Source organism: Heptranchias perlo, chromosome 11 (assembly GCF_035084215.1).
Source record: "Heptranchias perlo isolate sHepPer1 chromosome 11, sHepPer1.hap1, whole genome shotgun sequence".
Taxonomy (NCBI): domain Eukaryota; kingdom Metazoa; phylum Chordata; class Chondrichthyes; order Hexanchiformes; family Hexanchidae; genus Heptranchias; species Heptranchias perlo.
In genome coordinates, this window is record NC_090335.1 from 24,337,820 (window position 1) to 24,481,998 (window position 144,179).

The 144,179-nt window shown below is 46.2% G+C and overlaps 3 long non-coding RNA genes across 3 annotated transcripts; all 3 read right to left on the minus strand.

Annotated features, from left to right (window-relative positions):
• Positions 1-11,763: 11,763 nt before the first annotated feature.
• Positions 11,764-89,600, minus strand: LOC137327178 (uncharacterized). Its single transcript, XR_010964382.1, has 4 exons — positions 89,128-89,600; positions 78,091-78,172; positions 71,752-71,815; positions 11,764-12,237 (listed from the first exon to the last, which is right to left on the minus strand). It is a non-coding gene; the product is annotated as an uncharacterized lncRNA (long non-coding RNA).
• A 944-nt stretch (positions 89,601-90,544) lies between these two features.
• Positions 90,545-101,538, minus strand: LOC137327179 (uncharacterized). The gene is made up of 3 exons (XR_010964383.1): positions 101,479-101,538; positions 91,705-91,774; positions 90,545-90,767 (listed from the first exon to the last, which is right to left on the minus strand). It is a non-coding gene; the product is annotated as an uncharacterized lncRNA (long non-coding RNA).
• Positions 101,539-122,946: 21,408 nt separating this feature from the next.
• On the minus strand, positions 122,947-126,486 carry LOC137327177 (uncharacterized). The gene is made up of 3 exons (XR_010964381.1): positions 126,254-126,486; positions 125,167-125,258; positions 122,947-123,094 (listed from the first exon to the last, which is right to left on the minus strand). It is a non-coding gene; the product is annotated as an uncharacterized lncRNA (long non-coding RNA).
• Positions 126,487-144,179: the final 17,693 nt, after the last annotated feature.

Sequence of the window (144,179 nt, forward strand, 5' to 3'; positions counted from 1 at the left end):
AGGGTGTGTAGACAAAAAACAAATTAAACATCATGCGTTAGAATGAACGAGCAATCTCCAACACACAGTAGTAGATTCAGCAGCTGTATGTTGTGAATATACCACTAGAACCTGAACAAGGATTTAGCATTCGATAATCTCCTGAAAAACTGAGACACTTAGTGTAGTGGTTTTGTCACTGGATTAGTAATCCTATGAAGCCTGGACTAATAATCCAGTAGAACGTGAGTTCAAATCCTACCATGGTAGTTTGAAATCTGGAGATAAGAAAGCTGCTATCAGTAAAAGCAAAGTTATGTTTTTGGACAGCAGCCAAAGGTCCTGACACTAAGAGAGAAACAGACAGACAGAGAGATAAATAGGGAGAAAGTTACAGACAGAGAAATAGAGAGAGAGAGACACACACACATACACATAGAGTAATACATATAGAGAGACAAAGATAGAAACAGAGAAATAGAAAGAGAAACTCACACAGATAGAAATAAAGAGGGAGAGTGACAGACAGAGAAAGAGAGATAGAGAGAGAGGAAGAAATGAAAATGCTCAAGCAGAAAGAAAATCAGGAAAGAAAGAAAAATAGTTCCTGTGATGGCTCAGTGGGTAAACGGATTGTCCAGTGTGGAACGGAGCCAAACAGAAAAGATCCCAGCTTCGCTCCCGGTCTGGACTGAGTTAGCTGACCTCAGCCAATCTAGTGGTTAGAGTGTAATAATTGATCTCAACACCCTTGGGCTAGAGAGGGGAATATTATACAGGGTTCCCTCAGCTGATCACTGCCCAATGACTTCTGCTGGAAAGTATATACGTTGACATTGCATAAACACAAGAGCAGGCCCAGTTGTGATGCTCTCCGCAGTCAATTAATCTGCTCTCTGCCTGGACTTACACATGAAGAATGGTCTCTTCGGCAAAATACCCGAGAGTGGCTGGTGCCGGGGAACCATATTGTAATATGTTGGTACCTTCAGAAGAGGAGGAGAGAAAACTGGGGGAGAAAATGTGAGAGAAAAAGCAAGTTATATTACAACCGTAAGCTGCTGTGTTCCTGCACCTATACAAGACACAGCTCACTAAGAAAACAGTTACATTCTTTCCATCCTTTTCTTGGTGTGTTTAGAGAAGTGTGTGCCCGTTAAGTATTCAGAAAAATGAACCGATTATTTGAGGGAAAGTCTGTGGGAGCACTATGGCCGGTTTGCTGTGAGATATTTAAACGATACTTCAATAGGACAGACCTGAGATGTATATAAAAATAAGTGTGCAGATCTTCAAATCCTTTGGAGTCTTAAGGGCGGATTTTAACCGTCAGGCGGCCAGCTGGTGGAATGGGCGGGGCCAGCCGGTGGAATGGGTGGGGCCAGCTGGTAGGGCCCTGTCTGTTTTAAAGGCCGGGCCTCATTAACGTGCTCCCGGTGAGCTGCACACCCCAAACAGGTGTCCCAATGTAGCTTGCCGACTCCAGGCCTGGTGCAATATTGGGCGGCCTGGAGACTGACCTAGCTGGCAGGGAGGGAGGTCCGAGTGGGGGTAGTACAATCCCGGTGGTGGGAGGAGCCCGAGGCGACAGCAGCCCGCGTTGTTCTTGTGGAGCTCGAAGGAGCACGTCTGCTCAGCTTGGCCCCACAAAAATAATTCTAACACCTTGCCGGGCCTATTCTGCTGTACTCCTTCTAGGGTGCTTCAGGAAACATCTCCCATATCTCCCAGTCTGCAACGCACAAGTGGACCAAGCAGGTCACCAATGCCCTATCTGCCAGTGCCAAACAATACATTATCTTTCCTGTGGTCGCCAACAGTCAAAATGAGAGCGTGCTAGGATTTGCAACAGAGTCTGACCTCCCTCGTGTCCAGGGGGTTATGGACTGCACTCATTTAGTCATCAGGGCACCAGAAGACCAGCCAGCAGCTTTCATCATCAGGAAGGCCTTTCACTCCATTGATGTCCAGCTGGTCTGTAATTGTCCTCCTCTGAGGTGTTTTCATCAGGCTCTTACTGCTGAGAAGGACCTGGAAGAAAGGGAAAAGGGGCAGGAGTTAGCCTGTCCATGACAGTCAGGACAGTAGCAGATGACAGACTTCATAATGCAGCTTGAAGTTGTCAAGCTGGCTGAATGTGCTATTTTTTGAAGTGCATGAAGGGGTACAAGTAATAGGCAGGGACCCTGCTCAGTCAAGCTGCCAGCCTCGCCATCTCCAAAGTGCATCACTCTGATTTCCAGAGCTTCCTGCTCCACCTGGGTGAGGGCCATGATGCTGGGTGGTCCTTTCCTGGTCTTACTCCTGTCCTTTGTGCTGTGCACCATTGTGTCCTGCAGAAAGATAGCGCAAGAGTTAGTGAGTGGCTATTGAAAAGGGAAGTGCTTCTGCATGTCGTGCATATGCTGAGGGGGAGAAGAAGCAGGATACAAGGATGGGGAGGTGTTGAATGGAAAGCAAGTGGCTGGAATGTCAAGAGAGGAAGGGATCATGAGGGGACTTCCTGATTCTGCAATTGTTACCATGTAAGAACAGAATGCAGTTACTGGTTGCTCTGAAAGCGGCAAGCAAGAAGTGAGTGTGTGTTTGGAATGAGTTCCCAACACGATTGCGTGGGGATCCTCCCAGTCAAATGTAAGTGAGGCCTGGGAGTTAAAATAGCTCAGTCCTTTAACTGATGATGTTGGACATGTTTGGCCCCACCCCCGGCCTGCCCAAAACCCGATCCATGTTAAAATCCTTTCCTCAGAGGTCAGCAATACCTTTATTCAGTTTTTGAATTGTCTTTTTCCCCTCCAATTTTCTCCCTTCCCCTGCTGAAGGCTCAGACTCGTATTGGGCCTGACGCATGGTCACATCAGTTGACCTGCGTTACCTTTCCCAAGTGGCCATTCTCCATGTGTGGGCCTAGACTGTGAATATGGACAGGTTGTTGGGCCAAGCTTGATTACCTGACTTCACACTTGAACTTTGCAATAGTGGTTACCGAATTGTAATTAGGAGAGGGACCATGGCCGATTTGATTCTTCCTTAGCCTAGAGGTGCTGAGGCCAGTAATAGCATCACGGCTGCTGCTATGATGAAGACAGGACCAGGCAGGGGATCGAGAGCTAGGTCTGTATGGGCTCAGTACCACATTGCTCATTGCATTTACCCTTTTAATAGTTTACCACCATAATATCTATCTATCTATCTATCTATCTAACTATCTTTCTATCTATCTCTGGAGCTGGGACCCACATTTGCAAAAAATAATCTCTCATTAGCTGAGACTGCAAAGGCAGTTCTGTTAGCTAATTGAGTCTCAGGACACTGTGGTTCAGTCTGGTCACAGCTTTGAGTGGTGATCCGTGCTGTCCAAGGGATTAAGTGCTGCTGCTCCTCATAGAAGGAACTTTAATATTTTACAACAGTGCACAGTGCAATAACAAGGAAGCGATGGAGGTTTGAGTGAGGATGTGAGTGTTGAGTGAACCGTAATAATGTAATACATTCCACTACAATGTTTGGAAAATTGCTGCACTTTCTGTAAGTCTCCCCTTAAAAGCATGTGGTTTAGAAGTAATTTCCCTATACCAGTTGTGGGATCAATTAGTAACAGTGGGACTGAGTTCCTGATAATGGAAAAGCTTTTCTTGGAAAACTTAATTTGCTCTTAACAGTAATCGACCCACAATACATATTCAGGGACTACCGAATGCATTTTTAATTTTTCTACATTATTTATGTCACATTTAGAAGCGTGTAATCTTTTACCTTAAATTGGAATGTTTTAAAAGTCAATATGGATATTCCCATATCTGGATTACTAATATATATTATCAATACTGTAAGTTTTTAAACAGACCTCCAACACATCACAACAATGAAAACACATTTTAATGAATATGTAGTGTGGGTCGATTCCTTTAAAGAGCAAATTAAGTTTCCCGAGAAAAGCTTTATAATTGCTTGCCCCCAATAAGGTCGCTCCCAGTTAATCATGAGGATTGTCACTCTATGGTACTCTCTGAAGACAACAACAGCCTTTCTGAGACCAGTGACCAGAAGGATGTTGATGGCCTCTCCAAGTCAATCAGCAGCATCCATATGAAAACTGCCAGATTCTCCAAGTCACCACAGCTTTGAGGGAAAAACCCAATATCCAAGTGCTATAAATTCGCACAGGTTGCAGGATTCCCCCAAATCCAGGGTGCCATTGACTGCACACACATCACCCTGCGGGATCCTTCATGGATTGCAAGGGCTTCTATGCTATTTAGGATTGAATTTCCACAGGGTTTTCACAGATCTTCTGCCGGAGTTACAATGGACAATCGGGAGCTGCCCAACGGAGATTAATGGCATTAATGTGAAGCTGGTGTACAGTGACCAGCAGTGCATTACATAGGCCTGTGCCCAGTTTCCTGGCAGCAGCCATGATGTTTTTATATTTTGTGAATCGACCACTGCTTGTCCCTGCACAGCCAGTTAAAGGATGGCAGCTTTGGGACAAGGACTATCCTCTGCACACTTCACTTATGATACCTCTTAGGAATCCACAGTTGGCTGTGGAACTGCGATACAATTAGATCCATGGGTCAACTAGAGAACCTCATTGAACAAACAACTGGAATCCTCAAACAATTAATCAAGTACCTGAGCAAGTCTAGTGGCTTCCTGCAATACAGCCCAGAAAGAGTGTCCTCTATGATAAATGGTATGCTGTGTGCTACATAACTTTGTTCTATAGTGTGGACATCACGTGGAGCCACCACTGGAAGAGGGCCTTCAGCATGAAGAGGGAGAAGACAGTGATGACATAGACGGTGGTGAGGAAGCAGATGGGGACCAACAATTGCCTGTATTCAGAGCTGTTTGGCAGAAGCTTGTTGAAGAGAACTCCAACTGAACAATCGGTGCTCTCCTGCATTAATAGTCATGTCTAACATCTGTCCCAGTCCTTCCAACCTACAATCAACAGCATCTGCCCAAATCCCAAAATTGATATTCATGTGAATGAACATTGGAAGGTCACCAGCCTCTACAGGAACACTCTCTGCACATAACAATTTCAAACAGCATTTTACTGGCTACAGAAAGTTCTACAAGCGATCTCACTCTGATGAGAGCCCATAGTGTTCTGTTTGAAGTACTTTCTTACATACACTAATGCTTTCTTAGGCATCAGCCTTGGCTCAGTGGTAGCACTCTCCCCCCTCAGTCAGCAGGTTGTGGGTTCAAGTCCCACTCTAGAGACTTGAGCACACAATCTAAGCTGGCAGTGCAGTACTGAGGGAGTGCTGCACTGTTGAAGGTGCCATTGTTCAGATAAAACATTAAACTGAGGCTCCATCTGTTCTCTCAGGTGGACATAAATGATCCCATGGCACTATTCAAAGAACAGCTGGGGAGTTCTCCCTGGTGTCCTGACCAACATTTAATCCTCAATCAAATATCACTTAACAAAACGATTATCTGGTCATTTATTTCATTGCTGTTTGTGGGAGCTTGCTGTGCACAAATTGGCTGCTGCGTTTCCTACATTACAACAGTGACTACACTTCAAAAAGTATTTTATTGGCTGTAAAGTGCCTTGGGACATCCTGAGGTTGTGAATGATTCTAAAGAAATCCAAGTCCTTTCTTTCAAGCCATATCATGTATGACCCAGCTTAATGTAGTGTGCCTGATGACAGGAAGAAACAGCAAGTGTAGCCAAGAGGGAGAAGTAGTTGTGAGAGCAGTAGCAGCTTTTGGGAGTGTGAGTGAAGCAGAAAGGAGGTGCAGTGAAGTCTTCTGTGCTGACTTATGGATATCCATGGCAAGTGAGCGAGGGATCGATAGTGCTGAGGCAGAGGTAGGGTCCTGCAAGACTGTGCATAAAGTTTGAGAGATGTGAAAGGGAGTCTTATCTTGGCATTCCCTGTGAAATCATTAAATTTCTTTATACGCTGCAGCCAGGTCCTAGGTATAATTCTGATCCCATTCACATGCTGTGGCACTTCTCATCATGACCGACGTCCTGTCTCCTATTTGGCGAGCTGCAAATGGGGGGCAACCCGAAAATTGGGACAGAGCCTCCGCTGACTCCTGCAGGCAGCCGTTGAACCCACCTTGCCTCACCCACTTCCCCGGTGTCTCCCTTTGAACATGGAACTCATGTCTGATTGCTGTACAACATTGGGGTGTTGGTTATGGATGGATACGAATGAAAGGGTTCATTAGAAAGAGAAGAGGCCAACAAACCCTCTGCTGTCACTGCCGGTCTCCTCCAAAAGGGAAGATGATAAGGCACTGCAGCTATGGCAAATGGTGTAAAAATAAAAGGAATGGAAATGTTATGCAAGCCAAGTGACTGCAGTGCTCGGTGTGAAGTCAAGGGAACTATGCTTATCTATGGAACTGAAAGCTCTAAATGGCAGCAATACACACTGACAGATTCTACAGATAGACGTCAAGGGGGGAAGCTGAAATTGAGTCACAACCGACTCTATTACACTCTAAACAGAACCCTGTTGATGATCAGAATGTTACCAACTTCCAGTTTGCCCCGACTAAGGCTTTTAGTCACAATGGTTTCGCTGATCGACAATATCTCAAATTTCTGCAACTAAGTAGAGATTGCTCAGTCCTGATACATCAATCTCTTATGCAACCAAGTGTCAACAACGACATAAGCATTTTGCCAAGAAATGCTTTGCTTGTATCGTGAATTCTTTAAATTCAGATAAAAATAACCAATGTCTGCATTCTTTCCCTCACAGCTCATTTAATCAAATATTCAACAGTTCAATCTAATAAAAAGCAACAGAAATCACTCAACAAAAACATATTTTACACACCAGCCATTTAATACTCTAGCACATGCTGCTGTCTTCGGTGAATACAGGAACAGATTTATGATGTTTATTGTACTTAACATTCCAAATCGAGGAATTGAGGAACACTTTTGCACTTGGATCAGGAATTCTGTGCAATATATCGTATTAGGAGTGCCTCGGTGCATTGAAGTTCTTTGCCCTGGTTCTGAGATGTGTTTGTTTGGAGTGGATTGTGTACATGAAAAGATTAAGTTCTCTGGAATTAAAAATAAAATACTACAAGGATGTATCGAGGCCAATGGAATAGATGTCTCCATGGATTCAGTACATTCGATGCAATGACAAAAAGAACAATGATGAATGCTGAAAATCTGAAACAAAAACAGGAAATGCTGCAAACACACATCAGGTCTGAAAGAGAAAGATAGGGGTTTTTTGCCAGTGTTCTCCCTTATTCCCTTCCTGTTTTAAAACATGATGTGGAGATGCCGGTGATGGACTGGGGTTGACAATTGTAAACAATTTTACAACACCAAGTTATAGTCCAGCAATTTTATTTTAAATTCACAAGCTTTCGGAGGCTACCTCCTTCCTCAGGTGAACGATGTGGAAAATCCACATCGTTCACCTGAGGAAGGAGGTAGCCTCCGAAAGCTTGTGAATTTAAAATAAAATTGCTGGACTATAACTTGGTGTTGTAAAATTGTTTACAATTGTTTTAAAACAGCACTGACTCATGCTGTTGTACAGTTCCACAGGTACTGGGCAGCCACTGGTATGTTGCCCATTCTTCATGTCTCAGCCTAGACAGTGACTATTGGCGGGTTATTCAACAGTGGAAGGCATCACAGCCAAACCCATTCCTGCTGTCATCTAACGTCCGCACACATGCGATTTGCATCAGGGTAGTGATCAGGGGTGAGAACCCTGGTTGATTTTTCTCTCCCTGGCCCAGCAGCAGTGAAAACAATCGTAGCCCTCTTACTGTTATCCTGGTTGAGATTATGTACACCAGCAGAGACCAGCACCAAGCCTTCTGGCTCAGTTCCACGCTGCCTTTACTAACTCATGATGTGGAGATGCTGGTGATGGACTGGGGTTGACAATTGTAAACAATTTTACAACACCAAGTTATAGTCCAGCAATTTTATTTTAAATTCACAAGCTTTCGGAGGCTACCTCCTTCCTCAGGTGAACATCGTTCACCTGAGGAAGGAGGTAGCCTCCGAAAGCTTGTGAATTTAAAATAAAATTGCTGGACTATAACTTGGTGTTGTAAAATTGTTTACAATTTACTAACTCAGTCACTGAGGGATCTAGAGAAAGATAGGCTGATGTTTTGGGTGGGATGATGTGATAAAGAATCCCATCAGAAACATTAACCTGATTTTCTCTTTAAGGTGCTAACTAGCTGGCTCTGCTGTCTGCTTTTATATTCAGTGTAATTACTATGTAAGGCAAGGCAGGAAGTCTGCTTAAATGAGCTCATTATAAGCCATAGACAATTGTCTGCACTTATTGAGGGGATTTTTTTTATCTAGGGAGATCATAAATGTGCTTCTTTAGTGTTTTCTGGTACAGCAGAATGACTCATTGACTCAGGGTGAACTGTATAAATCAGTGTCCTTTTTCTAGACCGACAAGCTTGTGGAAATTCACTTTTTACCAAACAACTTTATAACTTTAATTCTTTGAAACTTTCTCAAGAAGAAAGAAAACACTTTCAAGGGGGAGATGAGGAGAAATCAGGGGAGGTGAGGAGATTTTTTTTTAATGCAGTGAGTTGTAATGATCTGGAATGCACCTGGAAAGGGTGGTGGAAGCAGATTCAATAGTAACTTTCAAAAGGGAATTGGAGCTCTACTTAAATAGGAAAAATTTGCAGGGCTATGGGGGGAGAGCAGGAGAGTGGGACTAATTGGTAGCTCTTTCAGAGAGCTGACACAGGCACAATGGGCCAAAAGGCCTCCTTCTGTGCGGGATGATTCTATGATTCTAAGCACTCCTGGCCTACATTCCTCCCAATCAAAGAGCACACAAATTGTTACTTCCAATCCAGAAACATAAAGAATTGTTATTAATGGAATTGGTTAATGTAGGGTGTTGGTGCCTTCAGGGAACTTTAATCACATGCCCTCCTTATACTTAAGCTCAGAGTTATTTCCGTTTTGTATCCTAATAACAGTCGATGTAGATTTTCACTCACAGCTCTAGATAAATGCTCAAATATTCTGTTTGTTCATTTCAATCAAGTAAGTTAAAATACCTTCCAAATAAAGAGAGAAATTAAGGAAACACATGAGCCCGGATTTTATCAAGGGGCGGGATCGCTCTGTCCAAGGGGGCTGGGCCAGCAACAAGCTCGCATGTCGACACCTGATCCTCATTTCCATATCCAGGCCCAGACACAGACACAGAGACAGTTTGCAGGAGAGTTTGGTGATCCTGCACTGGGAGAATAACTAGTGCAGACCCAAAGGGGTCGATTTTAACTCTCCCCTCCGGTCGGAATGGAAAGCCAAATGGGGGGAGTTACCCACTCCGTTCCCGCCCCAATCTGGCCGACTGCATTTTTAAATTGCAGGCTGCAAGGATACCCGCCCGAAACCGACGGGATTCTTCTTTAAATATTCAGAACGGGCTCCGTTGATGTCATCGGGCCCTGACTGCTATTTTTAACTGAGGCCTGAGGGGGGTGGGGTTGGGGTGGCAGTGGTGGCTTCCCCGCCAGGCCAAAGCTGTCATAATCTGGATCCAGGTTCAGGAGAGGCCTCTATAAGTGTAAATGTTTAATCTTTTACAAGTTTCCCTGTGGGCCAGAGGGCACTGGAGTGGGAAAGGAAATCTTGGTGCTCCCTGCCACGGACTTTCCCCTCTTTACCTGACGACGATTCCTTCCTCGAGCCCTCTGATGCACTTACCCTGTGCTGAAATCCGCCCTTGGCTCCGGCCTCCAAGCTGCCCAATTTTAACTCCCAGGCAGCTGTTTCTTGATGGTTTCTAGGCCGTTTTGGTCAGTAAGTCGGCGTGCTAATGAGGCCCGGGCCATTAAAACAGGCTGAGCCTCCCCGCTGCCACTCCTGGACAGGCTGGCCGCTCGCTAGGCTGCGTTCCAGCCCATGAGTAACAATCGACCGCCAGGTTTTGATCAACCATCAAGGGAGCTTATAATGTTCTTTTAAAATGCCGAACAGTTTTGCTTTTTCACTTAGTGTTAAGTGATTGCTGTTTTAGTTACTGTGCACTAGTCCACTGTGACTGAACTGAATTCAATGCAGAAAATGTAGGACTTGCAGTAACTTCACTAAAAATGCCTACAGAAGAACCACATTGCTATAATTGATAAATGTAAGGTAACATTAACATACAGCATGATTCCAGTCTTTGTTGAGAGAGACCTGATATTGCAACAAACCAATCTTTGTCATTGGGTCTCCATTATAGTCAAAAAAAGAAATCAGTCCTCAATCAAATAAAACATTGCCGGTCCCTGTCGGCTCGAAATATTAAAACTTAACTGTATTTAAACCAATAATTTGAAATAATTATAACAATGCATAAGCCAGACTGGAGTCAAGGAGTAGGCTGTTATCCTCCCCCATCAGCTAAACTGTAGATAAACTGTGCAATTATAGTGGCTTTTACTTATCAGAGGTCATTACACAATCTATGCAAATAGTGTGAACAAGTATGGGGAGGAGACAGGGATTGGCTGCCAGCAGCTGAAGCAGAAATTCTAGTCTGCAATGTCTTTCTTTACCAATTGTAAACAATTTTACAACACCAAGTTATAGTCCAACAAATTTATTTTAAATTCCACAAGTTTTCGGAGGCTTCCTCCTTCCTCAGGTGAACGGTGTCCACACCGTTTTCCACACCGTTCACCTGAGGAAGGAGGAAGCCTCCGAAAGCTTGTGGAATTTAAAATAAAATTGTTGGACTATAACTTGGTGTTGTAAAATTGTTTACAATTGTCAACCCCAGTCCATCACCGGCATCTCCACATCATTTCTTTACCAAGTGATGCAAGTTGTTTGAATAATCTTTTTTTTTATTCGTTCACGGGATGTGGGCGTCGCTGGCAAGGCCGGCATTTATTGCCCATCCCTAATTGCCCTTGAGAAGGTGGTGGTGAGCCGCCTTCTTGAACCGCTGCAGTCCGTGGGGTGACGGTTCTCCCACAATGCTGTTAGGAAGGGAGTTCCAGGATTTTGACCCAGCGACAATGAAGGAACAGCGATATATTTCCAAGTCGGGATGGTGTGTGACTTGGAGGGGAACGTGCAGGTGGTGTTGTTCCCATGCTGCCCTTGTCCTTCTAGGTGGTAGAGGTCGCGGGTTTGGGAGGTGCTGTCGAAGAAGCCTTGGCGAGTTGCTGCAGTGCATCCTGTGGATGGTGCACACTGCAGCCACAGTGCGCCGGTGGTGAAGGGAGTGAATGTTTAGGGTGGTGGATGGGGTGCCAATCAAGCGGGCTGCTTTATCTTGGATGGTGTCGAGCTTCTTGAGTGTTGTTGGAGCTGCACTCATCCAGGCAAGTGGAGAGTATTCCATCACACTCCTGACTTGTGCCTTGTAGATGGTGGAAAGGCTTTGGGGAGTCAGGAGGTGAGTCACTCGCCGCAGAATACCCAGCCTCTGACCTGTTTCGTAGCCACAGTATTTATATGGCTGGTCCAGTTAAGTTTCTGGTCAATGGTGACCCCCAGGATGTTGATGGTGGGGGATTCGGCGATGGTAATGCCGTTGAATGTCAAGGGGAGGTGGTTAGAATCTCTCTTGTTGGAGATGGTCATTGCCTGGCACTTATCTGGCGCGAATGTTACTTGCCACTTATCAGCCCAAGCCTGGATGTTGTCCAGGTCTTGCTGCATGCGAGCTCGGACTGCTTCATTATCTGAGGGGTTGCGAATGGAACTGAACACTGTGCAATCATCAGCGAACATCCCCATTTCTGACCTTATGATGGAGGGAAGGTCATTGATGAAGCAGCTGAAGATGGTTGGGCCTAGGACACTGCCCTGAGGAACTCCTGCAGCAATGCCCTGGGGCTGAGATGCTTGGCCTCCAACAACCACTACCATCTTCCTTTGTGCTAGGTATGACTCCAGTTATATGGCAGAGAGCTTCAATGTGCAGTACTTCAGATGTCCTTAAATTAATAAAAGTTAAAATAGGAACTGACTGAGAACAGCCAGCACTTCAGAGAGTAAACAGGCCATGTTTACTCCCCAAAGCCTTTCCACCATCTACAAGGTAAATATTTTCTCCCCTTTTTTGGTCTCTCTATATCGCTCACCACAATGACTTCTTGCTAAGAACATTAGAAGAGCCATAAAAGGCCAATTCGCCCAACAATTCCACGCTATGCAGACTCTGTATGATTCTTCCGTTCCCAGACTTCCACAAGTTGATCTGTTAGTTCATGTAATGCTGAGTTCCTTTCGCTACCTCTCCTAGGCAAAAGAAAATCAAACAATGTTGTTAATTATCTTTATCAACCCTCAATCCTCTTTCTCAACAGATATCATTCCAGCTTCAATAAAGCTGCCAATTGATCTGAATCAACTATCCTGTATGGGAGTTAAAGTTCACACTTCATGTCCACTTTTGCCATACTAAATTCTACTTGTCCACATTCATAATGGAAACTGGCCTATGTAAACTTGTCACAATGTAATTCCTCCCTCCCACAGTGGAAATCCATTATAAATGCAGACATACAAATTTAGAATGGAAATATATAAAAATAAGAATATTGTGTATGACTGGAAAGGGAACCGAATTATGTCTGCATGCCTTCGTCCTGTCCTCTAGCCCCACTCCATCCGAAGGCTACACTTGGTCTTGACTCTCCAAGAGCAATGCCACGGGGAATCAGCTAGGATATCTATTAATTGTCACACTTAAATTGAAACGTTAATATTTACTAATGTTATAGGAACATCTTTAAAATCTCAGGCTCAAACTAATATATCTTATAGCCAGGATAAGAACTCTTCAGTGAAAAAGAAATCAGTAATGGATGTTAAAGAAAGAGAGAATACAGAGCGAAACGTTCTCTATAATAACACTGTCAGCGAATAATGTTAACCGGAGTCACTGTTGACGGGTTGTGCTGTAACTACTTTAGGCAAGGTACTTGATATAATTGGCTCTGTGGAAACATGGCCTGTTTACTCTCTGAAGTGCTGGCTGTTCTCAGTCAGTTCCTATTTTAACTTTTATTAATTTAAGGACATCTGAAGTACTGCACATTGAAGCTCTCTGCCATATAACTGTAGGCATATTGTTAAGCAGTTATTAAACAGCACTGCAAATTATAGAGGAACATTCGGTCATATTTCCCTGGAGGTTTGATTCTCAAATCCGCAAACTGACTTCTAATTTGCAGTACTCCCTCAGTACTGCACCGAGACATTAGCCTAAATTACACACTTAGGTTCAGGGCTCAAACCAGCGGTTAGCCCCGTACCTCTGACCCAGAGGTGACAATGCTATTGACTGAATCAAGCTGACACATCACTGGGGCACAATGGACATTGCATTATTCCACATCTAGTATCATGGCACCTGATCTCAGAGTACTTGACGGTGGCTAATGCTGAAGTCCATTCCACCGCAAGCACAACATGAGGCAGACAACCTCCATTTGTCAGAGTTCGATCAACACGATAATACAATTTTTTAACAGCACTGATGTTTAATTCTATTGAAAACCACGGTTATTCAAATAATTACCTCATCTGAAATCCGATAACCAATTGTGTTGAATACATAGGCAAAAATGCATTAAGTGTACACACAAAATCAGTGAGCATTAAACAAGATCTGATTTAATTTGTGATTTACATAGGATTTGACTGTAAACATTTATACAGCATTTGTGGCTAGTTTTGTTTGTACTGTAAGAGAATCCTTCATTGATCTTGGATCTGATTCAGAAATGAGACTGGTTACGTACTGCAGTAATTTGGATCTATTTTTAAAAAAATTATAAAGCATTCTATCTGTCGAGTTTATTCTCAAGTTGAAAAGGCAACGTTTAAATTACTGAGATTGTTAACTGCAATCTGATCTTTCTCAATCACCTTTGTTGTGAGGTGGAAGATAGAATACCTAAATACATTGTACATTATTTATCCTGTTTTGAATTCAGGAACTATGCCGTTTGATGCAAAACAATAAGAAACTAAATGGGCCACTGAATTCATTGGAAAAAAGTGTTTGGCAAACCTTGTATTGGTTGGGGAGAAGAACAAGTAGCAAAAGCAAATGCACGGCAATGCTTTTTGTCATGATATTTATCATGTTCTGTCCATAAAAGTCCAAAGATGTTTTTCATGAAGACACTACCCATTCAAAGGTCACTCAGTAGAGATGAAACTCATACTTTTAGTGCTATGTAATCAAAGGCAAATATTTGATTTGTGACTCCTTCAGCACAAGTCCACTAATCCCTTTGTGTTAGGTTTGCTAGTACAAAAAACATTATTTTCATAGGGTGGTAATTAGAGGGTGACTAGAGTAAGATGATGTAATTCCATTGTGTCATCTTGACCTAATTCAAAAAGGACTCATGCTGGGAATTTGCCTGTTATTTGGAACAGATAAAGAGGACGAATGTGCAATAGGAGCAGAAAAGATCTTACGCAACCTTTAGGACAAAATGTTTTCTGGACTCTTGTGTATTGAGAGCCCGCTGTACTTAATAAGGCTGTACCTTTTAAATGGGAGAATGAAAAAGATGTACAGATATTCCTGATTTTAGATAAGAGTGGTTGTACAATTAGCTTCAATACCATTGACTAGGGATAGGCAAAGTTAGCCAGGGTTCTCACTGCTGATCATTATTCACTAACTCCTGTTGGAAAATGAGTATTTACATCAGGTATGGAAAGGTTTGGGTTAGGCTGTGATGACCCCTATAGTTGAACAGCCACTCTCTAGGTTCACACGTGAAAAATGGCAAATTGGATGGGCTATTGGAGTGTACCCAGGAACTTTAGTTGGTACCAAGGGGAGAGAAAATTGGATGGGGGACAAATTTTGAAATATTTATTTCTTTAAATGAATTTGGCTTTCATTTGTTTCCATGGAAATAGTGGGGGTGAAATTGGTCTTGGCCAGTAGCGCAAAACGGGCTCGTAGGGAATCGGCAGCCCGGTTTACACCGTGCCCGATTTTCATTAATGGAAAAGGAAATTGGGCGCGGTGTCAAAGTGGGCTGACAATTGGCTAGGAGTCTGTTTCATGCTACTGGCTAAGATCAATTTCGCCCCGGTATCTGCTGTAGGATTTGAGGCTTTCTTACAGAACATTCCATTGGCTTTGCCATCATGTACACTGTCCAGTGCAGAGAGTGTTGGGGAAGAGATAGGTTAAGTACTGAAGTCATAAGATAATTAAATATTTAAAATAATTGACAAAATGAAAGCTTTTAGTATCACTGGAGCCTTCACTTAAAAATGTATTACTTTCAAGGTTATCATGGTGATTCATGATGATAGGGCTCCAATATTTCATTTTCGCACTTATTCATATTTCACTGTGTCCATCACTAATGCAAAATCTGATGTTAGATAGAATCTTTGTGATGACTGTAGTATGAAATACTTTTAAGGTGGCATAAACCAACCACGGGGTCCAATTCTATTTGAAACCAATCCGCCATTGAAAGGACATCCTCATAGAGGCAAAATGCTACTAAATCACTGCTGCCCTTTTACCCACTTCGTAAAAACACCTAAGCACCGGGCAGAGGGTGGGGGGGTCACTGGCCTTGACTAAAAGGTGAATGTTCATCCCATCACAAGTGAGAAATGGAAGAATCTGTGCTATGGTGAAGTGAAAGCTTGATTTCTCAAGTGTCAATCGTGTCTCAGTGGTAGCACTCCTGGCTCGGAGTTAGAAGGTTGTGGGTTCAAACCCCACTCCGGAGACTTGAGCACATAATCCAGGCTGAATTTGGCAGTGGTTTAATTAAAAGAAGTTGGAATTTAGTGACAGTAAATGCACATCTTGCAAAGTAAACATGAGAATATCTAAACATTAATAGACACACAAGTGGGACTGACACTGAAGCAGGAATGAAAACAAAGGCTATTTGTAAATCCATGAAGTATAGGAACGCAGGACAAAAATGCCAATCAAATTAACTGACAAGTGACCTCGGGCATGAAATCGGCAGTGAAATTACCAGCAGAATAGCAAAGGAACGTTAAAGTAGTAGCTAAAACATTCCAAAAACCTTCCCTCTGCTGAGAGAGAATTGCACACTACTCATTGAGGAACAATCCCAGATTCCCCCCATCCATGCTGAGCAAGAATCATGGACCCCCACTGCACCCCACCCCCCAAAACAGGACAAATGAGACAGTTGGCAAATGGTAAAACAGCAGCTCAACAAACCTAAAAACCTTCCCTGAACCCTCCGCAAACTAAGAATTGAGCTTCCTCTGTGGAAGAACCGTGAAACCTGCCCACTGAACATGATTCGCGCTCCCCTCACTGAGCTATAAGCGCAGACTCCACTCCCACAGAACAAAATGAAATGGCTGGTGAGCGGTACAAAGTTTTTGCCTGCTCAAAAGTCCATTCCAGATCACATGATCAATACAGATGCGGGAGGCCATTCATCCCATCTTTGCTTATTTCTTCCAGAAAACAAATCTTACGTTCTTCCCCGTCACATCTTCTTGAATGAGTCTAAGGTGATTGTTATCGCTACCCTACCCAGAAGACCTTGTTGATCACTCTTTGTGTGAAAAAGTTCTTCCTGATATCAGTCCTAAATTGGCCTTTTACCAGTTTAAACCAATAACAACAATTTGTATTTAAATAGTGCATTTAATGTAAAAGAAAAATGACCTAGTACGCTTCACAAATAGAAATAGGCAAGAAAATGGATGCTGAGCCATGTAGGGAAAGATTAGGATGGTTGACCAAAGGCTTAGTTGAAAAAATGGACCTGAGAAGCTTTGTAAAGGTGATGAGAGATGTACGGAAGTGAAAAGGTGTAAAGTAGAGCTGAAGCAGCTAAAAGCTCTGCCAGAGGTAGAGGACAGAAGGGTGCTGGAGAACATTTAAGGCTGGAGATGTGGTGAGTTTCTATTCTCAGTCAGGTTGTCATGGCTGGGGGATGGAGAAAGAATTGAAGGTAAATTGGTGACCAATTAAACCTTTGCCTCTCTCAATTATTTTCTATAATGACCATATTAGTGAGGGCATATAAAAACAGAAAATGCTGGAAAATACTCAGCAAGTCCTGGGATAAAAGGGTTGATCTATGAGGAAAGATTGAGTAGAATGGGCCTACACTCTCTGGAGTTTAGAAGAATGAGAGGTGATCTCATTGAAACATATAAGACTCTAAGAAGGCTTGACAGGGTAGATGCTGAGAAGATGTTTCCCCTGCTGGAGAGTGTAGAACTGGGGTTCATAGTCTCAGGATAAGGGGTCGGGCATTTAGGGCTGAGATGAGGGGGAATTTCGTCATTCAGAGGGTCGTGAATATTTGGAATTCCCCATCCCAGAGGGCTGTGGATGCTGTCGTTGAGTGTATTCAAGACTGAGATTGATAGATTTTTGGACTCTAGGAATCAAGGTGGGGATCAGGTGGGAAAGTGGACCTGAGGTCAAAGACCAGCCATGACCTTATTGAATGGCAGAGCAGGCTCCAGGGGCCATATGGCCTACTCCTGCTCCTATTTCTTATGTTGTTATATAAGTCAGACAACATCTGTGGAGAAAGAAACCGAGATAATGTTTCAGGTCAATGACTTTTGTCAAAACTGGAAGAAATTAAAGATTTAACAGTTTTTAAGCAAGTACAGAGCCAGGGAAAGAGGGGGAGAAAGGGGAGAACAAAAGGGAAGGCCTCTGACAGGGTGGAGGGTAGGAGTGATTAAATGACAAAAGGGATGATGGTGCAAGGCAAGGAGGGTGGCAATGGGACAAGTTAAGAAACAAAAAATGTGTGTAGAGGAGTTGTAAATGGCAACAGCAGAACCATTACCAGAACCTGCTGAGCGAGAAAATGAGAGCAGTGGTTATGGTCTGAAGTTATTGCAATCAATGTTGAGTCCAGAAGGTTGTATAGTGCTTATAGAATCATAGAAGAATCATAGAAGTTACAACATGGAAACAGGCCCTTCGGCCCAACATGTCCATGTCGCCCAGTTTATACCACTAAGCTAGTCCCAATTTCCTGCACTTGGCCCATATCCCTCTATACCCATCTTACCCATGTAACTGTCCAAATGCTTTTTAAAAGACAAAATTGTACCCGCCTCTACTACTGCCTCTGGCAGCTCGTTCCAGACACTCACCACCCTTTGAGTGAAAAAATTGCCCCTCTGGACCCTTTTGTATCTCTCCCCTCTCACCTTAAATCTATGCCCCCTCGTTATAGACTCCCCTACCTTTGGGAAAAGATTTTGACTATCTACCTTATCTATGCCCCTCATTATTTTATAGACTTCTATAAGATCACCCCTTAACCTCCTACTCTCCAGGGAAAAAAGTCCCAGTCTGTCTAACCTCTCCCTATAAGTCAAACCATCAAGTCCCGGTAGCATCCTAGTAAATCTTTTCTGCACTCTTTCTAGTTTAATAATATCCTTTCTATAATAGGGTGACCAGAACTGTACACAGTATTCCAAGTGTGGCCTCACCAATGCCCTGTACAACTTCAACAAGACATCCCAACTCCTGCATTCAATGTTCTGACCAATGAAACCAAGCATGCTGAATGCCTTCTTCACCACCCTATCCACCTGTGACTCCACTTTCAAGGAGCTATGAACCTGTACTCCTAGATCTCTTTGTTCTATAACTCTCCCCAATGCCCTACCATTAACGGAGTAGGTCCTGGCCCGATTCGATCTACCAAAATGCATCACCTCACATTTATCTAAATTAAACTCCATCTGCCATTCATCGGCCCACTGGCCCAATTTATCAAGATCCTGTTGCAATCCTAGATAACCTTCTTCACTGTCCACAATGCCACCAATCTTGGTGTCATCTGCAAACTTACTAACCATGCCTCCTAAATTCTCATCCAAATCATTAATATAAATAACAAATAACAGCGGACCCAGCACCGATCCCTGAGGCACACCGCTGGTCACAGGCCTCCAGTTTGAAAAACAACCCTCTACAACCACCCTCTGTCTTCTGTCGTCAAGCCAATTTTGTATCCAATTGGCTACCTCACCTTGGATCCCGTGAGATTTAACCTTATGTAACAACCTACCATGCGGTACCTTGTCAAAGGCTTTGCTGAAGTCCATGTAGATCACGTCTACTGCACAGCCCTCATCTATCTTCTTGGTTACCCCTTCAAAAAACTCAATCAAATTCGTGAGACATGATTTTCCTCTCACAAAACCATGCTGACTGTTCCTAATTAGTCCCTGCCTCTCCAAATGCCTGTAGATCCTGTCCCTCAGAATACCCTCTAACAACTTACCCACTACAGATGTCAGGCTCACTGGTCTGTAGTTCCCAGGCTTTTCCCTGCCGCCCTTCTTAAACAAAGGCACAACATTTGCTACCCTCCAATCTTCAGGCACCTCACCTGTAGCTGTCGATGATTCAAATATCTCTGCTAGGGGACCCGCAATTTCCTCCCTAACCTCCCATAACGTCCTGGGATACATTTCATCAGGTCCCGGAGATTTATCTACCTTGATGCGCGTTAAGACTTCCAGCACCTCCCTCTCTGTAATATGTACACTCCTCAAGACATCACTATTTATTTCCCCAAGTTCCATAACATCCATGCCTTTCTCAACCGTAAATACTGATGTGAAATATTCATTCAGGATCTCACCCATCTCTTGTGGTTCCGCACATAGATGACCTTGTTGATCCTTAAGAGGCCCTACTCTCTCCCTAGTTACTCTTTTGCACCTCATCTTTTGCTTAATCAAAAGATGAGGTGCTGTTCCTCGAGCTTCCGTTGAGCTTCATTGGAACAGTGTAGGAGGCCGAGGACAGAGATGTCAGAGTAGGACGGAGAATTAAAATTGCAAGTGACCGGAAGGTCAGGGCCACGCTTGCGGGCTGATCGCAGGTACCCGGTTAACGTCCCAGTCTGGGCCCTCTGCTCCGTCAGCCACGTGTCGCCCAAGCCAGCCATGCGGAGGTGTCAATGCAGAGTAGTAGCGGCTTCACCAGGAGATCCGCCACTTCTGATGGAGAGCTCCAGCTGGAGGCAACCATGTTCCAGACCCTGATAAGATCTTGCTAAAAGACAGGCAGTTCCCACAAGGCCGCTTGTGTGCCCTGCAACTTGATGAAAAGGAGCCACCTGTCATATTTCAGGCCATGCATCTGACGGAAGAAAATCATCGCCAGTGCAAACCATTTGGGAGGATCCTCAACATACAGGTATTTCTGCAGGGTCTGAAGACAGAAAGTTGGAGGCACACCAGTGCCTTACCGCCCTCTGGATCTTGGTGACAGGCTCAGGGGGAGGGATCAAAGTGACTAACCGGTACCCTAGCATAGCGGCCACCAGTTGGCTTATGACCAGCACTCGACCCCTGTAGGACAGCTTTCAGAGCAGTCCTGTCCAGCGTCCTAGGCAAACCATGACTTTGGTGTCGAGCTCTTGCCAGGTATCAGAGGTGGGTGATGCTCCAGGCAAAGGGCCAGAGCTCCTCCGGCAGAGAGTCCAACGACCAAGAGTCCAGAACATTTGTCCCAGTTGATCCTTGCAGAGGACGTGGTAGAGTACACGTACTGGCACTCGTGCATCCTTCATAAGTCAATGGGGTCCATAACCATGAGGAGCACGTCATCGGCGTAAGCCAAAAGGACCACCTCCACGCCCAGCTCACGCAGAGCCAATCCCAACAACCTCCTTCGCAAGAGGTGCAGGAAAGGCTCCACACAGGTGGTGTATAATTGGCCAGACATGGGGCATCGCTGACCTACTCCTCTCCCAAACAGAAGGAGTCAAGATCCATTAACCTTAATCAGACACTCCGCGGAAGCGTACAGCAGTCGGATCCGAGTGATGAAATGCAACCTGAACTCGAAAGCCCGCAGAGTCCTAAACAAGTTTTCATGATCCACCCTGTCAAATGCCTTCTCCTGATCCAGACTGACCAATCCTCTGGGTAAGGTGAATCAGGTCCCAGGCCAAGTAGTGATTGGCATAGGGTAAGGGAGCCTTAAAGGGAGGAAAGAGGCACAGAAAGAAACGCAGGGGAAGGGTATTAAATTGTAGTGACTACATTAGTTTACAATGGTTTTCCCAATATGGATGTTAAAACTGGTCAATTATTATGAAAATTACATCAAATTGAATGTCAGAGGATGACAAGCACATTACTGCTTTAAATAAAATCTAATTAATTCCAATGATATCATCTGGCAATACTTTGAAAGGGGTTGCTTAGGGACTTCTTCACTCTGTATGCAAATACCCCAGCTATTCACTTGGCAGTAGTTTTCATCTAGGGATCTATTGTGCTGCCTGGGAAGTGGGGGAAGGGAGATAGGCCTCCCTACCTAGAAACATGTACATGGAGGATCATACGTTAACTGCTTCAAAGTCTTTAGTCTCTGTTTTATTCAGATATAATAAATGTCAATGTTCAATTGTCCTTCCACATCAACACCATATAAAGATATCCCTCGTTTACATTGTATGACATTAAGAAATTTGAATCAGTATATTATGAAGAAACAATCTCAATTCTCTTACTGATAAGTCTTCTTTTGTTTTATTGGGACATTCCACTCAGGGACTTGCCAATACTTTTATCCTGGAATTTCCCATTATGACTGATGCACAATCTAGGAACAAACTGAAATTCCCTAGACCATAATACTACTTCAGAGAAGGAAAAACAATATTCTGGGGGGGGGGAGGGGAAGGATGTGTGGGGTATATTGGGCCTCTATGGGGTGAAGGTAACTCTAAGATGACACATCTGATGATGGAAGTTTGTAGTCAAGTCAACTGCCTGTGGCAGACTTGGTAATCTAATACCTGAATCAGGAATGTCCACAATTCTCCAGGGCACCATTGATTGATCAACCAACCTAGCTAACTAGTGGAAGTTGGAGGAGTCACTGCATGCTGGGATCCTTTCTACTCAGCTCCAGAAATCTCTGCAAGCCAAGGTCCTAACGGCTAGTGGGGTCCTAGCTAGCTTACCAGTTTTCTGTACGAGTAAGAGGCAATTGTTTAGCTGGTAATCTCAGGCAGTATCCCTGGTCCCTAAGGGTCCCTAAGCCTTAGTTCCACCAACCTGCATCTCAGATCTTTGGACTTAGATAAGTGGGACGTATGGATTTTCTATAGCTTGATTTGGAGACTCTTAGACATGGTGACATAAGACGTCCAACTGCAGAAAAGTAAAATAATGGTTGACTTTTACAGCACTCTGGACTTGAATCTGCATTGCAGAAACACTTCCTGAGTCGTTCCGCATTACAATCATGCCTTAAGACACCTCCTAACAGTTGACAGAGCAACATAAACACATGTAGACAATACTTGAGGCAGTGAAAGAAATTTACAAATGTTCAGGTCTCCTTGTACTTATATTAATTCCTGTTTCATACAACGAATGACAAGAAGGATTGAGCAACCAATAGGTGGTTACTGCTTTTCCACTAAGGCATGAAAGAGGAAGTCAATGTTTCCTGTCACAAGACAGCGTTAACTCACGAGATGCTGTTGACCAAGGGGCATATGTGTAAAGTTAAAGAAAATATTATTTTACTAAACTCAGGAACTTTACAATAACAGTTTAGTGAAAAAAAGATTATTCAACTTTACAAACAAAGCAAAATATACCCCATATCGTGTTTGTTAAAGATAAGGCAATCGATCACTGATAACCAAAACAGATCCAACTCTAGGCTGGTTGATGAAGAGAATGTAAAGATCCAGTGGGGACTTTTTATTTTACATGCAATCAACAACCAAGCCTAGCATAGGCACATTTTCAAAACTTTACCGTGTAATGAAACAGTTTAACAGTGCTGGTAAATGTAAGAGGCAATTTGCTTCCTCATTTATAGACTTCTATCTTGTTACTTCTTCGTTTTTGGTTCTCTATTTGTCCACTTCCTTTTGGTGGCATTCTGACAGTTGCAAAATGCAGTTTATTTTTAAAGGCGCACTTTCAGCTTTCATCACGATGATGGTTGTTTCTGACCTTGAGTTTAGCAATACATGCATATAATCCGACCTACAAAGTGGATAGCTTTGTTCTGATGAAGGAAGGGTGCCTTTTGCTTGTGAGCAAACTTGAACTGTTCTATCTGTTGACTGATATTTTTGCAGTCTCTGTACCTGGTGATAAATGTGCGCTTGGTGTTGGACTGTGCCCTACAGACCAGAAAGGTTCTATGTTAGATTGCCACAGTTGTGCTGAGTTACTTGATCATGGCTGAGGGGAGGAGCAAATGGCTTCAGCACCCCGTGGGCTAGGGAGGGAAAAGAAAATCACCCATGGCTCCCGGCTCCTGATCATTAGCCAGTGATCCTGCTGGAAAGTGCATGTGTGTGGATATCGGGTGAGAGCAGAATTACATTCTGATGCCCCTCAGAGTCGAATAGCCTGCCAACACTCACTGACTTTGCTCATACACAGTAGGCAACTTGAATGTTGGAGGGATGCTGCAGGAGCCTCTGCCTCCAGGAGAGAAAAGGAAAGAAAATTGCTAATATAAAAAAATGCAATTTTTATTTTAATTTTACTTTTTCTGTTTATTGGAAGAAAATGGCTCAATTAGAGGGAATGCTGAGAAATGTCTTCTTTTTTAAAAAAATGGCCACTGTAGAAACAAGGTGATCAAAAATAACCAAAGCTACACTGAGGCAGGTAAGTTTTATTAACCATTGGATATTTTAGTTTCCTAATTGGACCCAGGATCTGTTGTTATTGCCAAAGATCACAGGTTATTGTGAGCCATTAGGTGCTTTTACACTACTCACGTGCAGCCATTTGCAATTGCACAGTTGTTACTCCACTGTCTGCACCCCATAATGTAAGCCAGCCAGCCTGCAGTAAATCAACAAAATCATCGGAGTGTCTATTGACACTACTGTGTCACAATGAGTTGGAAGTGGCAGGGGGAGGGGGGACTTATGGCAGGACTCACAGCAAACAGTCTATTTACTCAGCAAACCGAATCTGTTTAAACAGCGCACTACAGCAAACAGTCTACAGAGTCTATTTAAAAAGAGTCTCTATGATCTACAGCAAACAGATCTCATGACCGAAACTACAGCAATGTCTCCTGATAAAAGTACAGTGATTTTCCCAGCAAAATGCAGTTAGTGGAGGATAATTACATAATACAAATTATGTGTGTAAAATCAATCCCAGTCAGTTACAGCAGCGCAGTCTCCTGGCGTAATTTACGGGGGAATTACCCAATCATCTCCGTTCTGGCTGGGAATAGTGGTGTCACTATATGCAGCCCAAAATCATAGGCTTACAAACATCTGAGTTGAACAATTGGGTTATGGCCACCAGTTTCACTAAAGAAATGCAGGCAGCCAATCAAAGAATCATACAGCACAGAAGGAGGCCATTCAGCCTATTGTGCCTGTGTTGGCTCTTTGAAGGAGTTTTGACTCTCCTGAGGTGAAATTGGTGTTGAGCGGTGTGAAAATCGGGCGGCTTGTGAAACAAGCACTACAGCGACTGGCTCTTCATTGTGAAGTGTAAAAAAGGGGAGAGCAATATACGGAGATCACTGTTCTGAAACCACATCAAAAATCCTGTTAAACAAAGCAGCTTTTTAAGAGACCTGATCAACTAATGATCAGCAGAGAAATCTGAGAAAATGATTGCTCCTTTTGGCAAATAAACTTGTGCTGTCACCTATCTGGTTATTTTGTGTGGGCCTGAAGAAGCGAGATATCGCAACAGGTAAATATAGGAAATGCTTGGAATGATCTGCATTGTTGTGACATGAGATGGGGCTGAGATTTCAAGCCTCCAGGAGAATTTCTGCGTCTAAACAAAAAAAAAAGTTTTAATAAATTTCCTTTGACCAAAAGCTACAAATCAGGAAGTGGGATGTGGTTTAACTCACTTCCTTTAAGCAGTTCTGTAATGTTTTGTTTTAGAATTAGGCAGAAATTCATGACTACAATTTGCTTATGGTCGAAAAGGTAGCTGCTTTAAAAGCTGCAATACCATTTAGTGTTCAGGGCTTTCGAGTTGGAATGTAACACTTACTCAAGTAGCCAAGTGACTCCAGGGTTCAGTGTACACACAGATCTTGATTTCATTCGTCAATGAAAACCATTGGCAGCACAGTGCTGTAGTACCTTCAGTATCAATCCACTGGGGCTGATAGTGTGATCTTTGACACCTGGAGACAAGTTATTGGGCACTGAAGACTGTTCAACGCCCAATGCACTTGGCGTCCCAAGTACCCAGTGCACAGATGTGAATGGGACAGCTCCCCATAATTTAGCTGGAATGCCTGAGAAGCACTGCAGTCATTGTTAATTGGTGCTGCAAGGCAGCTCTGTGGACTATAGTTTAATGTTTCTCCTCAGTGGCCCTGACCTTCTAATAGGGACGCCTCCCAGCTTACCTGTTCCTGAATGAGTTTAGTCTCAAACGACAGACTTGTTGCTGGAGCCATCTATCATGACACCATTTCCCCCCCTCACCAAAAAAGGAATGGTCTTGCAAACTTACCAGCAGCCCTTTACAAGCTGCTAGTACTAGAAATTTCACCCAGTTATTTTGGCAGTCTTACACACAATACACTGGGAGGGCCATAAAAAATACTAATGATCCAATCTCATTTTAAGGCCTTTTGGTTCCCAGGTATGACCAGTGCATTATCCGCCATCCAACGAATGCAAATTCACTCCTAGAATTCCCTTTCTGACAAGCTTCTGATCTGGCAGAGCTGTTTGGGAATGGAAAAATTAGGGAATATCAGTGGGCACATAGATTTCTTCCCAAGTTTCTTCCCTCTTGTCCTGAAAGTGCTGGATTATGGTTCCACAAGTAAATGACTATTCTTCATGTGTGAACCTGGTTGGTGTTAGGTGCCTAGTTAACCTTGGGAAAATTGGAGCCAGTCTTGAACCACACAAGCACATGTCACTGGATAAACAGGAGTGTGAGCCCTGCTTTAGTTTACTTCCTCTCGTTAGCCCAGGGGCACTGAGACCAATTACAGGGTCCTTGTTGGCCATTTTACCACCCGCACTTCCCCAACTGAGATTAACTAATTCAGCACAGGCCAGGGATCTAACCTGAAGCTTTCATTGTCAGTATGGCTCAGCACCACAGCAGGATGTGCACTTACCCGGGGAGCCATTAGGAAACTACTAGGCACCAAGTTTCTAGCAAGTAGTCACAGAATTCATAGGAACATAGGAATTGCTAGAGGAAAAAAGACCAAGGTCCATTTAGTTCGCTATCTACCATCCTGGTAGTCACTTGATACAATGATAATGAAGTTGTTGACTCGATTATCGTTCCATTATCAGAAACCTAGAAATCAGTCTCCTGCACCTTCTCCTGACTGGTGAATAGTATATACAAAGAGGTGGGGGGAGAATTACAGAACAAAGTGTATTAAGATATATAATAATAATAATCTCATCTACAAAAAGTGTATTTCAAAATGTAAGTGATTGTGATTGAGTGTATAAATTCGAAAGAATGGTGAACTAGGCCACATATCACTCACACACCTATTTCTTAAGAAATTTATGAAGCCAATAGCCTTCTAAACAAAAGAAATGTTATTGCTGATAAGCCGAAACATTTCCAGTGCCTCTGTGGAAATCACTTTTGATACATTTTGCGGTGCCTTGGGCTACAAGAGCTCGCTGCATCAAGCAGAAATTGTGTTACAAATTGCTTCAAGTGACTGTTTTATAACAAACACAAACCAGCGTATTGTTATTAAATGACATTAAATACAAGGAGGAGTTTCCAGGCGAGTTAAAGAAATGTAGAAGATTGGCATTTTAGCCACTGTTTAGGAACAGGAGATGCATTATGCCAGTGTGGGAGTGAGCTTGGGTGGTAGATGCAGGCCAATGGATTGAGGTGACCTGATGAGCTACTTAGATTAGGCACTAGCAAACCCAAGTCTGCAGTTTACAAGGTCTCTGCCTGTAAGTGGAAACCTTTTGAAATTTTAGGCTTTTCTTGCAATGATGCCATCACAATACTGAGTTATGACAGCCACTGAGGCAGGAAGGGAACTATATGGAGTGTCACTGCTGGCATAAGGCAGCTGGGGAATGCAGTGAGGGAATTCACTCATTTATGTTTGGAACGCTTAGTTGGGAATGTGACAAGACCAGTTTTCTATCAAGTAGGCAATGGAAAAATGTGAGGACAAAGACAGATTTGCATTAAATTTGAAGCTGTGTGCTAAATTAATATTTTCATGTTAATCACTATGCAAAGAAAATTGAAGTGAAATTTAAATAAATTGCATAGTGGCATAGCTTCACTCACACTAGCTACTATTGTGTGGAAGACTGTGCACTCTGTGTAGTTAAACATAAATGCACTCTTTATGAACACATTGTGATTTTGTTACACATAGGGATAAATGTTATGATAATATTATGAGTTCTATAACAGGCGAGAGGTCCACTCCAGTAGATTACTGCCCAGGCAGTGAAGGCAAAAATCTACCTCATTAAATTTAGCATCTTATTTTACTAAAAATTTTATCAGACATTTATTGATAATATTCAAACATGGTCCACTTACCTCATTCGTACTGATAGGACTCCCCAGCAATGTGGGTTTAGTGGGGTCAGAAGAAGTTTCTCTCTCTGTTAGGCTCTCCCCTTGTATGCAACTTTCTCCTTTCCCTCTTGTGTCACCTCCTTTCTCTATCTCTCTCTCTCTCTTTCCCGACATATCATTCTTCCTCTTTGCTGTGATTTTCTCTAATTTTGTTACTCTCTTCTTTGATGCTAAGGCCAATTGTGGCAACCACACTGTAGCTAAAGTTTCATAGGAAAATTAAATGACAGAAAGCCCACTGGAATCCCATTCTCACCCTCTTGTAATTTAGACAATAACTTTTACACACATCTTTTCGCGCTAATAGAGATTGGCATTCTAAAAAAATTCATGTTATCATCCTGAATATATTATTTAAAAAGGCCTTTTAATTTTGTTTTTGTTACGTTGTTTTATTATCTTCTTTTGATGTAATTTCTTTGTTTCTCGAATCTCCTCCTAACACCATTTCTCACAATTCTTTCTGTTTTATTTCCCCTCTCTGTCTCACACTTTTGAATTTCTTTCCTTTTGACTTCTTCACCCCTCTTCTTCCTCCTTCCTACTCTCTCCCTCCTCTCTTTTCTCCTCCTCCCTCTTTTTCTTCCTCACAGTCACCTCTTTATCCACACTATCATGTGTCACTCCAGCCAGGCCTTCCACAGCTGGCAAAAGTTACAAATTTCTTCAGTCAGTTTAAAACTACAAGTAAAACAAAAGATAGAAAATAACTTTCTGGCTATCACTGTAACTTGTGCCTCTGATGCTGATACTCGCTGTGCCAATACAGTGTAACAATAACAACGTAACTATTCGCACTCGTTCTGCCACTGTTCTACCCAGGTAACATTTTTGTGTTAAGTGACCATTAAATGCAAATGAGACTTTTCTGTTGTATATTAATTAGGCTTTTATGTATTATTAGATATCACCCATCATCCACCACACTGCCTCCCCGCACCCCCATGGAAAGTTTCAGCAATTTTCATTCCACACTCATCACCACAGACCCATGCTCGCAGTTCACAGACCCGTGCTCACACTTCACGGGCTCGTGCTCACACTCCACAGACCAGTGCTCACACTTCACGGGCTCGTGCTCACACTCCACAGACCAGTGCTCACACCCCACAGACCCGTGCTCGCACCCCACAGACCCGTGCTCACACCCCACAGGCCCGTGCTCGCACCCCACAGACCCGTCCTCGCACCCCACAGGCCCGTGCTCGCACCCCACAGACCCGTGCTCAACACCCCACAGACCCGTGCTCACACCCCACAGACCCGTGCTCACACCCCACAGACCCGTGCTCACACCTCACAGGCTCGTGCTCACACTCCACAGACCCGTGCTCACACTTCACGGGCCCGTGCTCGCACCCCACAGACCCGTGCTCACACCCCACAGACCCGTGCTCACACCCCACAGGCCCGTGCTCGCACCCCACAGGCCCGTGCTCGCACCCCACAGACCCGTGCTCAACACCCCACAGACCCGTGCTCACACCCCACAGACCCGTGCTCACACCCCACAGACCCGTGCTCACACCCCACAGGCTCGTGCTCACACTCCACAGGCCCGTGCTCGCACCCCACAGACCCGTGCTCACACCCCACAGGCTCGTGCTCACACCCCACAGACCCGTGCTCGCACCCCACAGACCCGTGCTCACACCTCACAGGCTCGTGCTCACACTCCACAGGCCCGTGCTCGCACCCCACAGACCCGTGCTCACACTTCACAGGCTCGTGCTCACACTCCACAGGCCCGTGCTCACACCCCACAGACCCGTGCTCACACCCCACAGGCTCGTGCTCACACTCCACAGGCCCGTGCTCACACCCCACAGACCCGTGCTCGCACCCCACAGACCCGTGCTCGCACCTCACAGGCTCGTGCTCACACTCCACAGACCCGTGCTCACACTTCATGGGCCCGTGCTCGCACCCCACAGACCCGTGCTCGCACCCCACAGACCCATGCTCGCACCCCACAGACCCGTGCTCACACCTCACAGGCCCGTGCTCACACCCCACAGACCTGTGCTCACACCCCACAGACCCGTGCTCAACACCCCACAGACCCGTGCTCACACCCCACAGGCCCGTGCTCGCACCCCACAGGCCCGTGCTCGCACCCCACAGACCCATGCTCGCACCCCACAGACCCGTGCTCACAACTCACAGGCCCGTGCTCACACCCCACAGACCCGTGCTCACACCCCACAGGCCCGTGCTCACACCCCACAGACCCGTGCTCACACCCCACAGACCCGTGCTCACACCCCACAGACCCGTGCTCACACCCCACAGGCCCGTGCTCACACCCCACAGACCCGTGCTCACACCCCACAGGCCCGTGCTCACACCCCACAGACCCGTGCTCACACCTCACAGACCCGTGCTCACACTTCACAGACCCGTGCTCACACGTCACAGGCCCGTGCTCACACTTCACGGGCTCGTGCTCACACCACCACAGGCTCGTGCTCACACTCCACAGACCCGTGCTCACACTTCACGGGCCCGTGCTCGCACCCCACAGGCCCGTGCTCACACCCCACAGGCCCGTGCTCGCACCCCACAGACCCGTGCTCACACCCCACAGGCCCGTGCTCGCACCCCACAGCCCCGTCCTCGCACCCCACAGGCCCGTGCTCGCACCCCACGGGCCCGTGCTCGCACCCCACAGGCCCGTGCTCGCACCCCACAGGCCCGTGCTCGCACCCCACAGGCCCGTGCTCCCACCCCACAGGCCCGTGCTCACACCCCACAGGCCCGTGCTCACACCCCACAGGCCCGTGCTCACACCCCACAGACCCGTGCTCGCACCCCACAGACCCGTGCTCACACCCCACAGGCCCGTGCTCGCACCCCACAGACCCGTCCTCGCACCCCACAGGCCCGTGCTCGCACCCCACAGACCCGTGCTCAACACCCCACAGACCCGTGCTCACACCCCACAGACCCGTGCTCACACCCCACAGACCCGTGCTCACACCTCACAGGCTCGTGCTCACACTCCACAGACCCGTGCTCACACTTCACGGGCCCGTGCTCGCACCCCACAGACCCGTGCTCACACCCCACAGACCCGTGCTCACACCCCACAGGCCCGTGCTCGCACCCCACAGACCCGTGCTCGCACCCCACAGGCCCGTGCTCGCACCCCACAGACCCGTGCTCAACACCCCACAGACCCGTGCTCGCACCCCACAGGCCCGTGCTCGCACCCCACAGACCCGTGCTCAACACCCCACAGACCCATGCTCACACCCCACAGACCCGTGCTCACACCCCACAGACCCGTGCTCACACCCCACAGGCTCGTGCTCACACTCCACAGGCCCGTGCTCGCACCCCACAGACCCGTGCTCACACCCCACAGGCTCGTGCTCACACCCCACAGACCCGTGCTCGCACCCCACAGACCCGTGCTCACACCTCACAGGCTCGTGCTCACACTCCACAGGCCCGTGCTCGCACCCCACAGACCCGTGCTCACACTTCACAGGCTCGTGCTCACACTCCACAGGCCCGTGCTCACACCCCACAGACCCGTGCTCACACCCCACAGGCTCGTGCTCACACTCCACAGGCCCGTGCTCACACCCCACAGACCCGTGCTCGCACCCCACAGACCCGTGCTCGCACCTCACAGGCTCGTGCTCACACTCCACAGACCCGTGCTCACACTTCATGGGCCCGTGCTCGCACCCCACAGACCCGTGCTCGCACCCCACAGACCCATGCTCGCACCCCACAGACCCGTGCTCACACCTCACAGGCCCGTGCTCACACCCCACAGACCTGTGCTCACACCCCACAGACCCGTGCTCAACACCCCACAGACCCGTGCTCACACCCCACAGGCCCGTGCTCGCACCCCACAGGCCCGTGCTCGCACCCCACAGACCCATGCTCGCACCCCACAGACCCGTGCTCACACCTCACAGGCCCGTGCTCACACCCCACAGACCCGTGCTCACACCCCACAGGCCCGTGCTCACACCCCACAGACCCGTGCTCACACCCCACAGACCCGTGCTCACACCCCACAGACCTGTGCTCACACCCCACAGGCCCGTGCTCACACCCCACAGACCCGTGCTCACACCCCACAGGCCCGTGCTCACACCCCACAGACCCGTGCTCACACCTCACAGACCCGTGCTCACACTTCACAGACCCGTGCTCACACGTCACAGGCCCGTGCTCACACTTCACGGGCTCGTGCTCACACCACCACAGGCTCGTGCTCACACTCCACAGACCCGTGCTCACACTTCACGGGCCCGTGCTCGCACCCCACAGACCCGTGCTCGCACCCCACAGGCCCGTGCTCGCACCCCACAGACCCGTGCTCGCACCCCACAGACCCGTGCACACACCCCACAGACCCGTGCTCAACACCCCACAGACCCGTGCTCACACCCCACAGGCCCGTGCTCGCACCCCACAGGCCCGTGCTCGCACCCCACAGACCCGTGCTCAACACCCCACAGACCCGTGCTCACACCCCACAGACCCGTGCTCACACCACCACAGGCCCGTGCTCGCACCCCACAGGCCCGTGCTCGCACCCCACAGGCCCGTGCTCGCACCCCACAGACCCGTGCTCACACCCCACAGGCCCGTGCTCACACCCCACAGACCCGTGCTCGCACCCCACAGACCCGTGCTCACACCTCACAGGCTTGTGCTCACACTCCACAGGCCCGTGCTCGCACCCCACAGACCCGTGCTCACACTTCACAGGCTCGTGCTCACACTCCACAGGCCCGTGCTCACACCCCACAGACCCGTGCTCACACCCCACAGGCCCGTGCTCGCACCCCACAGACCCGTGCTCACACCCCACAGGCCCGTGCTCGCACCCCACAGACCCGTGCTCACACTCCACAGACCTGTGCTCACACTTCATGGGCCCGTGCTCGCACCCCACAGACCCGTGCTCGCACCCCACAGACCCGTGCTCGCACCCCACAGACCCGTGCTCACACCCCACAGACCCGTGCTCGCACCCCACAGACCCGTGCTCGCACCCCACAGGCCCGTGCTCACACTTCACAGACCCGTGCTCACACCCCACAGACCCGTGCTCGCACCCCACAGACCCGTGCTCGCACCCCACAGACCCGTGCTCACACCCCACAGACTCGTGCTCGCACTTCACAGGCCCGTGCTCACACTTCACAGACCTTGCTCACACTTCACAGGCCCGTGCTCACACTTCACAGGCCCGTGCTCACACTTCACAGACCTTGCTCACACTTCACAGGCCCGTGCTCACACCCCACAGACCCTTGCTCACATCCCACAGGCCCGTGTTCACACTTCACAGGCCCGTGCTCACACTTCACAGGCCCGTGCTCACACTTCACAGGCCCGTGTTCACACTTCACAGACCTTGCTCACACTTCACAGGCCCGTGCTCACACTTCACAGGCCCGTGCTCACACTTCACAGACCTTGTTCACACTTCACAGGCCCGTGCTCACACTTCACAGGCCCATGCTCACACCCCACAGACCCGTGCTCACACTTCACAGGCCTGTGTTCACACCTTGCTGACCCGTGCTCACACTTCACAGACCCGTGCTCACACCACCACAGGCCCGTGCTCCCACCACCACAGACCCGTGCTCACACCACCACAGGCCCGTGCTCCCACCACCACAGGCCCGTGCTCCCACCACCACAGGCCCGTACTCCCACCACCACAGGCCCGTGCTCACACCACCACAGGCCCGTGCTCCCACCACCACAGGCCCGTGCTCACACTACCACAGGCCCGTGCTCCCACCACCACAGGCCCGTGCTCCCACCACCACAGGCCCGTGCTCCCACCACCACAGGCCCGTGCTCCCACCACCACAGGCCCGTGCTCACACCACCACAGGCCCGTGCTCACACCACCACAGGCCCGTGCTCACACCACCACAGACCCGTGCTCCCACCACCACAGGCCCGTGCTCCCACCACCACAGACCCGTGCTCACACCTCACAGGCCCGTGCTCCCACCACCACAGGCCCGTGCTCCCACCACCACAGGCCCGTGCTCACACCACCACAGGCCCGTGCTCACACCACCACAGGCCCGTGCTCACACCACCACAGGCCCGTGCTCCCACCACCACAGACCCATGCTCCCACCACCACAGGCCCGTGCTCCCACCACCACAGACCCGTGCTCACACCACCACAGACCCGTGCTCACACCACCACAGGCCCGTGCTCCCACCACCACAGACCCATGCTCCCACCACCACAGGCCCGTGCTCCCACCACCACAGACCCATGCTCCCACCACCACAGGCCCGTGCTCACACCACCACAGGCCCGTGCTCACACCACCACAGGCCCGTGCTCACACCACCACAGGCCCGTGCTCACAACTTTAAAAACAGTTTACCAAGTAAAGCCTTCATCATCTGAAAAACGGGGCATCGGAGCTGGTTTTCTGTCACTGACATGCCGAAGTGGATGGTGGGACTAGAGCACTGGGGAAACAGGATAGAGAAAGTGCTTCAACTTGGTTATTTTAGAAAAAGAAGTAATAGAAATATGGAGTACAATCTATTAGGATATACTTGCCATAGAGAGAGTGCAGCGAAGGTTCACCAGACTGATTCCTGGGATGGCAGGACTGTCATATGAGGAGAGATTGGGTCGACTCGGCCTGTATTCACTGGAGTTTAGAAGAATGAGAAGGGATCGCATTGAAACATATAAAATTCTGACAGGGCTAAACAGACTAGATGCAGGGAGGATGTTTCCCCTGGCTGGGTGGTCCAGAACGAGGGGTCACAGTCTCAGGATACATTTAGGACTGAGATGAGGAGAAATTTCTTCACTCAGAGGGTGGTGAACCTGTGGAATTCTCTACCACAGAAGGCAGTGGAGGCCAAGTCACTGAATATATTTAAGAAGGAGCTCGATAGATTTCTAGACACAAAAGGCATCAAGGGGTATGGAGAGAGAGCGGGAATATGGTATTGAGATAAAGGATAAGCCATGATCATATTGAATGGTGGAGCAGGCTCGAAGGGCCGAATGGCCTACCCTTACTCCTATTTTCTGTGTTTTCTATGTTTCTATTAATTAGAACAATGAAAGGTTAACATAATACAATAGATTAATACAACTTAGTTCCTCTGTTCAAATCGTAATTTTATACAAAGTTATTGATTTGTTTATTCACTAATGTCACACACATGGAAGAAGAGAGAAGGGGAGAAACAGCAAACATATGCCAGTAATCCCCCCCAGGCCCCTGCTCTCCCGCTATCTCGATCTCCAGGATCTCTCGCTGATCTTTAGCCAGACGATTGTGGAAAGCCCGTGGAAATTCTACCCCACTGTGTTTAAGATTTTTATATCTTATTTAAAATTCTTTGATTTGGAATTGCTTTGAAGTGCATATTTTAGTTGTACAGGTTTAGAATTACTGTAATAAAGCTCCTTCTGACAGATAACTTTATTACTGTAGTATTGGCGCACATCTCAGTGAAGCTATGTATGAGATAAAAATTTATAGGGTGGTTGTTCCAGTTTCAAATTGTGCTGCATTTTGTTCCTTGTCCTTTACTCTCCAGATTGCTCTTGTTCACGAGAGAACCCACAGCTCTGGTGTAGTGTACATCGATCCTGGCTCCAGTAATTATCATTTGAACAACATCATTCCTGTTGAGTTTTTGAGATGGTATTTTATCACTTTCACCTCACTATAAAAAAATTTACTGGGCTCGCCAACTGTTTTAGAGACTCAAACGTTGGCCAACTCCTTTGTACTACTGATGGATTATTCCATCCTTGACTCTCTAGCAGGGGTCTAAATTCCTTAGCGCTGCAGATTCCGGCAGGACGCAGAGATGGTGCAGCCAGAACCAAGAGGAACAAACTACATTCGACCTTGGGCCTCATTAGAATAAATCAGGCAAACTGCGGGCGCTAATCAGGAGCCCCGACGCAGCTCACCTGTTGGGGCCTTACCAATTTCACCCCGCGCCGAGGCCCAGAGGTAAGTACGGGGAAGGGGGCGGGGGGGACGAGGGTGGACACTCACCGTCCCACAGTTGTTTTGTGGAGCCAGGATGAACTCGTCTGCTCCTTCTCACTCCACAAAATACACATTTTTGGGTCTTTTTCTGAGCAGCTTCCAGCGTTCCCTTTAAGGACCGCTGGTTAGGCTGCTGAAAACCTGCAAATACCAGACTAGGGCAAACAAATTTAACGACCCGGCTCTGAAATGAGCGTAAGAGCCAGAAGAATCAAGGCAGCTGCCGTTTGTCATGCAGAGTGTGTAGCGTGAGATATAAGTAAGAAGGGGAAAGAAGGATAAGGTGTGAAGAAATCCTGCGCGACGTCTCCTCCAGCTTTGTCACTCGTCACGGCCGTGACTCTCCCTCTGCCCATGATGTCCAGAGGAGAGGGGGTGTGCAGGCGGGCTCGGCCTCCTTTGCTCACTACTTCCTGCTGCATGTTGTGCGCAGCCTCCTCCTGCAAGAAGTGGGTGTGTCAGTGACAACCTTGCGAGGTGTTTCGAGAAGGTGCCTGTCATGGTCAGTTAGTTTGTATATTGTGTGGAAGATGTGAGATGTGGGGAAGTGAGGGTTGGAATAATGTTGAGAGTGGGAGGTGCAGATGCGTGAGTGTGAGGAGAAGGAGGTGGGGTGAAGTGTGGTGTAGTGGTTGTAGGAGAATGAAGAGAAGTGGGGGAGGGGAGTGTTGTGACTAGTAAGGCTGCAGGTGTGAGGAGAGAGTAATTGAGGTGAGAAGTAAGTTTCTTACCTTGACAGCTCTGGTGAGGTCATTTAACTTTTTCCTGCATTACAGCCAAGCTCCTGGCATAGATCTGCGCAGCGACGTCTTCTCATTGATGGTGGAGGTGTTGCCTGGAGGGCTTTCTTCCCTCACAGGGGGATCAGGTTCTCTCCCATCTTGTCAACAGTCTAGACCAGGGCCTCCAAAGCTGCATCTGAGAACCTAAGTGCCTTCTTTGTACCTTTCCAGCCATTTTATCCCTTTAAGAACCTTGCAGTCAGAGTTCACCTCCCCTTTAAGAGATGCTTGCTGCCTTTACGTGGTGTCAGTCAAGTCCAATTTCCCGCCCACATCCCCCCCCCCACCCCAAACAGGCACACAGACAATAAGTAGCGCGGGAAGCTTGGCTGCACGTCTGACTCATTATAATGTGCCGACAGCACCAAATTCACGTGGATCATGTGAACGCCCGTGTGCAGCGTGCGCCCCGCCCCCAGGTGCCTGTTTTCAGGCACGATCGAATTTCTAGGGCAGTAAGAGTAGAGCTTGGCTGTTGCGGTGACAATGCACAGGGAATAACGGGAGCTGTGAAGTTAATGCTTCTACCAATATGGGAACTAAAGGCGTATTGTGCAGTGATATGTGATCACAAAGAGAATGGTATCACTTCTGATGACGTCCATCAAATCATCACTGAAGGCGAGAGGCAGAGTGAACTGAAGCATGCACTTAAGGGGCTCTCCCTGAGTAAGTCTGATGGTAATATAAATGCGCACTTGTCTGCGTTCTCTGAGGAAGTGGTGCACCTGCTACAGCTACTCATTAGATATGCTGCGAGAGGCAAACTTCTCAACGAAGCCAGATTGCCATGCCCTATTAAAAGCTGCAGAGATTTGCATATTGTTGTTTGTACCATAACAATTATACCCACTTAGTGCCGTGCAGACAAGGATTGTGAGCCTAGAAATGTGTTGTCAGTGCGCGGGTGAGACAGTAATTCTGCAAGTTCCTGAAATTGTACATTTCCCACTCAGGAAGCCCAGTGCTGCAGATCCATGTCCTGCTTGGTGCAATTGGTCACACTGTTGTCACCCAGCAGTAGGATGGGGAGAGGTTCAGGTCCCACTCCAGGACTGGAGACTAACACTTTCAGTGTATTGTCAGAAGTGCCACCCTTTGGGTGAGATGTTAAACTGAGGCTCCGTCTCCATGTTCAGGTGGAGGTAGAAGGTCCGCTGGCATTGTTTGAGGGAGAGCAAGGCATTCTCCTGGGGGTGGATCTGGACTTTGTGCGATAGTGTAAACGGGTGATAGCGAGCTGACAGCCCATTTTACATGTCTCCCCATTTTTATTTCCATTGACATCAATGGAAAAGAAAACTGGGAGAGATGTAAAACAGACTGTCAATTCGCTAAAGCCCATTTTATACTATCGCACAAAAGCAAGATCTACCCCTTGGTGTCCAGACCAGCATTCATCAGTTAACTGTACCACCAAAACAGATTAACTGATAAGAACATAAGAACTAGGAGCAGGAGTAGGCCATACGGCCACTCGAGCCTGCTCCGCCATTCAATAAAATCATGGCTGATCTTCGACCTCAACTCCACTTTCCCGCCCAATCCCCATATCCCTTGATTCCCCTAGAGTCCAGAAATATATCTATCTCAGCCTTGAATATACTGAACAATTCAGCAACCACAGCCCGCTGGGGTACAGAATTCCAAAGATTCACAACCCCCTGAGTAAGAAATTTCTCCTCATCTCAGTCCTAAATGGCCGACCCCTTATCTTGAGACTATGCCCCTTAGTTCTAGAATCTCCAGCCAGGGAAACAACCTCTCGGCATCTACCCTGTCAAGCCCCCTCAGAATCTTATATGTTTCAATGAGATCACCTCTCATTCTTCTAAACTCCAGAGAGTATAGGCCCATTCTACTCAATCTCTCCTCATAGGGCAACCCTCTCATCTCAGTTCATTTATCTCATTTGTTATTTATGGGGCCTTGCTGTGTACAGATTGGCTGCTGTGGTTTCTCTACATTATAACAGTGACTAAATTTCAAACCAATTCATTAGTTGTGAAATATTTTGGGATTTTGTGAATGGCACTATGTAAATGTGAATTCTTTATCTTTATATATCATAATGCTAGCTGCATAGTGCTTGTATTGCACGATACCGGGGGTAATATTTCACTAGTTGAGCATATGCCTATGTGTGAGTGAGGAGAAAGACAATGTGTGACAAGAACTTCACCACTTATAGTGAGCGCACTGGTGTTAACGCACTTTGCCCACTACATACGGTGGACGGTAAAGCCAAAAATTGAACATAACAAACATATTTGTTAAAAACAGGCGTGATGCCGAACTCCCGAAGTCACCACTTAGCATTTGCCTCTGCAATGCCAATAATTAGCCAGTTTTAAGATAGAACAGAGAGTATTCGCCTCCTTCCGAAAATGTGACAGAATAGAGGAAGACAGCCGAACAGTTAAAGTCATCATTTACATACAGACATGTGGGCACCGCAGAGTCTGGAGTGTGTAGTGGATGTCCACGACCGAGTGTTGCCACCTGGCACACTCCAAGGTGCAGGAGCACGTGCTGCGGGACGCACTGAGGCGAGTTGCGACCTACACAAAAGCTCAATGGGAAAGGCCACCATTTAGAGCCCTCCTGCCATTGTATACCGAGGGGCTGGAATCAGGGAAAAACCCACCTCGGGCAGAATTTAAAATGATAAATGAACGTAACAAAATGTACTGTATCTGTAACCGGTAACGATTGTAATGCAATGAGGCACCCTGGGGTGCCATGAACTGTACAACGTATAGTGCGTAACTATTGATTGTACCGGGACTGTTGATTTGTACAGTGTGTACCGTTGCAAATTTTATGACCTGGATTGCATTGTTTGAAGCATGACTTGAATTGCATTGTATGTACCTTTACAAATTTTATGAATAAAGTTTATTTTGAAATTAAAAAACTGTAGTGGATGTCCAGAATGACACTGTCATTAAGTTTCTTTTTTCTTTTTGCTTATGTTCTGTTATTAGTTTTGCCCCTTTAAAAAGGAGGCATATTTATTTATTTGGTTTTTAGTTGATGTCACTGGGACCACCCAGTGCATCTTTATTAGTTAGATTATAAAAGGTATCACTAAGGTAAGCGCACTTTAATGAGGTGCGAATAGCTGCTTGAAAACCTGATTTGGCCTGAAATCAGCAGAGCTTTTCTAAAATCAGTAAATACAGGCGATTAACGAGGTGCAAGGAACTTATTGAACTGCCCGAAATATTCAGCATGCTTAATAGATATAGGCCTTTGCAATTGATGTCTATGTGATGGAAAATGGTTAGCACCATTTGCCCGCTATAGGCAGCTACCCCTGATAAGCATGGACGGCATAAATGGTGGGGAGCGTACTCGTCCTGAGCTTGATGAAGGTTTCTGACTTTACTGTCCTCTACTCCCTTAATGATGTTCGGTACAACCTCCGTAAAAGAAGTCAAGCACTTGTCATTTCTGGGCCCTCCTCCAGTTTGGGTCAGTTCCCTTTTATTAGTTGCGACTTTATCTTGCAAGCAAAGGAGCAATATTGAGATATTGCAAGATTAAGAGCTACATACGGTGACAGAGATCTGCCCAACCTGCAGTCCACTCTGTGTGTCAGTAAATGAACATATATTGTGCAGCTGGGTTTTGTTAAAAGGATATGCTGTGAAGTTTGTTTAAGATTTCAGCGTGACAACACGTCAGGAGTTTTAGATTGAAGAAGCAGCTTGAACTTATGCTGAAGAAGAGAGTCAAAAGGAATAGGCCTTAATGTAGCAAACAACACGAGTTCACTATATCCCATGTGTAAATTTCTAAATCTATGGGGGGTGAATTTATGCCATTTTCACAGTGTTTCCGTGGTTCCTCTGCCATAGTTACTGCGGAGGATTGGGGAACCCATGCGGAAATTCACCCATTATGGCTGCCATTTCAGTTATATGTCCTGCACCAGATAACAGTTCTTTTCTGATCCTTTTTACACTGTAGAAAGTCCATTGTCAACCTTAAAGATGACATCATCCCATAACCATTACTTATTGATTGGGTGCAATCTCTTGTTTACAGGTCACTTCAGTTGAACATTATTCCCTTACACTGCAGAGGCACTTTCACTTTACTGCGAAAGAGGAAACATGGGTTTTTTTCGTGACAGTGTATAAAAGTCTGCAATAGTTCATTTCATTCAAAATAGAGAAACCCCCAGCACAGCTTCCTTGTTTCTCTTTGCACTGAGAGCGTATTTCTGTAAAACAGCTTTAATATGTAGCCAGTGCCATTCGAGTCTAGTAATTATTACCAGACTTTTGGGATTGATTATTTAAATAAGAGCCACTTAAATTAGATTACAATTTCTTCCCAGCTGGCTGAGCTCCATTAGAGCTTAATGAAACCGTGCTGTAGGACAGAGTGCTGAGACAAGGCTCACTCTAGAATATTTAATGCAACAAAACGGAAGGCCTGTGGTTTCATGCAAGTTGTCAGCGAGGCTTACTGATTGGTGGCGTGATGTTTGCATGCAATCGGAATGAAGAGAGAAAAAAGACAATAGGACAAGGCTTTGAGTGTCTCCATCACTGTGCTAAACTCAGAGCTGAGCTCCCAACTGAAACGGAAATCTCAACCCATCACTTGCTCGCTTCTGGTAGATGCATGTGAACCAGAAACTGATCTTGATTTGGTTTCGGCTAAACTGACCGTATTATCACACTGTGGGCACTGTGTGCAAAGGTACAATCGCGTTTTTAAAATGGAGCTGTGAAAGCAAAACGAAAAATGCGCGAATGTCTTCAATACCAAAGAAAAAACCCCAAACAAATACGCAATGAACATTTCGCATTCAGATTCTGGTTATCCTGAATAGCGTCATGCTTTGGGTTTCCAATTTTTTCCCTAAATTTCTGCCTCTCCCTTATTGAAGGAGCTGACTCTTACTAGTGGACAAATCTACAAGGCCTGGCAGACATCTCAAAACTTGCTCGAGTTGGCCACATGTGCATCTGAACAGTGAGGGGGAGTTTTATAACTTTGGGTGATAGTGTTAAACGGGAGACAGTGAATCAGCCGCCCATGATGAGCCCCACCCTTGGTGTATAACGGGTCGCTGATTCAATATTGCCTGTTTTACACCATGGTCCAAAGTTATAATTAAGTCCCTGAGCATTGTCAAGCTATCAGAGATTACGTGCTACTCTCAGATACATACAGTGAGGATTTTACATGGTTTTGTATATTTGGGCAGCACTGCCTTCTGACAGACATGAGGCCATTCCTCGTCAGGAGACTTGGGTGGAGCAAATGTCTCGCTAGGCTCTAGGAGTTGGAATTTCTGCCGCGGTCCCACCCAAAATCAGGCAGGGTTGCGGTGGAAATCTGCCTCTACAGTGTCTATGGGCTCGATTTTTGGGTGAAGTTGCGGGTGCGTTGGGGGCGGGGGGGGCTCCGAAAATCACTGAAATCCGGAGCGGATTCGGAGCCCGGCTCTATCCCGCCGACTTCCAGGTTCCCCAGTGACGCGTCCGGGTGCACGCACCTCCCGAATGCGGAAGTCCCACCGGCAATTAAAGCCGGCGGATGATACTTTCATAATTTGTCAGCTAGTTGAAGTACTTGAAGTACTTAATTGCCTTGACATTTTGGCTGTGGTGCGATTTTGAAGGATCCTCAGCGTGTTTCCCGTGCTGTGGGAAACACCCCCTGTTGCAACAGACGTGTTTCAGCCAGCAGCCAGTGGGAGATGCAAATGATTATTTGACAGGTGAGGGGAAAACCTCATTTAGTGCAGCAGGGCACTCTGTCACTTCAGACAAAGGTTTGGGTGCAAGATCTTTGTGTTTTCATTCAAAATTCTTACTTTCCACCCAAAACTCTGCTGTTCAAACATATTTAACTACTTTGCGGACCCCCTCAAACTCACACCGTCAGGATGGGGGGGGCACCATAGCTGCATTAACCCTACATCTGAGGACAAGCAACATCACCAGCCTCACCAGGCACAGCGTCCACCTCCACCACGTGGAGCTCCACAACACAGTGCTGCACCACAGGCACCTGCACAAGAGCACAGAGGGCAACAACAGAGAGAGCGACGTCGCAGGAGGCACTACCCTCGCCTCAGGGTCTACAGACTGAGGCTCGGCTTCCTGCACCTCTCTGAGGAGCACTGCATACGGAGGCTCAAATTCAGTCGCCAGGTAGTCGCAGACATCTGCAGCCTCCTTCATGCCGAGTGCTCCCGGCTGGGCCGAGCAGCATCTCCTTACTTGTCGCTGTCAAAGTCACCACTGTCCTCAACTTCTGTCTCCGGATCATTCCAGGGTGCCACCGGGGACATCGCCGGGGTCTCTCAGTCGCCTGCACACAAGTGCATAAGGCAGGTCACCGATGGCTTGTTTCGCAGGGCCTCGCACTATGTCAACTTCCCCATGGACAACCTCAGCCGGACGGAGAGGGCAGTGGGAGTCCACGCTGTGGTTGGCTTCCCACGGGTGCAGGGTGTAATCGATTGCACCCATATAGCAATACGAGCAACTCCACACGAGCCAGGACTGTTCATCAACAGGAAGGGGTATCACTCCATCAACACTCAGCTTGTTTGTAACCACCACAAAATATTCCATCATGTGTGCACCAGATTCTCTGGCAGCTGCCACGATTCCTTCATCCTCTGGGAATCCAACATCCTGCCCCTCTTCCATGCACCGAACACCCTTAAGGGCTGGCTCCTCGGGGATAAGGGATAACCCCTGCACACGTAGCTCATGACACCTCTGAGGAACCTCATCACTGAGCAATAGCGTAGATATAACGACAGCCACATCGCCACCAGGTCTACAATTGAGCATGCTATAGGGCTGCTCAATATGCACTCAGATGCCTTCATAGTTCTGGGGGAGCGCTTCAATAAGCACCAGACAGAGTGGGCTGCATTATAGTCGTCTGTTTTGCCCTGCACAACATGGCACAACAGAGAGGGGTGCCACTTGAGGAGGCGCCATCCACATCTGCCACCCACATTGAAGAGGAGGAGGTGAAACAGGAGCAACCCATGGGCAGAGCAGCAGCTCACCTGGCTGCTCGTGAGGCCAGGGAGTCACTGATATGTGAACAGTTCATTAGACAGTGTGAAGAGTCCAGTCCTCACACCACCTGGATAGAGCAGTGCCCACACCAGCCCCAACCCCCAACTCCCTGCATTAAACATTCCTGCATTTACACATACACCCACTGTAGAATGACCCAATGGGTGGCATCAAGTGTCGCCGCTCATGGTGAACCTCATGAAAGGGTCTTATTACAGAAGCCAGTCAAGAATGGCCAAGACGTGGCAGTAGTGGTGACAATAATATTTAATGTGAGCTTAACAAAAAGCAAATATAAATAAAAAACATGACCAACCGTCAAACACCCTTGTGCATCCACTTCGTGCTCACAAAACTTTCGTCTTTCACTTCCGACTACTCCTACGTGGTGCATCCCCTGTGGCTGCAGCAAAGGTAGTGGCAGGTTGCTCTTGTTCATGCCCTGACCAATTAGATGCTTTGGGACCACGCCCTCTGGGTTTTGGTGCCTGTGAGGGCCCCTCCAATGACTGCTCCACCTGCACCTGTGCAGGAGCAGACTCGGCCACCTGGAGAGGAGGCAGCATTGTGGGTACTGGTTGAGAGGGGGGCAATGGGTGAGACGTGGGAGCACTTTGAGTGGCGTCCCCACTTCCATGTCCCCTTTCACCATCAACCCTCCCCTGGGCCAGGCCCACATCACTCCTACCACTCTGCTGGACAACAGTTCGGAGGACATGTGTGAAGCCTTGTAAGGCCAGTGCTGGTGTATCTGCCTGCCTGTTTAAGGCGACAGAATGTTGTTCACTGTGAGTCCGAACGGCCGTTGTCAGGGCCTGAATGGACTCATTTGTGAGCTGTGCTTGAAGCTCAATCGCAGACATTCCCGCACTTACCCGCGATAATATCTTAGAGATGCCCTCACATCCCTGTGACAGTATCTCAGGGAGTTGTTCACGTCCCTGTGACAGTATCTCAGAGATTCCCTCACGTACCTGTGCCACCATTCCACTCATGCAGGAGTTGGACTCCTCCATCCTTTGCCGATTGTGGAGAGTGCGGGTGGCACCTGTTCCAGCACCTCGCAAATGTGCTGCTGCCCCTCGATCATTCTCCTTTTAAAGGATGGCCCCCAGGGTTCAGCATCTGTGTCCAGCTGAGCAGAGCCTGGAGAGGAGTGCTCCCACCGACACGGACTCTCCACAGCTGCCCCTGCCATCAGTGTCTGCTTGTGCTCACATGTAGGTGGTAACTCACCATGTGCGACCCCAACTAACTGAGGACTAAGACCCACCGAGGTGTGAGTATCTGCGCTGGTGGATGGCTTGCTCAGATATGACGGTGCACCCTCAGAGGTCGGCAGGTCTTCTGAGGGATCTCCCTCCACCGTCACAATGGTCGCTGACGCCTGTAAGAGAACAGAAGGCAATATTAAGCATGATCACAGATGTGTCATGTTGCGATGAGCATACTGAGGTGCTGAAGATGGCAAGGCATGTTAACATCAATTCATATTGAGTGTGCTGAATGTTAAAGTTCTGTCACCAGATATTTGTCGGGTGTCAGTCTCGGCGTCTCCTACGGACAGGCAGTCGAGGGTGCGGCTCAGCTCCAGCGCCTCCTGCTCGCCGTCTGTGAGGACAATGGTTTGTGACGGCACTCTCTGGTCCTCGCCCTCTCCTGTGCATTCTGGGCTCTCTTCTCCTATAAGGGGAGAAAGTAGAGACGCGTGAATGAGTGATGGTGATGTGGCCAACCAATGAATGCATTGGTTTGTGTTTGGCTGACCGTGAAAGAGATGCATCAGAGGGTGAGTATGAGACAGAGCCATGACATTGTATGAGGATTGGGTTGAGTGGTAGTGGTGGGGTGAGTAATGGGGAAGTGAGGAAGTGCTGAGGAAGTTCAGTTAAGTTGAGGATAAGCCTTAAATGTGTGTGAGGAGTGATGTGATGGAGTAGTGTTGGCAGTGCAGAATGAGTTGGGGGGTGGGGGCGGTGATGTGGAAGACGGAATGTAGGAGAATCAGTAAGTGTACTCACTTTGGCTGACCTAGTTAGGTTATTGAAGCACTCCCTGCATTGGATCCAGGTGTGGGAGATGTTGCTGCTGCTGGTGACCTCCTCTGCCATCTCGAGCCAGGCCTTCTTGGTGGCAGAGGCAGGCCACTTCCTCCCGTCCGCCGGGTAGAAAACATCCCTCCTCCTCCTCACCCCATCCAGTAGCACCTGGAGCGAGGCATCACTAAATCTTGGAACAGCCTTTCCCCTGGGCTGCTCCATTGTGCTTCGTGGGTGTTTGCACCAGGAGGACTGCCCCTTTAAATAGAGCTCCTCCAGCTGACAGCCTGTGTGATGCGGGTCCGCAGTCCGCCCGCTTCGAAGTTTTCAGACTGCAAACCCGGAAGCCACATTAAGTGGCTCCAATTGACCTGCGATTGCGTGGGAAACGGACATTTTTTACTGGGCGGGTTACTCATGCACCCAATCACTCCCCCGCTGCCATCCCACCTCCCCGCTAATATCAGGGCCTTTGTCTCTCCTGGAGGGTTTTCTGTGCTTTGTGTTGTCACACAGGTTGGCATGGAGTACAGGGAAGAGATGGGATACTATGTGCTACAGAGGGACTGAAATCACAAATTTGACTATGTGAGGTTGTGCAAAATAAACGAAAAGGGGTGAGGTCAAAGAGCAGCTGCCTTGGTGAATGCACCCGCTATAACTCAGGCAGCTCCAGTAAACTCTGACTCTCACCATTTTCATTTACAGAGCCGGAATTACTAGATTGGCCCTTTGCACCATTCAACAGTGGAGCTATACCTCAGCTATATTTAAACCATACTTCTCAACCACTCCTCATTTTGCAGAGGTCTCTACATTACAAAGTGAACACAAACAGCTTTGAGCCTGCTGCTCGTTCTCACTGTGTATGATTTCATGAACCAGAGGAAAACAAAACATGGCTTCACAAAGCAACATAGTTGCCACCTCCCTGCTGAGACTGCTACTCTCTCGCCCACCTTCTCTGTCGTTTAGTAGCATTTACTCTGATGTGGGTATCTCACCACACTGTTTTTTAAAAAAAAGTAAAAACAGATTTGCAAAACTCCGCCTTGCATTTGGCCCCTGTCTCTGAATAAAACCAGCTCGACACGCCCGTGAACTGCTGAAAGTGAGATATTGGTGGTTTTAAACTGAAAACACAAAAATATTCATCTCTCTTTCACTGGTTACTACAGAATGTCATTCAATTGGGAGGAAACAATTTTATGAAAGAATAGTAATTGGATTGATTTAATGGATGGAGAATCTGTACCACAGAACCTTGAATACAGAAAATATTCAATCAGAAGCTTGTTTTCACAAACTCTAACAAAATACCTTTAACAAATGAGCACAGAAAAACATTACTTCTGGATTTGAAAAATCTGATGAAAGCTGGTAGGTGCACACATTTGCTCAGTACAGAACTAAGTCCTATTGACCTAGAAGGCCTGAGGATTAATCCCTGGCCTGTGCTAAATTAGCTCATCATATCCAGGACAATGGTTCACTATAATTGGCCTTAGCATTCCTGGGCTTGGGATGAGTAAAATCCCACTTCCGATCACTATCTAGTGTTCCTTGCTGGAAAGTGCACGCGTCTGGATGTTGGGTTAGGATACAATTGGGATTTACTGTGATTTCCCCCAAGGTTTAAAGCCTACTTACACTCATGGGTCGATGTTAACACCACCCCCACACTCCCCCACAATCCCAAATCTGGCAGAAATTGGGCGGGGGCAGTTAAAATGGAGCCGAAGACTTATTCACTCCGTTCCTGCCCTGATCAGCAATTTTAAATTTCAGACAGCAGAGACAACCACCCGAAGCCAGCAAGGTCCTTCTTTAAATATGCAGACAGGGCTCCAACAATATAATCGGGCTCCATCTGCTATTGTTACCGTAACTACCCCACCAGCCCGAAGCTATCCATATCTGGATCCAGGGCCAGGTAAGTGTATATTTTAAAGTTCTTACAGGTTTCCTTGTGAGCCAGGAGGAGAAAGAATGCTCCTTCGCGCCCCACAAGGAAACTTTGGACCTACCCTGCTCTGCCCTTCTCCCGACCACAATTCCCCTCCTCGAGACCGTTTCCTTTGGATCCCCGGCAGTGGACTCTGAGCTGCCGGTTTTAACGGCCGGCGGCATCTTCCCGCCAACTTCCAGGCCGTTTTGATCAGGAAGTTGGCAAGCGGCATGCTAAACTCGGCTGAGCCTCCTGACTGCCTCTCCCGGGCGGGCCAGCCGCTCGCTAGGCCGTGTTTCCGCCCGGGAGTAAAAAAAACAACCCTCCCTATTTAAAAATTGGTCGCTGGGGTGAGGTACCCGAAGAGTGATGGCACCAGTCAGCTGTAGCCCCGCCCACGTCAGTGCCTTCAAGAAGAGAGGAGAAATTGGAAGGGAGTGAAAAAAAATTTCAAGATTTGATCCATATTAATGGGCTGCAGCATTTGTATAGAATTATAATAGAGGAATAATTGAAAACTGTGTGTCTAGCAAGGAGAACTCTGTAACAGCTGACTGCACTTGGAAGTGTTGTGAACTGTGAAGGGGATAATGATAGACTTCAAGAGGATATAGACAGGCTGGTGAAATGGGCCGACACATGGCAGATGAAATTTAACACAAAAAATTGCAAAGTGATACATTTTGAGGAGAGGCAATATAAACTAGAGGGCATAATTCTAAAAGGGGTACAGGAACAGAGAGATCTGGGGGTATATGTGCACAAATCGTTGAAAGTGGCAGGGCAGGTTGAGAAAGTGGTTAAAAAAGCATACGGGATCCTGGGCTTTATAAATCGAGGCATAGAGTACAAAAGCAAGGAAGTCATGATGAACCTTTATAAAACACTGGTTCGACCACAACTGGAATATTGTGTCCAGTTCTGGGCACCGCACTTAACGAAAGATATGAAGGCCTTAGAGAGGGTGCAGAAAAGATTTACTAGAATGATTCCAGGGATGAGGGACTTTAGTTACATGGATAGACTGGAGAAGCTGGGATTGTTCTCCTTGCAACAGAGAAGGTTGCGAGGAGATTTGATAGAGGTATTCAAAATCATGAAGGGTCTGGACAGAGTAGATCGAGAGAAACTGTTCCCATTGGCGGAAGGGTCAAGACCCAGAGGTCATAGATTTAAGGTGATTGGCAAAAGAACCAAAGGTGATATGAGGAAAAACTTTTTTACACAGAGAGTGATTAGGATCTGGAATGCACTACTGGGATCGGGGTGGGGGCGGTGGAGGCAGATTCAATCATTGCTTTCAAAAGGGAACAGGAAAAAATTTGCAGGGCTATGGGGATAGGGCGGGGAAGTGGGACTAGCTGGACTCGATGGGCCAAATGGCCTCCTTCCATGCTGTAACCTTTCTATAATTCTATGATTCTATGATTCCTTCTACATTGTGTCAGAGAAACCTTTTGTAATCGAATTATTCGCGCTCATTAAAGTGACAGACAGCGGTATAGGAGAATGGAGCTAAAACCCAATATGACACTTTAGTTTCGGTTATTCACCACCCTAATGCCAAAGATCAGATTGTACACGGTCTGCTGGAAATCGTGGGCTTGCCAGATCAAATGGTCTTTTCTCGTTCCATGCTTTCTCAGTATTGGTTAGGACAAAAGCTGGGGCCTACTTCCCTTACCTCAGTCACACAGTTTACTGTGACCCGTGACCGTACCTGTCTGCACAGTTGTCAAACTGGCAGTGTTAACTGAGCAGCTATTCTGTTTCAGAGCAGATTTGGTGCATTTTCCAAATATATCTAAATTTGGTGCACATTAGGAAAACTTTGAAAGGACTGAGAATCAACCAAAGGGGTTTGATCAAAGAATCAACGGAGGAAGAAGTCTTACTGACCTCAGGCTAAAAGTCAGTGTTTTGGTAGCCACCTGTGAAGAGGATGAATATGAGGCTATCCCATCATCAGAGGGATGAAAATGCTAATGAGCTTGCCTCCTCAAAGTAATGGCCAAACCATCTTATTTCAGCATGAGGTTGGGGAGCCATGTCCCCATATGAACACTGAAGGGTGCCAGAAAGATATAATAGAGTCATTATCCATTCTCCTTTACATCAAAAGGACATTTTTAAACGTCCTGCAGGAATGAAGAGCCCCTATTGTTTAAGCTGACCCAGCCCCTTTGATATCCGTTTGAAAGAAGACCCTGGGGGACTGCTCTGCTGTATTTTCTTTTGAAAGTAGTTTGAAAGGAGAACCAGGTGGGGGAGGGAGCAGGGAGAAGGGGAGGCTATGCGCTTATAAAAATCCCACTGGTTGAGTCTGGAGCTACAGTTTAGGTTCAGTGTTAGGCACAGATAATATTCAGGAGCCGAACTGAAGTTTCTTATCTTGCGAATGCAGTGGAGAAGAGTGCAAAGATATTATTTTGAGCTCTGAATTGAATTGTTATCGTTTGTATTATTTATATATTTTTAATTAAAATAGTTCAATATATCAATGTATTGTTGTAACACTGGAGAAGACCATAGTCCCACTTCCCCCTCACCCCCCACTCCGTCACCCGACGAGAATGGAGCCTATGGGGGGTTAAAACAGGAACAGAGTACATACCTTCCAATGCTCCCGCCCACTGCCATTTTAACTCCCGGGTGTCTGGAAGCGGCAGAGGTGCTTGCTGCAAGCAGGCGAGAGCCTCATAAACATGCAAACGGTGTCCTATGACGCAAATAGGACCCCGACAAAGCGTTAGCTCGCAGTCATGGAAGTCTGGAGCAGTGCCAGAGCTGCCAGAGAAACTTGAGAGCTAGGAAGGCAAGTTTTTTTTATGGTTTCCTTGTGATAAACCTTGGGCTTCCACCACCACCCCCACCCCCACCCTCCCCCCTTAACCACTTACCTTAGTGCTGGGGACCATTCCCATGGGCCTCCTGCCGCCCGAAATCCCGCTCCCGCCAGCTGGCCAGGTAGTGATATAGACCGGGTTTGGGTGGGAGCGTGATGTCAGAAGGTATTTCTTCACACAAAGGGCAGTGGAAATCTGGAACTCTCTCCCCCAAAAAGCTGTTGATCCTAGGTCAATTGAAAATTTCAAAACTGAGATTGATAGATTTTTGTTAGGTAAGACTATTAAGAGATATGGAACCAAGGCGTGTAAATGGAGTTAAGATACAGATCAGCCATGATCTAATTGAATGGTGGAACAGGCTCGAGGGGCTGAATGGCCTACACTTGTTCCAACGCTGCGTCAGCTGACATGGTACAGACCAAGGATCAAAGCTGAGATTTTTCTGCTTTGTATGGCATGAATCACAACATCAAATGGGATGGCTATTGTAGCATGGCAAACATGTCTTCTGAAGTTGAGCTGATGCATATTTTTGGGATAGAATAGAGGGAGCTTTGCACCTAACCATGTTATACATGACCTGGGAGTGCTTCCCCAACATTAACATCCCCCAGTGTGAGCAGCACAACATTCACCAAAACATTTTTTTATATAAAATAGCATGAGTTGGACGTATGACTGGAGCCATTTTGGGAAGGCTGCAAGAGAGGCCATGTGAGAACTGGGACAAAGAATGTACGAATGAGAAGAAATACATAGCAGAAAGGTTAGACTGGTAGAAAGACAATGGACAACACCATTAAATAAAATAGGCCACAGGGACATTGCGTATCGATACAGTGTGTACTACAATTTGTGCAGATACTGGAATTAATTTAACTGCTTGTATTTTATAACATTATAACAAAAAAAAACTTCCCAGACCCTTCTGGTTAGGGTTTTTTGAGAGCATCCCTGAAATATAGAGGTTACAGGACCCCATTGATATTTGATTTTTAAGGGCTTGTCCCACTATTAGTTTGGCCCAGATATTAACGGAAAGGGTGCAGGAGAACGCGGTAGTGTGGCAAAAAACCAGTAAGGCCAGGGACATGGAGGCCCTGCCGAACTTAGAGCAGACTCCTGCCCGGCTGCCGGCCAGGTTGACAGCCAGGCCGGTGGGCGGGAGCTCAAGCAAGCAGCAGGAGGCCGCAGCCTGGGACCCGAGTGGATGGTATCCGGCAATTAGTACAGGATGAAAGCTTCAGGTCTCCGTCGGGGAGGGGAGAGAGAACAATGGGACCATGATCAGGTGTGGGGGGGGAGAGAAAAATGGGGCTGTGATCGGGGGAGAGAACAATGGGGCTGAGATCGGGGGGAGAGAACAATGGGGCTGTGATCGGGGGGGGGAGAGAACAATGGGGCTGAGATCGGGGGGAGAGAACAATGGGGCTGAGATCGGGGGGGGAGAACAATGGGGCTGTGATCGGGGGGGGAGAACAATGGGACTGTGATCGGGAGGGAGAGAACAATGGGACTGTGATCGGGGGGAGAGAACAATGGGGCTGTGATTGGGGGAGAGAACAATGGGGCTGTGATCGGGGGAGAGAACAATGGGGCTGTGATCGGGGGAGAGAACAATGGGGCTGAGATCGGGGGGGGAGAACAATGGGGCTGTGATCGGGGGGGGAGAACAATGGGGCTGAGATCGGGGGGAGAGAACAATGGGGCTGTGATCGGGGGGGGAGAACAATGGGGCTGTGATCGGGGGGGGAGAACAATGGGGCTGAGATCGGGGGGAGAGAACAATGGGGCTGTGATCGGGGGGGGAGAACAATGGGGCTGAGATCGGGGGGAGAGAACAATGGGGCTGTTATCGGGGGGGGAGAACAATGGGGCTGAGATCGGGGGGAGAGAACAATGGGGCTGTGATCGGGGGGGGAGAACAATGGGGCTGTGATCGGGGGGGGAGAACAATGGGGCTGAGATCGGGGGGAGAGAACAATGGGGCTGTGATTGGGGGGGGAGAACAATGGGGCTGTGATCGGAGGGAGAGAACAATGGGGCTGTGATTGGGGGGAGAGAACAATGGGACTGTGATTGGGGGAGAGAACAATGGGGCTGTGATTGGGGGAGAGAACAATGGGGCTGTGATTGGGGGAGAGAACAATGGGACTGTGATTGGGGGAGAGAACAATGGGGCTGTGATTGGGGGAGAGAACAATGGGGCTGTGATTGGGGGAGAGAACAATGGGGCTGTGATTGGGGGAGAGAACAATGGGGCTGTGATTGGGGGAGAGAACAATGGGACTGTGATTGGGGGAGAGAACAATGGGGCTGTGATTGGGGGAGAGAACAATGGGGCTGTGATTGGGGGAGAGAACAATGGGGCTGTGATTGGGGGAGAGAACAATGGGGCTGTGATTGGGGGGAGAGAACAATGGGGCTGTGATTGGGGGAGAGAACAATGGGGCTGTGATTGGGGGGGAGAACAATGGGGCTGTGATTGGGGGAGAGAACAATGGGGCTGTGATTGGGGGGAGAGAACAATGGGACTGTGATTGGGGGAGAGAACAATGGGGCTGTGATCGGAGGGAGAGAACAATGGGGCTGTGATTGGGGGAGAGAACAATGGGGCTGTGATCGGAGGGAGAGAACAATGGGGCTGTGATTGGGGGGAGAGAACAATGGGACTGTGATTGGGGGAGAGAACAATGGGGCTGTGATTGGGGGAGAGAACAATGGGACTGTGATTGGGGGAGAGAACAATGGGGCTGTGATTGGGGGAGAGAACAATGGGGCTGTGATTGGGGGAGAGAACAATGGGACTGTGATTGGGGGAGAGAACAATGGGGCTGTGATTGGGGGAGAGAACAATGGGGCTGTGATTGGGGGAGAGAACAATGGGGCTGTGATTGGGGGAGAGAACAATGGGGCTGTGATTGGGGGAGAGAACAATGGGACTGTGATTGGGGGAGAGAACAATGGGGCTGTGATTGGGGGAGAGAACAATGGGGCTGTGATTGGGGGAGAGAACAATGGGGCTGTGATTGGGGGAGAGAACAATGGGGCTGTGATTGGGGGAGAGAACAATGGGGCTGTGATTGGGGGGAGAGAACAATGGGGCTGTGATTGGGGGAGAGAACAATGGGGCTGTGATTGGGGGGGAGAACAATGGGGCTGTGATTGGGGGAGAGAACAATGGGGCTGTGATTGGGGGGAGAGAACAATGGGACTGTGATTGGGGGAGAGAACAATGGGGCTGTGATCGGAGGGAGAGAACAATGGGGCTGTGATTGGGGGAGAGAACAATGGGGCTGTGATCGGAGGGAGAGAACAATGGGGCTGTGATTGGGGGGAGAGAACAATGGGACTGTGATTGGGGGAGAGAACAATGGGGCTGTGATTGGGGGAGAGAACAATGGGACTGTGATTGGGGGAGAGAACAATGGGGCTGTGATTGGGGGAGAGAACAATGGGGCTGTGATTGGGGGAGAGAACAATGGGACTGTGATCGTGGGGGGAGAACAATGGGACTGTGATTGGGGGAGAGAACAATGGGGCTGTGATCGGAGGGAGAGAACAATGGGGCTGTGATTGGGGGAGAGAACAATGGGACTGTGATTGGGGGGAGAGAACAATGGGGCTGTGATTGGGGGGGGCGAGAGAACAATGGGGCTGTGATCGTGGGGGGAGAACAATGGGGCTGCGATCGGAGGGAGAGAACAATGGGGCTGTGATTGGGGGAGAGAACAATGGGGCTGTGATTGGGGGAGAGAACAATGGGGCTGTGATTGGGGGAGAGAACAATGGGGCTGTGATTGGGGGATGGAACAATGGGACTGTGATTGGGGGAGAGAACAATGGGGCTGTGATTGGGGGAGAGAACAATGGGGCTGTGATTGGGGGAGAGAACAATGGGGCTGTGATTGGGGGAGAGAACAATGGGGCTGTGATTGGGGGAGAGAACAATGGGGCTGTGATTGGGGGAGAGAACAATGGGGCTGTGATTGGGGGAGAGAACAATGGGGCTGTGATTGGGGGAGAGAACAATGGGGCTGTGATTGGGGGAGAGAACAATGGGGCTGTGATTGGGGGAGAGAACAATGGGGCTGTGATTGGGGGAGAGAACAATGGGGCTGTGATCGGGCGAGAGAACAATGGGGCTGTGATCGGGGGAGAGAACAATGGGGCTGTGATCGGGGGAGAGAACAATGGGGCTGTGATCGAGGGAGAGAACAATGGGGCTGTGATTGGGGGAGAGAACAATGGGGCTGTGATTGGGGGAGAGAACAATGGGGCTGTGATTGGGGGAGAGAACAATGGGGCTGTGATCGGGGGGAGAGAACAATGGGGCTGTGATTGGGGGAGAGAACAATGGGGCTGTGATTGGGGGGAGAGAACAATGGGGCTGTGATCGGAGGGAGAGAACAATGGGGCTGTGATCGGGGGGAGAGAACAATGGGGCTGTGATCGGGGGGAGAGAACAATGGGGCTGTGAATGGGGGGGAGAGAACAATGGGGCTGTGATTGGGGGAGAGAACAATGGGGCTGTGATCGGGGGGAGAGAACAATGGGGCTGTGATCGGGGGGAGAGAACAATGGGGCTGTGATTGGGGGAGAGAACAATGGGGCTGTGATTGGGGGAGAGAACAATGGGGCTGTGATTGGGGGAGAGAACAATGGGGCTGTGATTGGGGGAGAGAACAATGGGGCTGTGATTGGGGGAGAGAACAATGGGGCTGTGATTGGGGGAGAGAACAATGGGGCTGTGATCGGGCGAGAGAACAATGGGGCTGTGATTGGGGGAGAGAACAATGGGGCTGTGATTGGGGGAGAGAACAATGGGGCTGTGATTGGGGGAGAGAACAATGGGGCTGTGATTGGGGGAGAGAACAATGGGGCTGTGATTGGGGGAGAGAACAATGGGGCTGTGATTGGGGGAGAGAACAATGGGGCTGTGATTGGGGGAGAGAACAATGGGGCTGTGATCGGGCGAGAGAACAATGGGGCTGTGATCGGGGGAGAGAACAATGGGGCTGTGATTGGGGGAGAGAACAATGGGGCTGTGATTGGGGGAGAGAACAATGGGGCTGTGATTGGGGGAGAGAACAATGGGGCTGTGATTGGGGGAGAGAACAATGGGGCTGTGATTGGGGGAGAGAACAATGGGGCTGTGATCGGGGGGAGAGAACAATGGGGCTGTGATTGGGGGAGAGAACAATGGGGCTGTGATCGGGGGGAGAGAACAATGGGGCTGTGATCGGAGGGAGAGAACAATGGGACTGTGATCGGGGGGAGAGAACAATGGGGCTGTGATCGGAGGGAGAGAACAATGGGACTGTGATCGGGGGGAGAGAACAATGGGGCTGTGATCGGGGGGAGAGAACAATGGGGCTGTGATTGGGGGAGAGAACAATGGGGCTGTGATTGGGGGGAGAGAACAATGGGGCTGTGATCGGAGGGAGAGAACAATGGGGCTGTGATTGGGGGAGAGAACAATGGGGCTGTGATTGGGGGAGAGAACAATGGGGCTGTGATTGGGGGAGAGAACAATGGGGCTGTGATTGGGGGGGGCGAGAGAACAATGGGACTGTGATTGGGGGAGAGAACAATGGGGCTGTGATCGGGGGGGGGCGAGAGAACAATGGGGCTGTGATTGGGGGAGAGAACAATGGGGCTGTGATTGGGGGAGAGAACAATGGGGCTGTGATTGGGGGAGAGAACAATGGGGCTGTGATTGGGGGAGAGAACAATGGGGCTGTGATTGGGGGAGAGAACAATGGGGCTGTGATTGGGGGGAGAGAACAATGGGGCTGTGATCGGAGGGAGAGAACAATGGGGCTGTGATTGGGGGAGAGAACAATGGGGCTGTGATTGGGGGAGAGAACAATGGGGCTGTGATTGGGGGAGAGAACAATGGGGCTGTGATTGGGGGGAGAGAACAATGGGGCTGTGATCGGAGGGAGAGAACAATGGGGCTGTGATTGGGGGAGAGAACAATGGGGCTGTGATTGGGGGAGAGAACAATGGGGCTGTGATTGGGGGAGAGAACAATGGGGCTGTGATTGGGGGAGAGAACAATGGGGCTGTGATTGGGGGGAGAGAACAATGGGGCTGTGATTGGGGGAGAGAACAATGGGGCTGTGATTGGGGGGAGAGAACAATGGGGCTGTGATTGGGGGAGAGAACAATGGGGATGTGATTGGGGGGGAAAGAACAATGGGACTGTGATTGGGGGAGAGAACAATGGGGATGTGATTGGGGCGGGAGAACAATGGGGCTGTGATTGGGGGGAGAACAATGGGACTGTGATTGGGGGAGAGAACAATGGGGCTGTGATTGGGGGAAAGAACAATGGGGCTGTGATTGGGGGAGAGAACAATGGGGCTGTGATTGGGGGAGAGAACAATGGGGCTGTGATTGGGGGAAAGAACAATGGGGCTGTGATTGGGGGAGAGAACAATGGGGCTGTGATTGGGGGGGAAAGAACAATGGGGCCACGATCGGGAGCAGGGAGGGAGAGAACTATGGGGCTATGATCGGCGGTGGGGGAAGGGGTGAGAGAACAATGGAGCCTCCATCGGGAGGGGGTAGGCTGAAGGCATACTTGTGAGGGGGGGGAACACTCCTGCTCTTCCTGGCCCACAATGAGTGCTAAAAGGAGCAGATCTTTAGAACTTACTTTGGTCAGTCAGTACCTCCCTCCTTGGATCTGCTGCCGGGAATCCCATAGAGCACGTGGGCCTCCCCCTCACTCACTGTCAAATTTAAGACTTCTAAATGTTAATTAGTTAGGCCCCTGCCTGCCTTTTGTGGGAGCCTGTTCGATGGTCTGATTCCTGTTTGTTAAATTTTAAACGGGCAGGAATGGGATCGGGTTGGGGTTGCATTGCTCAATCCCGATATTTTAACCCCCCATCCCAACCCTCTCCCACCCGTCGATAGCTGGGGGTGGGTGGGAGGGTTAAAATCAGGACCTTTATATCTATACTTTACTGTTACTTAAGGATATACAATACCATTTGATTTTAGGAGCAGCTGCTTCACTGTCTGACAAAATACTATGTCAGTATAAAAATGCAAGGTACCGCTAATGGTGTTTTTTTTTATTCGTTCACGGGATGTGGGCGTCGCTGGCAAGGCCGGCATTTATTGCCCATCCCTAATTGCCCTCGAGAAGGTGGTGGTGAGCCGCCTTCTTGAACCGCTGCAGTCCGTGTGGTGACGGTTCTCCCACAGTGCTGTTAGGAAGGGAGTTCCAGGATTTTGACCCAGCGACAATGAAGGAACGGCGATATATTTCCAAGTCGGGATGGTGTATGACTTGGAGGGGAACGTGCAGTGTGCTATTGCAGTGTTATAGCAATGCATTCAACTAATTTATATAAAGGGTTACATTCTTAGCTGGCTAATGAATTAGAAGCTGGTGTGAATATTACTGCCAGTCTAGTATACTAACAGTTGCAGCAGGTGTTCTCAGCAGCTGAATGGCTTGCCGGAGGTTAAAGATAATCAGACAGTGAGGCAGCTGTCACTAAAATCAGATAGGGTTGTATACCCCAACTTCCCCTTGCTGTACCAGTCTGACATTTTTACATTTCCCTCCACCAGCCAATTGAGCCCGAATCACGGCAGTTTTGTGCTGTGGGTCCATGCCCACTCGGATCTTAGTTGAGACTTCCTAAAGTCACTTCACAAAGAACCCTTGTTCCCAGCAGACAAAGGACTTTTATCCTATCAGTCTGGTCTGCATTGAAGTAGAAGTGGCTCTGCAATATAAACACGGTGTAAAAGAGCACAGTCACCAGGACCAAGGCATAGACATTATACAATACTTATTAACCTTCATTTACATATTGATGTCTGTTGCCATTTTGCATCATTTTAAAAAGTGAACATTGACGCCACTTTCCCAGCAGTTCTATGTTTTTGTTCATATGTAGTGAAAGATGAAATGTCAAAGCACCTTTTCACTGGGGATGAAGTAAATATTGAATACAACTTGATGAAACAAGGAAGCAATGTTTCATTTGACTGGGATCTTTTGAAGGACAAGGTAAAATCAGATTATTTTCTCAATGCTTGCCTTCCAAAAAGTTCGACAGCTTCATCAATCTCCTGGGTTCTATTGGAATCCACTGTCGGATTGTCTGATAACATTGGACTGATTGCTTTGATATCTTTTCCATTCAAAGACACCAGAGAGTTACATAGGCCCTGAAATTCCTCGGTATGTAATCCCAGCAGTTACATCGGGATCATGCCTGGTGGAGCTTTCTAGAACTGATTGCCGGAGTTTGCAGGATTAATAGGAGGGCACCTGATTTGCATGGGGCAAGCAGCAAAAATGCCACTTCCGGTGCATCTCTGGTGCCTACCTGCCATATGCCCAGGAAAATTGTCTGTTCACCCACCTTTATCGGAAGTCCAGCCCTACGACCCTCGAAGAACCCTGCCTTCCACCAATTCTGGCCTCTTATGCATCTCCGATTTCCTTTGCCTTACCATTGGTGGCTGTGCCTTCAGCTGCCTAGGCCCTATGCTCTTGAATTCCCTCCATAAACCGCTCTGCCTCTCTCTCCTCCCTTAAGACGCTCCTACCTCTTTGACCAAGCTGTCCTAATACCGCCTTAAGTAGCTCGGTATCAAATTTTGTCAGATAACGTTCCTGTGAAGCACCTTGGGACATTTTACTACGTTAAAGGCATTATATAAATGCTTGTTGTTGTTGTTGATACTGAGCCATACCCATCAAACTGTTCCAGGTTCAATCTCTGAACCCAGTGAGGCAGCTGCAGGGGTGTTACAATTGGACTCAGTAACCCTGGGTGAGTGACTGGGTCCGGTCCAGTTAGGGTTCTTCCTTCTGATTTCCATCCAGCGACTCATGTTGGAAAGGGCACGTGTGCGAACGTCGGATGAGGAATTATGGAGGGGCAGCCTCTCGACGCTTACTGTCTAGACTCATAAATGAAGAATAGCTACTTGGACAAGGTGGCAGTGGGCAGTTCATGGGACGTGTCGCAGGATGAGTTAGTGTCCTTGACAGATGAGGAGAGAAAAACAAAGATAAAAGTTGCCCGCTGCCCCCCACCCAGAGATACCTGAACATAGGACTGCCGCAGTCTCTATAGAGGATCCACACTAAAGTGACAATTTAAAGACCTAATTAAACAAGAACTGTGAAATACCGTGAATCAGTGAACATTTCTCATCCGTTCTCTGTTGTAAATATTACATTCACTTGAAATTTCATTGCCTGTCAGGATGCCAGTTGGGAAATAATTGGGCCACACTAGTTGCATTGGAATCTCTTCTCCCAATGCAAATTGTTGTGAAATGTTTGTAAGTGTGCGTCTTGCATACCAGTGACTTACAGAAATCTAGTCCAGGCTGCCTGCAGTATCATCGCCGAGAACGGTTACAGTTTACATTATGCAGAAGACTCCCCCTGAATGTGCAGTCCAATGGTACTGTCCCTTCAGTCTGGGCCTGTGAGTTCTCTTAAGGGGGGAGCCCCCTTTAATCTTCAACAGAGCTGCAGTGGACCATAAAAGAATCAGATACTGTTAAGTCAGCTTTTCCTTTTAACCAGTTCCTTCGTTACCCGAGAAGAAAATGGTGAGGAGTTCCTATTGCACACAAATAAAGCGCCTTCTTGTCTTAAAAACAAGAAGTAAGGTGTAAGGTTTAGTGTCAAGCACAATGGTAACTTACAACCAAATGCAGCCACAAAAACTGATAGCGGTTGCTGATCTTTCATCCTTCCCCTTCAATGCTCCGATCCCTGACAGGCCAATTATACGACAAAATTTGTATCAGTGTGAAGTGCTTTCAGCAAACTTTGTTGCGTAATTCAGGTGCACCCATTTAGGCGAGAGTTGTGAGACCACGGAGTTCTGCTGTCCCAAGGCAGAGAGTGACGATGCAGGAGCTGGCAGTATAACTCTGATCTACCAACCCTGTGTCCAACCCTAAGGAGGAGCCCGTTTGAGAATGTTCCTTGTAGTATAAGAGCACTCCTAATATAGATGAGTACTAAATGTGTGGATAAACACATAGGTGAATCTCCTGCTCAACCATTCTAACTTCAGCGGAAGAGTCACGGAAACCCTGGAAAATGTCATAAACATTGTTTGCGTCATTTTCCCGGGGCTTTCACAGCTCTCTCTCCAATGGTATGGCAGACAAGCGGGAAAATCCCCGTGGAAATTCACCCCCATATTGATAGAGGCAGGGGTGGGAAAAATTTCCATTATTTTCAAAAATATTTTCTCCCATTCCACACAGTTTGTTACATTCTCTCATTAAATCAATAAATTTGCTGCTCATCAAATATTTTACTTAAGCTCTCACTCTTTAAATTATCAGACCAATCAAAATAGGAGATCTTTCAAACATGTAGGGATAACAAGCAAAAAAAAAGGCTGCAGATGCTGGAAATCTGCAACAAGAGGAGAAAATAGTGGAAACACTCAGCAGGTCAGGAGTTAATATTTCAGATGTGAACCCTTCATCAACACTCAGTTTTCATGAAGGGCCAGACCCAAAACATTAACTCATCTATTTGCACCACATAACATTCAGGGGCTCTGGGTGATGGAGCAGGGGCAATGTGAATTGGGGTGAAAGATAGTAAAGCAAAAACAAGGTAGTTATTAATTATTATTATTGATCACCTGGACAGGAGGGGAAAAAAATTAGGGAATTGTTTTCACAGATCAAGGAGACCTGCAAAATGGGCAGAACGTTAATCACGGGGGATTTTAATAACGCAGATATTAAATGGGAAACAGTAGCAGAAAGGTCACGGAGCAGGACATGTTTCTAGAGCTGTTGTGTGACTGTTCACTACTGTTTATTGAACGGGCAATGTGGATAGTGGCTACTCTGGAAGTAATCTATAGTAATGGACAAATAATGGTACATAAGGTAGAAGCATGGGAGCATCTAGGGTTCAGTGATCAGAATATGACTAGAACTGAAATACTTACGAGAGTATGTAAAAAAAAAGTACCAGACTTTAAAATTGGAAAAGTTAAATGAATTAAGAAAATGTCCCTGGGCTGTATTACGAGTACTACAGGTATATGGAGTTAGATCACAGATCAGCCATGATCTTATCAAATGGCAGAGCAGGCACGAGGGGCTGAATGGCCTACTCCTGTTCCTATGTTCCTATGTACTACTGCTCAGTACTATTTAAACAAATTACCGTTTTCTTTAAGAACAGAACTGCCTGCACGGTGGTAATGTTTGGTATGAGAGTTAAAAGATTAAAGTAGGTATTCTCTTCAATTAATTTGCCACTGATGACTGCATTCAGCAGAGTGTAAGATTGGTGCTCAGTGTAATCACTATTGGAACTGTAAAGGTAGAGATATGAGCTGCAGAAAGCATCTTCACAAGGACAGTATGAAATGAAGGAGTTAAATACTGTAAACTACTTACAAACTCTGAACCTGAACTTCACCATGCCCTTTTGTGATACATGTAAGAAGCCTGCTTGAAATTCAAAAATGCTTCACTATCTTTTGTTTTAATCCATAAATTCTCACAAATGCTGAGAAATGGGAACTGCAGCCATTTTCCAGTTTGTTATTCTTTACAGTCACCGTGGCCCTGCGGGACGCAATCTGAAAACACTTGTCAGTGGAGTAATTAAAACTAATGAGTATGAAGCAAAAGGAGTTTCTCAGTTTGGAGTGAACAAACTCTGACCGCTGCCCAGTGAAAGCTTGATCCTGCTTTACAAAAGCTGAAAGGAAGCTCCCCCCTCCCCCAACAAGGTGGGGGGGTGGGGGTAGGGGAGGATGTACAGCAGTTCCATGTGGCTCATGCCGATTGTCTCTGACAATGCTGGGGTGGGAAAGAACATGGGCTAAAGACCAGCTGAATTGCATCAAAATCAGCACAGCATGTCCAAATTCACAGTAAGCTGGTGGAAGCATCACAAGAGCAATCCAAATTTAAACTGCTGCCTTTATGAGAAAGGCATCTTGCTGCTTAGCTTCCTGTGTGCGTGACCTCGGCTGTGGAAAAGGGAATCTGGAGCAGAATCTATGTCAAAGAAAAGCAACTGCTAACCTAAAGTTTATTTGGGAGTCAGTGACGAGTAATGACTACACCGTTGCCTATTATTTTGAGCAGCTAGGGGCAAACTTTTAACAGGAAATAGGGTGCCTTACCACCCTATAGTACCATCCCCATGCAGGATTGAACAAAAGACATGATGGCAGCTCAGGGGTGCACTTGCACTGTAATCTTATAAACTAGCTTTAGAGCCCATCCAGCTGTCAAATCAATTAGAGGTGTGTTAATCAGTGGGACACAGCATAAATTGTCGCAGTAGTTTAGATCAGCTGAACTGATGCCAGGCCCCAACCTCAGGCATCTGGGTAGTGAAAGATTTTTTTTCAGCTTTCAAAACTCACACTGCTTTCCCTTCATGCAACATTTACAAAAGTTCTAAAAGAAATATAAAATCAAAACTAATTTCTTAAAGCACTTATTTGCCACCTCTAGTTCTCCTTTAATCTCTATTAATAGATTTACACTTTTGTCAATTCTGCAGTCAGGATAAGGGAGCATTTTCTGACTGTCCCTTAGAGCAGAGAAGGTTAAGGGGAGATTTAGTAGAGGTGTTCAAAATTATATGGGGTTTTGTTAGAGTCAATATGGAGAAACTGTTTCCACTGGCAGGAGGGTTGGTAACCAGAGGATACAGATTTAATATAATTGGCAAAAAAGGCCAGTGGGGAGATGAGAATTTTTGTTTACTCGGTGAGTTGTTATGACCTGGAATGCATTACCTGAAAGGATTGTGGAAGCAGATTCAATAGTAACTTTCAAAAGGGAATTGGATAAATACTTAAAAAAGAAAACATTGCAGGACTATAGGGAAAGAGCAAGGGAGTGGGACTAATCGGTAGCTCTTTCAGAGAGCCGACACAGTGACGATGGGCCGAAAGGTCTCCTTCTGTGATGTAAGATTCTACAGTTCTATGAAATGCAGGGAGTTGGCTCACATGCCCCTCTCCTGTGATCCAAACTACGGAAGCGGCAAGTGTAAAAGTACCTTTAACATGCAGCATTTGTGGAATGAGCTGGAGAATTGTATGGTCACCGCAGCTTTAATTTTACTGTATTTATTTAAGATTTAACAGTCATATACTCTCCCTTTGTAAAATGTAATGTGGTGCCAGGGGTAGTGAAACAAACTAAAGGAACTTAGCTGAAATACCAGGAATAACAGGAAATGAGAGGCTAAAGAGAGAAAGTCATGACACTTGAGATTCTGTTTCCGAACTAAAGCCAAGAATTTTTTTTTCCTAGAAACATGGCAAATATACATGACCAAAAAAAACCCCACTGCAGTCCTTCTGACTGGTCGCATAGTTCGAAAACATAATGCGCACTGTCTCTTATGCACCTCAATCACTTTTGTCAAAATATAATCTCATTCCCCCTTGAATTTGCCAGCACTATCCACCTGCACTGTCTCCCTGGGCAGTCTGATCCACACATTTACAACCTTCTGCGTGATGTAGTTAAATATCAATTGCCTGTTCACCTTCCCTCTTCTGAGTTTGAATCCATGTCCCCCGGTTACAGAGTTATGTCAAAACCGAAAAATTTACCCTATAGTTAACAAGTGCTGTAGGATATAATAACCCTACAGCACTTGTTTTGCAACCAAATGGCTGAGCATGCAAGTACCAGTGGGGCCTGATGCTTACGTTTACCAATAGCATTTCCAAGGTGCTTTGTCAGTCTTAACAAGCCCTATGGATCATGCCCTTTGTGGAAATGGGGGTGCAAAATGGAGGGACTGAGGGAAGAGAAAATGCCGCCACTCAACATCTCCAGAATTGTAGTACGGAGCTGTCCTAACATGGGTTGTGGATATGTCAATGGACTGGACCATATACCTCCTGGTTGAATGTGGCTCCCTTGAGGTAAGTATCCAATTTGGGAAGAGTACAAGCTATAGTTAAAGCTTGCTGTGTTTTTCCAAATTGAATGAATGTTTCCTTTTGGGGAGAAAGTAAACCGCAAGCTGACTTTGGCAGCAGTGTGGTAAACAAGGCATAACCCAGCCTCTGGATGTTTAGACAGCCACTTGAAGAGGTAGTTTTAATTAACCGCTCCAGAAGTAGAACTGATGAAGACGGTAGCTTTCATGTTTGCCAGATGCCAGTGGATTGAATGGCCAAGCTCGCAAGCAATACAGTTTTACATTTGCTGATCTGTAAATACCTTCCTGGAACACAAAGAAAGGTTTGGCAGCCAGAAACAAACTCAAAAGATACAATTCTCAACACTTTTATGTGTCAGCTTGGTTCAGTTATCAGCACTCTCACCTCTGAGCCAAAAAGGTTGCAGATTCAGGACCCACTCCAGAGATTTGAGCACACAATATGGACTGATGCTTCAGTGCAGTACAGAGGGTGTATCACAGATAGGTGCATGGAAAATGGATGCCAAGAAAAGAAAGATTAGAAGAGATGATCCAAAGCTTGATCAAAGGGTTTTGAATCAGAGGAAAGGAGTGTTTGAGGGGACGGGGTTGGGGGGGAGATATTGAGCTAAAGGAGTTAGGGGGGAATTGAAGACTGGGATGAGGATTTTCAATTTAAATTATTGGGGATGGAGAGCCAATGTATAGCTACTGAACAGTTTTTCTGTTGTTCTAGTGCTGTGGAATCTGTCCTGTATTAAAAACAGGATGGATTCCAGAGAGCTCAGACTCTCAGGTGTTATTACACAATGGCTTTAGGAAGTTGTTCTACAATATGAATTGTGCTGTGCTTAAAGAGGCAGTATCTTCACGGAAACGTATTTGACTAACCTTCCATTGTTTGTAAACACAGGATGCAATGACATCGTCAAGCCAAAACTCATCATTTCACATTACTTATATGTGACTTTGTTGTATCGAAAATGATGCATGACTCATCTGATACTTCTTTTCCCTCCAAAAAAAGGGTCTGCCAAACAATTGGGCATTGAGAGCATGCCCCTTTAATTCTGCAGTATTTAATTCCACTACCCAGTGATTGAAAAAAAGGATTTCATTCCCCAGCAGTAATATCCTTCATCTTAATGAGTATAAAATTCACCAAGAAAAGAATCTGTAGCTCGGCCAATAGCTTTAAGGGTAAATGCACTGCCGACTCTAGTACTGAACTATACAGGCTAGAAAAGCGCCACTGACTGTTACATTTATGAGTCTGTGCTATACTAGCCGCTGTCACCCTGGGGAGCATTTGAGGTGCCACTGTAGGCCTCAACACACTGGGTTGGGGAGGTGAAAAACTGCTAGGGTTCCTACCCCAGATTGCTATCCAGTAAACTGCTGGAAAGTGTGCATTTAGGTGGACATTAGGCAAGGACAGGATTAAACTCAGTTGTGATCATCTCCATGGTCTGGCTGACAACATTCATTTAGGATCATAGAAATGTTACAGGATTTACAGTTAATGTACACATGGTCGATGTGACCTCCTGGACTGGTTTTGATCACCTGAGGGGGTTGGAGAGGAATTTTCCAGATTTATTTTTCCTTTATTGGCCCTGGGTTTTTGTGGGATTTTTGCCTCTCCCAGGAGATTACATAACTGCGAGGAGAGTTAGGAAGGATCTAGTCATGATGCTGCAGGCATCCTGAGTGTGGGACAAGCTTGATGGACCAGTTGGCCTTTTCCTGCCCATGATTTTCATATATATCAAACCCACACTGGTGCTTTCAGCTGCCTAATCTAATTCCATTCTCCTGCTTTTACAAGCGATTATCTTTTAAAAGAATTTATGGACTCTGTTCAACAACGGATTGCGGCAGAGAATTCCACCTTCTAGCCACCCTCGGTGTAAAGAAATGTCTGCTAACTTCATGGCTCACCGCTGAAGAACAGTCAGTTCGGTGAGGCACTGATGTCACCTCAAGAATTTGAACCCAGCAGATGTCGATGCCTTCAGCAGTGGAGGAGAGAAAACTGGAAACCAAACTGTAACATGATCCATGGTCACGGCTCAATTTGAATAGCTTTTCTATATTGTCACTCGTTTCGTTCAGACCGCAGGAAAATGATGTCTACGAACCCGCTCCCTGTGTTTCTATTGCAAATAAAAATAGCTCCCGTATGCCAGCAGCAGAATTGTACACCCACAGGAAATGTAAGTCTACGATTCTGCCATTGGGGAAAGAGGCCTAGTTTAAGTAAAAGAGAGGCAGGGAGCAAGAGCGTGGACATTTATAGAATGATACAGCACAGAAGGAGGCCATTCGGTCCATCGTGCCAGTGCTGGCTCTTTGAAACAGCTATCTAATTAGTCCCACTCCCCTGCTGTTTCCCCCATAGCCCTGCAAATTTTTCCTTTTCAAATATTTATCCAATTCCCTTTTGAAAGTTACTATTAAAGCTGCTTCCACACCCTTTCAGGCAGTACATTCCAGATCATAAATACTAGCAGCATAAAAAAAATTCTCCTCATCTCCTCTCTGGTTCTATTGCCAATTACTGTAAATCTGCATCCTTTTGTTACCGACCCTCCTGTCAGTGGAAACAGTTTCTCCCTATTCCTTTCCTGCGGTCTGAACTAAACAAACACTAAATACAAAATCATCTTCATATAGTTTGTAGCTTCATGACGGCTACATTGCCAGTAACTCAATGTTCTGCAACAACATTTTCAAAATTTTGGTTACATTTTCACCATTTCTGAAAAAGCCACAAAATTTAGAACCTGTCTGTGTTTGGCGGTGGGGTGGGGGGTGGGGTGGGGGCTGGGGGGGGGGGTGGGGGCGGGGGTGGGGGCGGGAATCGTTAATTATTGCAATTGAGAAATAATGAAGATAATTTTAACCTAACCCACCAGGTGGGATCAGGTGGAAGGCTGGTTTTACACACCACCCAATATTACTCGCCATTGACTTAATCAGGCGGTGTGTAAAGCCAGCGTTACACCCAATCCTGCCAGTTTCCCGACGGGCGAGTTAGGTTCCAACATTACCTTCAATGCGTCTACATTTAACAAAAGATTAGGCCAACTCCATTATCAGCATTGGATGAAATGACATTCTTCCACTATGCGATTTAAATTACACACCCATTCGTGTGGAGGCAATTCGTTAGTCTTGAGCTACAGTAACGGGTAATCCAAACTCAGGGCGGCACATTGCAGGCTTGCTGACTGCTCCCATGATTTAAGAGTTAAACATGCTTAGTTGAAGCAACAGCTGGAGGTTACCGTGGGAGTAAAAAGGAGAAAAAAAAACGGCAGTGCATTAGGGGCTGGATAATGTAATCAATTCTGTTAGCAGAATGAGGTCTGCCAGCTCTCGGGATCTGGAATACGTGGCTAAGTGCACTTAGGTAACCCCAAAGACATTCAGGCTGTTTGGATTCCACTGATGATTGCAATGTACACAGTTTTAAAGCTGGGAATGAAAGAATATAGTTTGCAGCAGTTCAGTAGAGATGTTATGTTAAACTTGTATAGAACCTTGGTCAGACCACACTTAGAGTGCTGTGCACAGTTCTGATCTCTATATTATGAAAAGGATATAGCGGCTTTGGAGAAGGTGCAAAAAAGATTCACAAGGATGATACCAGAACTGAGAGGCATTCGATAAGATGCCACATAAAAGTGTGTTAGGCAAGATAAGGGCTCATGGGTTTGGGGGTAACATATTAGCATGGATAGAGGATTGGTTAAACGACAGAAAACAGAGAGTAGGGATAAACAGGTCATTTTCAGGTTGGCAGGCTGTAACTAATGGGGTACCACATGGATCGGTGCTTGGGCAGCAGCTATTTACAATCTATATTAATGACTTGGATGAAGGGACCGAGTGTAATGTATCCAAGTTTGCTGACTTGGTAGATGGGAAAGTAAGCAGTGAGGAGGACACAAAGAGTCTGCAAAGGGATATAGACAGGTTAAGTGAGTGGGCAAGAAGGTGGCAGATGAAGTATAATGTGGGGAAATGTGAGGTTATTCACTTTGGTAGGAAGAATAGAAAAACAGACTATTTTTTAAATGGTGAGAAACTATTAAATGTTGGTGTCCTGGTACAAGAAACACAAAAAGTTAGCCTGCAGATACAGCAGGCAATTAAGAAAGCAAATGTTGGCCTTTATTGCAAGGTAGTTAGATTTCAAGAGTAAGGAAGTCTTATTACAATTGTACAGGGCTTTGGTGAGACCTCACCTGGAGAACTGCATACAGTTTTGGTCTCCTTATCTAAGGAAGGATATACTTGCCTTAGAGGCAGTGCAATGGAGGTTCACTAGATTAATTCCTGATATGGCAGGGTTGTCCTGTGAAGAGAGATTGAGTAGAATGGGCCTATACTCTCTGGAGTTTAGAAAAATGAGAGGTGATCTCATTGAAACATATAAGATTCTGAGGGGGTTTGACAGGGTAGATGCTGAGAGGTTGTTTCCCTTAGCTGGAGAGTCTAGAACTAGAGGGTATAGTCACAGGATAAGGGGTCAGCCGTTTAAGACTGAGATGAGGAGGAATTTCTTCACTCAGAGGGTTGTGAGTCTTTGGAATTCTCTACCTCAGAGGGCTGTGGATGCTGAGTCGTTGAGGATATTCAAGGCTGAGATAGATAGATTTTTGGACTCTAGGGGAATCAAGGGATACGGAGATCAGGCAGGAAAGTGGAGTTGAGGTTGGAAATCAGCCATGATCTGATTGAATGGCGGAGCAGGCTCGAAGGGCCGTATGGCCTACTCCTGCTCCTATTTCTTATGTTCTTATGAGAGGAGATCCTTATCAGGAAAGGTGAACAGGCTGGGGCTCTTTTCTCTAGAAAAGAGAAGGCTGAGGGGTGACCTGATAGAGGTCTTTAAGATAATGAAAGGGTTTGATAGGGTAGACATAGAGAAAATGTTTTCACTTGTGGTGGGAGTCCAAAACTAGAGGTCATAAATATAAGATAATCACTAAATAAATCTAATAGGGAATTCAGGAGAAACTTCTTTACCCAAAGAGTGGTAAGAATGTGGAACTCGCTAACACAAGGAATAGTTGTGGCAAAAAGCATAGATGTATTTAAAGGGGAGCTAGATAAGCACACGAGGGAGAAAGGAATAGAAGGGTATGCTGAAAGGATTAGATGAAGTAGGGAGGAGGCTCGTGTGGAGCACAGATGCTGGCATAAACCAGTTGGGCCGAGTTACGTGTTTCTATACTGTAGACTCGATGTAACTCGATGTAACGTAACGTTCAAATCAAAGCTGAGAAAATAACATTAATAACTATAGTTACATATCGCACTCATAAAATTCTTAAATTTAATAATTGTTTAGAGAATATACTGTGTCTAAATCTTAGGACCAATTTTCCTCTCCTCCTCTGCACCCCACATGTCTGAGCACCAGTTAGATGGGACGTGATCTGGCTGACAGGACCTGAACCCAACTGGATTTCCAGGTTCAGATCATTAATCTAGGCTGGATGCTCCCCCAGCACAGGCCTGTCTACTGAGAAGGCCATGCACCAGGAAACAGGCCTGAAATCCAACTGCTGCTGCAAGACTGAGAGGCCTACAGCAGCAGAAATGGACTCTGGCTGAGGGGCCTTCTGGCTGTTCTCCAAACGCAGCAGCAAGAAGGCCTCCGGGTCCCAGGATAGTGTCAAGTGCCTGTAAAGGAATCAGGGGTCACAGGTCACAGTCTCAGGATACGGGATATGCCATTTAGAGAAATGAGGAGAAATTTCTTCATTCAGAGGGTGGTGAACCTGTGGAATTCTCCACCATAGAAAGCAGTGGAGGCCAAGTTATTAAATATATTCAAGAAGGAGATAGATATTCTTAATGCTAAAGGGATCAAGGGATATGGGGAAAAAGCGGAAACAGGGTACTGAGTTAGACGATCAGCCATGATCATTTTCAATGGTGGAGCAGGCCCAAAGGGCCGAATGGCCTACTCTTGCTCCTATTTTTTATGATTCTATGATTCAAAATAAGTCCCTTTCCGGGGAAAGGAAAATGAGGTAGGAGGGTCAGTTATGGTTGTGCCTCCTCCCAACCCCCACCTCCCCCACCAACCCCTTGGGAGATCTCCAGGAAATTCTTGGACAAAGTAAATAGGGCAGAGACTTGGTTTAAAGGGTTTCTGCCCCTTTTCCTTTATTCTGAGCATTCCCAGGGCACAAAGAACAGGAAAAACTACCCTTTTATCTTTTATTACCATACTTCTGGGCGTACTCTATAGTCATCAGCATTAGAAATTAATAGCAGGTCATTTTGACAATGGGCCTAGATTTTGTGACTGCAATGTCGATGATGATGCATTCATATTGAATGGATTACCATCAGTGTTCCAATGGGAAAAGCTAGGCCATGGCGTACGTAAAATTAAGTTCTGTATGTATTTTATTGACCAATCAATTAATCAGCTTCTCATAGGTCCGTAGTTTGCTAAATGATCGTAGTGGACTTGAAAACAAGATGGCGATAGGTGCTTCACTTCTATGTAATGTTATTTGGGTGGGTTGCAGAAAAGGTCTTGCCAGTGTATCTGATGATCTGGATTTGCCGATCAGCCCAGAAAACATTTGGTCGTCCTTGTGGACATTTAGTTTCTGCTGGTTGTGACTTTGCAAAGAACACTGACCCCAAGGGTTATTGAGCATCATGTCCAATTGGTTAGGTAGCATTGTATGCAATGGAGCAGGGTTAGTCCTTTGATAGGTAGTGACATTTGTGAAGTGTTTTTGCTAGTTGATGTGGATTAGGCTTTTGAACCTAAAAACACTTTTCCCTCTAAAAGTATTCGGCACAATATTATTTTCAGCAAGAATCCAAAGCCATTGTCAACCTGCTTTAGGTCAATTGTAAACAATTTTACAACACCAAGTTATAGTCCAGCAATTTTATTTTAAATTCACAAGCTTTCGGAGGCTTCCCCCTTCGTCAGGGAAGCCTCCGAAAGCTTGTGAATTTAAAATAAAATTGCTGGACTATAACTTGGTGTTGTAAAATTGTTTACAATTGTCAACCCCAGTCCATCACCGGCATCTCCACATCATGCTTTAGGTCAAGAAGGGTTAAAGTCATGCTATTGAAAATATAATCTGGGTTACTCCACAAAGCAATGTTTGTTAAGGAGAATGTGAAGACCTACATAGATCAAGGCCCCACTGCTTTAACTTGTGCTTGGCTTTTACCTATTGCATTTTCGCTTGTCACAGGGGTGCCCAACTGTCTTCAGTGAGCTGTCAATTCCCTGTTGTTGAACCAAATGTCTTATTCCACAGCAGGGTTATGTAGTTGTAGCTCTAAAATATAGCTTACAGGCGTCTGTCAATGATGCTCTTAATCTGTCCATTAGAAGGGGCACGATGAGAGTGACTTATTGCACTCTGTGTTTCCTAGTGGTGCAACTCAAAAGTGAGCTGCATTTGATGGTATGAGAGAGATTTCAGTAGTGCTGGATAAATATTGCATATAACTCACAATTTGCAGGTACCTGTTGCCCTCTTCCACATCACTGCCACATCAGCATCAATATCCTGGAGTGCTAGGGATGAATAACACAGAAGCAAAAGTTTTTTAACCAGAGAGTCTGATCCTTGAGGAGGCTGAGTGTAAAACAAGAACCCAAAGTCTAACTTTGAAAACAAAAGTCTATTATTTCCATTTATGTCCTCACCACATTATATATTTATCAAGGCTTCTGATGAATTTCCACCTTCAGAAAAGCAAATCTCACAACTCAAGCCATGATCCCACCTCCCTGCCCACTCCCAATTTGCACCCTGCCTGGTTTGGGATTTGGCAGAAAGAGGCAAGCTTAATGCCACACACTCTGCCAAGAACTAAAGAATGCTCCTCCCGCTCTCCAGCTGCATTCTGTTAACAATAAGAAAAGCATGAAATGGCACTCAATCCATTCAGAACATAGCTCTCATCTGTTAGGTACGGGGGGGGGGGGGGGGGGGGAGGGGAGGAGGAGGGAGGGTGGGGGAGGGCCCCATACCCAGTCTGCTAATAATGATGCTCCGCCTCACTTCCTTCAAAGTGCCATTAGGCTAAGATCTCAAGTGACATGGAGAAAAGGATAGAATTCGCAGTCCTTGAAACTGGGCTTTAATGGAGGTTTACCCATTCCCCAGCTCTCTGAAGCAGCACAGACTGAATATGCAGCATGAATAGGTAGCGATCTGCATACACATGAGAATTTCTGCACATGGCTAAGTTGCATTAGCTTTACAAAGGGTATCATGGCCCTAACATTACACAAAGAGTAAGAACATTCAGGCCAATCTTTTCACTTGTAACTAGCAGGGATCCACCCTAAACATGAACTGAGCTTTCTTGTCAAACTTGTAAGCAAATTACAATCAATTTGACATCAGTGCAAATGCAGTTTAATGGCAGCACACAACCACACCCTCTGCCTTTTTATATACTACAAAAAGAGAGCTGCATTGGTATCTGTCCCAGTTCATCCCCAACAGCTCAGTAACGCAGGACGCTGTGCTCTACGAGACGTTCCCCAGGACGCACACCGAGACAGACATCAACTGCGGCTGGAAGACCATCAACTCGGTGAAAGAGGCCCTTTGGTCCACCCGAAACCTGCTGGTCTTCCAGCTGAAGGAGCTCTCCATGACCGAGCGTTGCCGACTGGCACACTCCAAGGTCCATGAGTACGTGCTACGGGACGCACTGAAGCGAGGTACGACCTGCGCAAAGGCTCTACGGGGAAAGGCCACCGTGCAAGGCCACCCCACCTTGTATTGTACAGAATGTATTAGAAGATATGTACTGTGTTTTAAAATTGTAATAATGAGATTATAGTGTATATGATCTGCACTGTATTGCTTTGAACTGCCTTGCTTGAAATTGTGTCTTTTTTCTTGAACTGTGTGTAAACTGTGTGTATCTTTAAATTTTATGAAATAGAGTATATTTTGCAATAAAAAAATACTACAAATAGAACATTTCTTAGAACTTCTACCTGCTTCTCAAAAATGCTAATGGCAATGGGCGAAAGATGCAGTAGTGCGGGACGTCTTTAGCAAAGCCCACCAAAGAAGAACTCATAATATAACTGCATGAGTCACTAAGCAGAAGGGAGAGACAATCTGTTTTTTTTTAAATGGTGAAAAGAACTGCTAGCAGCACTTTAAGTGGGTAGAGCTACAATTACCTATCTTAAAATGTCATTATCATTCATTGACTTGCCAGTCTATTTTGAGTCCATTTCACCTCTATATAGGTCATGGGTTATGTATGTGGCATTATGCTAAGTGCTGTTTTTGCAGGCGAGAGATATCATTTCATCCTGTGAAGACGCAGTCTAGCACATATCTGTTTTTTTTACTACATATGTTTTACTATTTTTTTCTTCCAGCGTACTAAATCAAAGACACAAGATTACACTTGGGTGGAGCTTGCTAGGCAGGGGCTACCTTTGCCTTGCGAGGGCAAAGGTTGGTTTAGGGCCCTTACATTTTACCAGGCAATGAGCCTGAATTTGCTGAAAACTTGCGCCATACGGTGTACACCATTATTATGCTGCAGAAATTCCAGGAAATTATGACATGAGTGACTTTGGCCATTATGTACGATACGCCATAATTATCTGGGATTTTTGCGCGGGTCCTCAGAGATCATCGCCAAGAAAGTTGAACAGCTAATTATCATAGCTCTACCTCCCATTAAAATCAATGGTGAGATGGAGTTTGCTGAATTAAGGCCACTGTGATCGCCACAGCCACTTAGACCGTTACAGAATGGCGCTGGAGGGCTCAGAATCTGCAAAGTTTACAATCTCTTCGCAGGTTGCCTGGGTGTAACAGCTTTACTGACTTGTTCTCGGAACTTCATTGAAATCTGAAACCTCAAACAGCTTTGGGATGTCCTGAGGTTGCGAAAGGTGCTAGTGTATAAATGCAAGTTCTTTTCTACTTCTGTCTTTCCTGTGGTAGCCTCCTGGGAGCAGATATGGTGCGGAGTGGAACTTCTGTTCGCTCCTTAGGTGGGTCCCTGGGTCTGTTCAAAAGCCTCGGGACAGGATCATTTATATAATTTGGGGGTCGGGGGATGGTGCCTACATCATTTTTTGGTGTGACTGGGATGGCCACCTCTGTGGAGAGGGGGTGGGGAGAGCAGGAGAGCACTGCAGCACCTTGTCAGAGCTTAAGTGGGGCCAACCTGCCAGACAAAGAACTTCAAGAGTGTTTTTTTAAAGTCTAATTTTAAATTTGATGCTTCCTGAATGGCAATCAATCGTAGGGAAATCGGCCTTTAAAAGAAAAACAGGCCCGTCCCACTTCTATCATGGTCATATCGTAACACGCTAGTCTGCTTGCAGGTGTATTTAGTATTGGGGTAACTGAGGTGGATATGGCAGGATTTCACATCATTCACCAGCCCCAACTCTTTCAGTGATGTCCATATAGAAGGGGCAAATGTACCCAACCTCACTTAAAGGAGATAACACAGGGGAAAATTGGACAATGAGGCTGACTGCTGCCTTCCTGATCCGACGTAATGTTTCCCCTTCCCTACCAGGACTATCACTGGTTACCCCTTCCCCGCCCACCATATGCAAATGCCAGTGCGGAAGTGGGGCCAGGTTCCCAGAAGATATTCCTGCATTTTACTCCTGTTCCTGTTGCTCACTGGGACTGCTAGGGGAAGCCTGGGCGGTTGTTCCTGAGGTAATGGACATTGGGCCTGAACTGCGAGGATTGAGGTGGGGGGCCTTGTAGTGGTCTCTGCCCCTTCCATTTCAGTCTCTTTACTTACAAGTGCAGGCCTTAGCCTGGGCTGAGGCCTACAAATACTGCAGCAATTTTCATCTTCGGGGGCTCTGCCATCCCCTTCCAGTGCTGCAACTGAGATCTTCTGTTGCTGTCTACGTAAAAAAACTACCCTTGCTCACTGTCCTAAATCACTTACATTTAATCCTATATTTATCTCCCCTTGTTTTAGACCCCTCAATCACTGGAAATAGTTTGTGTGTATCTGCTCTGTCACATCCCTTCATAATTGTAAACACCTCTATCAAATCACCTCATAATCACCTCTGTTCTAATCGAAAGGCACCCCTTGAACCAAGATCTCTTCGCTACCAGGTATGGCGGCAGATGAGAGGGAGAGATGGCCCTCTCCCTCCAAAAGGACCTGCAGCAGGTTTTCTGCTGCTGGCCCAGAACGTATCACCACCTGTCTTCTAACAGTAGCTGGGATTGGTGGCACCTCAGGTGATTTCCCTTGTCCCCCATCCCCACCATCATTAGCCACTATTTAATGCTAAGGGACGGATTTCTGGAAATAGATCCAGACAATTTAAGGACCTGGTTACTTTCTCAGGAGTGTAAAACGTTAAGAGCAGCTAAGCGTTCATGCTGATCGTTTTATAGTCTCGGGCCATCATATAGGATGGAGGCCAGATGTCCCGCACCGTCAAAAGACGAGCAGCTCAGTTAGCCAGCTGCTCAGCCCACCCCAAGTGAGGCTGGAGAAGGAGGCATCCACGCAGAAGTCAGCGATCTGAAGACTATGAGATGAGATGTTATCAATGTGGAAGTCAGGACACAAGGAAAACCACTGCTGGTCCCTTAGTGACGCAAACTGGGAGGCCGCGTGGGCGCATGAGATATGAGGCGGACAGTAATGCAGTGACTCTCGATGCGATGAGGTCGATTCCTTTCCTTCACCGAGTCCTGGTGCACACAAAGCGATTGTAAGCTGTTGGCTGCTTGTTCACAATAGCACATGGCAGCCTGGTGAAGATCAGCCATTGTATAAAGGGCAAAGGGCATTCAGGGAACGTGGGTCAGCACAGAGATACCTGCGGCCAGAGTTTTGGCTGGAATATTTTGGTTATGGAGGGGTTATGGAAGTGGGAGCTTATTCGTCCATGCTGTTTGGTGTTTTAATAGATAATGACGTAGATATCGAGGAGTTGGGGGGGGCGGAGGTTTGTAGACAAGCAGCTCAGGGGAGAGAAGATCCGTAATGCAGTGCAGGGCTAAACTTATTGGTCTAGTTCAGGCAGTTGCAGAATTTGCTGACCGATTTCCATGAGGTCTGGGGTTCCCCACACCTGGAGCAACTCGGGGGGCTGAGGTAACTTCAGGCGGATGGCTTGCTGGGCTGGTTCAGAGCGCCACAGAGATGGGCGGGGCAGCAGCAAGCAGTGCATCAAATTATTTTAAGGCTTTTACATTGCAGGAAGGCCCGGATAGTACAAACCAAGTGGGGGTTGGAGGAGGTGCAGCTGGCTAACTGTGCTCGAGGGCTCCAAGATAGGCAGACACAAAGCTCACCGCTCATCTCGCAGTCTGAATTTACAAAGCCACAATATCCTGGGGAGGGTATGTTCACTCACGTAGTGGGGGTCACGCGCTGTTCAGGAAGCAGGTTTGCACCACACCTTGTGCAGGGTGAAATAGCCTCATGTGTCTTACCTGCTCAAGGGGGGAGATGTGGGAATCCAATGTGGTACCCAACTGGGGACAAGGTGAGCCGCTCATCGGATATGGTTACCTCAGTTGGGTGGTCTGAGTACAGGGGCCGCACAGGTATTTGGGCCCTGTCAGATGGTGCCGGGCGTACCCTGCCACACAATGCATGGAACTGTAGTTGGAATAAGAGAACAGAGATGCCAGACATGAGGGTTGCACACATCAAGCAGGATTCCATGCATCTCATGGACTCCTGAGGTCTGAGAGGATTGGCCGTCATGGTGGCACACCTGGTTTGAGCACCTAGTCTTCGCAAATGAGTTGCAGGACTCACGCCTGAGAGAGTTGCCCCAAGGGAGGGCGATATGTCACGTTTCAGGATTTTGGACTATGGCACAATGGGGGCATAGTGTACTAGATCTTAAAAATGCTACCATTGAGCTAAACGTAGCTCTCAGTAGGTTAATTTCACAGCTCATTAGGGTTGGGAGATATAGATTAAGATTCAGACAGTGTGTCTGAACAGACTGCTTCTGATAAGGAAGATCATTTCACATTCTAGTGGTCATTCACACATATTGCCACCACGACAACCTTATTCATTTGAATTCAGCAGGGTCCTTTGACAAATTAGGCTGATGGATTTGGCTCTTGGGTTGTGGGGGGTGGAGTGGGGGGGGGGTGGGGAGTAATCTGTTTCACTAAAAGATAACTCGGGAATCATGTTCTGTTCTGGGCTGAAGGCCAAGTTTCTTATAGCCAGTAGTTGCACAAAAGGTAATTCTGAAATGACAAGTAAGACAGTCCACCAATGTAGAATAATGTGGCCTGTTCATTTTTTTCTTTAAGTACGGGAAGCTGAGTGGAATAATTGAGTTTTGTTTACACTCTGTGCTTCCACTTATTGTCTGGAAAAATAACCCCAGTTTCTTGATTTGTCATTGACTTCATCTTACCAGAGAATTCATCTCTGCCTATCGAAAAATTGGAGAAACATCCATGAGGGGGGAGGGGTGGCGGGGCAGGGGGTGATGTGTGAGTTATCACATCCAGTTCGTTTCACAAGAGGGTGCATTGTTGCTCCCCTGGGTTACATTACCGTCTATGGTAGATATTGGACAGTGAGTGAGTCAGCTCCGAGAACATGAAGGATTGAATTTGATATGGTATCTACGGCAGACCTGCTAACTCCTGCTCCCTTATCCCTGTGGCAGACTCGCAGACCATTTTTCACCTACTGTCAGGATAAGGGAGCCAGATTTAAACACCAGGATCCGCTCACCTGGAATCTGAATTGAACCATTATCAGTATAAAAATGACTATATATAGAGCTGCTGCCTATGGAACTATTTATGATCAATATAAACTCACCGTAAAAAGGTTGCATATGCCATATGGTTCATACTTGATTTGAACCCTGGCCTGTGTTATGTGCATCTCGGCAGGTAAGTACCTGTAATGTAGAAATAATTTAGAATCTAACAAAACACTGTTGGACTCATCACATGATTTTCTGTACCTGAAGGCCCTCTATCAAAACAAATGGTAATATTTTTGACCTCACGTGTGTATAGTAACGTATCTAAGAGTTAGTTAAGGGAGCTATGTGCCATGAATGCTGCCTAACTGAAGCCCTTGTAATGGAAGGAATCCCTGGAATGTTTACCCTTAGCAGCACAATCCATTTTTCAGTGGTTTTGTAAATCATGAGTTGTTTTTTTTTAAATGAAAGGTTACTGCAATGCTCTGCCAACTGTGCGATGAGATACTCCAGCTGCTTAGACTCCTGTCTCCAAAAGGCTTCCTGGGCAATTTCAGAAAAGAGCTGATTGATCCCATTAAATTAAACTTTTTAAAGAATTGTGTTTTACCACAAACCATTTGGTATCTGGATATCGAGAAAGTGAGTTTCTGGATATTGGTATAATTGGCATAATGCCAAAATCTAGAAAATATAGCACTGCACAAAATGTACTTTTGGAGAAGTGATGTTGTGATTAATCTATTGAAAATCTAAATGCCAGAGTTTTTCTTTTTTTTTTAAGATTAAAAATCTTTCAATTGTAAAGTATAAAAGTGCTTAAAATACAACACCAAATCTTTGCCTTCAACGCTCTGATTACCCCCTTTCAGCTTGTCGTGCATATACATTTTTTTCTTCCAATACAAGTGAAGAAATGTTGGGTATTCCGACAATTTAAGTTACAAAGCCTGTGTAGCTACTTGCTTTGTTTTCCTGGCCAAAATTTATCCCTCAACCAACACTAAAACAGATTATCTGGTCATTTATTTCATTGCTATTTGTGGGAGCTTGCTGTGCACAAACTGCAAGCTCCTACATTACAACAGCAACTACACTTCAAAAGCACTTCATTAGCTGTAAAGCGCCAAAGATGACCGGGTCAAGAGAATCTCCCTTAATTTAAATGTCTTGGGCGGCCACCCACAGCACTAGGGGTATTTCTGGGGTGTGCATCCACTGAAGGAGGCCACATACTGTGGTAGAAATCTGCTGGGTGGGGAGGTGAGAGCTGTCGGGGCTCCTTCCCAGAATGTAATCACCAGTGCCCCCTCAAAAAATGTTTTACCTTTTATCTTCAAGGGTCTAGGGCATGATTGAGGCCTGGGCCCCTAGGTGGAAGCTATTCCTGCCATTCACCACCTAGTCTCCCCCAGTGTATCAGCTGCCAATGAAATACCCATTGTTTATTAGGCCAGGCATTGGGTTTCCTCTAGCCCCAGTCCCTTTTGTGCCAATGGTTTTGTTTGGTACGGGCGGAAGCTCCACTCTTTGCAAGGGCCTTTACCAGGCCCTGTGGAATCCCTAATGTAAGGCTGGGACTGAATGTACTTGGAGTGCATTTGAAGTACCATGGATTTTCAGTCCTGGTGATGGATTTCAACACGTGTCAGCCACTGGCTCGCCAAAATAAAAGAGGTCATTTTGGCATAATCTGGCGATATTTTGGCATATTTTGGCGATATCGAAATATAAAGTGGCCTTATGTTATTGTGGCCCCCCCATCAGTGGTCAACCTGGACCTTCGTTTAGAAATATTGGCTTTTTCTATGGTGATCTTCTTTACAGCATGGAAACTTTTTTCTCGTCTCCTGCCAGGTTTGTAAGTGAAGATGGTGAAGATGATAGTCACTTGGCTTTTTGTTTCCACCCAAACCTACTTCCTGATATGTGGATTTGGAGGTATGCTTCAGTGCCAGAGATTGGTGACCATTTAGCCAGTAACCCCTGAATGATGAAAGACACCTTTCTTATTTTCACGGGCACAGTTCACAAGTCTCCAAATCAGCCTGTCTGGATGTCTATTTAATTGTGTGGTATGAGATTGAAAGATTCATTTCCTGTTTATGAAGGTGCTAATCTGTGGTTAACATACTGAGCTCTCATTGAGTTCCCCAAAAGCAGGTACTTTGCAGTTACTGAACAGAAACTTTTGCATTCACACATGCTCTGAAGTTGCACAGTTTACATTGCCAATTCCTCCAGTACGGGCGCTAAAAGTACAACAGCCGGAAACCCTCCCTCCCTCAGGTCTAAAGTTAGGCATTTTAATTAAGGCATATAGTAAAACATGTCAAATTTGAAGCCGCTCGTTGCAAGCTAGCTGAGGGAAAGAGAAAAGACCCAGAACGACAGCAGAATGCAGTGCATTTCCGGTCAATCAGCTCACAGAGCAATTTCTGTGCATGGTCTGTGGTTGTGCCTGTCATTTGAAGATTGGCTTCACAAAAGTCATAACCGTGCCTATTAGTGATGCAAACCACAATCATTCGGAAAGATAATGCTGTCATCATTGAGATGATATGATGACCATCATAGTGCATTTACAAACTGTTAATGAAAAGTTGTTCTTGTGCTTAATGGCGGCTCTAGCTCTCCTTAACTGAATAACCTCCTTGTAACTTCCTCTCCAATGTAATACATCTTTATTCTGCGTTTAAGTAATAAATAAAAAATGACATGCATTACGATTGACTACATAGAGTGCTACATTACACAACACATTATCACCAAATGTAATAAGGTTATGCCAACATTACTGCCAGGGAGCTTTTAGCTTTTGAGTGAAATATAGAAAGTGTATGAGAGTATATAGGGGGAGTAAAAGACATCCAGGAGACACTTATACAAAGGGAGACCATAGACAAACACAGAGATACAGAAGTGACAATGAGAAAAATGTGAGAGGGATACATGGATAAGGAGGGCAAAAAGAGTTGAAGACAAGAAGAAAGATAGAGCGCAGAACAGAGAATTATAATGTGGGAGACATGCAGCAAGACAGTTACAGGAAGAGACAGAGACACACACCATTTATTTTTGTCTGTCAACAATGCTGCTGGAGAACAAGTTGTATTCTATTAATTATTAACAATAATAACTTGATAGAACATGGTTTATCAGGTAAAATGTACCATGCCAGTTGAAGCTGTGTGGGAAGTTTGTAAAATACATTTTCTTTAAACTACATAAGTATTCAGGCCTACTAACTCTCCACCATTCACCTAGTGACTCAACTGTGAGATTGTAATGGACCATTCCCTTGCCACAGGACTGCAATCTCATAGGTCCAATTGTAGTTCCTGTTATTTTTCTTGGCAGAGTGTTAATAGTTCCAATAGAGTGCATTTGCTACAGCTATGAATACCGGGATAGCCTATCTCTACACTTACAACAGAAAGCACTTAGAAATCTCACAGCCAAGTACCTGTAAAGAAAGAAGCAAGAGAAAGAAAGAGAAAAAGTAGAAAAGAGAAAGAAAAATATCTGAGAAAAAAAATTGCTAAGAGGAGAAAAAAATATAGTAATGCCACGTGGCTGTTCATGCTTTTATATAACACACACAGCTTGCTATTTTAAAAAAGTTTTGTGTTTTTTGGCATAAGTCGACAACTTAGGGATATGGCTTGTGACTGATAATTTCACACCTAGGACTTGTCCAACATTTGACAGTTCTGATGACAATCCAATGTTAGGCCTAGGATGCATTTTTGCCTCTTTACCATGTTGTAGCAAGTCAATACATTTTTTTTGAGGAGAGAGAAATTTTGTGTGATTAAGGTGAGGGACAACAGCTCTGGGGAATATAACTCGACCTTCTGCACCCAATTTGTACGCACACATTCTTATAGCAGAAGTAACTGCACAGCAATCAGGAGAAGGGGCCCTGGTTGTGTTTTTTCCCTTTTCAGCCAATGGACCAGTAATTGAATCCAGAATCTTTTTAATCGGTATGACTCAGTACTACAATAGGCACTACATTTACCTAGTGAGTTATTAGGGGAGCTTTGACAAACTAAGTATTTAAGAGCACTAATCTGAAGGATAGTGTCCTCCCTGCACAGTTCCTGTTTTGTATCCAAAAAATAGAGGGATTTGAAATTCATAATTCCTAGTGAATGGAGTGGATTTATTCCTCATCGTGTTCATTAATATGGACTCTTAATGTACTTGGGATACAACAGAATTGTCCATTTCAAATCTTGCCATTCATTCGAGAATGCCTTCCCCTCCCAGAAATACAGTGGGGGTGAATTTCCACTGTGAATCTCTCACCAGTTAGGTGTCGGCCGTGGTTCACTTCTGAGCCAGAATGTTGTGGGATGAAGTCCCACTCCCGAGACTTGTGCACATAATCCAGTCTGACACTTCAGTCCAGTACTGAGGAGGCACTGCTCTGTCAGAGATACGGTCTTTTGATGAGATGTTAAACCGAGGCCCTGTATGCCCTCTCAGATAGATGTAAAACAACATCTCACGAACACCTCACCAACATCTGGGGACTTGTGCCAAAATTGGGAGAGCTGTCCCACAGACTAGTCAAGCAACAGGCTGACATAGCCATACTGACAGAATCATACCTTTAAGCCAACGTCCCAGACTCTTCCATCACTATCCCTGGGTATGTCCTGTCCAACCGGCAGGACAGACCGACCATAGGTGGCGGTACAGTGATATACAGTCAGGAGGGAGTGGCCCTGGGAGTCCTCAACATTGACTCTGAACCCCATGAAATCTCATGGCATCAGGTAAAACATGGGCAAGGAAACCTCCTGCTGATTACCATCTACCGCCCTCCCTCAGCTGATGAATCAGTCCTCCTCCATGTTGAGCTCCACTTGGAGGAAGCACTGAGGGTAGCAAGGGCACAGAATGTACTCTGGGTGGGGGACTTCAATGTCCATCACCAAGAGTGGCTCGGTAGCACCACGACTGACCGAGCTGGCCGAGTCCTGAAGGACATAGCTGCCAGACTGGGCCTGCAGCAAGTGGTGAGCGAACCAACATGAGGGAAAAACCTACCTAACCTCGTCCTCACCAATCTACCTGTCGCAGATGCATCTATCCATGACAGTATTGGTAGGAGTGACCACCGCACAGTCCTCATGGAGACAAAGTCCCGTCTTCGCACTGAGGACACCATCCAACGTGTTGTGTGGCACTACTACCGTGCTAAATGGGATAGATTCAGGACAGATCTAGCAGCTCAAAACTGACCATCCAGGAGGTGCTGTGGGCCATCAGCAGCAGCAGAATTTTATTCCAGCATAATCTGTAACCTCATGGCCTGGCATATTCCTCACTCTACCATTACCAACAAGCCAGGGGATCAACTCTGGTTCAATGAGGAGTGCAGAAGAGCATGCCAGGAGCAGCACCAGGCGTACCTAAAAATGAGGTGCCAATCTGGTGAAGCTACAACACAGGACTACATGCATGCTAAACAGTGGAAGCAACATGTTATTGGCAGAGCTAAGCGATTCCACAACCAATGGATCAGATCAAAGCTGTGCAGTCTTGCCACATCCAGTCGTGAATGGTGGTGGACAATTAAACAAGTAATGGGAGGAGGAGGCTCCATGAACATCCCTATCCTCAATGATGGTGGAGTCATGTGAGTGCAAAAGACAAGGCTGAAGCGTTTGCAACCATCTTTAGCCAGAAGTGCCAAGTAGATGATCCATCTCGGCCTCCTCCCGATATCCCCACCATCACAGAAGCCAGTCTTCAGCCAATTCGATTTACTCCATGTGATATCAAGAAACGGCTGAGTGCACTGGATACAGCAAAGGCTATGGGCCCCGACAACATCCCGGCTGTAATGCTGATGACTTGTGCTCCAGGACTAGCTGTGCCTCTAGCCAAACTGTTCCAGTACAGCTACAACACTGGCATCTACCCGACAATGTGGAAAATTGCCCAGGTATGTCCTGTCCACAAAAAGCAGGACAAATCCAATCTGGCCAATTACCGCCCCATCAGTTTACTCTCAATCATCAGCAAAGTGATGGAAGGTGTCGTCGACAGTGCTATCAACCGGCACTTGCTCACCAATAACCTGCTCAACGCTGCTCAGTTTGGGTTCCGCCAAGACCACTCTGCTCCAGACCTCATTTCAGCCTTGGTCCAAACATGGACAAAAGAGCTGAATTCCAGAAGTGAGGTGAGAGTGACTGCCCTTGACATCAAGGCAGCATTTTACTGAGTGTGGCACCAAGGAGCCCTAGTAAAATTGAAGTCAATGGGAATCAGGGGGAAAATTCTCCAGTGGTTGGAGTCATACCTAGCGCAAAGGAAGATGGTAGTGGTTGTTGGAGGCCAATCATCTCAGCCCCAGGACATTGCTGCAGGAGTTCCTCAGGGCAGTGTCCTAGGCCCAACCATCTTCAGCTGCTTCATCAATGACCTTCCCTCCATCATAAGGTCAGAAATGGGGATGTTCGCTGATGATTGCACAGTGTTCAGTTTCGTTCACAACCCCTCAGATAATGAAGCAATCCGTGCCCGCATGCTGCAAGACCTGGACAACATCCAGGCTTGGGCTCATAAGTGGCAAGTAACATTAGGGCCAGGCAAGTGCCAGGCATTGACCATCTCCAACAAGAGAGAGTCTAACCACCTCCCCTTGACATTCAACAGCATTACCATCGCCGAATCCCCCACCATCAACACCCTGGGGGTCACCATTGACCGGAAATTTAACTGGACCAGCCACATAAATAATGTGGCTGCAAGAGCAGGTCAGAGGCTGGGTATTCTGCGGTGAGTGAATCCCCTCCTGACTTCCCAAAGCCTTTCCACCATCTACAAAGCACAAGTCTGGTGTGTGATGGAATACTCTCCACTTGCCTGGATGAGTGCAGCTCCAACAACACTCAAGAAGCTCGACATCATCCAGGACAAAGCAGCCCGTTTGATTGGCACCCCATCCACCACCCTAAACATTCACTACCTTCACCACCGGCACACTGTGGCTGCAGTGTGTACCATCCACAGGATGCACTGCAGCAACTCGCCAAGGCTTCTTCGACAGCACCTCCCAAACCCGCAACCTCTACCACCTAGAAGGACAAGGGCAGCAGGCACATGGGAACAACACCACCTGCACGTTCCCCTTCAAGTCTCACACCATCCCGACTTGGAAATATATCGCCGTTCCTTCACCGTCGCTGGGTCAAAATCCTGGAACTCCCTATTAACAGCACTGTGGGAGAACCTTCACCACACGGACTGCAGTGGTTCAAGAAGGCGGCTCACCACCACCTTCTCAAGGGCAATTAGGGATGAACAATAAATGCTGGCCTTGCCAGCAACGCCCACATCCCATGAACGAATAAAAAAAAAAATCCCATGACACTCTTCAAAGAGAAGGGAAATTTTCCCCAGTGTCCTGGCCAATATTTATCCCTCAACCAACATCAATAAAAACAGATTATTTGGTCATTGCTGTTTGTGAGACCTTGCTGTGCGCAAATTGGCTGCCGCGTTTCCCACGTTACAACAGTGACTACGCTTCAAAAAGTACTTCATTGGCTATAAAGCTGATTGGGTCATTCTGAGATCATGAAAGGTGTAATATGAATGCAAATTCTTTCTTAGTCTACCTTTTACGCCATTTGTCTGAAGTTTATGCAGTTCTCTGCTGAGGTTACGCCCGCCATGAACAACCCCAGTGAAAATTCACCCGCTAATGTTCGAGGGCTTATGCATGTAGATAGAACTGTACATATTGGCCCTGAATTTTTTTCTGACTTTCTGCTCATGCACCACCATAACTTCACCAGAAGTGCAGCGGAATGCATATTTACGCGTAAACGGGACTTTTCCACCGCCCCTCTGGTGAAGTAATGGCAGCGCAGCGACAGACAGTCCGAGGACATTCAGCGCCATTGTTTATTCAGAAAAGTTGCCAGTGCCACTTGGGAAAATAGGTCATAGACAACTGTAGCAAAATTTGGTAATAAATGTGCCTTAAAATTCACAATGAAGGCACAAGAAATGTCAGTCTCAGTTGCATTTCTGGAGAGATATATAGATGATATTTTGTATGGAGTTCTGAGTTCTGAAAAAAGGTCACAGCTAAAATGTTGACCAAAGTACTCTTTCCAGATGCTGTTCTGAGGGATGAAGGTGACCTGTTGTTTATTTCCAGCATTTTGTTTTATTTATTTCAGATTCTGAACATTCACTGTGTTCCTTCTTATCTCAGACTGTGTTCTGTTGTGTGTCAGGTCATTGGCCAATAGCCAAACACTAGCCAAAGAATTTCTCAGATCAAAGGCAGACTATTTCTTGGTAAACTTGCAGCAACGATGTCACAACTCTTAATACTTTTGCTTGAACATCATCACACTATGTTCAGAGCAGTTCACATTCCACACTGCGGTCAGCATGAAAGGAAGTCTTGCATTAATATAATGCCTTTCACAACCTCAGGACGTCTCAAAGCACTTTACAGCCAATTAAGTACTTTTGAAATGTAGTCACTGTTGTAATGTAGGAAACGCGACAGCCAATTTGCGCACAGCAAGATCCCACAAACAGCAATGAGATAATGACCAGATCATCTGTATTCGTGGTGTCGGTTGAGGAATAAATGTTGGCCAGGGCACCGGGGAGGGCGTCCCTGCTCTGCTGATAGGTTCAGTTGAAGAGGGATGGGAGGAGGCTCGTGTGGAGCATAAACGCCGGCATAGACCAGTTGGGCCAAATGGCCTGTTTCTGTGCTGTAAATTCTATGTAATTCTTTGAAATAATGCCAAGGGATCTTTTACATCCACCTGGGATGGCAGACGAGGCCTCGGTTTAACGTCTCATCTGAAAGACAGCACCTTCGTCAGTGCAGCACTCCCTCAGTACTGCACTGGAGTGTTAGCCTAGATAAAAGCACAGTTAAAGCATTGCTTTTATAAACAGTAGAACCTCCATTACCCACCCTAAAGGAGGGAACCAACCCTAATGGATAATAGAAACTGGCCGATAATTGAGAGTCCCTGCATTGTGGTTTTATACATAAGGTATGGCAATACCCAAGACATGTAAATGAATGCAAGTACAAAAGAAACATTGTGCAGTTTTGATGTGTCCTGCAAGGCTTCGCCCGAGAAACATTCTGGTGGATAATCAGGAAAGCAGATAACTGGAATGTAGATAATGAAAATACCACTGTATATCACACATCAAAATAAATAATGGGGAGTGATTTCAAGGCTGCAAGCAAATCTTAAGCCCTGATTTTAATTCGGGGTGAGGGTGGGGCCGATGAGGCGGGCAACAAGCTCGTCCCGGTTAGTCAACGTGAGGCCGGGGCCATTTTAGTTTCCGAGTCTCATTTAAATACACCAGGTCCTATTCCCGCCTGAACCTAGCATCAGTTACGTCGTGCCGGTGGGCTGGAGCCAGGCGAGCGCAGCAGGAGACCACAGCCTGGATCCTGCGGGAACGGTCCCTGGCAGTCAGGTAGTGGGTAGGGAGGGTAGACGATCACAGTCAGGGGAAATGGAAGCCTGGGGTTCAAGGTTTCCTTGTGAGACCCAGAGGAGACCTCCTGCACCTCCTGGTCCATAAGGAAACCTTTTAAAAAATGTAATTAAATTATCTTTTTAACCCTCTTCTGGGCCTGCTGCTCCTGGCAAGGCCTGCACTGGGGGCCGAATGCAGCTGCTCACTGTTAAAATGTCGTTGCGGTCTGATTAATGGTGTCAGACCCTGACTTTTCAATGTCAATGAGGCCCTCGCCTGCCTGGCATGAGGACCTCACTGCCTGCCTGAAACAGGCCTGTTGAAATGGACAGGCGCAAAGACAACGTGAGTGAAGTGAGTAGCTCGCTGCTTGGACATTAACCCAACGCATGCCCCGTTCACGTCTGGCACAGGGGATTAAAACCGGGGCTTAAGGTTATAACCACTTGAGCTTCAGTCCTGTGGTTTGTAGGGGTGGAGGTGTTGAGGAGGAGGACGACATTTCAGAAAGCTTTCTATAGGGAGGAATGTGCATCCATCATATTAATAATGATGTAAAATAGACTAGTGCCTGTGCATAATGATAGGGCTGAACTAGCTGCTACGCCTGTAGGCCTCTGCTTTAAATAGTTGTTGAAGGAAATGTTACATGGCTTTTGCCATTTCAGTTTTAAATAAAAACAAATGATTTGCTTCCTGGCTGCCTGTGGGCTCCAGCACTGTGGTCTGGGCCACTTCATTCCTTCGTAATGCATTTCTTCTAAATCAGCCAATTATACTCCCTGGTGGCTCAGTGGCTACATGCATTACCTGGTGTGGTAGTGAGTCATACAGAGCAGGAAATTCACAGGATCAATCTTCAGCCTACTGAATTAGCTGACCTCAGCCAGTGTGGTAATAAGGGTTTAACAGTTGGCCTCTGGGCTGGAGGGCAGATCTATGTTCTGGTTGCTCCTCCTAATTACTAGCCAGTGACTACCTCACTCACTCTCTTCCCGCCCCCCCCCCTCCCCCTCCACCTGCCCATTGTAGAAGCGGCCTGATTTTCATTCTATTGATTCCAATGAGATGTAAATCGGGCGGGTTCTACAACAGGCGGGCAATCCATTCCGCCAGATTATCGCCAAGGCGGTGAAGACACAAATCTTCCCCTCAGTGCCTCACATGAAGAATGGGCACGTGGGTGAGTTACCAGAGGGCTGCCAGCACCTGTGGAATTGTTCACTAGCAGAAGACAGCCAGTCCCTTGAGACGAAGGGGGGAGGGAAAGGGGGGAAACACTGGAGATGGGGGTGGGTGTACAACATCAATCAGCAACTTGCAGTTTTTACAAATTGCTGAATATTTCCACTTGCCCCAGTGGGAGTGGGAACGAGGTGAATGATGAGTGCTTGCAAATTTTGCATGGTAATGTAAAATAATGCCAAGACTATAGATGTTTCAAAATATCTGCAGCAGCGCTGAGACTGACTCTGTCGCAAGATTCTATTTAAATAAAGCCTCTAGTGCAGGTTCTGCTTGTGTTTCTATTCACCGACCATTCTGAGTGGATTATTATGGAAAACAAAATGATGTAAAGAACAGATGCTTCACAGGAAGGAGGAAATGTCAAAACCCATCCGGGTACGGTACAGAATCTACCTGACCTTTGTTCTGTAGCTTTAATGATGCCGTCTCATCACCTTGTTTACAGCCTTGTAAATCCCTGCTAGGTATGTTCATTCTTCTTGTCCCTTGGAATGCACAGTTCATCCGTATTAGAATGTGACGTGTTTAGAAAAAGAACATGATTGTAAAAGACATTCAACCACGTTCTCAGATTCCTGAGTTGCGTGAATCATTTCACGTCTCCTTTACAAAGAACCCCCGAGCCATATATTTTCATAGTATTTCATAAAGCAATGCAGCATGAGCCACGTTAAACTGTGATTAGCTGGGCTGTCAGAACAAAAGTAAAATTTCATGTACTCGCTCAGGCAACTTGGAAGAAATTGCACCATATTTTACTGGGTGAACGTTGTCTGGGTACATTTCTTTAAAGTAATGACAGAATAAAGCAGCTGGCCACTCCACAGAGTGAATGGAAGTTTTACAAATAATGGATTAACTCCCCACAGCCGTGACACGCCAGGAAATGCGATTTCTCAGAATTCTGAACATTCATACTTGGAGCCTGTCCAGTCTCTGTTCACAATGAGCGCCATTGGTGCAGGCTAAACACTAAGAGCAGAAATTGCAAAACTAGGTCATCGAGAGGAACAAAGCTCGTCATAAACAGGAAGCACTGTTCAGAGCTGACGTCCAGGAGTCTTTGCACATTATCAAATGAAAAACTAAAATGTTTATTATAGCTGCACTGATCAACGTAACATAATTGGACAATATTGTTGCATTTTATAATTAGTGTTGACAGGGAAGATTATAATTACATACCAGTGACTAAATGTTATTGTAATGCTTGTAGAATAATTATTTTCATACTAAATTACTGTTTTCTGTCACCGTGAAAGAGGAACAAAACAGTGAGCACGAAGAGTGTCATTACTCGACGATCTGCAGCAGTTGGAGCAACAAGCTCTCTTTTGTTAGTCAACCACAGAGGTCAGATTCAAAGAAATACAAACGTTGGCCTGGACTATTGCAATCGAAGCTCTGGAGGCTGTGCAGGCTATCTGAGAGTCACAGATACTGTGATCTCACTCCCCAAATGAACTAAAAAGAAAATCTCACACAGGAAACAAACTAACACGTGACCTCTCCTTTTCACAAAAAGAACTGAAATGTCACCACTTCCACCCCTCCCCCAATTATTAGAACATTCTAGGCCTTTGAGCTGAGGGGAAGATTTAGATGATATCCAGATACTTTATTAAATTGCCTGTTTATGCAGCTTTGTTGGATTAACCTGTACAAGATCATGTTGTTTCTTAAAACAAGCACTTGTTATAAACATAACTATAACACATTTCAGGTCTAATAAATAAAAAACGAATGACCTCAGTATTAAACTGAAATGAGTGAACTCACTTGCTTTTTATTTCAGTTTTACTGTTATTACATCACTAACGCAACACAGGTATTTTACCCATTCCACTGCCCTCTGTGATCTCTGGTTATCATTTCCTGGGTAGATGGATCTCGGATTCCATGAATAGGTTGAGGAAGAGGAAGGAGCACGACAAGATAAGTTTGGAATCAGAAGAAGCTGTTCACCTCATAGTCTTCTCCTTCCAACATACTGTGTATAATTTGTACTGTTAGGACTCTTACCAACGTATTCAAGTTCCTGAGGAAGATGAATAACCTCAGGTAACACAACTAAGGTACAGTTCTGTGAAATTTCTGCCCATCCTCCAGAGGTAGTCATATGAAACTCTAGGATTTTGATCTAACATTATTCTTGGTTCAAGTCCAGGTGATCGTTACAGTTCAGGCTTTTTTTTCCAGCACTTTTCCGCTTTCTTTCAGCCGTGACTTCAGTGGTCTAGGCCCTACACTGGAATACCTTCCTTAAACCTCTCCGCCATCCGTCCTCATCTCCTTTATTGTGCTCCTTCTTAAAACCCACCTCTTTGACCAAGCATTTAGTCACCCCTCCTAATGTCTCCTTATTGCATCCTGCACATGGGGGTTAAAGGTTAGAAGCTTGCAATGGTATGTGGTTGCCATATATTGCATCCTGCACATGGGGGTTAAAGGTTAGAAGCTCGCAATGGTATGTGGTTGCCATATATTGCATCCTGCACATGGGGGTTAAAGGTTAGAAGCTCGCAATGGTATGTGGTTGCCATATATTGCATCCTGCACATGGGGGTTAAAGGTTAGAAGCTCGCAATGGTATGTGGTTGCCATATATTGCATCCTGCACATGGGGGTTAAAGGTTAGAAGCTCGCAATGGTATGTGGTTGCCATATATTGCATCCTGCACATGGGGGTTAAAGGTTAGAAGCTCGCAATGGTATGTGGTTGCCATATATTGCATCCTGCACATGGGGGTTAAAGGTTAGAAGCTCGCAATGGTATGTGGTTGCCATATATTGCATCCTGCACATGGGGGTTAAAGGTTAGAAGCTCGCAATGGTATGTGGTTGCCATATATTGCATCCTGCACTTTGGGGAACCCAGCAACACAATACAATTTGATGGTCCTATCATGCTGCTTCCTTGTTGTCATGCCAAACCGGATGAATTCCCCAGCACTCCTGAAAACGGTGTCAGTTACCTGATGAATGCAGGCCTGATCAGCACCCCAGGTGACATTGCACAGATCCTTCATGGCTGCTTGAATGATCCTGTGGCATAAAAATTGAGTGCAGTCACTTTCACAACCATAAGCAGAGCTGTCCGGGAAGATTACCTAGGTCTACATATAATTGCTCCCACAGCTCCCCTATTGCCTCTTTGGTAAACTGGACTCTTCACACTCAGAGCTCCTCACTGAGATCTTCATATGATCTGTGTGGCCTATAAATTCTTTTGGAGTGGGGCAGGAGTAATATCTCGTAGGCTGCCACTTCTCAGCATGATGCCTCACTCTCCTTTCCTCCATCCTGTACTGCTCCTCATCTACCTCCATTATAATTGCAAACTAACGGAATGCCCATAGGGTGACCCATACCTGCTACTTGGAACCTCTTACTGTAAGGGAGGGGGCAAAAATATCCCAGTGCTCTTAAGGGCCATCGGGTTTTCAGAGGCAAGTCCAGCTCTATCCAGGTGTAAGGCAAGGTAAAATCACTTTAAAAGATCTTTTGTCAATCCAACAAACATTTCTGAAAATGCTGGCAATAGATATGCCTCTTTTAACTCATCGATAATTACCAATGGGAGTACAAGTCATAGGTTCTGGACACTTCAACGCCGGTCACCCTCATTATAGGCTAATGAGTTCCCAGCAGCATTGGGATTGTGCACATGGAAGGTCCCAGATCGTGATGAAAATTAAAGCACTGCTGTTATCGGCCTGAAACAACCCACTGCTGTCACAGGCCTGAAATAACCAACTGCTCTTACAGGCCCGAAACAACCCACTGCTCTTACAGGCCCAAAACAACCCACTGCTCTTACAGGCCCAAAACAACCCACTGCTCTTACAGGCCCAAAACAACCCACTGCTCTTACAGGCCTGAAACAACCCACTGCTCTTACAGGCCTGAAACAACCCACTGCTCTTACAGGCCTGAAACAACCCACTGCTCTTACAGGCCTGAAACAACCCACTGCTCTTACAGGCCCAAAACAACCCACTGCTCTTACAGGCCCAAAACAACCCACTGCTCTTACAGGCCTGAAACAACCCACTGCTCTTACAGGCGCAAAACAACCCACTGCTCTTACAGGCCTAAAACAACCCACTGCTCTTACAGGCTCGAAACAACCCACTGCTCTTACAGGCCCGAAACAACCCACTGCTCTTACAGGCTCGAAACAACCCACTGCTCTTACAGGCCCAAAACAACCCACTGCTCTTACAGGCTCGAAACAACCCACTGCTCTTACAGCCCAAAACAACCCACTGCTCTTACAGGCCTGAAACAACCCACTGCTCTTACAGGCCCAAAACAACCCACTGCTCTTACAGCCCAAAACAACCCACTGCTCTTACAGGCCTGAAACAACTCACTGCTCTTACAGGCCTGAAACAACCCACTGCTCTTACAGGCCCGAAACAACCCACTGCTCTTACAGGCCCGAAACAACCCACTGCTCTTACAGGCCTGAAACAACCCACTGCTCTTACAGCCCAAAACAACCCACTGCTCTTACAGGCCCAAAACAACCCACTGCTCTTACAGGCTCGAAACAACCCACTGCTCTTACAGGCTCGAAACAACCCACTGCTCTTACAGGCCTGAAACAACCCACTGCTCTTACAGGCTCGAAACAACCCACTGCTCTTACAGGCCTGAAACAACCCACTGCTCTTACAGGCCTGAAACAACCCACTGCTCTTACAGCCCAAAACAACCCACTGCTCTTACAGGCCCAAAACAACCCACTGCTCTTACAGGCCCGAAACAACCCACTGCTCTTACAGGCCCGAAACAACCCACTGCTCTTACAGGCCTGAAACAACCCACTGCTCTTACAGCCCAAAACAACCCACTGCTCTTACAGGCCCAAAACAACCCACTGCTCTTACAGGCCTGAAACAACCCACTGCTCTTACCGGCCCGAAACAACCCACTGCTCTTACAGGCCCAAAACAACCCACTGCTCTTACAGGCCTGAAACAACTCACTGCGCTTACAGGCCCAAAACAACCCACTGCTCTTACAGGCTCGAAACAACCCACTGCGCTTACAGGCCCAAAACAACCCACTGCTCTTACAGGCCCGAAACAACCCACTGCGCTTACAGGCCCAAAACAACCCACTGCTCTTACAGGCCCGAAACAACCCACTGCTCTTACAGGCCCAAAACAACCCACTGCTCTTACAGGCCTGAAACAACCCACTGCTCTTACAGGCCCAAAACAACCCACTGCTCTTACAGGCCCAAAACAACCCACTGCTCTTACAGGCCCAAAACAACCCACTGCTCTTACAGGCCCAAAACAACCCACTGCTCTTACAGGCCTGAAACAACCCACTGCTCTTACAGGCCCAAAACAACCCACTGCTTTTACAGGCCTGAAACAACCCACTGCTCTTACAGGCTCGAAACAACCCACTGCTTTTACAGGCCTGAAACAACCCACTGCTCTTACAGCCCAAAACAACCCACTGCTCTTACAGCTCGAAACAACCCACTGCTCTTACAGGCTCGAAACAACCCACTGCTCTTACAGGCTCGAAACAACCCACTGCTCTTACAGGCCCAAAACAACCCACTGCTCTTACAGCCCAAAACAACCCACTGCTCTTACAGCCCAAAACAACCCACTGCTCTTACAGCCCAAAACAACCCACTGCTCTTACAGGCCCAAAACAACCCACTGCTCTTACAGCCCAAAACAACCCACTGCTCTTACAGGCTCGAAACAACCCACTGCTTTTACAGGCCTGAAACAACCCACTGCTCTTACAGCCCAAAACAACCCACTGCTCTTACAGCTCGAAACAACCCACTGCTCTTACAGCCCAAAACAACCCACTGCTCTTACAGGCTCGAAACAACCCACTGCTCTTACAGGCTCGAAACAACCCACTGCTCTTACAGGCCCAAAACAACCCACTGCTCTTACAGGCCCAAAACAACCCACTGCTCTTACAGCCCAAAACAACCCACTGCTCTTACAGCCCAAAACAACCCACTGCTCTTACAGGCCCGAAACAACCCACTGCTTTTACAGGCCTGAAACAACCCACTGCTCTTACAGGCCCAAAACAACCCACTGCTCTTACAGGCTCGAAACAACCCACTGCTCTTACAGGCCTGAAACAACCCACTGCTCTTACAGCCCAAAACAACCCACTGCTCTTACAGCCCAAAACAACCCACTGCTCTTACAGGCCTGAAACAACCCACTGCTCTTACAGGCTCGAAACAACCCACTGCTCTTACAGGCCTGAAACAACCCACTGCTCTTACAGGCCCAAAACAACCCACTGCTCTTACAGGCCCGAAACAACCCACTGCTCTTACAGGCTCGAAACAACCCACTGCTCTTACAGTCCAAAACAACCCACTGCTCTTACAGGCCCAAAACAACCCACTGCTCTTACAGTCCAAAACAACCCACTGCTCTTACAGGCCCGAAACAACCCACTGCTCTTACAGTCCAAAACAACCCACTGCTCTTACAGGCCCAAAACAACCCACTGCTCTTACAGGCCCAAAACAACCCACTGCTCTTACAGGCCCAAAACAACCCACTGCTCTTACAGGCTCGAAACAACCCACTGCTCTTACAGGCTCGAAACAACCCACTGCTCTTACAGCCCAAAACAACCCACTGCTCTTACAGGCCCAAAACAACCCACTGCTCTTACAGGCTCGAAACAACCCACTGCTCTTACAGGCCCAAAACAACCCACTGCTCTTACAGCCCAAAACAACCCACTGCTCTTACAGGCCCAAAACAACCCACTGCTCTTACAGGCCCAAAACAACCCACTGCTCTTACAGGCTCGAAACAACCCACTGCTCTTACAGGCTCGAAACAACCCACTGCTCTTACAGCCCAAAACAACCCACTGCTCTTACAGGCCCAAAACAACCCACTGCTCTTACAGGCTCGAAACAACCCACTGCTCTTACAGCCCAAAACAACCCACTGCTCTTACAGGCCCAAAACAACCCACTGCTCTTACAGGCCCAAAACAACCCACTGCTCTTACAGGCTCGAAACAACCCACTGCTCTTACAGGCTCGAAACAACCCACTGCTCTTACAGCCCAAAACAACCCACTGCTCTTACAGGCCCAAAACAACCACTGCTCTTACAGGCCCAAAACAACCCACTGCTCTTACAGGCCCAAAACAACCCACTGCTCTTACAGGCTCGAAACAACCCACTGCTCTTACAGGCTCGAAACAACCCACTGCTCTTACAGGCCCAAAACAAGCCACTGCTCTTACAGGCCCAAAACAACCCACTGCTCTTACAGGCCCAAAACAACCCACTGCTCTTACAGGCTCGAAACAACCCACTGCTCTTACAGGCCCAAAACAAGCCACTGCTCTTACAGGCCCAAAACAACCCACTGCTCTTACAGGCCCAAAACAACCCACTGCTCTTACAGGCTCGAAACAACCCACTGCTCTTACAGGCCCAAAACAACCCACTGCTCTTACAGGCCCAAAACAACCCACTGCTCTTACAGGCCCAAAACAACCCACTGCTCTTACAGGCTCAAAACAACCCACTGCTCTTACAGGCCTGAAACAACCCACTGCTCTTACAGGCCCAAAACAACCCACTGCTCTTACAGGCTCAAAACAACCCACTGCTCTTACAGGCCTGAAACAACCCACTGCTCTTACAGGCTCAAAACAACCCACTGCTCTTACAGGCCTGAAACAACCCACTGCTCTTACAGGCCCAAAACAACCCACTGCTCTTACAGGCTCAAAACAACCCACTGCTCTTACAGGCCTGAAACAACCCACTGCTCTTACAGGCCTGAAACAACCCACTGCTCTTACAGCCCAAAACAACCCACTGCTCTTACAGGCTCGAAACAACCACTGCTCTTACAGGCCTGAAACAACCCACTGCTCTTACAGGCCCAAAACAACCCACTGCTCTTACAGGCCTGAAACAACCCACTGCTCTTACAGGCCTGAAACAACCCACTGCTCTTACAGGCCCGAAACAACCCACTGCTCTTACAGCCCAAAACAACCCACTGCTCTTACAGGCCCAAAACAACCCACTGCTCTTACAGGCCCGAAACAACCCACTGCTCTTACAGGCTCGAAACAACCACTGCTCTTACAGGCCTGAAACAACCCACTGCTCTTACAGGCCCAAAACAACCCACTGCTCTTACAGGCCTGAAACAACCCACTGCTCTTACAGGCCTGAAACAACCCACTGCTCTTACAGGCCCGAAACAACCCACTGCTCTTACAGCCCAAAACAACCCACTGCTCTTACAGGCCCAAAACAACCCACTGCTCTTACAGGCCCAAAACAACCCACTGCTCTTACAGGCCCGAAACAACCCACTGCTCTTACAGGCCCGAAACAACCCACTGCTCTTACAGGCCCAAAACAACCCACTTCTCTTACAGCCCAAAACAACCCACTGCTCTTACAGGCCTGAAACAACCCACTTCTCTTACAGCCCAAAACAACCCACTGCTCTTACAGGCCCGAAACAACCCACTGCTCTTACAGGCCCAAAACAACCCACTGCTCTTACAGGCCCAAAACAACCCACTGCTCTTACAGGCCCAAAACAACCCACTGCTCTTACAGGCCCAAAACAACCCACTGCTCTTACAGGCCCAAAACAACCCACTGCTCTTACAGGCCCAAAACAACCCACTGCTCTTACAGGCCCGAAACAACCCACTGCTCTTACAGGCCCGAAACAACCCACTGCTCTTACAGGCCTGAAACAACCCACTGCTCTTACAGGCCCAAAACAACCCACTGCTCTTACAGGCTCGAAACAACCCACTGCTCTTACAGGCCTGAAACAACCCACTGCTCTTACAGGCCCGAAACAACCCACTGCTCTTACAGGCCCAAAACAACCCACTGCTCTTACAGGCCCAAAACAACCCACTGCTCTTACAGGCCTGAAACAACCCACTGCTCTTACAGGCCCAAAACAACCCACTGCTCTTACAGGCCCAAAACAACCCACTGCTCTTACAGGCCCGAAACAACCCACTGCTCTTACAGGCCCAAAACAACCCACTGCTCTTACAGGCCCAAAACAACCCACTGCTCTTACAGGCCTGAAACAACCCACTGCTCTTACAGGCCCAAAACAACCCACTGCTCTTACAGGCCTGAAACAACTCACTGCGCTTACATGCCCAAAACAACCCACTGCTCTTACAGGCCCAAAACAACCCACTGCTCTTCCAGGCCCGAAACAACCCACTGCTCTTACAGGCCCAAAACAACCCACTGCTCTTACAGGCCCAAAACAACCCACTGCTCTTACAGGCCCAAAACAACCCACTGCTCTTACAGGCCCAAAACAACCCACTGCTCTTACAGGCTCGAAACAACCCACTGCTCTTACAGGCCCAAAACAACCCACTGCTCTTACAGGCCTGAAACAACCCACTGCTCTTACAGGCCCGAAACAACCCACTGCTCTTACAGGCCCGAAACAACCCACTGCTCTTACAGGCTCGAAACAACCCACTGCTCTTACAGGCCCAAAACAACCCACTGCTCTTACAGGCCTGAAACAACCCACTGCTCTTACAGGCCTGAAACAACCCACTGCTCTTACAGGCCCGAAACAACCCACTGCTCTTACAGGCCCGAAACAACCCACTGCTCTTACAGGCCTAAAACAACCCACTGCTCTTACAGGCCCAAAACAACCCACTGCTCTTACAGGCCTGAAACAACCCACTGCTCTTACAGGCCTGAAACAACCCACTGCTCTTACAGGCCCGAAACAACCCACTGCTCTTACAGGCTCGAAACAACCCACTGCTCTTACAGGCCTGAAACAACCCACTGCTCTTACAGGCCCAAAACAACCCACTGCTCTTACAGGCCCAAAACAACCCACTGCTCTTACAGGCCCGAAACAACCCACTGCTCTTACAGGCCCAAAACAACCCACTGCTCTTACAGCCCAAAACAACCCACTGCTCTTACAGGCTCGAAACAACCCACTGCTCTTACAGGCCTGAAACAACCCACTGCTCTTACAGGCCTGAAACAACCCACTGCTCTTACAGGCCTGAAACAACCCACTGCTCTTACAGGCCCAAAACAACCCACTGCTCTTACAGGCCCGAAACAACCCACTGCTCTTCCAGGCCCGAAACAACCCACTGCTCTTACAGGCTCGAAACAACCCACTGCTCTTACAGGCCTGAAACAACCCACTGCTCTTACAGGCCCAAAACAACCCACTGCTCTTACAGGCCCAAAACAACCCACTGCTCTTACAGGCCCGAAACAACCCACTGTTCTTACAGGCCCAAAACAACCCACTGCTCTTACAGCCCAAAACAACCCACTGCTCTTACAGGCTCGAAACAACCCACTGCTCTTACAGGCCTGAAACAACCCACTGCTCTTACAGGCCTGAAACAACCCACTGCTCTTACAGGCTCGAAACAACCCACTGCTCTTACAGGCCTGAAACAACCCACTGCTCTTACAGGCCTGAAACAACCCACTGCTCTTACAGGCCTGAAACAACCCACTGCTCTTACAGGCCTGAAACAACCCACTGCTCTTACAGGCTCGAAACAACCCACTGCTCTTACAGGCCTGAAACAACCCACTGCTCTTACAGGCCCGAAACAACCCACTGCTCTTACAGGCCCAAAACAACCCACTGCTCTTCCAGGCCCGAAACAACCCACTGCTCTTACAGGCCCGAAACAACCCACTGCTCTTACAGGCCCAAAACAACCCACTGCTCTTACAGGCCCAAAACAACCCACTGCTCTTACAGGCCTGAAACAACCCACTGCTCTTACAGGCCTGAAACAACCCACTGCTCTTACAGGCTCGAAACAACCCACTGCTCTTACAGGCTCGAAACAACCCACTGCTCTTACAGGCCTGAAACAACCCACTGCTCTTACAGGCCTGAAACAACCCACTGCTCTTACAGCCCAAAACAACCCACTGCTCTTACAGGCCCGAAACAACCCACTGCTCTTACAGGCCCAAAACAACCCACTGCTGTTTTGCCAAAACTGGTGAGTAAATTCAGGGCCCCAGGAGTGCGAAGCTTGGCTGTTCTGCGCTTCTCTAGTCCAGGGTGCTGAGGCAAACAGGAGTGCCCAACTGCCATTCCTGCTCGATCAGCCAAGTTGGCATTGCGTGGGAACAGATCCCATAATTTAGGAGTTGATTTTTTATCTGGAATAATCCTAAGGTAAAGACTCATTTCAGAGAGGCTAGTGAATCTGTGTGGCTTAATATATATGAGTTCTGAAGAAAGGACTCAGCTGAAATACTAACTGAAACTTCTTTCCGCTTTCAGATGTTCGCTCTCCTCCTGTGCATTCTCAGCACTTTCTGTTTTAATTCAGATTTCCAGCACTCATGTTTTTAAAAAAATCTAATTTAATATACATTTGTGGTTTACAATTCAGGAGAGCACTAACCTTGGCATAAGGCATTGTTCTCTTTTGCCTTGCACCTTGAGGCTCCCTCCCCCCCCCCCATTAAGGGGGGCATTAATCTTGGATAGAGGGCATTAGTCCCTTCTGTCATGCCCATCCTGCCTTTTGGGTCCACTCCTTCCCTAACAGCATTGAGTCTTCTCTCATATAGGGCAGGATTTTATCATGGCAGTGGGATGTAAGGTGGGGGGGGGGGTCAAAGGGCGTGTGCGAAACCTGTCAAAAAATTTTTTTACCTTCCTTCACGCGATCGCGACTTAATTGGAGCCCCTTAATGTGGCTTCCCGGTTTGCCGTCTGAAAGCTGCGCAGTGGGCGAACTGCGCACCTGGTGAACTGCGCACTTGGATGACGTGATGGAAGCTGGAACATTTAAAGGGCCATTGCAACCATGGCTTTTGTGGGAGTAGGAAAAAGTTACAAGAACTGGAGCAGCAGCAGAAGAAAAAGCCAGCACCCCGGTTCAGTGACTCTGCACTGGAGTTGCTCGTGGCCGGGGTGAACAGCAGGAGGGAGATGTTGTACCCGGCTGATAGGAGGAAGTGCCCTGCCTCTGCCGCCAAGAGGGCCTGGATCGAGGTGGCAGAGGAGGTAACCAGCAGCATCAATGTATCCAGGACTTGGCTGCAGTGCAGGAAGCGCTTTAATGACCTAACCAGGTCAGGAAAAGTGAGTACACTTACTGATTCACCTGCATTCTGTGGTGCACATCACCGCCCCCACCCACTGTCTCACAGTCTACCCTGCGAAGCCTACACCATCACATCACACCTCACACCCACTTACGGCTCAGTGTCAAGTGACTTTCACTTTCTGTGCACTTCCTCACCTTCCCATTCGTGCACCCACCAACCCCACTCGATCCAATCCTGATGCAATATCATGAATCTGTCTGGTATTCACCCTCTGATAGCACAACTTTCATTGTCAGCCTGACCCAGAGCAATTCATCCATTGGGTGACCCCGTCACTCTCATTTACTCACACATCTGTACTTTCTCCCTTTGTAGGAGAAGACAGCACAAAATGCAAGGGAGAGGGCGAGGACTGGAGGGGGACCAGCCCAAATATTGATCCTCATTAGAGGTGGAGGAGGCGGTCTTGCAGCTTAGTGGAACACTGGAATGCCTGGCCATCGGGGATGGCGAGACTGGCACCCCACAAACGTATGGTGACAGAACATTAACATCCCTCACACACAACATGAATTGATGTTATCAATGATTGACCTGTTGCACACCTCAGTATACTCATTACAAACTCACTTCTATGATGATTGTTAATACTGCTTTATGTTCTCTTCCAGGGTCTTCGAGGATTGATGTGGAGGCACGGGCCATTGAAGAAGGCGACTTGTCAGAGGACCTCCATTCCTCTGAGGGTACACCGTCACATCATATCCCACCATACACCTGCACAGATACTGTCACTTCAGTGGGTCCTGTTAGGCAGATAGTTGGGTTGTCACCTGGTGATTCAACACTCACAAGTAAGCACGAGCAGACACTGGTGGCAGGGCCAGCTGTGGCGAGTCCGTGTCGGGGGGGGGGGGGGGGTGGGAGGGGGCTCACTTATGAGCTCTGTTCAGCTGGACCTAGATGATGAACCTAGGGGGAAATCGTGGAAAGTGAGAATGATCGAGGTACAGCTCCACCTTTGCGATGTAATGGAAAAGGTGTCACCCACACTCTCCACAATAGCGGATAGGATGGAGGAGTCCAACTCCATCGCCAATCGATTGGTGGCGCAGGTAAGTGCGGGAATGTCTTCGATGGAGAGAGTGGCAGCCTCCATTGAGCTTCAAGCACAGCTCACCAATGAGTCCATGCAAGCCATGACAACGGCCATGCGGACTCTGAATGCCAACATGTCTGCTGCCTTAAACAGGCAGACAGAAACTTCATCCGTGGCCTTAGAAAGTGCCGCACCTCCTCATCAGCCTGCTGTCCAGCAGAGTGGTGGGAGTGATGGTGCGCCGGCCTGGGAGAGGGATAATGCAGAAAGGGGACATGGAAGTGGGGACACCACTCAAAGCGCTCCCACGTCTCACCCGTTGCGCACCCCCTCTCAATCAGTACCCAAAATGCTGCCTCCTCTCCCGATGGCTGAGTCCGATGGCACAGGTGCAGGTGAAGCAGTTTTTGATGCAGCCCTCGTGGGCTCCAAAACCCAGAGGTTATAGGCCAAAAGGAGTCAGAGCATGAATCTGAGCGACCTGCCCTACCTCTGCTGCAGCCACAGGGGATGCACCACGGAGAATGGGTAGAAAGAGGAAGGCTAAGGTTTTGTACTCACCAAGGTTGTCTGATAGAATGTAATGTTTTTCATTTATATTTGTTTTTTGTTAAATACGTATTAAATTGTATAATTCTCACCGACACTGCCATGTCTTGACCATTCTTGAGTCCCTTTTGTGAACGCACCCTTTCATGTGCTTCATCATGAATGGCGAGCAGTCATGCCATCCATTGGGCGCGTTTACGATGGGTGTATGTATGGTTGTAGGAGTGTGTTGTGCAACCTGGGTGTGGGGGGGGGTGGTGGCGGTGGAGCTGGTGGCGGTGGTCCTTCCAGGTTTTTTTTTATTCGTTCATGGGATGTGGGCATCGCCGGCATTTATTGCCCATCCCTAATTGCCCTTGAGAAGGTGGTGGTGAGCCGCCTTCTTGAGTCTGAGTTATTAAGTATGTTCACTTTGCAGATCTCCCTATGAGAATCCATCCAAAATAAGTGACTCCCTGGCATCACGAGCAGCCAGGTGAGCTGCTGCTCTGCCGATAGATTCCCCATGTTCCTCCTCCTCCTCCTCCTCCTCCTCCTCCTCCTCCTCCTCAACGTTGATGGCAAATGCGGATGCTTCATGACTGTATGGGACCTCGGCCACTGGTATCCCTCTCTGTTGATGTTGTGCAGGACGCAGCAAACGATTATTATTCTGCACACCCTCGCTGGTGAGTACTGAAGGGATCCCCCAGATCGATCCAGGCACCTCAAAAGCACGTTGAGCATTCCAATGACTTGTTCAATGACAGATCTGTTGGTGATGTGACTGTCGTTTTACTGGTGCTGTGCCTCGCTGGTGGGGTTTCTCAGAGATGTCATGAGCCACATCTGCAGCGGGTATCTCTTGTCTCCAAGGAGCCAGCCAATAAGTCTGTTTTGTGCATGGAAGAGGGCCGGGATGTTGGATTCACGCAGAATGAAGGAATCCTGGCAGCTGCCAGAAAATGTGGCACACACCTGCAGAAATCTCTTCCGATGGTCGCAAACCAGCTGCACATTGATGGAGTGATATCACTTTTGGTTGATGAACAGTCCTGGCTCGTGAAGGTGCTCGGATTGCAACGTGTGTGCAATCAATCGCGCCTTGTACCCGTGGGAAGCCAGCCAGAGACTGGAAACCCACTGCCCTCTCAGTCTGGCTGATGTCGTCGATGGGGAAGTTGATGTAGTGTAGTAGCTGATGCAACACAAGCCATCCTTGACCTGTCGTGTATGGACAGATGACTGAGAGACCCCGGCGATGTCCCCGGTGGCGCCCTGGAAGGATCCAGAGGCGAAGAAATTGAGGGCAGTGGTGACTTTAACTGCCACGGGCAATGTGTTGCCACCGGGCCCAGTTGGGAGTAGCTCTGCATGAATAAGCCTGCAGATGTCTGTGACTACCTGGTGACTCACTCTCAGCCTTCGTAGGCACTGCTCCTCAGAGAGGTCCAGGAAGCTCATCCTCTGTCTGTAGACCCTCTCACAAGAGTAGTGCCTCCTGTGACATTGGGCCCTCCATTGTTCCCCTCTCAGCTTCTCTGCAGGCCCTTGTGGCGCACCTCTGTGTTGTGGAGCTGCAACTCCCAGAACTGCACGCCGTGCCTGCCGCGGGTGGTGATTTTCTTCCTCCTCAGATATACTGCTGAATAAATCCATTGTGCCCCCCATCGTGATGTCCGTTTGAGGGGGTCCAAAATGTAGGTAAATATGTGTGAACAAAGAAATCTGAGTCTAAACACAAAGAACTCCCAGCCAAAGGCTTGTCTGAGAGAACTGACTGCCCTGCAGCAAACACTCACCTTTTATCCCCATCTGTCAAACAGTGATTTAAATGTCCAAATGGCTGCCGGCTGCAACTCGCTTTCATTTCTATGGCGTGTTTCAGAGGCCACGGGAAACACGTTGAGGCAGAGTTAAAATCGTTTCCCTGCCTCAATCCACAAAAATGTAATCAGTTTAAATACTTTAACTATCTAAATCACTGCTTTAAATATCGGCCCGCCGGCTTTATTTGCCAGTGGGACTTCCAGCTTCCTGAAGCACGCGCTGACAGATGCGTCTGGGTGAAAGACGAAACTCGGCGGCTTGGAGCCGGGATTCGTTCCCACTCCGAAAACCCCCGATTTTATCTGCCCCCCTCCCACCCGATCTTGGGGGCTAAAATCATGCTCCATAGACTTTACAACAGCGAATCAGGCCATTCGGCCAAGCACGTTTATTTTGGCGTTTAACCTCAATGTGACCAAATAGTCAGAATCACATTTTCCCACCTTGTTTCCAAATCCCTTTATCCTCTTTTTCTTCATCTACCTATCCAATCTAATTTTGAATGTTGACCTAGTTTCTGCCTTAACTACAAACCCTGGAAGTGAATTCCACAGCTTCAGAACTCTCTGTGGAAAAAAAATGACTTTGTTCTCTGTTCCAAATCTCTGACATTTTAATTTTGTATCTATGGCCCCTCATTCTGAGCCCCTCAAACTACTGGAAACAATCTGCTTCTATCTACTCTGTACCAGTCTTCTCATAACTTTAAACACTTCTAACATATCGCCCCTTTATCTCCAGGTGCATCTTGTTGAAAAAATGTCTGCAGACTTCACCATTTTTCCTATTTTACTGTATATTTCTCACAAGAATGCTTTAATGTAATTTTATTCGGAGTAACTGAGCCAGACAAATCAGCAAGACTCCAGATTTGAATCAATTTGTGATAAAATGTCTAATCTCTGCCAGGGCAGTGGAAAAAGCTTTACAGTTGGCCAAGGCATGGCTGGGTTAGGAAGGGGAAAATTGGTCAGGGTCCCTACTCCTGACTGCTAGTCAGTGACCTGTGTTGGAAGTGCCCGGGGGTAAATGTCGGCTAAAGGCAGGATGCCCAACAATGCTGAATATCTGCCAATACTGTCAAATCCACATGCGAAAAAAGGACACTGAGTTGAGGTATTAAAGGGTGGCCAACACCCATGGAGCTCCTGACAGGATAACTAGAGGCTGTAGATACTAAGCAATCATCCTTCCTCAATCAAGTTTAACCAGATGCTAAGCAGAAGCTGATTTGTGCTGAGTGAATCACAAGAGCTGCAAATATTATTCATCGTTAATTGCAAAACACTTACTTTCTCTCGTGTATAGTACCTGCGACTTGACGCATTTTGTCCTTGGGGAACTAGCCATAATACAGTAACCAGCAGCTTTATTATATTAATAATGTCTCATATATGCCTTTATTGTGTTTCTTTCCAAATCAAAATGTTACAGCTGAACTTCGCCACTAAGTACGATTGATTGAGATAAGGTTTGGATATTCGGATTTGAAATATGTACAGTTTGAACTCCCCTCCAGTCCTTTTACTGATTTTTTTTCATTGTGTTTTGCATGTTTCATTGCAAGCTGTCATTTCATCTCCCAAGAACTTGTGGTCTGGTTCAGAAACTTACTTCAGTCCTTTGATGGCTCAGTGAGTTTCTCCAGTGAGTAGCTGAGCCACACAATCCATAGGTTGATCCCTGATCTGTGGTGACTTAGGGTGATTGCAGCTGAGCAATAGTGTAGCAGCAATTGGTCTCAGTGCTCCCAGGTTAAGGAAGAAAAAGTCAGTCATTCCTGTTTACTGTTTCATAACTCCTGTTGGAGATGGCCATCAGGTGCAGACAGGATCAGGCTTTGCTGTTAAACCCCTACAGTCTGGTAGCCTGCCGTCAGTCAGTGCTGAGGTTCATACAGTAGTGCTCGTTGCTTGGGCTACATGCCGCAGGTTGACCATCACCTGTGGAGCCTTGCCCCAGAAAAGGGTCAAAGGGGCAAACTGTCCTGTTCCCATGTCTGGATGTAATGAATCGCCTGAGTGTAGTGAATACAGGAAAAGGAGGCAGGCTCCCTTACAGCATGTGCTCCTGACCACCAAATTTTCCTGTATTCACTGAACCAGACAATCCAGCCAATGTTGCTTTGTAATCAGCAGCTCTTTTTGAGTGTATCGTGGATAACATGCATTGTAATTTTCCACCGATCTGACGCCAAGGCTGTGAGCAAGAATCAAAACATCTGTTCAGTGTCTTGCCATGGGGGCCCGTCTAAGATCATCCCTCATCCAGGAAGTGGTGTGTGGCATGGGGAAATTGAAAGTGGGAACTAAGTAACTCAGAATCTAGGCATGACAAAAGACTCCAAGCTGACTTTGGCCTTATAAAGTGTGTACACTCAGCCACACATTGTAAATCCTCATCACATAGTTTCCCACTCTAGCCCATTGGCCTGGATTTTAACTTGGAGCCGGGAAGGGAGCAGGGGGGATATTTACCGCACGGCAAACCCAGAAGTGAAGATGGCGAGTTGGAATCTGAGATCATAATTTAATTGAAGGATAAATATTTTACTTCCGGGTTTCACACCTGGCAGCCAGTCAGATTGACAGGCTGGCTGCGTTTCAGGTGGGAGAGCAGCCGGGTAGAGATCAGAGTCCTCGGGGTTTGTATAGAGGAGGTCGGGGAGAGATAGGGATCTTTGGGGGTTGGAGGGGGGTGTCAGGGAGAGAGAGGGATCTTTGGGGGTTGGATAGGGTGGCCAATCACATGGAGGGAGGTGAGAAGTCGGCCATTAGAGGAGGTGAGGACTGTGCCACGAGGGGGTCTCGGAAATCAGGGGGGGGTCTCGGACATCGGGGGAGGAGTCAGCCGATCGCGGGGGTCCAATCACGGCAGGTAAGCTTATTGAACCTGGTGGAAACATTCCTGCTCCTCCTGGCCCACAAGCAATGCTGTAAAGGCACTTACCTCATGATCTGGCCCTTCTCGCCTCCTTTTCACTGGCGAGGTTCACGAGCCCCAGGAAACCCGCACTGGAGGTGTTAAATTTAAGGTTAAGTCAAATTCAATTTTAAAAGACTTACTAACGTATCATAAGGGTGTTAATTGATGCTATAAATACCCGCCCGCTTGAATTAATTAAGCTTGCGACTGCGGTGAGCAAGTTACTCACATGTATCCAAACTCGCCTCAGTTAAACCCGGAAGTGGGTGAATTGGAGTCGGGTTGCGGTTGCGCTCCAAAAATCAATTATTTTAACTGCCCACCTACCCCCAACCCACCTGTTCTTGGGGGTTAAAATTGCCCCCATTCTTTCCCAGAACCTCCGAACCATGAAACTTCTCACCTCCATTATTCTCTCCTTCTTCCCACAATTTTCAAACTTTAAAATCCCAAATTTTAATTGCCATTTCCTGATTTGTCGGGTATATTACTTTCTGACCTTGCGCTAGACCTTGGTGTTATTGGCCCTGACTCTTCACCCTGGTTTTCCAATAAGAAACAAACAATTACTGCTGAGCGCTTATGGTAATGCAATTTCAGGGAAAGAAGGCATTCTCATAACATGCTTAAATCTAATTAAGTAATTCAACGGCGTGTGAATCCCTTCTGGGCTAGATAACATCTCTTTTGTAACAACGGAATCACAGTCCCTTTTCACTAACATAATTTTCTGATCAGTGATACTGTTTTTGAAACGATGTTATTGGATTATACCATAACAGTCAAAGTATTTCAATCAATGCCAAACAGCCCATAATGCTCATGCATGCTTCCAATCCAAAAGGTATTGGAATTACACTCAACTAACTTGGTTATGTTTACATTGAATTGCTTTTATAAAGCCCACTTTTACATTGAAATGAATTTTGATTCCAAAGATGTAGTGACAGCTGGTTGCTCCAGAATGCACAGCTGACGGAATGACCCCTCTCGACCCTTTGAGGTGGGGTTGGAAACAGACCTTTCATACCAAGCTGGCAGATATTTGTTCTTTTGCTTAAATAAAAAACTATACCTGTCTTAGTTTCCTAGTGAGCATGATGGGTGAAGAGTGTATATATTTTGATACACAAGATATCACAATTGTGTGGGACAGGCTGGATGGACCAAAGGATCTTTTCCTGTCCATCATTGTTCTAACTTGTTTCTTTCTTTTCAAATGACTCTCCATTTCTGCCATCTTCTCCTGAATCCACTGACTCCTGTTAGGGTATGGTTACACCACTCTTCACATGGGCATTCTTTATGTGTGGGCATTGACCGTGAGCATTGGGGGTTTCCACCATAGAGTTTGTCACAGCCAAACCTCATCCTGGTTCTCACTCGAGGACAACCCACTTTCCACTACGGGTCACTCGTTAATGATCAGGAGTGCTTAACCCTGGCTGATTTCCCTATCCCCAACCCAAAGGTGTCCCAATCATTGCCTTGGCTAAGGCCACCTAACAGTAAAGATCTGGAATCAAACCTGGGACCATTTTTCCAACATTCCACCTCCCGGATTCTGTCCCACACCCTGTACTGCTTGCCTACCATTCTTGTCCTCAGAAACTGCCATTGGCTCCCTATCGCCCAATGCATTGAATTCATTTACAAATCTCTCTGTGGTTTCACCTCACCCTACCTCTACAACCTCCTCCAATCCTATATTTCAGCCTGTGCTATTCAATTCTCCAACTCTGACTTCCTGCGCAGTCCTCCTCCCTGTGCTGCAGTCTTACTCTCTGGAGGCCCTTTCCTAACGCCTTCAGCCTTTGCTACAGTCTCCCGCTCCTTTGAAAGCCTCTTCTACACTGCTTGACAAATGTTTCCTTTCTGTGAAGCGCTTTAGAATCATAGAATGATACAGCACAGCAAGAGGCCATTCGGCCCATCGTGCCTGTGCCGTCTCTTTAAAAGAGCTATCCAATTAGTCCAACTCCTCTGCTCTTTCCCCATAGACCTGCAAATTGTTCCTTTTCAAGTATATATCCAACTCCCTTTTGAAAGTTACTATTGAATCTGCTTCCACCACCTTTTTAGGTAGTGCATTCCAAATCATAACAACTGGCTATATGAAAAAAATTCTTCTCATCTCCCCTCTGGTTCTTTTGCCAATTATCCTAAATCTGTATCCTTTGGTTACTGACCCTCCTGCCAGTGGAAGCAGTTTCTCCTTATTGACACTGTCAAAACCCTTCATAGTTTTGAAAACCTCTATTAAATCTCCCCTTAATAATAATTGTATCCATATGATTTAGATCAATTAGTGTTAATTGCATTCAGGTGGTGTGTATCAATTGGGGACTCTTGTATCCATTTATATGAGAGCTTATCTAGGGTGTGGAATGGGTAACGTGGGTCTCTGTGAATAAAGGCTTGGAAGCAACTGAAGACCAGGCTCTAGTATTCTATCCTTCACCACCTGGCTATCCAGTTTATTACACTTAACCTTCTCTGCTTTATGGGGAACAACCCCAGCTTCTCTGGTCTCCACATAACTGAAGTCCCTCATCCCTGGTACCATTCTAGTAAATGTCCTCTGCACACACTCTGAGGTCTTGACATCCTTTGGGACATTTCCTATATTCAAGGCACTATATAAATGCAGTGTGTTGTTGTGATATGGCTTATGATGTAATATCAGCATTCTTGCTGTGTTACTGCCTGTTTCTTTCCTCTTAAGAAAAAATGAATGAAGCTGATAATGCATTCCTGGTGTAGAGGCAAATGGGACCGCTGTCCCTTGAGTGTTGCACTGCCCATCATGTATTGTGCTGAACTCACACTATATAGTAAGGTCAGCTTATTTAAATGGATTTTTGACATGCCTAGTGCATGCTAAGAGCCCTTTAAGACAGGGGTGAAATATTCAATGTCAGCAGCTCTTAAAGGGCTCGAGCCCACCATTCATCTTTAATAAGCGCCATTACAGGAAAATGGATCAGGGCCAGGGTGGACATGGAGGGGAGGGCGGACGTACTGCCCCAGCGTAGCTCCCATCCTCCATCCTCCAGAAACTTTAGCTCGTCCAAAACTCTGATTCCTCTATCCTATCCCACACCCGGTGCCACTCACCTATCACCCCAGTGCTCGCCAACCTACCTGGGCTCTCTGTCCCCTAATGTCTCAAATTTAAAATTCTTATCCTTGTGTTCAAATCTCTTCATAACCTTACTTCCTCTCTAACAATGTAACTTCATCCAGCCTGTCAGCCCTCCAATAACTCTGTGCTCCTCTAACTCTCTCCTCTTCTGCATCCTGAAATCCCTTTGCCCGACACTGGCGACCGTGCCTTCAGCCATTTAGGTCCCAAGCTCTGAAATTCAATCCTTAAACCTCTCCGCCTCTCCGAATCCCTCTCCTCCTTTAAGAGTCTCCTTAAAACCCACCTCTTTAACCAGGTTTATAGTCACACCTCCTAACATATCCTTCTTTGGCTTGGTGTCGATTTTTGTCTGATTATTCTGTGATGCACTTTGGACGTTTTTCAATATTAAAGGCGCTTTATAAATGCAAGTTGTTGTTGGCAAGTATGCTGCAGCCAGAAAAAAAAACTGTTCCAGATTTACGAATGGCTTTGCCTTCGTTCTTCAATATATAATATCCTTTCACTCTCACATACAGAAGCAGACATCAATGAATAACCTTCCTTTGCTGAATACCAGGCCACTTCCTCATTTCTACATTGCAAAATTGCATTAAGGCTGTTGGCTTTTGTATGATAAATATTTCATATGCAATGTAGGGCTAGCCATAGTTCTGGTTTTCAAACTTTCCACATTCTGCCTTGTCATTTTGTGTTGCTATGGTTGCTGAACCTGAACACTTCCTGTACATGCGCTTTCCATAGATTTTACACTCTCTCTGACTTTTTCAAAGGCTTACTAATATTGCAAATATAGATCTTGTTTTTTAAACAGGAAACGTCAGGATGCAAGTACTGGGATAAGAAGAGTCGGAGGAAATTATCTTCTCTCCCAAGACATGAAGTCAAAAACTCTTCATAAGAACAATCAAGTAATAAGTAAACTATCCTCAACCCAACAAAAATGGAGATATTCAGGAAGTGCAAGTAAGGGTACAAGCAAGAATCATGATATCCAATTCATATAAGAAGGGTTCCACTCTTACCTAGTCAATCGTAGCCAGAGCATCTCCAGCAATGGTTTCTCTTTCCACCCCTGCACTGTTAACGCTCGAGTACCACAAAGATCTACCTTTGACCTTCTTCATCATCCTGCTGCCATTCGGTGACATCATCCTCAGATATAGGTGAGCTTCCACATGTACGCTGATGACACCCAGCTCTACCTCTCCAGTACCTCTCTTGGCTGCTTCACTGCCTCTGTGTTGTCAGACTGCTTATCCAATATCCAGCCGTGAATGAGCCGCAATTTTCTCCAGTTAAACAATGGGAAGACCAAAGCCATTGTCTTTGGCCCCTGCCACAAACTTGGTCCCTCACCATTGATTCCATCCCTCTCCATTGAGCTGGACAACAGAGGAAATGCTTTCAAGGAGGATGGTGTGGTCCACCATGTCAATATCTGCAGGGAGGTCGAGAAAGACAAGGAGCGATAATTCACCATGGTGACGGTCACAGAGGATGTCATTTGTGACTTTGGTTATGGCTATTTGAGTGCTCGGCAGGGAGTCTCCTATTGCAAGGGCAAAAAATCCCAGTGGCATCAGAAGAGCCTGGAGTGCCTTTAAAGGAGCAGAAGCACCCTGATGGATGGAATTGTTCTGCTTTTTGTGGATACAACATACCTGGGTAATTTTCTACATTGTCAGGTAGATACTAGTCTCATCAACGTACTGGAATAATTGGCTAGGGGGCCAGCTAATTCTAGTATGCAGGTCATCTAGCACTACAGCCAGGATGTTGTCAGGGCTCACAGCCTTTGCTGTGTCCAATGCATTTAGTTGCTTCTTAATGCCATGTGGGGTGAGCTGAATTGCCCAGACACTAGTATCTATGATGGTAGGGACCCCGGGGCAAGGCTGAGTAGGACATCCACTCGGCACTTTTGTCTCAAGACACTTGCAAACATTTTAATCTTTATCTCTTGCAATCACATGCTGGGCTCCACTGTTGACGATGGGGATGTTCATGGAACCTCCTCCTCTCATTATTTGCCTGATTGTCCACCAATATTCTTGACTGGATGTGGATGGACTACAGAGCTTTATTCTGATCCATTGATCATGGGACCACTTAGCTCTGTCTATATCCTGCAGCTTTTGGTGTTTGGCATGCAGGTAGCCCTATGTTGTCGCTTCACTAGGCTGGTGTCTCATTCTAAGGTATGCATGGAGTTGCTGTTGACATGCCCTTCTACACTCCGCATTGAACCAGGATTAGTCTCTTGGCTTGATGGTGATGAAAGAATGAGGGATGTGCTAGACCATGAGGTTACAGATCATGATGGTATACAATTGTGCTTCTTACAATGACAGACAGTTATGGGCTGCTAGATCTGTCTTTAGTCTGTTAGCTTGATGGTAGCGCCATAAGCACAATGGAGGGTGTCCTCACTGTAAAAATGAGACTTTGTCTTCACAAGGACTATGCAGTGGTACGCAGTGGTCAGTTCTATCAAAGCTATCGTGAACAGACATCTTTGTAACAAGTAGGTTGGTGAGGACAAGGTCACCATATAAAAATCATTGGTAGCTGACCTTTTAAAAAGAATCTATTTAGCATTGCAGGAGATGCTGGGGAAGTGTTCATCTCCTAGTGTGATCAGTGCTGTAACCAAAGGGAAATCTTAGGAACAAAAAGATTGAAAAAGATTTTAAATCCAATAAAATAATTGGAGGCGTGTTCTTTTGCTAATTTTACTCCCTTCCTCCACTGTTTCTCATCTCTGAGTCAGAAGGTTGTGAGTTCAAGCCTTATTCCAAACCTTAGCACATAATCTGAGATGATACTTCAGTGCATTGCTGACGGAGTGCTGCACTGTTGCAGATTGCACCTATCAGAAGAGATATTAAACCGAGGCCCCATCTGCCTGTTCAGGTGGACATAAAATATTCCATAGCACACTATTTGAAGAGCAGAGAGTTGTCTCTGTGTCCTGGCCAAATTTCAACCAATACCTGTAAAAAGATTGCATTTTCTGTTTATGGGACCTTACTGCTGCGTTTGCCTACAGAACAACAGTGGCTATATTTCCAAAGTAATTAATTGGCTGTGAAGCATTTAGGACTTCCTGGGGATGTGAAAGGTGCTATATAAATTCAATTTATTTCCTGAAAGCAGTAATTCCAATTGTGGTACAGTTCCACAGTCATTGGCAGTCCTCTGGTAATCGACCCAGGGCCTATTTTTCATACGTGACCCCAGGCATTGAATACTTGCAGAATATTTTACCAAGGATGGCATGATAGTTGAGCCCAATTGCGTCCTCACCCAATGGGGTTAATTTTGACTTTGTACTTTGTGCAATTGTGTAAAATGGGCGATATAGGATCAACCACCCTTATACATCGCTCCCGATGAAGTCAATGGAAATAAAAATCGGAAGAGACATAAAATGGGCTGGCAACTCACTATCACCCGTTTTATACTATCGCACAAAGGCAAGATCTACCCCAGTTAGAGTTTGAATGAGTTAAACTGCTGTTCAGGACATAGCATTCTCCTGTCTCCCTTGATAATTCCACTCTCCCCACCCTGAAACTTGAATGTCAGGAACGCCTCCCTAAGTCAACAGATTGCCATTCAACTCTGCTTCTACGGCTCCTCCCACCACTCACTTGCTATGGGGCCCCACTCTTAGGAAGACTCACAGTAATGCTGCAGTCTACTGCTTCTAGTTTAAACAAGTTGCAGTATCAATTTTTGAAACGAGTTTGAACACTAAAAATAGTATTACTTGTTTGCAAATGATTGACGGCGATTCTTTTGTGTCTGAGTCAGCTGCCAGTCTAAGGAAAGGCCAGCTCGGAAAGCATTAAGAAAGGTTACTTTTTAATAGAGGATGTGACATGAGGTCACTAGAGCTGCAGCTAGTGGGGGTGGGGTGAGGTGGAGAATCCCACCAGTCGTGAAGTTGGCCCCATTTAAGCTCTGTGCAGGATATCAGCTTCCACTCAGTGCAGTCATTGCAGTAGAAATTTGATAACATACTCTCCATTAGCCTGAGTTGGGCCCATTATCTTCAAAACATCAAATCCTAATGAATTTAATTTAGGTGCTTCAAACATTACACTTGTTCTTGCTCAGCAGCAATGTTACCATCATTGTTTTGTAATAGTAGTGCAATATTGACTGTGCTCTTAATTTTGGATTAATTCACAAAAGAGTTTATTTTGTGATTAGAAATGTATGATAATTATGCCTTTATTCATTTTTTGATGTTTCTTTTGCTGTCAATGACTGACTTTCATTTCTTATGGCAAATTAGAAGATGCCATTGTTCTGTCAGTTTATTGCATAAAATGTTTTTTTGAAAGCACACAATGTACAAGTTGAGAAATCATTGCAAAATTAGAAGAGAGCAGAGACTGAGGATTGAATCGGAGAAGCTTCTGGTTCATTAGTTCAATGGAAACAGACCAGTATTATTTACTCATTCCCCCTCCTCTCCTACAAACCCATGCTAGCCAACTGATCCTGTCCTCACCTGGCGAGGACACACACTCACTTTCCACACGGGGCCATCGGATAACAGTGAGCAATGGGAACTCGAGCTGTTTTCTCTCCTCCTTAGCCCAAGGACACTGAGGCAAATTGCAGCTGCAGAGCTTCCACCCTGACTAAGAACATCTAACTCAGCACAGCCTGGGGGTCGAACCCAGGATTTTCCTGGTGTGTGCGGCACTTATCTCTGTAGGGAGCTGGAAATTTATTAAATATAAACCAGTGGCCAAAAGCCTAATTTTTAAAAAAAATATATAAGCCCGTTTTTTCATTTATTTCCACGTCTTATGATGAGGAGGCATTCGTTGAGACTACGCTTTATTGAAATGCCTGACTTCAGCTCAGTGCCTCCCCCAGAGCTTGCATTAAAGAGAACCCATTCTACTCTTTGAGTATCATGAGATTATACCAAGAGTTGACTCAAGATAGTCATGTGTGATCCAAGTTTCTCATTTATATATATCAAGAGAGAGAGAGAGCAATGTCTGTGTGCGTGCGAGAAAGCGCGCAAAAGAAAGAGAACACGGGGATAATTTTAACCCCCCCAGACCAGTCGATGGAGGGGGGTGTGGGGGGCGGGTGGGTAGCAAAAATAGTTGCATTCTTCAGCATCCCAGTTCCAATACACCCACTTCCGTGTTTAACCCAGACATGTTAGGATGCGTGCGTGCAACTGAAACCCGGAAGTCCCGTCCCCACTTAAAGCCGGCAGGCCGATACTTAAAGGGGCAATGTGCCTTCTTGTGATAGTTGAAGCAGTTAATCTTTTGTGTATTAGAAGTGTAAAACAAATTTAACCTTACTTGTCCGGGTTTCCTATCACTTCTGATTCACATCAGATGAAAGCAGGCGAGAAGGGCCAGATCCATGAGGTGAGTACCTTTCTTGCACTGTTTGTGGGCTAGGATGAGCAGGAGTGCTTCATCCAGGCCCAACAAGCTCACCTGGTGCGATTGGACAATTGCGATCGGCCGACCTCCCCTCCATGATGGAACCTCCCCGATGGCTGACACCCCCGCCACCCCGATGGCCGAGACCCTTCCATACCTCCGATCTTCTGGCGACATCCTCCAATCTTCTGGCGACCCGTCAATCAAGCTGGCTGCCGGGCATGAAACCCGGAAGTAAAATTGATTGCCCTCACTAAGGTCGCGATCACATCAATAAAACAAATGGTGGGGAGCTCGTCTTGTGCACTTGCACTCTGGGTCACTGCATTGTACAGCTGAGCCCAGCAGTGCTGCACAGACTCCCTATCGACATTTATAAATGCAGCCTGTACAAACCCTAATTCAAAAAATCTTAAATCGAATCTCTTGCCAAAGTCATTCTACGTTTGTCATGATTCAGGTATATTTACTTCACAGCTGAAGATTAAGAACCAGTTTTGTCAGCACTCGGCCCATTATTTATTCATGTGCACTCGGCTGCAAGGTCCTACAGGAATCAATTTTCAAATACCGCCACATCAGAGCACCATTATCAATCATCTCCACTGCTTCATGTTATATCAAAACCCAGTTTACGGCAGAAAGGAACACCATTCAAATGTTGTCTTGGTACTATCTGAATGCTGGGGGCATTGAAATGGAGTAAACAAATGATGTATTCAGAAACAGTCCCTGAGTCATATAATAGCTGTTACTTGTGAGGTGATTTTACTATACAACTAGGATTAATATAGGCTTTTAAATGTGACCATTACTACAAGGGGCATACAAAAGAGACCATTCACGTCTTCACTTAACATCACTTACAAAATGGTTGTTGGATATTGATGACTAGCAGTTAACCCAGGATAATTTTCGCATCTCTAACCCATTGGTGATGGAAGAATCTCTTAAGCCAACAGTAGTAACCCAACGCCAAGCCAACTAAGATCAGCTACTCAGGGCAGGCCAGGGATTGAACCAGATCTGCATGGCTCAACGACTCACTGCATAATCTCACTGAACTCTCAGCGGGAGGTTGGGGTTGTTACAGTTCGGAATTTCTCCCAACACTTCTGTCCTGCGCTTGCAGCAAAAAGATAATTGCTCTTGACAAACTGAGTCTCCTATCAAATGCAACATGTGTCCCATAAATGCCACGAATGATATAGTGTGCCCAGGATTAACAACTACCCCCTAATTGTGTACCAACCGCTGGAGATTAAATGTGATGTCTGCCATGTTCTCCTAATTCTTTTGAAAGGCTGAGACTACCAAGACTACAGGCTAAAACTAATATTCTAGCTTTACTTACAGACTGAATAAAATATAGAAGCAATGAAACACAGTAAGATACATAAAAACAGTAAAAATAGAATCCGTCCATAAGGGGTTAAAATATCCTTCCTTGAAACTTATTTTTTACACAGTTTGATAAAAGACAGGATTTCTGGATGAAACAGTGTTTCATTGACCTTCGCGATGCAATGTTGTACATGGTTATACAAAACGTTAAAAGTGGAAGGTCAAGTTGATAAAGCGTATGGAACCTAAGTTTTATTTAAAAAAATGGGATACAGGCTATGAAAGCTAAACCTATACAAATCATTGGTTAAGCTACAATTAGAATATTTGGGCACTTTTGGAGGTAACATTACCTCTAGCAGCAAATGCAGACAAAAAGATTTGCATTTATACAGTGCCTTTCTCGACCTCAGGACGTCCCCAAAGCACTTTACAGCCAATGAAGTATTTTCAAAGTGTAGTCACTGTTGGAATGTAGGAAACACGGCAGCCAAGACAGCACAGCAAGCTCCCACAACTTGACGTGGCAGCACTGGCAGGCCTTCCTCCTGACTATGGATATTTGTCCTGGGACTGTGGATGAAACCTAGAATATATACGACTGGAGTAATGCGACCTCACATCTTTGCACTCACATAAGAACATAAGAACATAAGAAATTGGAGCAAGAGTAGGCCAATCGGCCCCTCGAGCCTGCTCCGCCATTCAATAAGATCATGGCTGATCTGATCCCAACCACAAATCTAAAGAACACAAGAAGTCGGAGCAGGACCCGGCCACATAGCCCCTGGGCCCTCTCCGCCACCCACAGGGCATTGACCGATCCGAACTCAGCTTCATGTCCAATTTCCTGCCCGCTCCCCATAACCCCTAATTCCCTTTACTTCTAGGAAACTGTCTATTTCTGTTTTAAATTTATCTAATGATGTAGCTTCCACAGCTTCCTGGGGCAGCAAATTCCACAGACCTACCACCCTCTGAGTGAAGAAGTTTCTCCTCATCTCAGTTTTGAAAGAGCAGCCCCTTATTCTAAGATTATGCCCCCTAGTTCTAGTTTCACCCATCTTTGGGAACATCCTTACTGCATCCACCCGATCAAGACCCTTCACAATCTTATATGTTTCAATAAGATCGCCTCTCATTCTTCTGAACTCCAATGAGTAGAGACCCAATCTACTCAACCTCTCCTCATATGTCCGCCCCCTCATCCCCGGGATTAACCGAGTGAACCTTCTTTGTACTGCCTCGAGAGCAAGTATGTCTTTTCTTAAGTATGGAGACCAAAACTGTATGCAGTATTCCAGGTGCGGTCTCACCAATACCTTATATAACTGCAGCAATACCTCCTTGTTTTTATATTCTATCCCCCTAGCAATAAAAGCCAACATTCCGTTGGCTTTCTTGATCACCTGCTGCACCTGCATACCAACTTTTTGATTTTCTTGCACTAGGACCCCCAGATCCCTTTGTACTGCAGTACTTTCCAGTCTCTCGCCATTAAGAAAATAACTTGCTCTCTGATTTTTCCTGCCAAAGTGCATAACCTCACATTTTCCAATATTATATTGCATCTGCCAAATCTCCGCCCACTCACCCAGCCTGTCTATATCCCCTTGCAGGTTTTTTATGTCCTCCTCACTCTCTACTTTCCCTCCCATCTTTGTATCATCTGCAAATTTTGATATGTTGCACTCGGTCCCCTCCTCCAAATCGTTAATATAGATTGTAAAGAGTTGGGGACCCAGCACCGACCCCTGTGGAACACCACTGGTTACTGGTTGCCAGTCCGAAAATGAACCATTTATCCCAACTCTCTGCTTCCTGTTCGATAACCAATCCTCCACCCATGCCAGAATATTACCCCCAATCCCGTGATTTTTTATCTTAAGTAATAATCTTTTATGTGGCACCTTGTCGAATGCCTTCTGGAAGTCTAAATACACTATGTCCACTGGTTCCCCTTTATCCACCCTATACGTTATATCCTCGAAGAACTCAAGCAAATTTGTCAGACATGATTTCCCCTTCATAAAGCCATGCTGACTTTGTCCTATTAAATTATGCTTATCTAAATGTTCCGTTACTGTCTCCTTAATAATAGACTCCAAAATTTTACCCACCACAGATGTTAAGCTAACTGGCCTATAATTTCCAGCCTTCTGCCTACTACCCTTTTTAAATAACGGTGTTACATTAGCAGTTTTCCAATCTGCCGGGACCTCTCCTGAGTCCAGGGAATTTTGGAAAACTATCAGCAAAGCATCCACAATCCCTACTGCCACTTCCCTCAAGACCCTAGGATGGAAGCCATCAGGTCCAGGGGATTTATCCGCCTTGAGTCCCATTATTTTACTGAGTACCATCTCCTGAGTGATTTTAATCGTATTTAGCTCCTCCCCCCCGAGAGTCCCCTGTTTGTCCAGTGTTGGGATATTCTTAGTGTCCTCTACTGTAAAGACTGAAACAAAATATTTGTTCAGCATTTTTGCCATCTCCATGTTTCCCACCATTAATTTCCCGGTCTCATCCTCTAAGGGACCTATGTTTGCCTTAGCCACCCTTTTTCTTTTTATATAACTATAGAAACTCTTGCTATCTGTTTTTATATTTTTTGCTCATTTCTTTTCATAATCTAACTTCCCTTTCTTAATCAATCCTTTAGTTACTTTTTGCTGTCTTTTGAAGAATTCCCAATCTTCTATCCTCCCACTAAGTTTGGCTACCTTATATGTCCTTGTTTTTAGTCGGATACTATCCTTGATTTCTTTACTTAGCCACGGATGGCTGTCATTTCTTTTACACCCTTTTTTCCTCAGTGGAATATATTTATTTTGAAAGTTGTAAAATAACTCCCTAAATGAACACCACTGCTCCTGTACCGTCTTACCCTTTAATCTATTTTCCCAGTCCACTTTAATCAATTCCGCTCTCATACCATCATAGTCTCCTTTATTCAAGCTCAGTACGCTTGTTTGAGAATCAACCTTCTCACCCTCTAATTGGATATGGAATTCAACCATGTTGTGGTCGCTCGTTCCAAGGGGATCCTTAACTAGGACATTATTAATTAATCCTGACTCATTACACAGGACCAGGTCCAAGGTTGCCTGCCCCCTTGTAGGATCAGTTACATACTGCTCAAGAAATCCATCCCTGATGCATTCAATGAACTCGTCCTCAAGGCTGCTCTGCCCAATTTGATTTGTCCAGTTAATATGATAATTAAAATCCCCCATAATTATGGCTGTTCCCTTATTACATGCCCCGACTATCTCCTGATTAATACTTCTTCCAGCAGAGTTGCAACTATTAGGAGGCCTATATACTACGCCCACTAATGTTTTTTTTCCCTTATTATTCCTTATCTCCACCCAAACTGTTTCATTATCTTGATGCTTTGTCCCAATATCATTTCTCTGTATTACAGTGATTCCTTCCTTTATTAACATAGCCACCCCACCTCCCCTTCCTTCCTGCCTGTCCTTCCTGATTGTTAAATACCCTGGCATATTTAATTCCCAGTCGTTGTCACCCTGCAGCCATGTTTCTGTAATGGCCACAAGATCATACCCATACGTAGTTATTTGTGCCGTTAACTCGTCCATTTTATTACGAATGCTACGTGCATTCAGATAAAGAACTTTCAAATCTGTTTTGTGACGCTTAGTTCCTGCTTTTTCCTTTTTTAACACTTTACCTATTACTCCATACCTTCTGTCCCTTCCTGTTACGCTTTCCTCTCTCTCCCTGCTCAGGTTCCCAACCCCCTGCCACTTTAGTTTAAACCCTCCCCAACAGCACTAGCAAACACTCCTCCTAGGACAGCGGTCCCGGCCCTGCCCAGGTGCAGACCATCCGGTTTGTACTGGTCCCACCTCCCCCAGAACCGTTTCCAGTGTCCCAGGAATTTGAATCCCTCCCCCTTGCACCATTCCTCTAGCCACGTATTCATTTGAAATATCCTCCTATTTCTACTCTGACTAGCACGTGGCACTGGCAGCAATCCTGAGATTACTACCTTTGAGGTCCTATTTTTTAATTTACCTCCTAACTCCCTATATTCTGCTTTTAGGACCTCATCCCCTTTTTTACCTATATCGTTGGTGCCTATGTGCACCACGACAGCTGGCTGTTCGCCCTCCCCCTCCAAAATGTTCTGTAGCCGCTCCGAGACATCCTTGATCCTTGCACCAGGGAGGCAACACACCATCCTGGAGTCTCGGTTGCGGCCGCAGAAACGCCTGTCTATTCCCCTTACAATTGAGTCCCCTATCACTATAGCTCTGCCACTCTTTTTCCTCCCAGCCTGTGCAGCAGAGCTACCCGTGGTGCCAGGAAGTTGGCTGCTGCTGCCTTCCCCTGATAAGTCATCCCCCCCAACAGCATCCAAAGTGGCATATCTGTTTGAGAGGGGGATGGCCACAGGGGACCCCTGCACTACCTGCCTGCATCTCTTACTCTTCCTGGTGGTCACCCATTCACTTCCTGCCTGTATACCCTTTACCTGCGGTGTGACCAACTCGCTAAACGTGCTATCCACGAGTTTCTCTGCATCGCGAATGCTCCACAGTGAGTCCACCCGCAGCTCCAGCTCCGAGATACGATCGGTCAGTAGCTGCAGGTGGACACACTTCCCGCACACATGGTCGGCAGGGACACTGGTAGTGTCCATGACTTCCCACATCTTGCAGGAGGAGCATATCACGGGTGCGAGGTCTGCTGCCATGACTTGCCTTAGCTTAGTTACCCCTTTTAAATTACGTTGAAATTAGAAAATGTTAACTATACTAGGGACCTAGGTTCACTAAAAAAAAACACTATCTGCTATAAAACCTGCAGATCTTCCCTTTCTTATTACTTTACTTACAGTAAAATGGTAGAAATACTCACCTGAACCTACTCACCAATCAGCTGCCTCCCCTGTGCCGCGTCACTTTCTGACTGGTGACGTCACCCTGAACTCTGCCGCTGGTCTCAGAGTCTCGCTCTCAGAGTAAGCTCTGGTCTCGCTCTCTCCCGCCGCTCACCGACTGGACTCTCGCTCTCTCCGCGCTGTTTATATCTCCGCTCTGGTCTCGCTCTCTCCCGCCGCTCACCGACTGAACTCTCGCTCTCTCCGCGCTGTTTATATCCCCGCTCTGGTCTCGCTCTCTCCCGCCGCTCACCGACTGAACTCTCGCTCTCTCTGCGCTGTTTTTATCCCCGCTCTGGTCTCGCTCTTTACCGCCGCTCACCACTCTCAGGTCCACTACCGCTCTGCAGGAAAAGCAAGGCAAAGCAGCACCTCCTTCCTCCACTTTACCAAACTCCCACACGTACCGAACTCTCAGCACACTGTGTTGTCCTCACACCGTGCTGTCCGCACTGACAGGCCCCTGTATTTCTACAGTTGAGACTCAGATGAGTCAGGCCTGCCCCACCTTCAGGGACCAATTGAATCTAGCTAACCAATTAACTTGCTACAGCAGCTCTCTGCTGAAGCCAGACAGAAACTTAGAAATTTAAACTTTTAAATTGACCTTAAACAGTTGAAGCAATATGCACTAGATTTAAAGAGATTAACCCTTAAAGAGATTAACCCTTCAACTCCCACACGTACCGAACTCTCAGCACACTGTTGTCCTCACACCGTGCTGTCCGCACTGACAGGCCCCTGTATTTCTACAGTTGAGACTCAGATGAGTTGCCAAGATTCAAGATTTTCACCACAGACAAGCAGAGATGTCAACATTGGAGTGACACTGATAGTCAGCAAGAATGAATACAAACACATTTAAAGATACGAAGTTGTGTTTATTTGTAAGAGCAATCAACATTGAGCTCCTCTAATGGTCCAGAGGCTAAAGGCACTGCACAGTGTGCCATAAGCTATATAGAAAAGAAGATCCCAGGGTTGATTCACAGTTTGTCTTGATCTCAGTGAAGGCAGCAGTTGTGGCGCTATGGTAGGTTTAAGCAGAGGAGGAGAAAAATTAGCCCAGATTTCCAGTCCTAATTGCTGCTGGAAAGTATGTGTAAGGATGGAGTCAGTTTTGATTGTGATGCCCCCCGTGGTCAAACATCTTGTCAATACCCATCATCAAGGCTCACACATAAAGAATGGTGAGGTACTGGAGAGCAATTGGCACCCATGGAACTATATCCCAACAAGAAGTCAATACCTTCAAGAAAATAGAGGACAGGAGGAAAAAGTGGCAAAAAATATTGTGGGATTCACCATCATGGGTCTGAGTAGTCGATAGCAAGGCATGTGGTCTACTGATCAATTCTATTTTAAAATTAAATATATTGGGCCTGAATTTGATTATTATGGTGCAGATATTCCAGGGCATGAGTAACTCAGGCCATTACGTATGACACACCATAATTTCCTGGGATTTTTACGCTGCTCCACAGAGGCTCTCACCAAGAAAGTTGAACAGCTAGTTACCGTAGCTCTGTGCCCCCCCCCCCATTAAAATCAATGACGAGATGGAGTTTGCTGAATCACTGTGATCACCACAGCCACTTAGCCCGTTACAGAATGGTGCTGGAGGGCTCAGGATCTGTTAAGTATTCCATCCCTTAGCAAGTTGCCTGAGGATAACATTTTTACTGACTTGTTCTAGGAACTTCAAAACTTCAATTAAAGTCATTGCTTCTAAACCAGCCCCTGTTAAATGAACTGTTGCTCCGTTCTGTGCGTGGCCCCGGTACCTTGGAGTGTACCAGACATTGGCCAAGTCATTCCCGATCCACCGCTGTGCTCGATGCGGCAGATTCTGATTATTTTCCCAGCAAGTTGTGGCATGAATTCGCCATTGGAGAATCAGGGAACACAACAAACTAACTTATGGCGTTCGTCGCTAATATTGCCATGGCAGTGAATTCCGGGCCATTGAACTCCATCAGAGTTTAATTGTGTTTTTTTTTATCTGAGTGAAAAGTAAATTTAAAACAATAATCAGGAGGAACTTCTTTAGTCATTGAGAAATGTTTGGAATAACTTGCGGGGGAGGAGAGGCAAAAACAGTGGGGACTGTCAGAATATGGCTGGATGGGATAATGGGAAAGTTGGAGTGCCCATTTGTATCTCTGTACCCCATTGAAACAAGTAGTAGCAGCTGGTCCAAGGCTAGAGATCTTTTTGCTCTGGGTCTCTGTATTAAGAGCAGGCGCCCAACGGAGCTACAGCGACCAATTCCCTGCTACCAAGGGTAAGAGGGAGAACAATAAAGCATGGAAATTGCTTTCCCAAAATAGGATCAAAAATCCTGTAACATATAAAGCATGATATAAATCAGTTTTAAAGCCAGTTTCTATGGTGCTTTGTGAGGCTACGGGACCTTTGTGAACAGATCTGAACAGATCTGTGACAGGGGAAAACCTTCTTTCGTTTAACTCTGGCCAATTCCCTTTGTTTATCTTTTGTTTCTCAACAGGGAGTTACTCCAAAGGAAAGCCCCGGGGGATCGAAGGGAATCATTTACAATTGACTCTGGATCTTAGAATGTCAGAAACACAGCCTCAATCATTGGGTTATAAACTCAGCAGTTCAGAAACCACTTAAGTGATTTGCAAGTATTGGTATTTAACGCTCAGCCATTTCCCTCAAGTTGCTGTTGTTTTGGGGGAGGAAAGGCACCCTTGTTTGTGCCACAATGCAATCTTTCTCACTGCTGGAAAAAAATACAAGGAAGTTTGTCTTTCTTGAGATGCGTAGCTCTATTTGAATTTTAAATACACTAAAGGTGAAATGTATATTCAATATTACAAATTATACAAGAGAACTTTCTCTAGATATTGAAAATTCAGAACACAGCACGCTCACAGAATTAACACACACATATATTTGAAGTGCATTTGGGTATTTTAAAAGAGCATGCACAAGATAATGGCCTCAATTAGCCTCTGGAATAGAATTGCTAGTGGAAATATGACAGGATGTGATTTCCGTTCACCTGATGGACTCGGCATTGACATACAAACATGCGAACATACGAACATATGAATGTAAAAACATACAAACATACCCACTGGTCCATCTAGCCTGTCCCATGTAGTTGTGATGCCTTATGTATCACAATACAAATACTCCCTATCCACCCCGGAGCCATGTAATCTCCTGGGAGAGGCAAAAAAACAGATAAAAACCCAGGCCAATTAGGATGGAAAAAAATCTGGAAATTTCCTCTCCGACCACTTTAAGCGACCGAAACTAGTCCAGCAGACCACATAGACTCTAATTTATATTACAGGATACCTACCTCTTTTACAAGGTGATCTGCGCCCCTGCCAGAAACAGGTCCAGCTCTCTCTTGAAGGAATACAGTGAATCACCATTCACCGCACAAGCCAGTAGCCTGGTCCAAAAGTCCACTATTCTCTGGGAAAAGAACATTCGTCTAACATCGAACCTCATTCTGCCCTTACATAAGTTGTAAGTGTGACCCCATGGTCCTCCCTAACCTATCCAGTTGAAATAATTGGTCCACATAAACACAATTTATTTTATAAACACGATCAAACTGTTCCTGAGTCTACACTTTTCTAAAGTATACAGGCTTTGAGCCTATCTGGATAACTAAGGTGTTTTAAACTGGGGATTAATCTTGTGACCCTCCCCTGCACCCTTTCCAGAGCATCAATATCCCCCCACCATGTCAGGAGACCAAAACTGGATACAGTTGTCTAACTGAAGCCTAACAAAGGTCTTGTACAAAGACAAAATGCTTTGTTTTATAGTGAATTTTCCTGTGAATACAACCTAGAACCACATTTGCTTTAGCTTTAGCTTCTCGACATTGGTCACGAACCTTTAGAGAGTGATGCACTGTAACACCCAAATCTCTTTCTTTCACCATTAGCTTCAATTCTGTTCCCTGTAGAGTGTATGCATGTTTAGCATTAGACCTACCCACATGCATAACACATAACTTTTCTAAGTTAAACATCATTCGCCAAACATGGGCCCGTTCCCCCAACACATCGAGATCTGCTTACGGTGGTTGAGTATCCTGTACGGTCCTAATGCTTGCCCATATCTTGGTATCACCCAGTAAACTTTCCAGGGATTGCTGGATTTAAATAGTTTTGGAGGAGTCCTGCCTGTATTCTCACCTGCACATGTGAGGGGGTGTGGGGGGGATAGGGAGAGATGGCTTCTGATACATGATTCCAATGCTTGCAGCATCTTAAAAGGCCAGGCAGCATCTCCAACTGTCAATGCAAAGCTGTCTCCAATCTTCCTCCAAAATTCCTCCATTAACGATATAAAAATCTTGCACTTTCTCCAGTAGCGTACCTGCTGTGGCAATTTAAAATTACTTCCGCATTTTGTAGCCCTTAGTAACAGTCATCGTCTGTCATATACTAGAGCGAGTTACATCCGGCATTACTCAGGCGGTAATGACAGGTGATATGTTTCATTTTAGTATGCCTGCCCAGATTGGAGCATAGGTATCTGGCAAAAGTGATGCTGGATATTTAGACACTGAAAAATCTTATGGTCATAAAAATGAGCGGGGACCCAACGTAATGAGTCCCCACATCATTTTCCACTTCTACCGACTGGAATACCGCCTGCAAATCAAATGGTAATCAGAGAAAAATCCTGTCAAATGAGTGTTTCGTCTTAATGTGTGCTAAACTACTGAGTATATTCTAACAATGGACGGCACTTTCATACAGTGAAGTGATTGAAGATGATTGGGCTGACTACGAATGTGTGCTACCAGCGGGGAGTCTCACCCTCCAGTCGCACACACTGGATGTCCATAAACACACACTTTCCAGCTGGAGTCACTGGTTGATTTTTCCCTTCTCTAGTTCAGGGGCGGTAGGGCCCATTGTAATGCTCGAACTGCTGACCCAGCTAAGATCAGACAGAGGCAGGCCAGAGATTGCACCTTCCTGACCTGTAGAGTTCAGTTCTATACTATGGGCAGCCCTTTATGTGTTGTTTTGGGCAGTGATTTTAGCAGTGCAACTTGATCCTTCTTTGTATTTACCACAGAAAACAAAAAGGCTATGGAACAATCTAACCATCTCCATACTTTTCCTTCTCTCGTGTATGCTGAAAAAATATTGATTAAAGGTTCTGACATTACATTGTTATATTACTTCCTGTGTTTCTTTCTTATTGTTGTTCTCTTGGCTGCTCTTGTTTTCATTCTTTCTTCCCTCCCATTCTCTCCCATGTTTCCTCTTTGCCTATTTTTTGTTTGTCTTCCCTCTTACTGCTAATTCTCTGCCTCACTCTTTATTGCTCTTTCTTCTGTTCTGTGGTGTTTATTGCTCTGGTGTTTTGTCATTCCCTCCTATTTGTCTCTGTCTCTCCTTTTTGTTCTGTCATTCTTTACTGTTTCACTCCAACTTCTCTCTATCTCTCTCCTGTTTCTAGCATTCTCAGCTGTTTTTCTACATTTATCTGCTGTTACTATCATTCCCTTTTATTTCTCTGTGACTATGACCCTGATGCGTTATCCCGCCTTGTCCTGCTCGATCTCTCTGCAACCTTTGACATGGCCAACCATACCATACTCCTCCAATGCCTCTTCTCTGTTGTCCAACTTAGTGGGACTGCTCTCGCTTGGTTCCACTGTTACCTATCTAACTATAGCCACAGAATCTCCAGCAATTACTTTTCTTCTTGTCATGGCACCACTACCTACGAAGTCCCCCAAGGATCTATCCTTGGTCCCCTCCATTTCATCTCCATGCTGCCTCTTGGCGACATCATCTGAAGACATGGGGTTGGTTTATACATGTGTGCTGATGACACCCAGCTCTACCTCTCCACTACATCTCTAGACCCTTCCAACACCTCTATGTTGTCAGACAGTTTGTTTGACATCCAGTCATGGATAAGCTGCAATTTCTTCTAGTCGGGAAGAATGAAATCATGGTCTTCGGCCCCCCTAAAAATCCATACCCTCGCCACGGATTCCATCCCCCTCCCCAGCCACTATCTCAGGCTGAACCAGACTGTTCTCAACCTTGGCATCCTATTCAAACCTGAGCTGAGTTTCCAACCCCATATCCTCTCTATCACAAAGGCTACCTACTTCTACCTCTGTAACATTGCCCACCTCTGTCCCTGCCACAGCCCATCAGCTGCTGAAACCCTCATGCATGCTTCTGTCACTTCCAGACTCGACTATTCTAGGAAGGGTCTAGAGATGTAGTGGAGAGGTAGAGCTGGGTGTCATCAGCACACATGTATAAACCAACCCCATGTCTTCAGTCTGGGCTTGCCTCCCATCCTCCACCCTCCGTAAACTTCAGCTCATCCAAAACTCTGCTGCCTATTTCCATAACCTATTTCGAACCAAGTCCCACTCACCCATTACCCATGTCCTTGCTGACCTACATTGGCTCTCGGTCCCCCAAAGTCTCACATTTAAATTTTTCATCCTTGTATTTAAATCCCTTCATGATCTTGCCCCTCCCTATCTGTGTCGCCTCCTCCAGCCCTACAACCACTCTCCATACTCTCCCTTACTATGACGCTGGCCTTTTAACCCACCATTGGCGCTATGCCTTGTCACCAAGGCCTCATGCTGTAGAATTCCCTCCCTAAACCCCTCTACTTGTCTACCTCCCTCTCCACCTTTAAGAGCCTCTTTAAAACCCACCTCTTTGACTAAGCTTTTGATCACCCCTCCTAATATCTCCTTCTTTGACTTGGCATTCATTTTTTCCCTGCATCCCTGTGGAGCATCTTGGGTTGCTTTTTCTACATTGAAGGGGCTATAGAAATGCACGTTGTTGTTCTCCCTATTTCTCTCTTATTTCTATCCTTCCATCTGTTTCTCCCCTTTTCTCTCCTATTTCTACCATTCCCTCCTGTTTCTCTTCTTTTCTCTCCTATTTCTACCATTCCTTCCTGTTTCTCTTCTTTTCTCTCCTATTTATACCATTCACTCCTATTTCTCTTCTTTTCTCTCCTATTTCTATCATTCCCTCCTGTTTCTCTTCTTTTCTCTCCTATTTCTACCATTCCCTCCTGTTTCTTTACTTCCTCTGAAAATGAGGCAACAAAAGAGACCCTTGTCTGGAATTTCTGTGGTGATTCTCCACATGGTTCTCCAAGCCCCTATGGAACTCCACCTTGTCACCTCCTTCCTTGCTTTCAAAAACCTCTTCAAAGCCCTTCTGTTTCATCATGCCTTTCATTCCCTCGTCCTAAACCCTCTCCATTTTTTCCTTGCCCCCTCCTGCTCAGCGTCTACCATTTTGTACTCCTTAATGAAGGAGAGATAAAAATGAACTGGGCCTTTATGCATCAAAGTGATCTCAGGGAAAAGTGGGAGAGAGGATGGACAGTGTATTGCCAACGTTCCCCTTGACTCAAAGATGTCATTTTCTCCATACTGTGGGAAGAAGTGATTTTTCAAAGTGAGTGCAGCTACCTTTTGTTGCTGACTTTTCATCAGCCATGAATGTCACCTCCCATGAACATGGTCCCACTTCCTGAAAGATGAGTCATTTCTAGCATGGTTGCATATATACGTTATTTTCTTTGTTGAGACCCGGCAGGATGTGAAACTATTTGCCTCAGATGTATGTAGTCTCAGGGTCACTTGTGACCTCAATCTGCCAACCCCTGCTGGTGGGTGGCCACGATGCTCGTAGAATGCTCTGGAACTGTTTCATCTTGGATGTGTGAAAGATTGACATTTGTCTTAAGTCAAAAAAGACTGGGACAGTGATTCTGCTGCTGTGATAAGTGGGTCAGACCTAGTTGGGTAAATGTGGGGAATACTGCTCATAGCCACCAGTTCCTCAGAGCCACATGAACAGATGCCAGCAGTGGTGCCCATTCCTCCCTAGGTCCTGGACGAGTCCACCCTTCTCTGAGCTACTTTTGCGCCCTACCCACCTTTCCTAATTCACTTGCTTCTTCTCAATTAAATTATGTTAATAAAACAAAAACATTTTCGTCCCCCCAAGAGCTCATGGAAGAGTTAATCTTTCTTTTCCCCTTCATGGTACTGTTGGATGCCAGTATAAAAATAGCTTTACTCATACTCCTGGAGTCAGGCTTTATTCTCACCAGACACAAGAGCTTGTGCTGGAGGTGGGATGAAACAGGAGAAAATGGAGTTAAAAAGAAAATTCACCTGTTTGACATTTGCGGCCTTTCTTTGTTGTTTCCAATGGACATGAGTTGTATCGGTTACAGTTTTACCATAACAACTAATTTTAAAGAGAGTGAAGAGAACAGAAATGCCGTGCTGCTGATCCAGATATCATTTAGGTGTAAATGCAAATTCTTTCTTTCTTTAAGCAGCTTTTATATTGTTGTTAGTGGCACTAGTACCATTGGCTCCCCACGTGCTGAACCAAATAAACCTGTTGAATTTGATACAGCCGGCCAGTATGAAAACTTGTTTTTAATGGGTCTTTGAGGTGGCCTTGACACACCTGGCATGTTCACTTTGAGATCGTTGTTGGCTGCACGAGATCCGCCTGTTGGGAACCAGCAATGCCAGCAGCTCATTAATACCAATATAAAAGTACATTTAGAAGGATCCCAGAACTCCTGCCAAAGCATTTTTATGTCCATCGGATAGGCAGATGGGGCCTTGGTTTAAGGTCACATATGAAAGACAGCACCCCCAACAGAGCAGCACTAGATCAGGTGCTCAAGTCACTGGAGTGGGGGCTGAACCCACAACCTTCTGACTCAGAGGTAAGAGTACTACTACTGAGCCAAGGCTGACCACTTCTTAGGTAGGGGTCTGCCAGAGGTTCCAATGAAGCTGCCATAATCTCCATTGGTGTCTGCCACGAAGAAAAAGCATACCATATGTTGCAACAAATGAGAGCTGTAGACTCAAGAGTCACACCTGTCAGTTGCTGCACATCTTCGGAGACAAACTTCAGAACCCGCAGGTGATACAATGGTCCTCAAACATCCTTCTCAGGCAAGTACCCATGAGTTCTGGGTCCCATGACTGTGCAGCCATGGGCAGTCTTCTCCTCAGCTGAGAAGGTGGCAAATCCTCACCAACTTCCCACTCCTCAGGCTCCCTCATGCTCTGTGAATCACCCAGTGCCACATCCTCATTGACATTATCTAATTCCCCCTCGCACTCCCCACCGGGTGCAAGTATCTAAGCTGGTGAATGAAGAAGCAAGTGTCACAGGGGACAAGTTGGAAAAGGTTGAGGCAGAGGAATGAAGGAGGTCTCTGCAGGAACTAGTGGATGGGCTTGACTCCGACTTCATCTCCTCATCCATCTCTTCATCATGATCCTGCCTGTCTTCCTCATCATCATAATTAACAAGCAGACAGTTGGGGTAGGTCCTGACTTTGTGTGATAGTGTAAAATGGGTGATAGCGGGTAGTTGCCCGTTTTACATATGCCCCAATTTTTATTTCCATTGACTTTTCCATTTCCATTGGAAAGGGGGTAGTAGCTAAAAATGGGTTACCCGCTTTGGATTAAGGGGGTGGACGTGTGTGCCCTCTGGAGATGCCAGGATGACAGTGCAAGTGCTCAGTCACTAACCTGGCGGCGGCAATATGCCCCGTCCTTGCCATATCCCACGGCAAGAGCTGAATACCTCCCCATGAGCTCCCTGGGCTTCTCCTTGTTGGGCGTGAGGTGTTTAAAGCTGGGAATTCCCGCTCCAGTGCCTGTCTCTCACAGGCACCGAGTGCCAATTTCTCTTGCAAGAAAATTGAATAAAGGCACGGGAAAGCTGAAGGAAGAGATGTATGGGTATCAGCCTATTAAAGTGGAGGAAGGAGTTTTAGTGTTGTGCGGTTGGGGAAATGGATAGCCATTATACAAGATCTGATTTAATACCACCCCCCCCATCCCCCCATCACCGCCCACCTTAACCAGACAGCATTGTGCAGGATTAGATGTAAAAGTGTTTCTTTTATAGGGGGGGGAAGAGTGTGATGGTGCCCAGGGTGACCAAGGAAGAAAAGAGTCCTGGAGATGAGCCAGTTGGCATTAGGTGCCACCTCCCTCCAGGTGGCACTGAGTGCTATTTCTGGCAGGTTTGCAGACACCTAACAATTTGTGTCTCGTGGCCTCAATTTGCTCAAGGAAGGCTTGCAGATCAGAGGCTGTGAATCTTCAGCAATCTAAAATCACACGATCAAAGACGTAGCAAAGTTCAGTAAAATGACAGAAAGTCAGTCACCAGAAGTGCAGGCAGAAAAACCGCATAAGTCACATCTGCTGAGCTGAAGTGACTAATGACATGGTCCAACCTTTTGGTTAATATCCCAAATAAGGTCACCTCAAGGCAATTATGATAAGTTCTGGCAGGTAACAATTGACAAGGTCAGTGTGTCAAGAAATCAATGAAGGCTGTTAAGATTTGATGCAATGACTATGTGATAAGCCAACGATAATCAGATAAAAAGGAATATGGTACAGGAAGACCAAAGCAGAGGCTAAAACTGGTACAACTGCACATATTAATACAGTCTCCCCACAATGAATCACAGTTTTTTTGAAAATGAAGTTTAACTTGTTTGCTGTAATAATCTTTTTTGAAAAACTAGCAGATCTCCTGTGGCTTCATTCGCAGTGAGTCAGAAGATATGTTGTTTTAATTACATTAAGGGTTGGATTGGATTATACTCTAATTTTAAAATGATCCCTACCTCTTGACTCCTTTTGTACTTTGCACCATTCCCTGATGAAAATAATGGGCCAATGACCTTTGTCCCTGTCCGTCTGTAAGTGGTCCCTCACAACTAGGCGCCTTTGGGAATCTTCACAGACTCTGTGTAACAAATGCAACCTGTGATAAACCTTCGGCCATAGTCAGTGCATACAATTTGACACCATAGTCAGCCCCCACACACAATAGAGAAGAAAATTAAAGAACACACTAACCGTAACTCTATACAATATGAAGCTAGGTATGTTGGTTTACGTATGAGCCATATTATTGATTACTGGGTAACAGGGACAATCTACCCGCTTGTTAAATGGCAGCATTTCTTACGTATTTCTTTGCTGTATACAACTAGGCTTGAGACACCTGTTCCTTCTGATACTTTTAGAAGATTCTGTAAATGTGAATTTAAAGTATATCTGATTTGATACTGCTATTGTACTGTCCCTGAAAAATCAAGATACATTTCCTTCCCTCTTCCTCTCTAAACACATTGATTCGTGCTAATGTACAATTCCATTGACAATGGGCACCATTCAATATCTCACCCAAGTGTCCATTCCTCATGTGTCAATGAGTGCCATCAAATTATTCAATGTATTCAGCATCGCTGTCAAGCCCTAGCTTGTCCTCCTCTGATCTCCACACATATATTTTCCGGCCAGATCACTGGCTGGAATGCTGGCTAATTTATTCCTCCCTAATACAGCAACACTTAGGCGAGTTACAGCTAACTTACTGCCACCCTAGCTGAGATCAATTAACTGAGCACAGACCAAAAATCAAACCTGGGACCTTGCAGTCTAAATCAGATGGTGCTTTTATCTACTAAACCATCAAGAGACATCATAACACATCGTGCCACTAAGACCACAGTTCAAACAGGTTAGGAACAATTTATCTGTCTCTGAAATATCCTGGAAATTGTCTGAAACAAAAAATAGAACTAGCTGAATAATGTTTATTAGAGTGGTATTTTTACAATACTTTTATGCCTCCCACAATGAGTCATTGTTGCAAAGAGGATCAATTTTCTAAATGCAAAGTCCCAGCATGATGATTTGCCCACCACAAGCAAATATCAGGAAATTGTGGGCACCCTCCACACAATTTTTCAACCATGCAAATGAATCAATGGAAAAATGTGGGGAGCACACCCATAAGTGCCCACTGGGGTAATAATTCATCAGGACCCATTTCCAGGCCCAGAATTGGGGCTGCGCGGAGAGTGGGCACCCAAATCGAAAGGCCCGAGGCCGGCCTGAAATCGGGCCTTGGGCCTCATTTCAATAATTTGGGTGAACTGACAGCACCTGTTGTGCCTCCACAGCCAGCTCGCTCATCTCCAAAATAGGATTTCCGGTTGCTTACATCGCCAGCTGCAGCCCTCAGGAATGTGCTGGGGAGGCGGGGAGGTTGGAAGCAGCGGGAGGTGGGCCGATCGCAACCGGTAGGAGTCCTCTGGAGGCAAGATGAGCGTTCCTGATCCATACGAATTTAAAAAATATATATATAATTTACTTACCTTTTTGGTGACGGCAACAGGCTAGGCCACATCCATGTCTGGAAAACCTGAGCAGAGCAGGCCGTGCACACCCTATAAAGATCTTAGTGAGCAGCTCTGTGTTAGGAGAATGCACTTCACCATAGAGGCAATAGCGGAGCTGTTATATGAAGACCAGCAGCCAGGATGATCTGCCCAGACAGCTCTGCCTGTGGTGGTGAAAATGACGACACTTATTGTTTAAGCCACAAACTCAGTGGGATCTGTGTAATATCATGCAGGATACTGTCCAGCTTTACATTCATTGGGTAACTGATACATTATTTTAGAAGATCTGAGGAACTCATCCAGTTTGGCATGGCAGCAAGGTCGGCGGCATGATAGGACCATGTGTTGCTGCGTTCCCCAAAGTGCAGGGTGTAATGGATGGCACCCATATACCATTGCAAGCTTCTACCATCAATCCCCTCAATCTTCTTAACAGAAATCACTCACTGAATGTTAAGATTCTGTGCAAACAGATGCAAAGAATCCTTCATGTGAATGCCAGGCTTTCTGAGAGTTGCAAAGATGCATTCACCGTCATGGATTCTGCCCTGCCTGAGCTCTTCAAGGAAGGCAGTCAAGTGAACGGAAGGCTTGTGAGTGACAAGGAGTACCTTTTGCTGCCATGGATAATGACCCCCTCTAAGAACTGCAAGAACAGTGGCTGAGGAGCACTACAGTGAGGTTTATGCTTCTACCAGAGTGGTTATTGAGAGGACCATTAGATCTTAAAAGAGGTTTTGCTGCTTTGATAAATCAGGAAGAGCTTTGCAATATGCTTTAGAGCATGTCGTAGCTTGCTGTGCATTGCACAACTTTGCAATCAAAATCTTTTTTTGGTCTTACATCAACAATAAATCTGATTGAATTTCAGTGTGAAATAAGTGCACCCTTTCCTGTATGACTATAATCTCCATGAATAAAGAAGAATGACATAAGTGCAGATTTTTCTTTAATGCAAGGTACTCAAAAGTGACCATAAGCCAACCTATTCTTCCCTCACACTACACTTCCCTAGGTGTTTAACCGTCCCCTTCTTTCTCCTACTCCAGTGCTTCTCCTAGGTGCAACCCGAGGGACAATATGGCAAGAGGTTGTTGGCTGCTCCTCTGGTACAAAAGCCTAAAGGAATGAGGTGACCTACCTCTCATGGCAGCTTGCTTCTGGGACAGAGCCGCTGCCGGCTGCATTTCTTCAAGCTTGTGCCTTGCTAGCATGGCCTCCTGCATGCAACTTGTGTGGTGCTCCGAGAGGGACGGCCAGATGCCTGACAAGTGGTGCTGTCCTGAGAAATGGCAGCCTAATGCAGGTTGTCTATAGCCATCACCATTCCACTGGGCCCGGATCTGTCCGTCTACTGATTAATGGCCTGACTGGTCGAATGGCAACTATCAGATACTGAAAGCCCTAAGAGACTGTAGCCAGTATTCTGGTCCCCAGCGTCTGAAAGCTGGTATAAAGGGGATTGTTTAATCTGTCTCTTACTGCCACGTGGACAGCAATCTGTGCTTCTGTTGAGGAGGAAACATTGACTGGATCCGTGCTGTCACTGAGATAGGGGACTATTGCAGATTCCAATGAAGCAGCTACATCGATGTCTGCAACAATTAAAAAGCTTCCGTGATGTTGCTACAAATTATGGCTTTAGACACAATCTGCAACACCCGTGTCTATGACTCCATAGATTTTTGGTGCCAAATACTTGGAAAATGGAGACCTTGCATTGTCATCTAATTTCAATTGGTCGTGCTGATTTTAATGCATCTTGCTTAATTTCACCAATTAGTGCCATTGTGGCTTAAAGATTCAGCAGGAATTTGCTGAAAAATAATGCCATGTGAATGACGCACGCCGTTATTAATGTGCCAATCGGCCAGCAAGTTCAGGGGATTAAGAGATATGGCATGACTTGCAAATCTCTAGAACATGCTGCTCGATTTATGCAGCTCCGCCATTTGCTTTGCACAAACACCATCTTGCCCTCAGCCGCCCCATTATTTTTAAGAACTTGCTGGATTTGAACATTAATTGCCCATTAAACTCACCACAGAAAGTTAAGTCTAGTAATTAATAACGTAAGTACACTTTTAACGACGTGATAATTGTTAATGACTGCCAATCAACCTCTCTGGACCAGAAAGTAAACAATTTAAATTGTGGCGTCTCATTCCTTCAGGAAGTGAATTATTATTGGAAATTTTAAAAATGTCAAATTTTAAATTTAAAAATTTTTTTTCTTACTTTTCCTTTCTTGTCTCTTTTCTTTCTCTCTCTCTCTTTCTCTCTCGATCCAATCTTTATTTCCTTCACTTTTTTTTCTCTCACTGTTCCTGATCCTTCTCAGTCGTTCCCCTGTTTATTTCTCAATTCTAAAACCTGGTTAAGGAGATAGACTGTTGGTCCCACCACGTTATAGTCCAACAGTTTTATTTGAAAATCACAAGCTTTCGGAGCTTACCTCCTTCGTCAGGTGAGTGACGAAGGAGGTAAGCTCCGAAAGCTTGTGATTTTCAAATAAAACTGTTGGACTATAACCTGGTGTTGTAAGATTCCTTACATTTGTCCACCCCAGTCCATCACCGGCATCTCCACATCACGGTCCCACCATTAACCAAGGACCAAGATGCCCCGTTGCCCTCCCCATGCCGTTATCAGCTCGCACGTCCAGCAAGTTAGGGTGCAAAACATTTTTGAGCTGAAGAGTGCAGGGAAAAGTCTAACTGCATATGCTGTGAGATACCCATTGGATCAGCACATCCTAATACTCTGACTAACAAGAGTAAGGCAGCTTCAAGAAGATATGTAAGCCAATTAAGTTTCATGAAAAATTTAAAAGTTTGCCATCCACTTTTACCACGTTCATATGTAGATATTGTTGTTTTCCATTCAAATAAGCACCCAAAGTTCAACCTTTGACAGAAAACAAGCAGAATGTATTCACATGATTGTGGTGGAGTTTTCCACTTTTTTTCTTTGCTGAGTCCCTTTGGAGTCCCTGGTCGCTGTGAAAAAACAAACCAATAAACTTTCCATTATTATTTCAGCTTCAGTAACCTTTGAGTTGTAGGATCCCAGGTGAATATACTATGCAAAACCTCAACATACACATTGAATAAATTTGTTGTTTAATTTAACTCTTTTCGTCCCCCGTTGCCAATGTAGAAAAAAAAAGTCCGACAGATGACCACCAGCAGATCTGTGCAGATGGGAGTTTTTATTCAGAGTCGAGTGAACTGGTACTTGGAGCTGAACCATCTGTGTAACATAATAAAGATGGGACAGGGCTGGGTCTGGTTGGGAGTTAATTCCCTAAGCTAGTTACCAGGTACAGTACTGAATTCCTATGAGTAATCTATTGAAAGCCACAAGGTAAACTGATGTGTCTAAATATTGCTCTTTTTAACATAGGCTACAGCTTGAATAATATATCCTGGAAGTATCAGAATAATTGGATAGAGCTAATCCTCTTTCTGTGCTGAAGTCTGGTCAACTCTATGATCATGTGCTGAGTGCTCTTGATGGCCAAGTGGGTAATGATGCATCCAGTGTAGCACTAAGTCATTTGGAACATAAACCCACATTCTATTTTCAATCAGGGTTGGGTTAGCTAATCTCAGCTGGGGTTCTACTTGGGATGCTACAATTGGCCATAACACATTTGGGTTAGGGAGCGAAAAAAAAATCAGCTACAGTTTCCTTTCCTGATTGCGTTACATTGACGGCAGCTGGAAAGTGTGCGTGTAACGGCATCAGGCAAGGACAGACTTGACTCTGATGTCCCCCATGGCTAAATAACCTGCTGAGTCTCACTGTCTTGGATCACACGTGGAGAATGGCCACATGGGTGCGGTACTGAAGGACTTCCAACATCCGTGGAAACGTATTCCAGCATAGGTTTGTGGCTTTAAGAGATGAGGGGAGAAAATTTTTTAAAAAGAACACGTGTTTAATCACAAATGTATTCTTATGGTTTGACAATGGAGCTATTGGCAGCTAAACATACTAAGATAGGAAATGTGAATAAGTTTGACAATTAAATGCATCATATAAGGAAGAAACAAAGAACTTGCATTTACATAGCGCCTTTCATGACCTCAAGATGTCGTAAAGCGCTGCACAACCAATTAAGTAATTTTGAAGTGTAGTCACTGTTATAATGTACGGAAATACTTTATTGAGACCTGACATGTGGGTTTCTGTTAGCTGTGAAACTCTTCTAACATCTCAGTGTGCATGATTTTCAGGTCCCGAATGCCATGTTATGATGTAAATTAGCTCTTTCTTATTCAAACTCCCTTAATTAATACATGATTTCATGGCCTAAATGTTGATGCCAAAGTTTGGAATAATGCCACTGGAAACAAGTGGTTACATCAGCTATTCTATTATTTGGCACTGAAATATGCCATATCATGAAAGCAGTGTTAGTTGTCAGGCACACTGTCATTAATTGGTTGGATCTCCTCCTCTGTCAGATGATAATTTAGCTACATTGTGCTGAAAATTCCCTTTTACTATGTTAGCAATGATCCATATGGAGAACCACTCAAGGGCAAAGTCCTTCATCCTACTCTTTATCGACCCAGTGTGAAAGTTGTGGACACATAACCCTTGTGTTCTTGTAAATATGCTTTGCCCTACTGTTCCTACAAAATTTCTGAGTATGTGCATTGTCCTCCTATACCATTGTGCCATGGAGGGTTTTAAGGCTTTGTTACATCGCCAGTACGATGCGTTGCTATCCCATGTTTATACTGTCCTTTACCTCCATTGTCCTGTAAAGTACGGAAAATTTTCTTTTCTGAATTAGCCTCCAACAGGCCTATGGAAGAGCAGAAGCAAAGGACAAGGTAGACAAATGTTCTTCATCAGTTTTAAGATCATTAAGGTCCGTGCTCACACCTTGAATTACTCTGGTGTAATGAATAGGTTTTTTGAAATTGTTGCACAGCGTGACAATGGTGGAGCAGAGAGATAGCCCTGCAGCAAATATTTTGTGATTTCAGGCTAGAAATCTGTGGCCTCTTGTGCATCACCGATTTCTTTCACCACACCATTGGCAGCCATGCCTTCAGCTGTCCAGGCCTTAAGCTCTGGAATTCCATCCCTGAATTTCTCTGCCTCTTTACCTCTCTGTCCTCCTTTAAAACGCTCCTTAAAACCTATCTCTTTGACTAAGCTTTTGGTCACCTATCCTAATGTGTCTCCTTATGTGACTCAGTGTCAAATTTTATCTGATAACGCTCCGGTGATGCACCTTGGGGGCGTTTTACAACATTAAAGGCGCTATATGAATGCAAATTGTTGTTGTTGTTGTTTCTGTTGCAGTTGAGACTGCTACTTGAATGCACATTGAGTGGACTCTCCTACATCTTGGCATCCCACAAATAGGAAATCATCCGAATACTGAATGGTGTCCTGAATTCCCGGATGTTATGATACTATTACAGAAATGTGTTGATAATGTGAGTATAGAACAAACTTTACGGCACAATATATCAGAGGCACAATTATCACAAAATTACAGACCTTTCACCCAATACTCAAAATATCAAATCCCCAGCAATAGATTGACAGGAGGCAGTAACGAAACAGGATATTTGTTTTTAGCAACAAAGCTCTTGAAGAAACTTCTAGAATGGTTTTCATTGATTGGTCAGGTTTTGCGTCCAGTCCCATCCACAATGCTATGCCAGTTTGGGTGCTGATCAAATCACTTCCTGGATGGATGATTAAAAAACTCACCAGAATTTTGAAAACCATCCCTATTGGAGACATTTTGAGTTGGCAAAAAAGGCAGGATGGAGGTGTAATTATACAGCATTCTTTTTTGTTTTTTTCTGTCTGAAAATTATCATAATTAAATCATAGGCATACCGAAGGACATCACTTAGCCTTCTGGAAAGATTTTAGCTAAAAAAAAAACCTTGTATACAAACACCACATTATCAAAATGTCTCAAAGCACTTTGCTAGGTGAATTACTTGAGGAGTGAAGTGTCTGTTGTATAGTGAACAAGTTCCTTTTTATCATAGCATTATAGAATCATAGAAAGGCTACAGCACGGAAGGAGGCCATTTGGCCCATCGAGTCAGCGCCGGCTCTATGCAAGAGCAATCAAGCTAGTCCCATTCCTCTGCCCTATCCCAGTGGCCCTGCTTTTCTTTGCTGGGACAAGTACTAAGCAGTGAATCCTGGCAGTGGTGCCATTTTTTTCTTTGCTGAAGGCCATTGTACGGGCTAGGTGTGTGAAAAGCTTTACTGCGAAACCCCTCCAGTTGGCTACACCTTTCCCCACATTCAAAAGCGTCCGCTTCATCCATCCTTTCAGTATCCTCCCCTAATTCCTCTCAGCGTCAATTAGCCCCACCTCCGCCCCTCTCCTTTCATGAAGAACTTTGGGGTATTTTACTCTATTAAATTATCTATACAAAAATAAGTTGTTGCAGCATTGGTTGTTATGGCTCTATTTGGCAGTAAGCATCTTGCAATGATATTTGTCTAGCAACTCCCAACTAGGTGCTAATTCTTGTCTAGATATGACACCATATCGTCAAGCTTGAGAAGTAATCATGGCCGTTTTATCGATAGAAAACATAAGTCAACTTAAAAATTAAATAATTTCTATTTTCTAACAAATATAGTATAAGAAATGTTTAAAGTACCATAAACCATTTATCTCCAGTCTACCATTCTTTCACAAAAATTCTTGGTAATTATAACAAAGGAAAGGCAGCAAAACTAAGCGAAAAGTGTGAAAATCATTCTGTTGCAGTATATTGTTTTTTTCAGCACCTACGTGTATCAATATTTTATTTGTTCATGGGATGTGGGCGCCACTGGCAAGGCCAGCATTTATTGCCCATCCCTAATTGCCCTTGAGAAGGTGGTGGTGAGCCGCCTTCTTGAACCGCTGCAGTCCGTGTGGTGAAGGTTCTCTCACAGTGTTGTTAGGTAGGGAGTTCTGGGATTTTGACCCAGCGATGATGAAGGAACAGCAATATATTTCCAAGTCGGGATGGTGTGTGACTTGGAGGGGAACGTGCAGGTGGTGTTGTTCCCATGTGCCTGCTGCCCTTGTCTTTGTAGGTGGTAGAAGTTGCGGGTTTGGGAGGTGCTGTCGAAGAAGCATTGGCAAGTTGCTGCAGTGCATCTTGTAGATGGTACACACTGCAACCACTGTGTGCCGGTGGTGAAGGGAGTGAATGTTTAGGGTGGTGGATGGGGTGCCAATCAAATGGGCTGCTTTGTCCTGGATGGTGTCGAGCTTCTTGAGTGTTGTTGGAGCTGCACTCATCCAGGCAAGTGGAGAGTATTCCATCACACTCCTGACTTGTGCCTTGTAGATGGTGGAAAGGCTTTGGGGAGTCAGGAGGTGAGTCACTCGCCACGGAATACCCAGCCTCTGGTCTGCTCTTGTAGCCACAGTATTTATGTGGCTGGTCCAGTTAAGTTTCTGGTCAATGGTGACCCCCAGGATGTTGATGGTGGGGGATTTGGCGATGGTAATGCCGTTGTAGGGGATGGTCATTGCCCGGCACTTGTCTGGTGTGAAAGTTACTTGCCACTTATGAGCCCAAGCCTGGATGTTGTCCAGGTCTTGCTGCATGCGGGCACGGATTGCTTCATTATCTGAGGGGTTGCGAATGGAACTGAACACTGTGCAATCATCAGCGAACATCCCCATTTCTGACCTTATGATGGAGGGAAGGTCATTGATGAAGCAGCTGAAGATAGTTGGGCCGAGGACTCCTGCAGCAATGTCCTGGGGCTGAGATGATTGGCCTCCAACAACCACTACCATCTTCCTTTGTGCTAGGTATGACTCCAGTCACTGGAGAGTTTTCCCCCTGATTCCCATTGACTTCAATTTTACTAGGGCTTCTTGGTGCCACACTCGGTCAAATGCTGCCTTGATGTCAAGTGCAGTTATTCTAACCTCACCTCTGGAATTCAGCTCTTTTGTCCATGTTTGGACCAAGGCTGTAATGAGGTCTGGAGCCGAGTGGTCCTGGCGGAACCCAAACTAAGCATCGGTGAGCAGGTTATTGGTGAGTAAGTGCCGCTTGATAGCACTATCGATGACACCTTCCATCACTTTGCTGATGATTGAGAATAGACTGATGGGGCGGTAATTGGCTGGATTAGATTTGTCCTGCTTTTTGTTGACATGACATACCTGGGCAGTTTTCCACATTGTCGGGTAGATGCCAGTGTTGTAGCTGTACTGGAACAGTTTGGCGAGAGGCGCAGCTAGTTCTGGAGCACAAGTCTTCAGCACTACAGCCGGGATGTTGTCGGGGCCCATAGCCTTTGCTGTATCCAGTGCACTCAGCTGTTTCTTGATATCACGTGGAGTGAATCAAATTGGCTGAAGACTGGCTTCTATGATGGTAGGGATATCGGGAGGAGGCCTACTTGTATAAATATTGGTATGATTACTACCAAACTATTCTGCTAGATGCTACAGTACAGCCAAATAAGGAAGCAGTAGTGTTTTGTGGTCAGTGCAAGTTACTCTAAGTATCGTGTTAAAATGCACAGAAGCATTCTTTTTTAAGCCTGCTAAATTATTTGTGCAAGTGATTCAACTGACCAACAAACTGATAGGAGTTTCTTTGATGTCTGTATTTGAATTTTTGCTTTTGCCTTTGGTTGCTAAGGAAGTGGGGTTGTTGAGGAAGTGGTACTTTTATCACAAGGACATCACCGAACCAAAATAACTGAAATGTACAAGCACCTTGTGAGTAACATCCTCTCCTACAATCATTTATGTTGTGTCATTTTACAGAACCTCAATGGCCAAAGATATGCTTCAGTATTAAGAAGATCAGATTCTGACTTTATCTTTGCTAGCCTGCAACCAGAGCTGCACTTTGTTGTGTCATTTTTTTCTGGTAGCTGCAATTGTGCTTAGAATTCCTCCCCTCCCCCTCACAATTAAACTAATAGAATCACAGAGATTCATGCGCTCTCTGGCTGGCTCAACGGGTGCAACCACTATGATGTAGGGTATTAAACCATACAGAGCCAGAAAGGTCCCAGGTTCAATTCTTGCTCTGTGTTGAGTTAGTTCACATCAGCTGGTGGTGGTGAGGGGCACTACAATTATCCTCAGTGTCTCTGGGCTAGGGTGCAGATCAATCTATCTGGGCTCTCATTCCTGCTCGTTATCTAGTGTCTCCTGCTGTAAAGTATGTGTGTGAGCCTGTGGATGTTTGGTTTTTGGGTGGAGAGGAGTATTGGGCTTAGTCTACTTAGTCCAAGCTTGCACATAAAGAACAGCATACTAACTCCTGTTCCTTGGAGAAGATAATTGCTCCTGTGGTTCAGGTAGGCGCCAGAAAAAGTCAAGTCACAGTTTGTCTAACTCCAGTTCATTCAAGTCCAAAAATAATAAAAGCAGAATGCCGATTGTATCAGCATGGAACTGGAAGACAAGATGGCAAATAAAGATTCCGTTCATATTTTTTTCCAAGAATGCAATAAAGCGCATGGAACCTAAACTATAAATGAAATGTGCACTAATTCAAATTTTACAATTCAACAAATAAAAATAGAATATTGATTATGTGTTTTGCTGGTGTGTAGCGCAGTTTACACAGTGAGCATGGGTTTCAGAGAGGAGTCATAAGTATGCAGGCCTCGTACTTGTTCCCAAGCTGCCAGCCTCTCACTTGATGTGCAAGGGCAAGGAGAGGGGAACTGGAGGATTGGCACAAGATAAAAGCTTCGCAGCAACTGCCAGGAAAGCAGGCACAGACCTGAATTAATTGATGCTGGTAATCACACACTAGTTGCCTATTAATGATATGGAAGCCCTTGCAATTCATGAAGGCAGTGGGG